We start from the raw sequence: 144,179 nt of genomic DNA, 5'->3' as shown, positions 1-144,179 counted from the left end.
TGGTAATTCATAACTGAGATGCTGTTTATTATTACCAGAAGTAGAATAAACTGAATAACTGGTAAAGACAAGGGAGACATCAAAGCACAAAAATACTTTAATAGGTAGTGGCTCAAACTTTTAGTGAATGTCAATGTCTTTTTAAGGAGAATTTGAAAATTAAAATAATTAATCTGGTTACTAGACTTGTAAATGAAATGTCCTAGGAGAGCATGGTTTTTATTTGAACCTGACAGTTTGGAGACGTTCTAGTGCACTTCTCAGAGTGTCAGTGACATTGATCTAACATATTTATTAAGGTGAAACAACCCACTCACAGGGCAGAAAAATATTTGAAGATAGGTTTTTGAAATGATTCTTATCTAACACATAAATACTAGCTCTCATTACTTGGGATTCATTTGCTATGTTTTTGTAAGGCAGAATTGTTTGTCTTTTATACCAGAAACACCGTTAAACTAAAATGTCACTTCTTTAGAAACTCTGAGGAATTGCTGGACAGTGAGGAAACAAGACTCTCTTCTATTATACGTGAAACAAAACTCACCACGTGTTGTGACTTTATTTCTGCATAATGCACCGTTTTTTTTTCCTCCCATGTTGAAGACGCAACACATCAGGAGTCATGCCTGGCACTCATTGACATGCAACCTCGGAGTCACACTGCATGTTACAAATATCTGGGAGCTGTGTGATTAGTTAACATCTTGTGCATAACCCTTAAAATTATAGCAAGTTCTCAGGAGATAATTAGTCTATCCTGTTTCTATAATAAAATGAACGATGTTTTAGCAATGACTCTCAGGAATAGCAGCAAGGAAAATGATTTTAAACCAGATAAATTTAAGAGCCTCAGAGAAAAGATGGAAAAAAGAACCTTGCTATGATAGAAGACATATACATATATATTGATTTTACTGGCACAAACGGACTATAAGGCTTAGGGAAGGGAGACCGTAGAAGATTGAGTGTGCCTCTCCCATGGGTGTCACCTGTCTCTCCCTGACTGTTCTGCGATTCCTTACTCTCAAGATAAGAAAGACAAGGGTACAAGGGCCCTTCACGTCCTCGACTCTCCATAGGACTCCACAAATATTAGACTTCTGCCTGGGGCAGAATCCTTGGAGCTGAATGATGCTTTAAGTTTACAAAAGTTCATTCATACTGAGTGAAGTGGAGCTTCCAGAGAGAGGTATTCTTGAGCCTCCCCTTCACTGCTCCATCTTGAGAGCAGTACAGAAGATTACAGTCTTGTTGGAGCAATCAAAATAGTAGTTGAAAAAGTTGGCTTGTCATCTGCCATGTGTTTAGCAACATTTTGTGTTGATAGCAAGGAGATTCAATATCTCAAGGCCTAGAAAATAGGTAACAGCCAACCCCGACAATGCAAACAAGCTGGACCAGGCTGGAGATGCTATGCCATCACTGTGCTGGCAAACATAAGAAGCAGGTGAGAATATGGGGGGGGGGTGATGAGATGTTGGTGCATCCAGTTGACCTACATGAGTTTCGTGGCGTTCCTATTTTCACAGTTTAAACTCCTTAAGGTAAAGGCGAGCTTGGCTCAAAGTGTGTGGGAAAACAGCTCTGTATGATGATTCTTAGTGTGGTTCCTCAATTTTAAATAAGTGGCGAGAGCACATCATAGTGCCTTTTCACATTGAAGTGTGACTAAAATTTACACTTAATGGTATAACATACTTAACAGCCTGACATTCATCCACAACAAACAAGGAAGAGGCAATTTTAACCTACAGGCTCAAGCAAATAAAGCTGTCACTCAGTATCACAGCAAAGATCACCTAGAGAACAGAACTCTCAGAGCACATATCATGTAATTTATAATAAAATACTTATGATTATTTTCCTCCTTCACCTCCTCCTCCAAATGATCAGAGAATTGCTATTAAACTTATGCATATTACTCTAAAACAAGCTAAAACTATTAGTCTAGTGTATTTCATTTGAAAAGAATGATTTAGGCCTGGTGGTGGTGGGACGTGCCTTTAATCCCTGCATTCTGGAGGCAGAGGAAGGTGGATCTCTGTAAATTCAAGGCCAACTACAAAGAGAGTTAGTTTCAGGGCAGCCAAAAATACACAGAGAAACCCTGTCTTGAAAACAAAAACAAAGCAAAACAACAACAAAACAAACAAACAAACAAAATACGAGAGAGAGAAAGAGAGAGAGAGAGAGAGAGAGAGAGAGAGAGAGAGAGAGTTAGTGTTTTAGTGTAAGTAATGTTTTTTACTTTACTAACACTAGTGTTTGATTCTCTTTAAAATAGACACTGAATGTTTTCAGTTATCTCCTAAGGCTGACTGCAAGTATGATTAGAGACAGGAGAAAGTGTGCTTACTCTTTGCTGCTATGAATACAGACAAAAAACTGTGCAGCTGGACATTTGCTCCTCACAGCATAAAGAGGCTAGTTTCTTGCTTGCTCTACCTAAAAATAATTTCCAGCAACACTAATATTATGTTTTTTAAGTTATTTCCTCATTTATTTTTTCTTTTTTTATTATTATTTTGTTACTTTAAAAAAATACCAATACAAATTCCCACTCCCTCCCCTCCTTCCCTTCCCTCCACACACCTTCTCACCCTTCCCTTCCCTCTAATCCTAAGAGAGGGCAAGGCACCCTACCCTGTGGCAAGTCCAAGGTCCTCCCTACTACATCTAGGTTGAGCAAGCTATACACCCAAAGAGAATAGGATCACAAATAGCCAGTACATGCAGTAGAGACAAATCCCAGTGCCACTGTCAGTGGCCCCTTAGTCTGCCTCAACTGTCAACCACATTCAGAGGGACTAGTTTGATCCCATACTTGTTCACTTTCAATCCAATTGGAGCTAGTGAACTTCCATTAGCGCAGGCAAACTGTCTCAGTTGGTGAACCCCTCGTGATCTTGACCTCCTTGCTCATATTCTCACTCCTTCCACTCTTCAACTGGACCTTGAGAACTTGAGGGAATGGGATAGTAGAGATGGAGGAAGGACAGATATGAGAGCAAGGAAAGAGATATCTTGATTGAGTGAGCCATTATGGGCTCAGCAAGAAACCTGGCTCTAGAAAAATCCCCAGGAATCCACAGGAGGGCCCAAGCTAAGACCCTAAGCAATAGAAGAGAGGGTGCTTGAACTGGCTTTGCCCTGTAGTCAGACTGATGATTATCTTAAATATCATCATAGAATCTTTGTCCAACAACAGATGGAAACAGAGGCAGAGAACCACTTTGGAGCACTGGACTGAGCTATCATAATGTTTTAACTCAGCTGAGGGTCCTTTGGCTCTCTCTTCTGATGGAAACTCACCAATAGGCAAGGTTCACCTTCCTCACGGTCGTCTACTGAGAGTCTGGGATGTTAGGACCTGTTCTCCAGGTTTTGTTACTAGGCTTAGGTGCCAATTTTACAGCATCCACCAGCTCACAACTGGGTACATAGGGCATTGCGGCCCTTTTCAGGGTGTTACATGTTCTGCTGCTGGGCCTCAGAAGCCTCTGAGGCTTTCTGAAACTTCTGTGGTGGTTGGACCTGCAGCTCTTCCAAGGTCTCCATCTACATTTAGGTCTTGCTTCCTTTTGCAGGAGCGCTCTCCAAATTCTTTCCAGATTCCTACTTCCATGGCCTGTTTATCATGGTCTTTGCTGCCCCTGAAACTCTCTGGAACTTTCCCCATCACCTTATATTTGTACTAGGTGCGCCTGACACGGAAAGCCCAGGGAATTGCCTGCTCCTCTAGCTGAGCCAGATCTGCTCATTCTATGAACTACAAGTTGGTTGTGTGTAGCCTGTGATAGCAAGGTTCACAAGGTTGAGATCTAGAGTGCTCCAAGAGCAAGGGGACTACTGTTTAAATAGCCAGTCACATGTCACTATCAAGATTCTTAGGAAGAGGTCTGAGCATCTGTGGACATGCACGGCAATCTGGAGGGGCTGGAGGTGGAACAAACACTGGAAGGTTGAAGGGGATCTGTAGAGGCAAAGACTTGGGGGTGTGATGGTCATGACAGTGATGGTGGTTATCATAGGAGTAATATCTCTCCTAGAATCTTTGGCTAATTTGAAGCCTCTTTTGGATGTACGGTGTTTGATATTTTCCAGCAGGTACATGATATGTAGGCTTTTGTGATGGGAACTGCAAAAACCACTAAAGATGGCTGCTCGGCAGCTCCTATAGTTCTCAGGAAACTGATGGAGTTGAAGAAATTGAAGTTCTTACTGCCCTGATGGGATCTTCTGAAGCTCAGAATGATTCCTAGTAGGCTCACTGAACTTGGAGCCAGGGATGTAACTGAATAGTGCTGATTGAAGCTCCTTATCTATCTGTCCAGTTGCCCATTTTGTTCCTAGACAGCTGCTTCTCCAGCTGCCTTCACTAGACATTCATCCAGAAGGCAGCGACCCTGCCCTTGTCTGACACTTCAGCACCTCATATGGAAACCAAAACCAAAACAAAACAGCAGCTGTGTGTGAACTCAGTCTTCTATAATTGGGGGAGAGTTGGGTTTTTCTCAACTGTCTCATTAGATGGCTGTTCAGAGATTCAAATCAATATAACATCCCAGATTTTAGCTTGATCACTTAAGTAAAGAAGAATGTCCAATTCTTGAATATTCTTTTTCTAATAACAGGCAGACAGCCAGAAAGAGAAACAGCGATTGAGAGTGAAATATAATCCTCAAAAGAGATGTTTATTTGGAGTTTAAGGAGAACTAACGTGAAGCTGACACAAAGCTTGGGGAATCAGATGCGAGGCTGTTGTTTGCATAGCGTGAATTCACCAGGGCTTCTCAGGTGCCTGTGCTCAGGTACTGCAGGTTTTACATCACGGAACTTTGCGAAGTTCATGTAACAAAAACATTTTCAAATACCATAGTTTAGGTCAGCGAGTTCAAAGTCTACTGCCACCCATCCTTCCTGATGTCAAAATTCTTTCATTGAAATCTCTTCTTTTCCTCAGTACCTGACCCTGTATGGGGATAGGAAGAGAACTGTTTCCGAAGATTAAGAAGAATAAAGAGTGTAATTACCTCAGGATCAGCCACAGCAGATAGCATATTGTGTATAAAAATCTTTCAGATTAGATATTTGATCCCCAATCTATACTGGCATAAGTACAAGATAGCCTCTTACAAGTAGAGAAAAATTTTAAAACGTAGTCTTACAAAGGCTTTTTAAATCTTTTGTTTGTTTTTGTGAAAAGGCACTGTTACATAACTACGTAAGAGTAAAGCTAACGACAGGATTTTACCAAGCAGGTCAGAAAGGTAGATCACATCATTGGGCCATGTTTTTATTAGTGGAACATTTAAAAACCATCTGTTACTAATTTTGAAATAATTTAATGTCAGTATATGATCAATAGTTAGCTAAAATATATAATTTTAGTTAATATGCTACTTAGAAAAGCAATTATTCTGTTTTTGAATAAAATTTTACCCATATAAGATCTTAATTAAAATCTATGACATCATTATTAGTGTATTAGTCAGGAGATGTACAAACCAGTGGTAGCAGCTTATAAGCTTATCCACCCAGTAACAACAACTCATTTTGGATATGTAGCCTGTAAAGTCCAATAAGATGAAGGTGCACAGTTTACCTAACTTTCCTTCCTTGTGAAATAGATAAATATAAATGTGGTACAATGGTATTTCAAAACAATATTGTCTTTGAATGTTACTCAAAACTTGATACAGTTTTGGATATTTCACCCAATTATTTATCTGGTAGAAAAGTCACCAAAATCATATAGTAATGGCAGTAGAGGTGGAATCTTTGTTAGCTAATTAGGTAAGACCATATCATGATTATGGGACCACGATGATAGCGTGAAGATTTATACAAAGAAAGTAGATGGAGATGACACTTTCCATCTCTCAAGATGCGAAGCACCCCAAACATGTTATGATGCAGCTGCAAGGGCCCTCATTATTCTAAGCAGACGAGGGGTCCATGCTCCTCATTTCACAGCGTCCAGAAGCATGAAGCTCATGGAATTATAGACCTTTTAAAAAAATCCATCTGCACGTATTTTTGCAACAGAAATAAGAGTAAGAAAATACATTGGATATTTAGAAGGCAGGAATTTAAAATATGTAGCCTGATAGTGGCAGCACAAACCTATTACATCAAATGTGGTCCTGCTTAGATAACTTCCATTTTAGTTTTCTGGGAAAAAAAATCCAGAAAATTAGCAGCACATCAGAATGGCAGATTTCCTGACATGTATATGAGGCATGAAGCAACCTCAAATGGTTTCATGACCAAAACATGTGAAAGACCAGTAAAATAATTGTTATATAATAAAAGTAGTACACAGTATGCCATTCTGATTTGATTTAAAGCCTGTTCCACAAGATGGAACCCAACACTGCTTGGGTGAATATGAACCTGAGACTAGATATCACAGTGACCCTAGGACAAAAGCAAATTACATTGGTCGAGAAAAAGAAAAAAAATGTAGTGATAAAATGACTCATAAAGATAGTCTGCTATACCCATGTATCAGTTCCTTGTTGATCCATCATCAGAGAGGCTTCCTCTTACAGCAGAAGGGAACAAATATAAAGATCCATAGCAAGATATTACACAGAGAGTGAGAGGCCTTGGAACACTCAGCCCCAGATGGAATGTCTCCATCAAATCCCTCTTCTCAGAGCTCAGGGAACCCTGCAGAAGAGGAGACAGAAAGAGGGTAAGAGCCAGAGGGAATAAAGGACACCAAGAAAACAAGGCTCTCTTAATTAATATAACCAAAGCTCATATAAACTAATAGAAACTCCAGCAGCACACGAACCACACAGGTCTGCACCACATTCTCTGTACCTATGGCTTCCAGTTTAATGTTTTTTATGGGATTTCTGAATGCACAAATGAAATGAGAGGCTCTCTGGTCCTTGTGCCTTTTCTTAGGCTCTTTTCCTCCTGTTGGTTTGTCTTGTCCAACTTTGATGCAATAATTTTTGTCTTATTGTATTATATTTTATTTTGTTATAGTTTTATATTTGTTATATTTTAAAAGATTGAATGAATAAAAATCTAGTCACTAAGGTAAAAATTAACAACTGAACCGTCATTTATACCTACTGGGAGATGGAAAATCCATTCTCTCCAATGCTGTGACATTGTTGACACTGTGCATATTCTAGAGCGGGCCTCTTGTCCAGTAGTTTACTCACATATAATAAACTCCACAGTTTTCTTGTGTGTGATTTTATTTGTTTACAGTTTTTTTGGGGGGAGGGAGTCTGGTGGTGTTTTATTTTTTCTTGAATTATTAGGGCTTTGGTATATTAGAGTTTTGTTTGTTTTCTTTGAGAAAGAATTTAAAATTGAGTATGTAGGCAGATAGAGAGGTTTGGGAAGGACTTTTGGGATAGAGTACACGAATATGTTCAAAATATACTTAATATTAAAAATGTTTTAAGTAGTAAAAACATATGAGATATAAGAATGTATTTGATGTTGCAAGTAAATTATCAAAATATGTATCAACAATATATTAATGATTTTGCCCAACTAAATGATCTTTAAAAGAAGATAGTATGTAGCTCCTTCTGATATAGGATCAGGCCTGTGTGACTGGGAGAAAAGGAAATGTGTAGAAAATAAGAAAATCAAATAGCTAAAGGACCTTCATGTGCTATTCCTGGGACAGCCTAGATTAGGACTCAGACCAGGACCAGAGGTCACACAGAGACTTATTTTATTTGAGCCCCACTAACGTAGCAAATATGATACTCATTTCTGTGGTGTAACCCTAATTTCTTATTTGAGGACCTTAAGTTTACTGATCCCAAATTTTTTGTCGTGTGGCAAAATAAAACCCACAATGAAAAATTTTACCTGTTACTAGAAAATGTAAAATAAGAAGGTGTGATCATGTGATCAAGGTGGGATCATGATGTCTAACTAAAAGTCAAATACTACATTCAACTCAGCTACATGAGGGAGATAACCTACAGCCTCCCCTCATGCATGAGTATGGGAAACAGCTCTACCCACTGTCAACTACGCAGAAAGACAATAGAAATTAGATAGTATTGATGTATGATATGCTTGTTGTTGTTGTTTGTTTGCTTGAGACAAGATCTCATTGAGCAGGCTGGACTGGTCTGAAATTCACTGTGTAGTCCTGGTAGAGATCTAGCTTGAGGCAACTCCTCAGACTTCTGCCTTGGCCCTCAAGTTCTAGGATTACAGTCATGAACGTCAGAACTGGATCCCAGTTTTAGCTTCTAACTATGAAATGTTGGGCTTGAAAGGTCTTGAAATCAACTCTTCAGATTCCTGAATCCACAAGTATGGAAAGTGCAGTCCATAACTAAGGACAATGACCTCCCTTCTTTAGTTTCTGCTCTTCTGTGTTCTTCTTTATCATTTCTGTAAGTCACTTTCTGGGCTAAATTCAGCAATAACTCTACCCATTGTTAGAGATGGGAAGATAGTCTCTAATGAATAGTTTGGAGTAAGAAACAATATCAATTATACTCACATCCATTGTCAGAAGGCTGGGATTTAGTGTAAGTATTTCAGTGCATGACTGTAACTCTTTGCTCTTTGTTTAAGTGAGTAACGGCTGAGAATAGTTTGTCCGTATCTCATTATTTTCTTCCTAAGAATATATACCAAAATACATCTCAGGACCTTCTAATAATCTGTATCTTATAAAAGAACTTTGAATTATTTTCTCTGAACTTTACTAACATACAATAATGTCTTTTGTTCATATAAACCAGGCTTGTCCAACCTACAGTCCCTGAGATGCATTTGTCCCAGGATAGCTATGAACATAGTTAAACACCTTTGTAGATAACAATATCATATTGCAAGGTTAGAAAGTTAAATGCCCTGACTGAGCATTCTTGAAATGAAAACAACTGCTTGTAAATTCTAGCTCACGGACTGACATTCTATGTTAATAAACATATATGATGAAAGTATGTATGGAATGCTCTTAAAAGAGAAGGAGTTACCCCTGCTAGGAAAACCAAATCAATCCTGTTCTATCTCTTCCCTGGCAGTTCTAGGTTTTAAGTTTAAGTCAGGTATATAGCCCTATTAAAATTCTTGGCTCATGTGGTTTACAGTACACTGTTACCTTATAAATGATTTTATATTAAAAAATCTATGCATCACTGCACATATATTTACAAAATTAAATTTTTGACAATATTATTCTTGTATATGAACTATGCCTTTATTAAAATGCATACTTGCCAAATTCTTTCTTGTGATATTTTTTGAAAACCAAACCTAAAAATTTGACACAAGCAGGCATATGACACAAAAATTCTTCACAGAATTCATACTCCAGTGAGCATATTGTTAATCTCTTGTCTTTAAACAGTTTAAAATATTCACGATCAGCATTAACCTATTTTTAATTAATTTGTTTCTTGACTGCCACACAATGAGTAATCATGTATAAAATACTAATCAACTTTAAAAACAGCAAAAATGTGTGGAGTTAGAGTATCAATAAAACAAACCAAGAATATATAAAGAAGTAATTCTAGTGTTTTGTTTTCAGCCTTATTTCTTTAAAGAAATTTAAACTCAAAATCAATTGAGATGAAAGCATCATGAATTACTTACTTTTTTATCTTTTTTATTGATTTTATTGAGCTATACATTTTTCTCTGCTTCCCTCCCTTCCTCCCCCCTCCCCTTCAACTCACTCCCATGGTCCCCATGCTACCAATTTACTCAGGAGATCTTGTCTTTTTCTACTTCCAATATAGATTAGGTACATGTATGTCTCTGTTAGGTCCTTATTATTGTCTAGGTTCTCTGGGATTGTGATTTGTAAGCTTTTTTTTGCTTTATGTTTAGAAACCACTTATGAGTGAGTACATATATTTGTCAAACTCTCACTATTTGCTGATGATATAATAGTTTACATAAGCGACCCCAAAAATTCTACCAAGGAACATCTACAACCCATAAACACTTTCAGTAATGTAGCAGGATACAAGATTAACTCAAGAAAAAAAAAACAGTAGCCCTCTTGTACACAGTTGATGAATGGGCTGAGAAAGAAATCAGAGAAACATTACCCCTCATAATAGCCACAAATAGCATAAAATATCTCAGAGTAACTCTAACCAAACAAGTGGAAGACCTGTATGACAAAAACTTTAAAGAAAGAAGTTGAAGATGACAGCAGAAAATGGAAAGATCTCCCATGCTCTTGGGTAGGTAGAGTTAATATAGAAAAATGGCAGTCTTACCAAAAGCAATCTACAGATTCAATACCAATACATTTCCCAACAAAATCCCAGCAAAATTCTTCACAGTCCTCGAATGAATTGCTTGAAGTAACTAATTGCATACAAAGTTGAGGAACATCTTTCCCCACAACCAAGAACAAAAGTGGACAGGGATTTTGGTCATTCAGTCTACTGCTCCTCAATAACCAACAAGGGCTATCTTAGCAACTGGAGCAGTCTGGCATTTTCTGTGTGGACTCAAGAAAGATTTGAGCAGAAAATTGGATCACAACAAAAAAATTTCTGCTTTGTGTTTCTTTGTAGCATTTTTATTCATAGTCTATTGAGTGAAGCATAATTTTAAAATGCTTTTCAGACATAAATGAGACATCTTTCTTGATTATTCTGTCCTTGGGTTTCAAATGTCTCTTGTCTCCAAAAGAAAGACTTTCAATCAATAATGAGTTCCTGGTTTCCTAGGAAAAAGGCTGCAGTACTTCCAAGTGGTACTGTAAGTCGTTTTCATGGATTCCAGGCTAACGGTTAGGAGGACGAGGCCACTGTGGTAAGCAAGAGGAGTAGTTGGGGAGGGATGCATTCTTCCCTGCTGTAGTTTTGACCACAGAAACCTTTTCCCTTGTGTGGTCATCTTCAATGACTATCAAGGATTGGTCCTTAGCTGAGACCTCATTTTCCTGGTGTTCACTCTGCATAATTTGGATGTCATAGATGGGATGCTCAGGTACTGATTTCCTAGCAATCTCTTACAAAATGTACTCACGAGCTTACCCCTGCACCATTGCTTTGTTCAAAGTTTGTGCTGAAATATTTTTACATTTCATTTCATGGCGAAAAGATCTTCCATTTGCGTGGTTCTCCAGGTGGGAAATGAACTCCTCACAGAAAGAGAGTCTCAGATCCTTCCCAAGGTACAAAGAATTTTCTACTTATATGCATTGTTCCCAATCATCATATTCCCCTGATAACTTATGGAACATCAAGACATCCTGATTGTGCAACTTACCATTATTCAAATGTTTGTTTGGGAGTATTTCCATATGTTTTTTTTTATCATTAAATCATTTTCACAAACCCTAGGACAAATGTGTCTTTTTCCATCTTTAGCTTGTTATAAGAATAATAGTAGACTGACAGATTGTATTATGACCAGGAAAAGTTCTAGACAGAGGAAGTAAGCAAGACTTCATACATTGTTAAAGTAAACAAATTAAATTCATTAAGAAAAAGTCATAAAAGTACATATGCATAAGTGATATATTCATATGCAAGCATTATGTAAATGAGTTGCCCGTAAACAATGTCTAGTTCTATCAACAGTGATTTTCTACTTCTTTCCTGTGATTTGTGTGTGATAAATGAATTTTAAGATGTTAGGGTTTTTGAATGTATTATACCCTGTAGTCCTCTTCAATAAAGACATGAGTACTGTCATTTTGCCTTGATCAGATGCTATATATATATATATATATATATATATATATATATATATTGCTAAGAGGATTTATCTGGAGAAAGCCAGGGGTATTTTCATCAGTCACAACCCCTCAGTATATTCCTAAAGTTAAATAAGTAGAACAGACCTTTGGGGGGCCAACTGCATCTGCCTGTTGTAAAGTACATCCTGATCAGGCTCACTTGGAGAAATATCACTGACTATTTTCTAGTTTGGTCAAATCAGTCTGGTGACTTTCCTTCAGTGTTTCATAAACTGTTTTAAGAAGTTTCTCACCCCCCCTTTTTGTTTCTTAACATGTGTTAGACAGTCATCCCTCCCTCCAGGTTTACATTTAGAATTTTTGGAGAATACTCTTTTATTTTGAAAGAGGTAGGGTTTTCAGTTAATAAAGATAATATATCACCTTGTATAAGCTGACATTTAATTTCTTCTTCTTATGAAACAGGCATAAAATTGAGTAAGAGCAGAAGTAGATCAGTTTGCAAATATTCCAGGATGTATGTGGAAGAGATGCCAAGACACTCTGAGAAAAAGAAGAGGAGGAATCGAGAATTGGTGTTTTGTCCATGTGTTGCATGTGTTACAAAGCTTATGAAAAGTAAAGTTTAAATTTCAAGCCAAGAAGTAACAGTAGACAAAAGAGGCAAGACAGAGACAAGAATCTGACAACTGCATATGCAAGAATTTAGTATAGGATGGGACTTGCATATGAACTGTGCATGGGAGAAATAGGAAAATTTGGTCTATGGACTTGAAAGAATGAAAGAATTAGTTCCATATATATATGTATATATATATATCTATCCTCTCTCTGTATATATATATATATATATATATATGCATTACTAAAATATAAAGGAAAGTTTTTTTCACAGCTTCTACTAAGACAAAGCAACTTAGAAATTCAGCAGCCAGTAATGAAGATAATGAGTCACATTAATGTTCATTTCTGTCCACAGAAGGGTGATGCTGTATGAAGAGGATCTTGAACAAACATTCTTATTGTAAAAGTTGAAAGAGTTGGCAAAAGTAGTTCTCTACTTCTATTAATATACATGTCTGTTGACCACCATTGATTTAAATGAATGCTATCCCACAATGAACAATTTCAGGGAAGATTTTTTTAGCGTGAGAACTTGTGATTTCTCTTGATAAGAATGTGGCTTAGATGAAGTTAGATTAAGTTTTGTAGATCTATTTCACTGAGTTCTAATGTAGTTTTAATAAATGCCTGATATTGGAACAACCCACAGCTCTGTTATATGGACCATCTTCAGCTCCACACATCCTGAAGAAGGGGTTTACCATGAAAGAGACAAATAACCATGGTATGTTTGGGGCATAGTGAGAGAAGGTGAGAAGGACCAACCACATCATGTCAATGGAACAATGGACTTTTCCACCTATCACCCTTGGTTTTGGGGAATGGCACGAGACTTCCCTGGACATATGGACCACACACAATTGGTTTTAGATGTGCCCCTGCAGGAGTTATCCAGATCACTAACACCTTCCTATGCACACACCAGTTGTGTAAGATTAAGACTGAAGTCTTTACTGACAATGGCTTTGCTGCTGTAAATTAGTGAGCATTGTGCTTTATTATTCAGTTGCTCAACTGCTATTTTATTTCTGTTGATTTTTGTTTTTTTTTCTGCTTAATTTCTATAAATTGCTGTATAGTTTCCCATAAGGTATAATTAAGCAGAATTGCTTAAGTTTTAATTATTGTGTATTATAGATGTTGAAAGCAACATTAGCACTTGGCTTTTAAAAATGTGATCGTATATTTATAAGAGAGCATTTATAAACACATTTACATATAGTTAAGATGAAAAAGGTATTTGAATCGTAGTCATTAGCATTTCTTCAAACATATGGCAGAGCAGCAGAGGCCATGGGCCATGCCTTCATTAACTGAACACTGTTTCATCAGTGTTTCAGCTTCCTGCTGTGCCACCCTGTGGCGTCCCCTTCTGTCCCCGAGGTTTCAGTAACAAGGGACAATATGTCTCCAAGGTGAAAATCTGGAAAATATAGCAGATTAGCCCTTAGAGAAGTTCTTATGATTATTTAATCATACTTAGATAAAGAACACACAGCACCGTTAAACTGGCTTCGGTGTTTCTCTGCTAGCCTCCATTTCCCAGCTTCAGTGACTGGCACTGTGTGCAATGCAAGGCAAATAAAAGTGAATTTACACAGGGCACATTTAAGGTGCCATTAAAATGCTGACCTGTTATGTATTGGAAGGCATAATGGTCGAAGCTGACACCCATACACAGATTTTCAAAAGACATGGCTTCATAGGCATAAACAGATATAACTACATAGGTATACGCAGACATGGATACACAGGCATAAACAGACATAACTAACTACGTAGGTATATGCAGACACAGCTACATGGGCATACATATCAAGATTTAATTGTCATCTGCTGCTTATAGGTTCTCAGATGATAGATGGAGATGACTCTCTTAAATAATGTTGGATGTGATAATTTCAGTTCATTATTTGTAAAAAGGCAGATAAGCAAGTTTAAACACTGTCTTATAAGTGTTGTAGGCAAACTTTATTGGGACATTTCTCTAGTATCTAAGGAGTAGTAAATCTAAGAGATAGAGGCACGTGGGTCTACCCGTTAGTCACACTGATGCTCTCTTAGTTAAATGCCTATCATTAATGCAGACTTTGTTTCTGAGGCATCTTTGCTTATAGAGTACATATGCAGATTAGATTTTAATCAAAGATAAATATTTCACAACAAATCCTCTATGGACCTGAAAATATATGTGCTAAATATTTGAGCTAATAATTTTATATGATGAAGTAGCTGTTATTCATTTTCAGTAGCTGGGAATATGAAATTAGAAAACTATCATTAAGGTAAACAAAAGACAGAAATGTTAGCAATGCATTAGACAATTCAGAGAATTCCTGGAATAATAAAAAAGAAGGAGGGGGGAATTTAAAATGATGATTTTCTATTCTGGTTCCATAGGTTTTTAGGATAAAATTTAAAATTATATATATATATATATCAGAACTCTAATTTCAAATCCTGTGTCGGCCCTGACTGTGCAGTTACTTTGCTACAATTCCTCTTACTTTTTAAACTACTGTGCTGCACTATGGAACAAGCAGGACACAAAGGGAAATACAACTCAAATCTCTTTCTCTAGGGAGCTACTCTCCTCTCTAACACACTAAGCCAGATACACAAATGTTTGTTTGGAGAAGTCAGGCGTCACAATCGTTAGCATCCCTCTTCCTTTGGGAATGTGTTTCTTACTTCTCTCTAGCACATAAATTAGAACATCGACTCCAGGGCCAGGTATCTCAGTTTGAGATGCATCTCCACCACAAATCATCTCTGAGACCTTTAACGTATTGCACAAGTGTTTTGTGCCACACTTTCCTCACAGAAACAAAATTTAACTCCTATTTCAGCAATTTTCCCACACATTAGCTACATGGTACTGTGTTGAGTGACCAAAAGTATGTCTAGAAAGACTGCACATACTATCATAAATGCTTCATCTCCCGCTAATATATCATATGTCACTTTGATGTGTATATGATGTGTGTGTTATGTGCGTGTGTCACAGTTACATGCCACTGAGTGTGTGTTCAGGCCCTCGGTGTTAGTCTTCATCTAGGACTTGCTTGAGACAGAATCTCTTTGTTGTTTTAGCCTGCTTATATCAGGCTAGCTGGTCTGTGAGCCCCATAGGATCCTCCTGTCTCTGCCTCACATTTCCTGTAGGAACACTGGTGTTAGAGATGTGTTACTATCACTGCTTTTATGTGGATTCTGAGCATTCAAACTCAGGTCTTTAGAATTGCAAGGCAAACATTTTGGCCAGTGGAGCTTTCTCCTCGTCCTTTCTTAATTAAGAGTCATGCAGTCCCACCCTCTGATGTTTTCATTGCATAACTCAATGTTGATTCTATCTTCTGCCCATCTGAAACGTAGCATTTTTACATAAGTCACTTAGAACCACTGAGAGAATGAAGGAAGCAGAATGTATGGTGGAAGATGGGCTAATGGACCCTGTGCCAGCAACAAGTTCTACAACATGGGACCCACTACGAAAGTTACTTGGATTCATCAGATAACTTCATGGAAGTCCAGTTGCAGAACTGGACTTTCCTATCATTTGAATGCAATAATTGCCGATACAGTGGAAGGAAGAATCACTGGCACTAAGAATCACTGTTTTATATTTGTTGTGCAGATATAGAAACAGAGAAAACTTAAGCACACCATGCATTTGTGATATTGTAAACCACCAGGGAACTCAATATTTGTTAAAATATAAGCAAAGTATTAATTAGATGGAACATGTATCTCTTTATAATGAATCAGTAAGATGTGTTACTAAGTTATATAAATATATTTGCTTTGGGGAATACCCTTTTGGGCTCTTTTATTTTCCTTCATCTCTTAGCATATCACAAATACCCAGAAATATGCCAGGCTAATATTGCCAACTGAGCTCTTCCAAGCAGAGATGACATCAGCCATCTGTCACACAGTATTAATGCTGAGAAGCAAAGCCAACTATAGAGAAAATAAATACCTTTCATATCGATTAGCCAAATATTTATGTTGAGAATGGAATGATTAAAATCTCACTATTCGAGCTAATTACCCTAAGTGAATATTTGCCTCCAAGTGAACGACACACCAGCGGTATGCTTGCTTTATTGCATTCCTAAAACCAAACTTCATTGTGAACATGTGTGCTGCTGAGGGGCTTGTGCTAGACTTTGCAAGGTGTTGTGATCCACCACGTAGTTCTCTTTCAGCCTGCAGGTGTATCCCCTGCTGCCTTGATAGATTTGATCTATACACTGTGTGGCACCAGCTTCCAGATGGCTGCTTTCTTGTTCTATTTTAAGTTACTCAATCTCTTTAAGGAAGATTCCTGGAGCTTGTCATCACAGGGTCAAACAATCAGTGCTTCCTACCTCTGATGATGCTGAAGCATCTATTTTTCTCGAGGTGTTAGAGGTAGGCTAAATAGGTACCTGACTTAATCACAGTGGATGGTTCCATTGTTCCCTAAATTGGGTAGCCCTTCCAGCTTCTGTTGCTGCTGTGGCGATTGCATGGAGTTTTTCAGTGTTGACAGGGGGTGTTAACAGAACTCTCAGTGTCAGCTTTTATAAAACATGCATATTTGTTGGGAGGATAGAACATTTTCTCTATTATATTTGAGTACATGGGGAAACTAAGGTATTTTGTAAAGGCATGCCTATTTTCCTTGTGTGAAAGAAGTGATGTATAATGCTTTATAATTTGATTAAGTCATAAAAGGTATTGAGAGTTCTCTTTCTGGTGAATTAAAGGTCACAGTATAGAATATTTTTGTCAACCCAAGTATTTCCATTTAGCTTGGCTTGAAGCAGTCACTCCTGCTAAAATAAATGAAACATGAAGACACAAAAATATTTTGGGAAAGTCTTCGGCTTTCTATAGTAACCTGAGTCACAGGGTTCTGTGACCTATCAGGGAGGTCGTTCACTCTTCAGTCACTGTGGACTGCTGTCCTGTGTGGTTTCCAATGGAGTCCAAAATACAACTGAATAAACACCCACAGGAGCTATTATTTCTCTCTAAATAATGATTTCCTCTGGTATGTACAAATGACAGCCCTGAATCACTTTCCATATTTATCTTGGCAATTGGGCTTTTGAGAGAAAAGCTAAGATTTTTATATATCAAAAATAACTCTAATAAAATATTCTCCCTTAACACCATTTATTCCTTAGAAGACACTCCTAATTTTCATAACAAGGGCCTTAACCAACCTATGAGTATATTTATACTTATATAATTTTCATCTTTTTATATTATCATAACAAAATAATGCATAACTCTCAACCAGTTTAGAGACATAGTGATATCTGAATAAGAGCAAACATTCCTCAGTCTTAGCCAATGTGGATTTTCCACCCTGAACCCTGCCAGAGGCAAACCTACGTGACCAATTGTGTTGCTTCTTCATTGATGATCCCGTGTTATCTTAGGTATGGGAAAAATTTCAAGGCTAGAAACAGGTCTTCTGTTAGACAGACTTACTCATTCTCTAAAATATTCAAATTTCCCATAAGAGGACGTGAATGAAGAAGTAATAAGAAGAGGATCCCACTGCTGAACTCTTCTTCATAGAAACAGAGTAATGACTACCAACAGTTACTGGTTTCTGACCTGCTTTAGAAAATTCTTATAGCTTCCTCTTTCATGTGTAGATATAATTTTCAATTCCACTTAGTTATTCACTGTAAAATTTGTAGTGTCTATATGCCCCCTCTTGTTCCATGCAAAGATCAATTTATGTTGTATCAGATGGTTTCTGCTATATAAGACAAGCTACACAAATACACATTGAAAGTCGCTCATTTGTTCATCATTCTGTGGACAACCATCTTGACTGGTGTTTATCCAGAGTAATTCCCATGTGTATCACCCGAGGCTGAATGGTAATGTGGATTACCATTGAGATGGATTATCCTAAGTAGCCTTCCATGCATTCCTGGTGCTTTGTTAGTAGACATCTTTACTCTTCATTTTGCAATGTCTTATTTTCCAAAAATGTGGCAAGCGTCTTTACATAGTCATGGGGAAAATTGAGAGTAAAAACAGATACTGAAAGACCTACTGAAGGACCACTTTCAGAAATCACATTTCGTTACACATAAATTTTACTGATTATAAAATTCATAAGGCCATTTCATCAACCGCTATGTATGTATTTCCATAACAGCTTGTTATGGAAACATAAATAGCATGCAGTGTACATAGGTGTACATTTATACATGGAGACAGTATTTGAGAGTGCAGACATCAAGCGATCCTTTATTTGGCATTTATTGAGCAAGTTAAACCCGTTTGTTAGTTGTCTCACTCACAAAATGACAATAACTATGCTATGGGTTTATTCTGAAGTTGAGACACATTCAGAATAGTGCCTGGCATAACTCAGCCACAAATAGGAAATCTATGACAGTCAACATTTTAGCATCAAGGGATAAGAGGCTCATGAGTCCCCAACTCTAACTGAGGACCTATGGACAGTTGATTCTGTCCATAGGCAAGGAATAGTCAGTGGAAAAAATAAGAGGACACAAATAGTTGGGTATAGAGGTGGGGTTGATTCAGGAGAGTTAATGGGAATGAATATAATCAAAATACATTACAAGAATTCCACCCAGTACTCGGGAGGCAGAGGCAGGCGGATCTCTGTGAGTTCGAGACCAGCCTGTTCTACAGAGCTAGTTCCTGGACAGGCTCCAAAGCCACAGAGAAACCCTGTCTCGGGAAAAAAAAAAAAAAAAGAATTCTCAAAAATTTACAAAATACTAAATTGAAAACAATTAATGAGTTATTTTAATTTGTATAAGACAGAAAATCTGAAACTAATTTACTTTTCTATTAGTGCTGTGTAATAATGAATTCTCATTATGAATTTCCTCCTTGTGTAGATTGTACAATGTTCAAACTAAATCAAGTGTGTAATCTTTATTTTTTTTGCGTAGATCACACAAATTTCACACTAAGTCATGTATGTAATCTCTATAACAAAATTACATTCTTTTTGAGATACTGCTTCTGTCTTTCAGGTGTATAAGAAATGGTCGGTTCTGACCAGCTCTCTCTCCAATAATAAAACAAATCAAAAACATAGGCAATAAGCCAGGTATGATGGTACATGCCCAGTATCCAAAGTACTTGGGAAGCAGAGGTAGGGGGATTAAGTGTTGGAGACCAGTCTGGGACATATGCAGAGAACTGATCCAAAGCAAATCATCAACAACAAAAGGGAAAAAAAAACACATAATCGATAGTGACAAAAGAAAACTAGATATATGATGATATATGCTCTCTGAAGAAGTAATTATCAACTGTGCCAATATGATAGTGTGATAAAAATATTAATATGACAATAAAACCTGAGTTAACATTCTTTTCCAGAAACCAGGACTTTCTATAAATAGGTTACTATCAGAAACGTAACTTTAAAATCTGAAGGCAATATTAGATACAAAGCAATATTATCTGTATAGAGATATGATAAAGGGGGAAAGATAATAAACTAAATTAGCAGTTATTCTATGAAGCAGGAAAGATACAACTCTTCTATATGAGCTAAAACACACTGACAGTTTGAAAAATTAGCAAATCAAATAGGCATTGAAGCACAGAACAGAGAGACATTTGGATAACAAGAAAAAGTAAATTTTAAAACTTTGGAATTTAAACTAAATAATAAACCATAGAACACATGAAATTATTGAAAAGCAAGGAACATAGAGGACCAAATAGAGAAGAGCTAAAAAAACTAAACCAAACCAAAGAGAGAAGGAGTTAACATGAGCCACATATGAATCAACAAATATAAATTTTGTTATTTTGTAAAAAACAAAAGTTACCATGTTCTGACTTGGTATAAGGAGAGGAACTTGGTCTTGCCTCAACTCGATATGCCAGGCTTTGTTGACTCCCCATGAGGGACCTTACCCTTTCTGAGGAGAGGATGGGAGGTGGGGTGGAGGGGCAACTGTGGTAGAGAGTGGTTGTTGTGTAGAATAAATTTAAAAATTTAAGAAAAAAATAGGTAAAAAAATTTTTGAACCTAGAAAATGGGAAAGAGTAAAGCAGAATTATAAAAGTGAAAAAAGAAGCTAAAACCAAGCTAAATAGATATTACCCTCCTTTGACCTATCTGATCCTATTATGATTTATACTAAAAAAGCTAGAGCAGACTGTAGATATAAACTTATCCTGGAATTAATCTCAAGAAAGAGTTCTTAAGTACTTTCATCAGAAATAATCATGTGAATACATTCCGCCCAGGACTGCATAGAAGCAGGGCGGTACTCATGCCAAACAGTGCATTTCAGACCAGCCTGTGCTACACAGAGAAACAAGGAGATCCGTACATCACACTGTAGCGACATCAGTGTCAACACTGTTTTCATTCAGTTGGTGAAATATAATTTGTTTGTCACTAGTGTATATCATTTTCTGGGTAAAATTTGTCTACATGTTTCAAATATCATATGTGATCTTGGTTTGTTTCTGCACCTTCCCTGTGGCTCTGCCTACACGTTTATGAGATGGGGATCACCCAGTCTAACCCAGCACCTATGTGATTACTGCACGTGTCACGATAAGTTGGTTGGCTTTGACTACGATAACATAAACTACTCAGATCTCTGTGGCTGCAAGCCACACATTTTCTTTCCTGTTGAGCTGATCGGCTCCAGGCTGGGCAGCTTTCCAGAACAGCTGTCAAGAATAGCTGTCCTTCAAGGGTTCACTCAGCAATCCAAGCTGCTTCGGTCTTTTGGCCTCTGTGAGAAGCAGGGCTTCCAACATATCCACACAAGTGCTAAGAGGCAGCTGAAAAATTGAGTCAGCGATTCAGTTCAGCCGTTTCCAGTATCACACAGCCCTTTCAAGCACGTTTCTCAGAAGTCCACTGTATGTCTACCTCTGTCTTCACAGTGTAAGGAATGACCACTTCCTTTGTGGGATAAGCGAACAGATCAACTTTCTCTGGTCAGAAAAACTGGTCACCCTGGTCACCCATCAAGTGTCAAATGTTATTTGACATTTATTTAAAGAAGACATAGAAGTGATTATCAATTATTTGGAGTTGCTCAACATAGTCATGGTATGGAAATATAAATGAAAGCCACAATATACTTTTCACCTCATACTTTTTAAAATAACGTCCATGAAAACATGAAAGACAACAAATGCGTTAGTAGAATTTGTAAGTTAAATAAAAAATATTGGAAAAAGGAGGCTATGGTCAGTTGTGCTACTGGGACATCTTTTCTTGTATATATTTTGTTACTAGAACTGTTTTTATACCAACAACTATGTATCTGTATATCTTCCCTTATTCACATAGGTATGTATAGTTCCTAACTTCAGGAATTCTTTCAACTAATATTCAAATAAAGGTAAAGTGAAGACATCATTAGTATCAGTTGCCAATTAATAATTTTTCTGAGGTAAGAGATAGCTCAGAGGATGGCACTTGCTGCCAAGCCTGACAACTTGAGTTTGATCCCAAAAAATATGTGGTAGAAGGAAAGAACCTGCTCCATTAACACATGCACATTAGCACGCATGCATGACAACCCCCCCCACACATACATACACCACACTAAATAATTATTATAAAATAGAGTATAATAGACTATCTTAAAGTATCAATTTGGATAAGTGGCCTGATGTACACAATCATTCTCCTGTGTTATTGGTAAAATTCAATCAATCTTCTATGGAGTTAGTGTTATTACATGGTGAATATTCATTCACATACTCTGATTAACCTTAATAACATTTAAGTGAACTTAGCCAATCTTGGAAGAAAGAGTCCTAGAGGAGTATCTATCTGGGCCAGCTAGTCATTTCCAGAGGTTACAGGTGCCTTAAAGAAATGAGAAATATTCCACATATGATGGCGTAAGTCACAAACAATGCCAGTTTGGAATTATGATTAATAGGGTGGTATTTATTTAAAGGGGAAAAAACTTACAGATAACCGTCCCAGATAACAGCCCTCTGTGCAATCAGGAAGAAGTCTAGTTGCTGGAACCAGAGCGAGAAGGGAAGTAGCTGACTTTTTAAAGGGAGAGAGACCATGCCCCAATGGGCTGGTATCTCAGCAGCTATTGGCTGGAGGAGCTGAAGGACCTCCTGCAACACACATAGCTTCATATTGAGAAATGACAGATGAGTGAAGACACATACGGTGGCACAAGAAGGCACAACAAAAAGATCTAAATAATTTAATTTCTAAAATTAGAAGAAAGGAGGTCCACAGTTATACTAGGAGAAAATGAACCACTATGACACTTCTTTTGTCCTTAATGCAAGGGCAAGCCATTGAGGGCTTGGAACAAGAGGAAGAGACAGATTTTCTACCTGTATTTTTATTTGGTCTAGCAAAAAAGTAAATATAGTTATGAAATAGTAATTGATTCTAAAAGTTAAGGATTTTATAACAATCAAAGTTAAAGATTTAGTGTTTTGTTAAGATATTGACAAAACAATTTAAAAGAGATGAAACTCAGTAAATATTCACATAGTGATAACCAGTTTCATTTGATTAATTGGATGAAGGCCTAGAAGTGAGAACATGAAGATTTCTGATTTGACCCATGTGGAGTGTGAGTAGTTCCACTTACAGTAGTAGGACATTAGGAAAACTGTAGATTAAAATGAAATGAATTCTCTCTTTTGAAGACATTTATTTCAGAGAAACTAGAGATCCAACAGGAGATCACTGGGAAACTTAGGAGTTAAGGGCAGGAGAGAATGAGAATGTATGTACAAAATTTTAGTATTGAGACTTTTTCCTCCCTTAGAAGAATTTTTCCATTTAGCCTTGAATGAGAAAAGAATAAGTCAAGGTGTTGAAATCATCTTTATAACGTCTCCCAAACAGGCCTACATACACCTATCATTTTCAGATCAATTATTGATCAATACAACTTTAAGAATTTCAAAATTTCTAGGGCTTCTGTTCATTTGTGGCCAATAATTGAATAATCTAGTGAATTATGAGGAAAGTCAACAGGTTGATGCCAACACAAATGCTTCTTGTAAAAATAATTATAAAGTATGACACTTACATGAAAAATGAGCCAGTCTAACAATGACAGAGCCTCCTGTAAGAGAGTGAGCCTGGAATGTTTAAGGATGTCTTTAAATGTGGCAGCACTCATTGTTAATAGAAATTTCATGTCCACAAGAACTGGGAAGTGTGTTCACACATTTTCTTAGGACTTCTTATTGGCAGTGAGCAGGATATTCCATATATTTAAACTTGGATCTACATTTTCTTGTTGGCTAAGGTAGGGGCATCTGTGTTTCCCATCTGTTAGTTCTAGGTACATGAGGTATTGCCATCACAGGACTAGCCAGAGGACTTGGAGAGAGATTCAGGTGATGAGGCAAGTCTCCTCAGGACTGCCCTCAATATGGCTTTGCATTACACTGAATATTGGAACATACAGGCATTTAGAAGGGATTAAAAGTGTGTGGGGTAGTCAGGACATGGGGTGTATTGAACAATGGTGCCTTGCTCACTCCAAAGCTTTCAGGAGGTTAACTCAACAGCGAGAACAGCACATTCAAGAGGTTAAGCCAAGGGACACAGTTTTCAAATATTGGGAGAGGGACTCGAGGAAATTGCAGTAGATAGCTCTTGCAAAGGCCAGAGGAATTGAACACAGGTTCAATCCCCATCACTGGAGAAGTGGTTTACAATCATTCCTAACTCTAGTTTTCAGGGGATCAAATGCCCTCCTCTGAACTATGCAGATGGCATACATGCATAAATGCTGAAGATACATACACACATAGTAAAGGAATAAATTTTTTTAAGAGAGAGGGGAGCTGGCTGTTTTCCACATCTCAGTGAATAGCCAGATAATAATAAATGGACCAGCCGTTACAATTCAATTGTGAAGAAGTGATGCCTTTTGTAATCCGCCCCAATGCTGTTTGCCAGTGTGTTGTTTGTGTGGCATTGCAGGAGCATTTACATAGCTGAGGTTCTGCTTGCTTTGGAACATCAGAGGCTCCTTTGCTATTTACAAGTCTCAGAATGTTTGCCACGGCGAGCGAGACAGGCTCAGTGGCTGAGCATGGGTCCAACGCCAAATGATTTTCTGTAAGCTTCTCCGAGCTTTCTCCTTGTACAAGATCTTCTTTCACCTGTTTTCAAAAGCCAAAATTAACTGCAGAGGAATTAATTAGCATTTCTTCAACTGCCATTCAAAACAATTGACTTCAAACACTGAGGGTTTTTTTTTTTTTAAAGCTGGTTGCTTTCATAAAATGTTTCAAATGTGACAACCCAAGACATACGACCTCTTTCTATTATATTTTGAAACTCATGTTAGAAGAAACTCATGTGTCTCCAAGCTTTAGAGACCAATTTTACTTCTGCCAATTATTAATAAAGTACATGATGACTAAGTCACACATGTAACAAAAATATTTTAATATCTGGAGCAAATTACACACTGAGAAAATTGAACTCATGCTTACATGATAGTGAACTACAGTTGTCATGAACATTACCATTTACATTTTAATATCACAAAGACTTATTATTATCTAATAGCAACAATGGAAAATACACATAGGAAAAATGTAGAAACAAAACAATCCCTCATTATTATTTATATACACTGCTGCTTAGTGCTTCTAAGGTAATAGAAACTATTTCAAAGAGAAAGATAAATTGGTTGCTGCAGATCAGCATATAAACCAGAACCCCGAGTATCAATTTTTCTTGTACAAACTTCCCAGCCCAGGTTTTAGGAAAACATCCATATTAAACAGACTCTTTCTGGTTAAAGCCTCAGTAAAACTGCAGCCAATTTCAGTTTTCAAAAAAAAAAAAAAATCACAAGTTGAATATTGTTTCCAGTCTTGTGGGAAATTTCTATTTAATTTTCTAACGTTTTCTTGAAGTAACCGTCACATGTGTTTCAACAAATGTAAACATTAGCTGTTGCTATTAGCCTAGTTTTATTTTTAAAAGAATTATATTTACTATACCTGAAGATAGTTCACATGAAGCAAGAAACCTAATATTTATATTTTATAATAAATATTATGAATATCTTTCTCAGGGAAAAGAAACTGTTCGGATAACCTGCTTTTCACATAGAAAGTCTTGTTCTGTATCAGAAAATACAGTGTTTTTTTTTTTTATTTTAACTTTTTTGTGCTAGAGACAGTTTTAACTATAAAAGTAAAATGGTGCCTTTTAGCTATAGTTAATGAAACTTATTTTCTTTGCAAAGGGGGGAAATTATGGAAGCTGTAAATAAGTAATGATTGCCAAAGATCAGAAGAATTTTACATAAGACCAAAGCAATTTAGTGTGATGCTTTGATACATGCACCTGAATAATTCAGCAGTGGTAACAACGGCATCTTGAGACTCTCAACAACCGACTTACCCTCTGAGGTGTTAGAAGATGATAAGATGTGGGAGGGTTTCAGGTCATGAATTAATTTTTGAACATTTTCTAGATGTAGGTTTAAGTGTTTTTTCTTTAAATATTTGCTACCCAATCTCTTTAGTGTAAATATAATAAAAAAATTATCGAGATGCAGGTCATTTGTGTAGTAGGATTCAGTCAGTCAATGGAAAAGCACCATGGCTATTTTCCCTGGGTCAATAATCGCAGAATTAATCCGGTTTAATTTCTGTGTACTTTGCATCCCTTTAAGGCCGATTTTTCACACATTATTCATATGAAGATATGATACAAAAAATCAATAAAAAGGGTCTGATTCTCAGCTTAGTGGGAACTAGCTCCTGTAGGCTGGGTCTCTGAGTTTCTTTCTATGAAGTTTCATCTTAGAGCAGTCAAATTTCTTCTTAGAAACTCAGATTTCCTCATAAGTATAACTGATCAACAAGCTTCACTGTGCGATGCCAATAATTTCCAGTTCTGAAATATCATGGGCACCCTGCTCGCCATGACTTTCTAAACCAAGGGGCCTTTCGTTTTCAGCCATCCTCACATCCTCCCTGCCCACATCACTTGACTGCCCTCGAAGCCCTGTTGATTCTGTCTTATATCACAGGGGCCACACAAACCATCTTTTAATGGTCTTTTCTTTAAAACGCGTCTTTGCTCCCAGCTCACTGACTTCATCACTTCCTATTTAAGCCATCTCTTGCCCTATAACATTTTTCTGTTTCCACACCAATTACTGTGCATTAAAACCAAATCACATAAGTACAGTATAAAAGTTGTTAATCGAAATTATACATAAAATGTATTACGTGCTATTTAAGTAATTCTGCTAATAAAATTATATTTTACGAGAATATATGTAAATATAACATTTTTCAGATCTTAAGACTATTTTTATTTATGTATGTTTGTGTGTATTTGTGTGTTTGAACGCCAGGCGGGAGTGGCGAATCGCTTGAAGTGAGAGTAACAGGTGCTTATGAGCCAGATGTTAGTGCTGCAAACTAAACCCAGGTCCCCTGGAAGAGCAGCAAGTACTTTTAACAGCTGATCCATCTCTCCAGCCCCATATGTAGTTATTTTAAAACTGCAAATAGATGCAGGATTATAAGGGATTTTTGCATGTCATCACCTACCTCAATCCAATAAAACAGAAAAATTTCCCTGGCCTTGATTTACCAGTGTTTACAGTTATGCTTTAATCAAAAAAGTCTTCTAAACATTTACTTGAGAAAATCAGACTCAGAGCTTGGGCTAACCAGTAAGTCAATGCAGTAATTGAAATGTCTCAAGTGTTTCTACACATAGGCTCACAGTCTACAGAGTTCTCTCCAGCCGGGTCAGTAGCATTGTTCTGTTCTGTATTAGGGAAACATCTGCACCACGTGAAATGGAACTTCGGAAACACTCAGGCTTATGATATTAATGAGCCATATGCCACTGACTTTTTGTTTGTTCTTTCCTTAAACTTTATTTTATTACCCTGCAAAGAAGCATATCCTGCACGAGACGATGGTTCTCTTCGTTTCAAGAAGGTGCTAAACAATAGGAAAATTAGAAGTTGTCTCCCACTGGGTACTGGAGTGTTCAGAGCTCCCGATAGCCCTTCTCATTAACAGCAAGCAGTACTATCGGTCAGGTTGCCAATTGCCCAGGAGGTCCAGCCAGAAGACATCTGTGCCTTCGGGTGCAAGACTTGCTGGGCTGACTAATCATGCAATGTGTCGGCAATTAAAATAGCACCGTTTCCACTCTGCCAGTGAACGCGTCCCAGTTTTCGTATGTGTCCTGGCGACTCTTAAGTGGCACATTAGTGGGGCTTCGTGTTGAGATTTGCTGCAAAGATGAATTTCAGGCTAAAAATGAAGCCAGTAAGGTTGATATGCATAAGCGAGCCAGGTGATTTCAAATGTCTGCAGACAGTATTTATAACCTGAATAATGGAAATAGGTATGGAATTACACCAAACTTACCTTTTTTCTGTTAGAAAATGTTGGATACGGAATATTATGGAAATCTTAGAAATGCTTCGTGGTTACTTTATATCTGATGAAGAAAAAGCATTTTCTTAATGGTATCTAAAATAACAGTGTAAGTCTGGCGAGATGGCTCAGCAGGTAAAGGTGCTTACCACCAAGACTATCAACTTGAGTTCATTCCCTAGAACCCACAAGGTAGAGAAGAACTGACCCCTGCAAGCAAGACTCTAACTTGGACATTCATGCCATGATACACTCATGCCCACACAACACTCACATGCACATTCATACATAAAATGCTTTGAAATATTGAAGTATAAAACACCTCTAAAGAGCTTTCATATTAGAAATTTACCGTAAGCGCTCAACATGGGTATATAGGTAACTCTCAAAACTGTAACAGATACAGTTGCAACTATAAACAGAGGCATGACTAGGCAAGAGGCAGAAAGGGGAGCAAAGAAAAACATAGAGCTCAATAAAAAAAAAAAAAAACCCAGAGGCGCAACTATGGACCTAGATGCCCATTAATAAATGAAGACATAACTTTAGAAATAGAATCAGCCCCGCGTTCCACCTCTTCCAGCAACTATAGACTCACAATGTTGTTTCCTAGCAGTCCCCTACCTTTCCCGGGCTGTTTCCTCTTCAGTTACTTTGCTATAGTTATTATATGTAGACACATTTTTATGATGCATTCTGGGTATTCTTTTTTTTTTCTGGTATCATTAAACTAAGGATGTATTATAGACCAAGAACTGTACCATGGCTCTTGATCCTGTTTGAAAGTCTACTCAACCTTCCTCTCTCCTCCTTGAAAACTTTTGTAGATGCTGTAGATTTTCTCAGTACACAGACTGTGCTCTGACAAGTTATCTTGTTGTATCCTGCTCAGTGCATGATAAATATGCCCGAGTTAAAAGCCTTCTTAAAACATTGTGTGTTTCACTGAAGTATTATAAGATCTAAATTAAAACAATCAGCTACTCCAGAGTACGTTATTATCATGTCTCAGCATTTTTATTGTATATTTTTAATTCACCTGGAAACAAAATAGCCATGCATATTCTTATTTTAAAATAAAATGGTTTTCTAAATTACTAACAGGAAAATGAGCACAGTAGTTATGAAACAAAAAATTTCAAAAGCCAATCAGAGAGCATATGTATTTTTTTTTTTACTGAAAACTGTGTATCATTTTGAAAGATTTTGTTTTTCTATTGAGGGGTTTTTTAGGATAATATGAAGCCAAATGCTTTACAAGGAAAATATATGTGGGAGGCTCATAGTCCCAGTGCTTGCACTGTACAGCATGGCTGCCAACATGCCAGTGCCCTGCTCCGGGTCCATGCAAGTTCTGTCTCCATTTTATTATTCAGTGCTAGGAAATTCCCCATGCAAAATGTAAAATATTTGCTCCCCTTTCAAACACCTGGAACCGTGTGTATATGTAAGCACATGTATGTATGTATCACTTATATGCCTGAACATATATATGTACACATGTATCTACTGTATCTACTCCTATTTCCAGCTAGCTATGGAATCATAAAATTATGCATACATACCTATAACACTATACATTTATTTCAAAGTAGAATGTAATAATCCATTCTTATCAGAGATAAATATATTATTAGGAAGAAATCAGAAAATAAGAACTTCCTAGGGCACCTACAAATCATTCCCAGACTGTTAATATCTTGGTTCATTTCTTACTTTTGCATTCTTTTTTTCATTCCCTTATACCTTGGCTTTCTGTCTTTAATATGTTAATTAGTTTATAATTATATAATATGTAATTAATATTTAAGATAGTCCCCCAAAGGTCATTATAAGATTAACAGACTTATTTTTTCAAAAGCCACTTTAAATAACTTATTTAAATGGAATTCCCTCATGGATTGCCATTTAAATTGTCCCTTGATGTTTAAAAATGTCTTATTAAAATTTGTGGTTCCAGTGAGGGGTTTTAAGTCCACCTGACATAAGTAAACTTAGAACCGAACATGTCTAAGTCATGTCCTTGTTTCTATCACACATAAGTTTCTGAAATTTTGTGTATGTGAACCTCATCTTCAGCTTCCTCTTTTGTGAGAAAGGAGTAGAAATCATGTAAATATAATAAATATGATTCATGCACAAATCCCTAACAAAATAAAATCAATGTTTCTGCTGTTGCTCTTTAAGGGAAAGGAAAAGCTCATGTCTCTCATGGGCCTCCTGAAAGCAACTGAGGAGTGGACATGATGTACTCTGTTAGCCAAAGGTAGAGAATTTTTTTTTTTTTTCGAGACAGGGTTTCTCTGAAGCTTTGGAGCCTGTCGTGGAACTAGCTCTTATATACCAGGCTGGTCTCAAACTCACAGAGATCTGCCTACCTCTGCTTCCTGAGTGCTGGGATTAAAGGCGTGTGTCACCACCACCCGGCTAGAGAACTGGAATTTTTTTTTAATTTTTTCATTTTGGGGGGAAAAGGAGAAGCAACTGATAATAAGTTTATTTAAAAACAATTTTATAAGTTATAAAAGCACAAATTAACACAGGAAATATTGAAAGATTATCAGATTAAATACATGTATAATGATTAATATGCTGATTTTTGCTAAAAATTCATTTTAAATTCGTTGCAAAAATAACTACATTGAAAGAGGGTTCTTTCTTTCTCATCTGCTTTTCTAAATACAGTAACTGTTGTGGGTTAGTTGACTCAGCCTCTTCTTCTTTGTAATTGCCACCAGATTCAAGGCAAACTAAAGCTACTCCAAGTCAAATGAATCTGAACACTGTACAAATAAGACCGCTGTGCACGATGCAGCCATCCCCCAATTTTAATCAGAATACTCTAGATTCCACTCTAAACTCATAACTTCTTATAAATATTTGCAAGGTGTTCGATGTTAGCACAGAGATGCATTGACATGCTCACTACCCAATTCATAAAAGACCAGTGAATTCAAGTCATGCAAAGAATTTTTGCTGAAATACTACAGACAAATCAGGTCTAGTCCCTAGCCTTGCATTTAAATTTAGAATCAGAACTTTTAATATTAAATTTTATTAAGTAGCATGTGGTATTTTTTCCTTGCAAATTTACAAAGAGCATATGGCTGTGTAAATATTTTCTAAGGAAATGCCTTTCAACATAATACTACATGAATTATAAGAGATTTAGATTGTCATGTAAACCCATGATGCCGGCACATATTTCAGAGATAAACATGATCTCTTAGGTGGATATTTTCACAAGTGACATATTTTATATACATAAGTGGACAAATTCAAGTTGTTTCCAGGAATCACTACAGAATTATCCTGTTATGTGTTTTAAAGGTTTAAACTAAGTTCCTGATGTGTTTAACGTTTGGACTAGAGGATGCAGGTGATTAATTACAGCACAGAACTCCAAACTTTAGAATGGATAGCCTTGAAAACTTAACATTTATAATTCTTATGATTTGGTTATACTTTAAAACTTATAAAGTTGATTCTTATGTTTTAATGAAAAAAGTCATCTTTCAATTAATAAATTCTATTAATCTTTACTGAGAAGTTAGTAGATACTTTGATTTTGGTTGCAACTTCCTCTGTGGCAAAGAAAGACCCAGGACTTCAAAATCAATCACATTTGATGTAGGCATTAATCATGTATTTGTTGCCCAATGATAGCCCCATCATTTTCTTTGATTAGAATACTTCCCTTAATATTTCATGTGTATTTATTGAAAAGATATTAGTTCATTAAAAAAGCAAGCAATATAAAGGTAGGAAAGTTAGTTATGAAAATAGATATGAATAGAGAATTAAATTTTGATATTGTTTTTATAATTTTCTGTACAGTAAATACACTCAGGGTATCTTAGACCTAATTAAAGAGCTATACTCTAAAAATAAGCCATCAACACAAGATTTACTTCAAAATGTCTTTCTGCACCAGTTCATTTCAAAGATGTCTTTTCCAGCTAAAATAACACAGTCATCTTACTATTGAAAGCAAGAGTTTGTTGTCATTCCCGAAATTGAGAATAAGAGAAGCCTTTCATCTCTTAGGAGTGCAATAAGCTCAGAATGGGGAGAAAATACAGAAGCTGGCCATTCAAAGGAGAAATGGATGTGAAAGGATTTCGGTGTTTGAAGGTTCCTCCCCTCCCCCTACCATCATTACTTCCTTCTGTGCCACCAGTCTAGACCAAAACCTTGGAGATAGGCCTATGTAGATAATTAGGGCATGTTTAGATCCATCTAGAAAACTCACAACCACAAAGGTCTCACATCTGGGAGCTCGTAAGCGTTTGCCTAAGGCATAACCTCCTCTGAGGACACTTGACAAGTGTCAGGGGTGGTATAAGAGCAGAACCATGCTTTTTGGTGCTTTGATGGTGCCTGCCTTGATTCGTTTGGGCATACACTTTATCTAGAATAGACTGAATGGCTTGAAAGAGATGGCCAAGGCCGTGCTTAGAGGCTTTGAGGGTGATCTCCACGACTGAATGTTCAGATAGATGAAAAAGTCTTTGTTACTGATGACTTCAAAGCAGAGAAGGAGCCAAAGAAGGAATTACATAGGCCAATATGCAGCTGGGTAACTAGAATAAGGCCATGTTCTCTAGGACAGAAGGAACATTGGTGTCATTAGGATGCAGAGAAGCAGAGAGACATGAAGCATGAGCTTATACGTGAACTGCTTGGGGAAGTCTATCTACTAAATTGCTTAAAATAGTCAACTGGTCAGCTTCTAGGAAAGTCCTAATACAATATTTCAAGAATATAAATCTTAATTACTATAATTCTTGACATACATTTAGCTTGGATATTTGGAAATTTAAGATGTCTGAGTAAGCCAGGTGGTGGTGGCATGTGCATTTAATCCCATAATTTGGGAGGCAGACATAGATAAATATCTATGAGTTCAAGGCCAACTTGGTTTACAGAGTGAGTTCCAGGACAGCCAAGACTACACAGAGAAACCCTGTCTTAACAACAACAACAACAAAGATGTTCAAATAGTAGAGAAAATTAAAGAGTTGTGTGTGAGTTGTCCTGAACATCACAGAAATGATTTTAAGGGGAAAAGAAAGAAAAGCAAAGAAGAAAGGATTATTCTGAGCTGGCCCCATAATCCAGTTCCTCATTTAAACATCGTTAGTCAAGCAAACAGATTTAAAATGTCTGGGTTCTCCAAGAAAATCTTGGTATAATTTGAAAATGTGATAAAGCGTGCAATATTGTTATGACAATAACATCTTAGTGTATTTCTTGGGTTAAAATGACAGTGTTGAAAATATGATGTTATGTTTATGAAGTTTAATCGTATTTGTTTATACCCAGAGAGGGATGGTTGTGAAAATCAGGAACACAGAGTCATGTGAAAGGTTGTGATTAAGTGTGGCAGAAGAAGGAAGAGAAAGGAGGAGGATAGAGTGAAGGAAGAAAATGAGGAGGAGGAGAGGAGGAGAGGGTGACTTTGGTGAGTGGGAGGGAAGTAGTGGAAGGGAAGATCACTATAATACAGCAACATTCTCCATTAAATTTTCAGAATAATACCAAGATCAGTAAGTTCCACAACCCATCTCTTTTGAGAATCCTCATGCACTATTGGAAGGGATGTAAATTAGTGTATCCACTATGGGGAACGATATGCAGACTTTTCAAAATCTAGAAATGCAAAAGTCATATGATCCAAGAATCCCATTTTGGGCATTTACTAAAACTAATTGAAATGTATTTTTTAAAAATATTGTCTACCCTCTTGTATTCATTAGAACATTAATTACACATTAAAAAGCTATAGATTTAGACTGTGTTGACTACAGAATGAATAGACAAAGAACATTCTCTCTAGCTCCCTCTCCTTTATTCTCTCTCTTCTCAATTTCTCTCTCTCTCTCTTCTATTAATCTATTAAGTCTTTAACGATGAAGAACATTCTGTCATTTGAGACAGCGGGGACAACAAACATGAATTAAACTAGAGTCCATCTTGTAAAGTGAAAGGAACCAGTCACAGAAAGACTCCTGCTCCATTGTCTCACACTAAGGATCTAAAACAGATGTGGCTAGCATGCACAATTTGATACAAGGAACTTCAAAATTAAAACTCATAAAAACAAGATATGAGTTGGTGAGTATCAAAGCCTGAGACCTGCGTATTGTTCGGGTAGATGGAATGAAGAAGTGTTCTTCAAACAGTAGAGTATTGATTATTTAGGATTAGCAAATTATTGAGATCTATTACATAGCAGTCTATTACATACAGCCAACAATAGCATGTCATATTCTGGATATGGAGGTTCATGTTATAATCATAACATTTGGAGGAAGAGGCAGGAAGAGTTTAAGGCCTGCTTGAAATTGGTGTGAATCAGGAGCTGAAATATAACTAACTGGTAGAGTGCTTTGTGAGAACAAAATGTTTTCATCATAGATATGGGAGCATAGTGATATACATTTGCCAGAGAGCAGGGAGTCTGCCATCATTATGAACTAAGTAAGACGCATGATCAAAACATGAAATTGAAAAAAAGAAATGAAATTGAATAGCTAAAATTAAAGGAACAAAATTAACTAATGTTTAAAATCTACTTGCATATTCCAGCTGAGCCATTTGTGGAATTTGAAGCCAACAGTGGACCTTCATTGTGGAAGGATGCTTAAAAGAAATCCACACTAGCTCAGAATTGAGAAATAGATGGTTATTTATTTAGGAGTAAACTCACAAATCAGAATCCTCTGCTTGGACGGAGATCATAAAACGAATCCCGTAACTGAAACAGAGAGGCCAGACACAAACACATCAGCATATATAGTAGAAGAGGTCATGCCCCAGTGGGTGGGTAACCACTGGCTGTAAGACTTCCTACATCACTGCATGTATAAATTGAAAATATTTTCGAAATCATTGGAGTTAGCATTTGTATAGCCTCAAAGGCGATGTTGGCACAGTGATACATCCAGAATGTCTGAAGGCTCTTGTGTTGTGGTAAGGGCTTGGCCTTACCAAGTCACTTTCGGGAGGTGAGAAAACATTTGGGAGGATAGGGCTACTGTGAATTTTTAAGGACACTGGGGCATGCCATTGACGGGAAGTTGTGATGTAAGCATTTTCCCTTTCCTTGTTCCTTTTTTCCCATCATGACTCAGCAGCTCTGCTCAGCCATGCCTTTCCACTCTACACTTTCATTGTGAACTCCTTTCCCCCTTTTATTGCCTTTTACCATGTATAAGCGTTCTGTTCTTCCTTTGCCTTACCCACTGACTCCTCCCTATCCACATTGTATTTTAGAAGAGGCTCTTTTCACCCCTACCATGTTTAGAAATTTCTGCTTCTACCTGATTTCATGTTGGTATCAGGAATTATGAGCCATCTCTGCCATGAGTGTTGTGATCTAAAGATTCTGAGGGCTTTAATTTGGTTGGGAAGAGCCTCTTTTCTGTCTCACGGGTGATGAAGGTCATCTGTTTCTGTGTGCTACTGTTTCCATAGTTCCTCCACTCTTCTGTCACTTATCCCCATCCCCGCTTGGGATTCTTAGCCACCTAAAGCTTCATGTTTTCGTGTGCAAGCATCCAATGGTTTGTACTGTGGATACTGTAGAATGTTAGGGAGGAAGAGTGCAATGATTCCTTCTGTAATACTGGAAGATGTTAGGGAGGAAGGGGGCAATGATTTCTACTGTAATACTGTAGTATGTTATGGAGGAAGGATGTAATGATTCCTACTGTAGTACTGGAGGTTTTTATGGAGGAAAGATGTAATGGTTCCTACTGTAGTCCTGGAGGATGTTAGGGAGGAAAGATTTTAATGATTCCTATTGTAGTCCTGGAGGATGTTAGGGAGGAAGGATGTAATGATTCACTGTAATACTGTAGTATGTTAGGGCGGGAGGATGTAATTATTCCTACTGTAGTACTGGAGGATGTTAGTGAGGAAAGGCACTTGTGCTGCTTGGTTTCTGTCACCTTGACACAAATTTACACAAATCTGGAAGAGAGACTCTTAATTGAGAAAACACTTCCACAAACCTGGCCTATAGGAACGTCTGTGGTTCATTTTCTTGATTAGTGACTTGTGTTGGTGGGCTCAGCCCTCGTGTGGGGTGTGACACCTCTGGACTGGTGGTCCTGAAGTGTATAAGAAAGCAAGCAATGAGGCGCAAGCCAGATTATAAACAGTAATCTCAAGTGAACCCTTTTCTCCACAAGTTATTTTTCCACTCCTCTTGTTAGTGTTCCATCAGAGAAATAGTAAGTAACTAAACAGAGCCCAAGAGCCATCCTCACCTAGTTCTACACCAATGAAATGATCTTGGAATGATTAGAAATGCATTTAGAGAAATATCCCTTGAGTTTCTCCAGTTAGGCTCCTTGCCTAAAATGTCATTCTCTTTCCATGGTAATAGGCTACAGAAATTAAGGAGGTAAAGTTCCCTGCCTAGAACTTTTCTAGTATTTAAGAAATGGAGTAATTCTGGCTAATATTAGGTTTCCACAGGAAGCATGCTTGGAGGACAGATTCATACCATTTTCCTGGAGATATGCTCCGATTTGACACTGGGCTCCCAGTTTTTAAGGCTGGAGTGAGGCAGCAGCAACAGCAGCAGTGGGAGGAACAGCAGGAATATTATAAATACCTCACCCACGATCCTTAACTGATCAATATCCGTGACAGCGTGATATCGTTTCTGTTCTGTGGATGGGGATCACCAACACCTTCCTTCCCAAGGGTTTGCACAAAGGACAGAAAGTTTGGGTTTCTTTCCTAAACATTAATAACTCTCTTATTGTATAGAGGAGGTAGGTCCCTGGACTAGGCTTCTACAGGGACAGACTCTAACTAGATACATACACAGGAAAGCATGAGCCGAGAAGAGTCTATTCCTGCTATTGCTAGATATTAAGTCTCTGTCTGTGCTAGTTGGCCTGTAGAGTTTAATTTAAACTCATAGTTTTGAATATTCTTACATCAAAACTTTGAGTATTAGGAGAGAAGAGATAACCAGAGGTTTTTAGGAGAGAACAGGATAGAAAACCTGCAAGTTAAAGGGGAGCAGCCATTCATGGACAGACAACATGGTGGGGTGGGCTTAGTTTGCAGGGCCCTTGGATACTGGCTAATTTGAGTAATTTTGTGGTTTCTCGGACCTAAAGCTTATCTCATTTGTCTATTATTCTTTCTGGTGCTTAACAACCTACAGTGAGTGGTATAGCCCGCAATTAATGGTGGGCACGTGTACTTAGTTAACCATTCAAGAAAGACCAGCCTGGAGTTGTGTCCAGCATGGCTCCAGCGACTGGGCCTGAGTGAGGACAAGCAGGAAGGAATAAAGGAAACACGAATATATACGCACAGAGAAATCTGAGGTCAGGGGGCTGGGCCCTCAGATGGAGAAAAAACAGTACCCCAAAAGCTCCTAATGTTTGTTTATTAATTTATTTATTCATTTGTTTATCATTCTTATTTGTTCATTTATTTGTTTTCAAGACAAGGTTTCTTATTGTAACCTTGGCTGTCCTGCAGCTTTCTCTGCAGGCCAGGCTGGCCTCAAACTCACAGAGATCAGCCTGCCTGTGTCTCTGCCTCCCAAAGAATTAAAGGAATGCACCACCACCACCTGACCACAATGTTTGTCGACATGGAGTTGAGCAGAGAGGTGGGGTTATTGTATAGAGCTGAAGATGAATGTGAGGTTGTGGAAGACAGCCCCATCAAGGAAATATTAGATTTAGCAAATCTCAGTGAAATCTTTGTATGAGAACAGTTGTCGGGCCATAGACAGAAAACAGTGAGGAAACAGCTGTGTTGGATGTCTTCCACACACTTAGCACTATACTCCGCCACCCAGGAAGCCTTTGTCATCCCTCTGAGTCTGAGATTCTGGGGTCCTTGACATGGCCATGCCTGTGCCAACAGAACACATTCACTCCAGGCTTCACTCATCTCAGGCTTCCTCTTCCCCTTAGAGCCTGACTTGGCTCAAAGTGGGTTAGGGTAGCACTAAAGGACAATACATGCAGAAGATCAAGTCAAGGAGATCAATCAACATTAAAACAGGGAGCACCAACTAAACTTAATGGGTTACAGGAAGAAAAGGAGGGAAGGATAAGAAAGCGTGGAGTGGGAAGGGATGCATGTTAGAGGTGCCTAGGGAGGACAGGAAGGAGCAGTTGGAGGTAAAGATGGACAAGATGTGTTATTTACATGTGTGAAATTGTCAAAGAATAACTAAAAGATATTATGTTGAAATGAATGAGTAAATAAACCAAACAGATGCTGGTAAAAACAAAAATGAAAATAAATAAAGCATGACTTCAAGAGGCTGCAAGTATAAATTAAAATAGCAATGGGTACCAGGGTCAGTGTCGTGATCAGGCCAAGCCCCAGGCAGAGCTCCAGCACTGGAGAGGCTGGGCCACTGTTGACATGTGTTGGCTGACTTCAGCCTCAAGTGCCAACGGAACAGATGGCATCTGGCTGGAATTGTCCCCGGTCATGGAGGTGACATGAGCCAGACAACACTGTGGGAAGCTGAAATCCTCAGCCCTGAATATAGAAAGTTCCAGAGCATTGATCCCCTTAGCACCCAGCCTGCTCTCAGCTTGAGGGTAGCAAAGGTGATAGAAAACACTCATGCATGTACGTGCCGTATGCATATCTTCCATAGACGAAGATAAACACCCGTACATCCATTTCCAATCAGAAAAACAGAATTTTACTGCTACAAGTTCCCTTCATTGGGTCATGAGAGCTGACACAGTGGTAATGCATGGATTGCTCTTGCAGAGGACCCAACTGCCCGTCACTAAAATCCAGATAATAGTGTGAGTATGACCTCCTTGTGCCTCTAGTCTCCACTGGCACCTGCCCTCACATGCACAAGACCCTACTCTGAAACATACACATACATGTAGTTAAAATTAATAACACTCAGCCCTAAATAGGATGCCTTCATTGAATCCCTCCCCTCAAGGTTCAGGGTACTCTGTGGAAGAGCAGATGAAAAAAGTTTAAGAGCCAGGGAGATGGAGGACAACAAGAAACTAAGCTCTCTAAAGCAACAGGAAAAAGGAACGTATGAACTCACAGAAACTGAGGCAGCATGTACAGAGTCCTCACGGTCTGTACCAGGTAGGGTTCTAAAACTGAAAGACGTGGAACAAGTCCACATCCTTAACCAAAATCTATCTTCAATTGACAATTGCTTTCAAACAAAACTTTAGTTTTCTTTAAAGGAGTGTCACTGGGGAAACAAATTATTTATTATTATTGTTGCTGTTTGTGGTGGTTTTCTGAGATAAGATTTCTCTGGGTAGCTCTGGCTGTCCTGGAATTCACTTTGTAAAGTAGGCTGGCCTCGAACTCAGATATCTGCCTGCCTTTGCCTCCCTGCTGCTGGGATTAAAGGTGTGCACCCGCACATCTGGCTACATACTGTTCTTAAGGGTAGACTGTATGGCCAGCATGGAATGGTGAACAGAAAATAAACTCAATGGCATTTTTGGAGGTTCCTTTTCTCATAATGGTGTCAGGGATTTTTAAAATCTTATTTTATACTTACTTTTGTTTAGTTTATATGTAATATATATATATTTTTTTTTCACTGCAGGTCATTTGGGTATATATTATGGCCTTCAGTGTCGTGTTTTCATGTGGTTCCTGACTGTGTGGACGAGCGTGTCTTTGTGTCTATATCTTTCTCTCGTGCCTTTTCTCAGGCTCTTTTCCTTTTATGTTTGTTTTGTTTTATTCTGATGTTCTAGCTTTTGTTTTATTGTATTATTATTCCTTAGAAGCCTGTTTGTTTTCTAAGAAAGACAGAAAAGGGGTGGACCTGCACGGGATGGGAGGAGACTTGGGGAGGAACTGGGAAGAGTTGAGGGAGAGGAAACTGTAATCAGGGTATATTATGTGAGGGAAAAAAATCTATTTTCATTAAAAGGAAAAAGTAATAAAGTAAATATGAGGCCCATCATCTCGCTCTGCGAGTCTCATTTCTCACCCTTTCTTTCCCACGTCTGGTTTCAATCGTTCCTGCTCTCATCTCTAGTATTTAGTGCATGTCTGTATGTTTACAACGGTTTGCACGCTGTTCTTACTGTGGTGCCATATAATAAAATAGTTCATTTTAATTATCTTTGTAATTAAAATACCCTGACCAAAGTAGGGGCTCTTAGGATATTTCAAGAGATGATGGTTTCTAGTTTTTATTTGAAACTGAATTTCTCAGTTTCTAATTTCCCCGAAATTTGCTTAAGAAATCAAATTTGCATCCTGTCTGCTTCATGCTTATCATGTGGGGGTGAGGGTTCTTTGTGAAGTACAGCCTTTGTATTAACAAATACGGCAGAGTTCTTCGGAGTCCCGGTCTTATTGAATTCCTCTAAATTAATGATCATTTTTGTCTTTGTTGCTGATATAAAGAGACAGTTCTGTTTTGCTCTTACATCTGAAATTCCCATGTTAGATGCAGTGACTTACTAATTTGACAATTTAGGATGAAATTCCAAATTCTTTTTGTCTAGATAGTCATTTCTTCTCTGATTGAAGTAGTATTCCTGGCACTCCAAGAATACCACCTTATAATGGTATTCATTTCATTTCCTTCTTATTGGACTAGCTAGAACTGAGTGTATCATGAGAAGAAAATACTATTTATATGAATATAAAATTGCCATTTAATTCATTGTCTTAAAGAGCTTGCTTTTGAATGTCTTACCACTGACTGATTTTAATTATTCCCTTTAAATTAGTTAATACTTATTCATACTTAATGAAAAATTGCTAATTTTTATTGAGTAATTTTTTATACCTAAGGACATAGTTTTACTTATTAGAGTAGCAAAGTTATTAGATTTTTTCCAACAAAACATCAATTTTGACTCCCTCATTAAATTCAAGTTAATCACAATTACTTTTAGAATTTATTGAAAGATTCATATTACAGATTGTTAATATCTTACTTAGGATCGTACATATTTAACTCCATAAATGGTATCTTATTTTCCTCGTATGTTATCAAATAAAAACACTAAGGTAATAGCAGACTTACAAATCATAGAGTACTCTCTGTTTTTGCTATTTACTGGACTACTTGATATGAGTCTTAACTACTGGCATCAAATATTTTTTTAGAATTTCTATATAATATCACTGGTTTAGGATTTACTTTGTATATAAACTCCAATTTAATTCATGATATTTCAGAGATAAAATTTCATCATGACTCATTTTCAGATGTTTGCAATTTTCCCCTTTCCTAAGTGTTTGCTCCTTTCAAACAATCGTATGAACTCTATCCTCAATCTCAGGTGACACTGTACTGTGCAACTGTTTTTTCCAATCTTTATCCCACTCTCTACCCTGTCTTCACCTGTCTCAGTTTCTCTCATTTTGGGGGAAGACTTTTTACAGTGTGGTGTCCACATTGTTATACAGAGTGAAATCAATGTTTTCCCCCACTCCTGACAAGATTCATAAGAAAGAGAGATTCAAAAAAATAAAAATAAGCTTAATGCATATATATATATATGCATTGTGTATATTAATATCTACATATATAAATGTGTGTATAAATGTTTGAGTAACACAGAAACTTTAAGAAGACCCAAAGAAGCACAGGATTCTTTTAGTATATCTCATTTAGGAGTGTACATGTTCCTTTTAACTCAACATATAAAAAATATCTTGGCTGAATTCAGAGCTAAGTGTTTTCCAGTGGGATGTGGGAAGTCCTTCTGTATAGGTGTTGTTTTTATTGGTTGATGAATAAAGATGTTTTGACCAATGGCTTAGCAGAGTAAAGCCAGGTGGAAAATCTAAACAGAGATAGAGAGAGTAGGCAGAGTCGAGGAGTCGCCGTGTAATCACCAAAGGAGAATGATGCCAAAACTGTACCGGTAAGACATAGTGCTTCATGATGATATGTAGAATAATAGAAATGGGTTAATTTAAAATGTAAGAGCTAGCTAGAAATACATCTAAGACATTGGCCAAGCAGTGTTGTAATTAATATAGTTTCTATGTGATTATTTGGGTCTGGGCAACCAGGAAATGCAAACGTAGTCTCAGTTTACACCAATGTCTATTACACATTAATTTAAGCTTGAAATACACTTTATTTGTTTGTTTGTTTGTTTGTTTGTGTGTTTGTTTGTTTTTCAAGACAGGGTTTCTCTGTGTAGCTTTCAAAGTCTATCTTGGAACAAGCTCTGTAGACCAGGCTGGCCTTAAACTCACATAAATCCACCTGAGTGTGAGACTCAAAGACATGTGCTACCACTGCCTGGCACTCCAAATTTTTAAGTGAATGTTTAATAGACACATGATTGGTTTAATCTTCTTTTCCAGGCTGAGTTAATCATTTTTTTTCAAATTCAAAGTGAAAAGTGCTAAGAATATTTTTCATAATTTCTGAATTTTCCTATTCTTTCTTTCTTTCTTTCTTTCTTTCTTTCTTTCTTTCTTTCTTTCTTTCTTTCTTTTTTTAAATTACTGCTTGGCCCATAAGCTCTAGCCTCATTTTTTTCTTTTTTTATTGAAAAAAAATTCTGCCTCCTCCCAGCCTCCCATTTCCCTCCCCTTCGTCTCCTTCCTCTCCCCCTCCCCCCACTCCTCTCCCAAGTTTATATTTTCTTTTCATACAAGTCATTCTATTCGTTCTACACAAATATCTTTCTGTTTATACAAAACCAAGTAAAACAACAGCTACCAACAAACACCAATAGTATTTCTCTTACCATCTCTTCTAAGTCCCAAAATTCCAACAATCCATTTCCTATCTTCATCATTAGAGGAGAAATCTGTGCCATTCACCCCTAACCTTCTAGACCCACAGAAAAGAATCTACAAATACAAGCAGTTTAAACCATAGCTCCTTTTCAAAGTCATGGTACATTATTTCTCCCACCAATGCTACTGCTAAAAGAGCCACATTGGTTAAGTGGTTTAATTTCTGAAGTAAGAATTCCATGCATTCTTTTCAGTGTCGACTATGGAATTAGGATTAAAATTGAAATGCAAAACAAAAATTGAAAATTATCTCCTTGAGTCAGGAAGTCTCATGTATTTTAGAGCATAATCCCAAGGAGGAAGAAAAGAGGGAGTATAGCATCTACTGAGGACAGTTTGTGGTTCTTTGGTGCTGTTATGTCTTTAAGATTTTCAGCTGTATTTAATCTCAGTAATCACTTAACTATTGAAAGCCTTTCCAAGCTAGTGTATCCATGCCACAGGCTGGCATACTGAACCAATGGTGGAGTTTAGGAGATTGATAAAATATCCTAGTAGAGATTTCAAGAACTTTGACAATTGAAAAAAAATACTGGTTGGCACTAGTAGTTTAGTTAAGTCATGACTGTGTTGCCGTGAATGCACAGAAGTCCATGAACCCTCTAGAGATAAAGTAGACCAAGCTGTGTCATCTCCTTCCATGTTTCTATTGTTCAGGACTCTGTTTGCTCACTCAACAGTGTTTGACGTCACTTGGGTCCCAGATCCACAGAGGTGTGAGATTTGCTTTGCCAAACTGATGCAGTGGAGAACAGAGCATCTTAATAGAGACGTGCTAGGACACATTGTCACCAGTGGCAGCTCAGAGACAAGCTGACTGTCAACAGAAGTTCTCCTCTCTGGAGGCACTGTTCCAAGACAGAATCCCATGAAATGTGCAGCTCTCTCCAGCTGGGCTGAGCCGAGGCTAATGTGATGAAACACTCCCTGGTTTTTTTTGGTTTGGTAACTCTCATCTACTTTCCCTTCTTTCTTTTGCTCTGTAATTGTACTTATGAATAAGAATACGGAAGCTTTATTTGGACTCTGTGTTCAAGAAAACTGAAACAGTCAGCCTCAAAGGTCATGTGTCATAAATCAAAAGGGTAGATGGCTGGATATAGGAAATGGTGAACACAGCAGAAATTTGTGTAGGCACACAAATTCTGATCAATTAACATTACTAGGAATACTTGAGTGGTGTTTGAAAAAGATTTTATTGCATTAGATAATAAATTAAATGGTTTGATTTTAAAGAAAAACTTTAAAAAACTGCTGCTTTTCTTACAAAGTCACTGCCTTGTGGAATTATAGAAATTCATATTACTCCTTATCTTTAATAGAAACACACACACACACACAATCCTGAAAATGAAACTTGCCAAATTTTAAAATAATTTATTATCCTCATATATAGGCATTACATCCAAAATATTTTCATTTGTTTAAAAAAAGGTCACAGAAAAAACATGTGTTGATTGACTCAACCAACTTATGTTTGTTATATACATAAACATACACATGAGTATTCAGCTTGTCTATGAAAATAATGTCTATTTTTCATCAGTAGAGAAACAAGTTTGGTTTATATTCTTCTAAATAAGGAAAACATTTCTTCCTGGTTCCAAAAATACACTCATAGAAGTATAATTATCACTCAACTCAAACTTTATTCAATGTTCAATACTAATCAAACCTGTAAAGTGGTTTTCAAGAATGCCCCCGTTGCATGAGGGCAGACAGGTCTCTTCTGTGGATGCCTGTTAAGGCTGGATCCCGCAGTGACATCAGGCAGAGCTCATGTTTTTGGAGAGACTGGCGCGCAGCTTATAGTTTTTTTTTTCCCACACAGTGCCCTTGGCTTTGCAGCTGCGGCTATTATTTGCAGATCCTGGCACTGTTTATGCCCCAGACTCGTGCTGCCTTCAGAGTCCTTGTTCTTAGCCACCCAACACTGATTGCCAAATACCGGGTTGAGCTGTCTGCCACTGCAGTTTTCTTAGCCACTCCCTACTGCCCTGGCATTAGAGCTATGCCTCAGTGTGACTTCAAACAAATGTTATTCTTTGATCCTGTGTTGTGCCACTTCAACTTGTCACTCGGTATCTGCCATGTTACCTTGATCTTCTGTGTCCCCACATTTGACCTGCCCATGCCCATGTTCTAACTGACTTCATCTTACATAAAGAATAACTATGTCTTTCCTTTATTTAAAGAAAAAAAAACATGGCACAATATTTTCAAGTAGGCTGTTAACATACCCTGTGTTTGATGGCCACAAAAGTTGGGAAGGGCGAGTTTCTAAGTATTTTCTAATATGTGGCAAGCTACGGTGGCAGACGATTTCTGTTTGCTCTGTCATCATATTGCATTTGGTTTTGTCCAAATTTTAGCAGGACTAAGACAATAGTGGCATGAGCGGGCCAAATACACAAAGCGCTGGACTCAGGTCTTCTTCAGCAATGATAGGGCTTCTCTATTGCTCCAGAGGACTTTGAATATGCAGAGGCTAGTTCTAAAACAAATCTTACTTATGTATTTTAAAGTATTTATTTTTTTATTTTGTGTATATGGGCATTTGTCCTACATGTATGCAGGGATACCACATGTATGCCAGGCACCCATGGAGGCCAGAAGTGGGCATCAGATATCTTAGAACTGGGGTTACAGACAGTTTTGAGCCATAATCTGGGGAATGGGAGCAGAACCTCAGTTTCCAGTGAGATCAGTAAAGGCTCTTAACCTCTCATCTTTACCCCTATTTACTATCTTGTAGTAGGAGAGGTCGTTTGTTCCTGGCCACTCAGACCCAAAAATAACCACACAGAAAGTATTAATTAAATCATTGTTGGCCTACTAGCTCTAGTTTCTGATCGGCTAGCACTTACATCTTGATTTAACCCATTTCTATTAATCTGTGTCTTGCCACATGGCTGTGGCTTACCTAGTAAAGTTCCATCTGGAGTGTCTGTCACTGGCGTGGCTACATGCTTCTCTGACTCTGCCTTCTTTCTCCCAGCATTCAGTTCTCTTTTCCCTGCCTAGTTCTACTCTGCCCTATCAACAGGCCAAGGCAGTTTCTTTATTCATTAGCCAATAGAAACAACACATATACGGAAGATCCTCCCACACCACTATCATTTTTAAAAGATGTATTTTTCTGTAAGTGATTTGCCTAAACAAGCTTGCTACAAAAATTGATTCACCAGGTTGCATAATAATTTGCTCGACTTTTTCTTGTAAGTGAATGTATCGCACAATTTTTCCTTTAAACAAAAGTAAATCTATCCTTTTATTTGAGTTTAAAGAATACTTTGGTTAGATGTTTTCTGCAATATTTGGAATTTCTCTAACAAAGATTTGATGAGTAAATAATGCAAGGAATATAGCACCTAGCAAGCAAGAGAATAATAATCATGAAGATGCTTATTACAAAAGTCACATCATCAATTTTTGTAAAAACACACATATCACTCTCACTGTTGGCATGGGTCAGGACAGAGCATAGCAACCCAGGATTTCGGCTGGAAACCTTATTATATGGAGTATTAAAAGTTTCAACAAGCAAGTGTAATGGTAAGCTTGTTGAGCAGAGCTTTACAGAAAGCACCATGAAAAAAGATTCACAGAGAAAATTACCTTTACTAAGAGGAAATTCCATTATGAAGACTGAAGCATGCACTTGCTACAGAGATACAGCTTCATCTTGATGAAGACAGAGCAGGGACTGGGGTCCCACCTGTAGGACTTGTTGAAAATCAGCTCTTTGGGATACTTCAAAGAATTCACATGGGGATGTCTCACCAAAGGTACTTGAGTCCAAAACCTGAGAATATCCAGGAAGACTTCTGGCTGCTCTGCAAAGGTGGTTGTTGGACCCTATAGGGGTGGCTGCTGGATAAGTTGCTAGCATTAGAGAAGCCAGATTGTGGGTTTCCCCATTGAACACTGCAAAACCATAAAGGAAAACCTCTTTTACTTCAAAATCTTTCTTCTGCTCTCTGTAAAACAAAATGTTTTTCTCACCTTAGCTTTCTTTGTTTCCTTAATGCTGTTTCATTTTGTCTCCTCTTTACAAGTAATTATATATATATATAATCACATGTAATATGATACACAGTTTAAAATCTTTAAAAAAGTCTACTTGTACCTGCCTCTTTAAGTTCATTTCATCAGCACTGTAGAGTCATTCCTTCTGGTGACCACTGGGCCTATGTGTTTGCAGACTAAGGTCTTTCTCTCTTCCTCCAGGCCTGTGCTGTTGTCTGGATAATGTGCTTAACCCACGGTGAGCTCCTTTCTCATCTTCAGACTGAAAACCAAATGCTGCCCCTTCAGACTACATTACCAGTCCAACCAATCTTTCCCATCTGCAGAACCCTCTATTTTGTCTTTAAAGTTCCTTCATGATAGTTACTTTGTCTGAAATCATCTTGTTCACATATTTTCCCACGTTTAGAAATGTCTGCTCCCCAAAGTGCAAAGCCTCAGTCCTCATCTTATTCCTACTGCATAAAAGAATGTATGCCACCAAACAATTGAGGACATATTTCAAAGAGGGCCTTATATCATTGTAGATTTTTTCATAGCTCTTTCTAAAGATATAATTCTATTGGGTAGCTATTGATTTATTTAGTGAGGGCCACACATTTCCAGGGAAAGATGATATATACATGTCCCATGAAAATTCTCCATGTGGATACCTGGAAATGACTGCCTAGGAAAAGTAGCCTTGTCTGCATCAGTTTCTGGCTAATAAACCTTTCTCAAGTTTAATGGCTTTAAAAAGAACTAAACTTCAAATGCTATGAGTTGTTTGGACTCTTACAATGGATGCTAGATATGAACACGATGAGGTTTTAAACTTTGACAAAACTGACCAGATATTCTTTCATAAAGCAGATACAGCACCCAGCAGCACAAATTCAAACAGGTAAGTCTCTTTTTCATCTCATTGGCCAAACAATCCCCAAGATGGATCAAACCCAAATCTCTATGATGACATGGTTACAAGGAAATGTGAATACACATGGCAGGAGAACATGGGACCCATCTCACTAAGTTTCTCCCTTTGCCTCTGATCATTTAACATTGGGGATAGCTGCTATTGCAATGCTAGATCTCATAATTTTTGGGAAACTAAATTCTTCTTATAATAGTGATTTCTGATTTTCAGGGTACTACCCCAAGTAATCCTAGACAAAAAAAAAAATCTATATTATCTCTGGGCTTCCTTATTCATGGCTGAAACATTTTACAGCATTGGCAAAATTGTGTCCTTAAGGATTCAATAATATACTTAGAAGGTTTGGGAGTCAGCAAAGTATTGAAACAAGACAAATACAGTGGCCTCATGCCCTTTCTTGAATACAGACTGCTCTTCCAACATTCGCAGAACATATTGCTAGCATTTATTTCCTATATCATGACAGTGGGTCTATGGACTGTGCATTAAAGGTATGATCTATAGTGCTGCTGTTTGGCAGGTTGCCAATATTAAAGCAAAGAATCATCTTCACAGTAAATGGAATAGAAAAGATCATGAAACTGTGTTTTGGATGGTAATATGTCCTTTGGTCCGCTAATAGATCAGAGTGAGCATATAGCATAGGCACCAGGTGTAACAAAGACTATAGCCTCTGATATCAGGATACCACAGCATGGCTTTTTTTTTTTTTTTTTTTTTGAGCAGTATAGCTTTCAAATACAATGTTACAAACCACTGCTATTAATTCCTCAGTGTTAGCAGCTTTCAAGGCTTCCAGCTCACTGGAACTTCTTTGGGAATGTATCAGTGGTGACATTACTCCCAGTGACAGTTGACCATTCAGTTTCTAACATATTTTCATTTGTTGAATTTTATTTTAATATTCCGACCATCTCTAAAATGGTATATTCCTTCTTATGAACATGTGGGCTTTTGACTTTTTCTTTATCTTGGCTAAATAATTTTTGAGTGCTGTTCTGTATCTCAGCCAACTTTGCCAGTGTAACCCTCATTCTCTAGCCCTTTATCATGACCCTTACTTTTTCTTGGTGTACTTTGGTTTAAATGGCCTCTTTGCTGTAAAGATGCATATTATTGGAAGTTTTGGTTATTATGTGTTATACAAACACAGCTACTATAATTTCACTTGTATCAAGTGAAGTAGCACTTTCTTGTCAGGACTGGCAGCCCACAAATGATGACTTGGGAACTTTTTATTAATTATGAAAGCTCTGCACTAGCTTAGGCTTCTTCCATGTGACCTTTTAATCTATGTTCTTCCATGGGATTCACTACCTTATCTTCACATTGCCCTCTGGGTATGGCTGGCAACCCTGCCTAACCAACTCTTCTCACCAGAGTTCTCTCTCTGCCCAGCATTTTCACCTATACTCTCCTGCATCACTTTCGAAAGTTCAGCATTTTTAATGCACCGGTTACAGAACTGCATTTTCACACAGTGTGCAAATATCCCACAACAAGCAAGTATCATGAGAACTTAGATGTGGGAAAGTCCTTAGCTACCTGGTTCTTTGGAAGTATTACATGTAGGGGTGATTAATGGGATTAACAGGGTGAAGATAAATGTTCACTTAGTCAATCATTCCTGTAAATAAAACCCTTCAAACTTCTCCCTTGTTCAGCCAGTGTGGTTGTTTAAATGTAATTGGCCCCCAGAAGCTCATAGGCAGTGGTACTATTAGGAAGTGTGGTCTTGTTGAAGTAGGTGTGGCCTTGTTGAAGGAAGTGTGTCACTGTGAGGGAAGGCCATGAGGTCTTTTGCTTAAGCTTCAGTCCGTGTTATAGTCACTTCCTGTTGCTTTCTGAACAAGATGTGTCCAGCACCACGTCTGCCTCTGTGCTCCATGCTCCCTGCCATGATGACAATGGACTGAACCACTGAACTCTCAGACACCACCTCAATTAAATGTTGTATTTATAATAGTTACCATGGTTATGGTGTTTCTTTGCAGCAATAGACACCATAACTAAGGCAGTCAGTTTCTACAAATGTCTAAGAGCTTAGGACATAGTGAGCATTCAATATCTTTCCAAATGACTAGCCATCTACCTCTCTATGTGGCTCCGTGTCACCCTAGTGCTGACTCTGACCTCCTTGGTCTGATGGATGATTTCATGGCTTTATAATCACTTACAATACAGTCTCAGTATACCTACCAGGCTCAATATCAACCTTCTGCTAACGCGATTTCTCCTTTCTGTCGTCTGTGGATGACAGATTGGTACATCATTTCATTCTGTTTACACATCTGCCCAGTAATGGCGGATGCTAAGAGCCTAATGCCTAAGTCCTTGAGACAATGTTCAGACATGTTTTCCCTTTTTACTGAACATGGGCCAGGATGTTGAGACAAAAAAGGTATTTGACAAATAGTCCAAAAAAAGTTTCTCGGCACACCTGTAAGCCGAGCTAGAGAGGGCAGAGCAGAAGAAACTCAAAGCCTTTATTCTCTGTGCTGCCAGCCTTCAGAGATCAACCCAAAGCCACTTCCATCTGAGCTTTAATCTACCTAGCATGGCTGCCTCTTTTCATCTTCTTTCCCAGTATCAAAGGGCTCTGTGTGCCGTGCAGCCTAAAAATAACCATCTCCTTTCCCAGCTATTAATGCTGTTACACTAGAGCTGAGTCTTAATTCATTGTGGGCCTAAAGCTGCAGCTTCTGGAGATAATAATCTCAAATCTGAACATGAGAAAGAGACAAACCCATCTACATATCTCTTACCTACATGGGGGAGGGGTGAGATACGGAACTTTGTAGTACTAGGACACAATGTACTATTGATCCTCAATTCTACTACTCCAGATGCCAAGAAGGTAGTGGAAGGGTGAGGAGAGGCTTCTTGTCACTGGGTCCTAATTTAGATGATTTTTTTTCACAGAGTCGCCATTGTCAGTGTGTGCTCTTTTGTCAATGCTCCGCAGTGAACTATGACATTCAAATGTCGTGTAAACTCTCTCTTTTCATTTCCTCCCTCCTTCTATCACTTGGTTGACTGACACTGAGATTTATGAAATCTGTTCGCATGTACTTTCCCCTTAGAAGCCTCCCGAGTCTGGTCTCTCACTTGCTGTGGGGCGCTTTTCTGGGCTAGTTCCCAGCATGCACCTCTTTCAGCCAGTGTCTTGCTTCCCTGAACGTTCAGTTGGCCAGAGTTCCACTGCTTCCTAGTCCGGGTTAAGAAGCTTTTCTGGAACAGTAAAACCTGAGAACACACATGGGAATCAAATAACTCAAAGAATTTGAAGTTTAGGCAGATGACACTGGGCATTACTGTATTTTTGTTACTGTTCTGATACTTCTCTCCTGAGCCATCCCACATTTTCTTTTAGAAAATTAAACTACTTGATTTATAGGATTCCTGTCTTCTACTTTTTTAATTAAAAAAAAAACCTACCTTGCCATGCTATATATTCTGTTCCTTTTAGGAAAAAAGCAAAGGAAGGAGGGAAGGATGAAGGAAAGAAGGAATAGAGAGAAAGAAAGGGCATAAAGAGAGCTCAGGGGCAAAGAATGAGCACCGCCCTTGCAGAAGAGCCAAGTTTGACTCCTACTTCACAGCCACCTGTAACTCCAACCTCCAGTCTCTGTGGGCAGCCTGTAACTGATGCCTCCAGCTCTGTGGGCACCTGCACACACCTCTGTGGGCAGCCTATCTGATGCCTCCAGCCTCTGTGGGCACGTGCACACAAATGCACATACCCTCACCCAGATACACATATAAGCATCATCATCATAATAAATAATAATACCAGGAATAAAGCTATTTTTAAAGAGCTGCAGCATGTTTCCTTGTAGTCTCTTTACCTAGTTCATCATAAGCATTTGCTCAAAGTGTCACAGTGTGAAAAATAGAAATAAATGCTTTGGCTTTGTTAATACATTAAACAAACAGGTAAATTGTTTAAGAAAAGAATACTCAAGGACAGAACCAGTATCTTTTCTTCAGCCCCTGATGGGGTTGAATTTCTTGCTCAGTCTTCAGCTGTCCTTATTTTGGAAGTGCTAAAGCATGGGAAAGTCCATTTTCGCTAGTAAATAAACGTGCTGTGATTAGCTTATAAGTGCTGTTAGAGTTATATTGAAATAAAATAAGATGTGACTTTAAAACATTACTCTTATCCGAAAACATCTGCCCATCTCTATGTAGGAAGGCAAGATGTCAAAGTCAAAGAGTAGAGGATTTTGATAGTAGAGATGGACTGAAACTTAGGTTGCCTCTCAGTGTTCCATAAATCTGGCTAAGAACACTACTTTCTTGTGTATGCATTCCTGAGGAAATAGAGAAACAAAATCATCTCCATAGCAAGATTATAAAGATCAAATCAGGTAAGTATTGCATGTAGCTGCATCTGTGGCAAATAAGGCCTTGTTGATAGTCTCTCAAACACTAATATAATTTTCCCTCTCATAAAAATTTTGAAAGGACACTAAGCATCCACCATTCCAGCCATTACGGGGGGATTTTAGACATGATGCACTTTATTTCAGTTCATTTTATTTAGATTTCCACAATGCAAGACGTGTTCTGGGCCCACTGATGGAGCCCTTTTCTAGTAGTTAAGGCCTCTCGGCTCGCTTTCCTGGAAGGAAGCTACACTCAGCTGCCATCAGTTTCTGCTGATAGTGTACGGTAGGTACCTCATTGCGTCTTTCACCGCATGGCTTTTGTGGTTCTCGCCTTCCCTCTGTGTGTGTGCGTGCACATGCATGTGTGTATGTGTGTGTGTCCATGTGTGTCCGTGTGTGTGTGCGTCTATGTGTGTGCTTGTCTGTACCTGTGTGTCTGTGTGTGTGTCTCTATGTCTGTATGTATGTGTCTGCTATCTACTGTGTGTTTGTGTGTGCTGTTTCCCTAATTTCAGCTGAATAGACATTAGCTAAAATGTCCTACAGCATGGACAGTTCCCTCAGTTTTTACCGAACTCTGTGACTATGGTATGGTTTTCTTGGCTGCTCTTCTCCTCTTGGATTATCATGGCCATTATCATGTTTGCTTCTTCTGAGCGAACAACCTTGACACACAGCTGATCTTCCCCCATAGCTAATGTTTCTGTGATAGTGGGAGAAGGAGTTATCACATGGCTTGAGTTTTAATATTCTGAAAGCCATCTTAGAAATTGTCATTGTACAAGTGATTTTAGTGAGGTTGCAATCTATTTTAGGTGAAACTTTGATGGTGACAAGGCCACTCTTACTATGTGCTTGAAACTGCTCACCAATGCATGCCCTTCTGTAATCATTTCAGTTTCAGAGGCGAAGTCTCAGCACCCTGGTGAGGACTATGCATACAGTGCTTCTCCAGTAAGTCAAAGGTAGATTATAATTATATCAATGTACACACAAGACTATCCAATCACTACTGAGTCTCTCTCCGAGTGTTCCAGGAGAACTTATCCTCTCTCCTCCTTCCCTTTCTCACTCTTTCAGTCTCTCTTCCCTCCCTTCCTGCTTCTCTCTATCCTTATCACTCTGTCATTGATATGTCTGTCTGTCTGTCTATCTTCACTCTTTCTTCATGTGTGAAATGATATTTTCTTTTCTTTTTTTTTTTTTTTAAATTGAGCCTGTCAGGCCTGTATTTACAAAAATCTATCTTTGGTTTAATGATTTCTGCTTGTGTTGGTCACTGAAGGTACAAATAGAAACCTTCATTTAGTTGTGTCTCACAAGCTCCTTAGAACCCTTAGCGTAACCTTTGGCACAGCTATGCTCGCCCCTTTTTTGTTCTAGCTGGCATTCTCCCAAATAAGCATTTAAGGGAGAAAGTGAAGACACGCGGATACTTGGAGGAAACTCTGTCTTCCTTACCACCTGCAAATGCTGATGCCTTGGAAACATGCTGGAAAACCATTGCATGCAGACATTTGCCACTCTGAAGAACTCCAGCTCTCTCCCTTTTAGTTCAAGATAAGCCCAAGAGACATGGGTATTTTTGGACAAAAGGAGAGCCTCACTTGTTTTCTCTAGATTTTGGCTGTAACTTTGGCTGCTGCTTTGTGTTATTGTAATCGGATATATTGGCACGAAAGTCGAGGCAGCATCCAATAAGTATATGCTGGGCTTTTCATTGGCATATCAAACAGAGGATCATTGAGGCCATACAGTAGCAAGCAGCCAAGTAATTAATAATAACACACGGTGGAGAAAATGAATGTTTTGGTTGTGAAAGAGAATGAGAAGTCAGACAAAGGCCTCGGATTCGTGTCCTTGCCCTCAGCAGCAGCAGAAATAATGTTATGAATAGCATTTAACTGGAATTTGCAGCAAACTGCTGCCTTTATCATAAACAATTGCCAGATGGTATACATGATCTTCTTTTTTTCTTCTTTCACAAAAGCGGCATTAATTGCAGAGCAGCCCAGGGCTCCACTCAGCTCATCAGTGTGATAACACTTCATGACCCTGATTAGCCGTCAGTCTACTCAATTAAAAACATCATTTAGACATTCACCCAATCATTTGCCTATCGAGCCACCTGGGCCTCAACCAGGGGCTCCATTTTTGACATTCTCCTGCCCTCTCTCATCTTGCCTAGCTTTTTTACATATCTCCAAAAGACGTAATTGAATTAAATAAAGCGTCTCAGGGCAGCTGCAACATCTGCTGTTTGTGGTGTGTCAAGCCTTCAGCATTAAAAACAGTTACATACGCTCCAAATTAGCAGGTCGCCGAGAAGAAACAGTCGATGATAGTGTTTTGCGCCAGCGTGAGAAGCAGCTCACAGCTGTGTGCAATTTACAATTAAAGGCTTTATCAGAGCTCGATTGTACTAGTGAATCGCGTGGCGAGAGGTCAGTTAGTGAATTAGACCAATTAGAGCTTGTACAGTTAAATTATCTGTCTTATTACCTACTGATAAACAGCCTTGTCATATCTCTACTGAAACGATGAAGCCAAACGAGTTTTATGAAGTGGTCGGACGGGACCGCTGCTGTGGAACTTAGTGTTTGTGAATTCAAACCCTGTAGCAGGAAAATGAATTTATTTTACCCTCTGGGATGACTATAAACTTGGAATAACTTAGACTACTTCAAAGTAAGTAGCTTATACCTGCTTAGAACCCATCTAGATATGAAATTTTCAAAGGAGTGCTTTGTGGCTGAATAAAAGGGCACCTCATTTGTTTATTTTTAAAGTCTTTTTTTTTAATTTTAAGAATTAACTTCAACGAGAATTAAGAACTTAACAAACTGTTCCAGGAAAATCGAAAGCACCATGTATTTCCAAACCATGCAGCAATGTATTTCCTCTTGAAATTCAAAGTCATCAATTATTCTGAGTCAAAGAAAGGGGTTGGAGGAGTTGAATTATCTCAGCCAGCACTGGCCAAAGGTGCCACAACCACTTTCATGGTTCTGTACCTGAGGGTATGAATCAGTGACTTCAAGACTGTTCAGATGTACCTACTCTAAGAAAGCCATTGTGAGTTCACATCACAGAGTTTCAGCACAAGATCATCTTCTGTAGTCTCAGGCTTCCTAGGATGAGCCTCCTGTAAGAGGCTTGTTCCTACAGGTAGCATTGACTGGGCAGATCTTTGGTATCAATCAGACTGAAAAGCTGGACATAATATCCCTAAACTCATACTCGAGTCAATCGTCAACAATTGGCTTGGACCATACATCTTAAATAACACAAATTCAAGTCTTTTAGCCTACTTTTTCCTAGAGCAAGAATTCAAAACTTAATTCTTTTGTGTTTTGGGGAATTGCAATATAATTATTAATAAATTCCCTTCCCTTTCCTCCTTCCAAACCAAGCATGTATCACCATCCTACATTTTCAAATTTATGTTCTCTTTTATTTTAATTGTTGTTACACATGTATACTTCCAAATATATATATGTATATATATACATATATATATATATGCTATTAGTCTGTGAAATGATAGTTGCATGTAATTCTTTTAGGGATATTATTTATTATTACATATTCAATTGGTATTCTCTTCCCTAGAGAAGACTATTTCTCTCACTATGAGAACAGCCAAGGAGTTGGTTTTTGTTTTTTGTTTTTTTTTTTTTTGTATTGGATAATACTCATATGAGAAATTGTTTGAAACAGTGTTTGTAAACCTAGTCACTCTTTAACAATTGTTTCATTCTTGTATTTATTTTGCTAACCTTCCTTTCATAAGTATATGGAAACAATTTATTCACATAAATAGGGCAGTTCTTGTTGCCTTGTAGCAGGTGTCTATTTGGGAACAGAATAGACTAGCTCCAGGACTGAAGGCCATGCTGAGCATGTTCTATAACACATATGGCCAGAGACCCAGTGTCAGTCTCTAAAGAAACCCAACACTGTTTCAGAACTAAGAACATCTCATTTGTGAAGTTGACTCTAATCATTATGGGTCAATTACAATTTTAAAAATGCAAAAATAAAGCTATACACTCTACAACTTTCAATGTTGTATATACATATTCAGTGCTAGTAATATATATGTACCATTAGAAAAACAAAGTAATGGAACAAAATGTCAATTTGAAAATAAATAGTATATATATGATTGCAAGTACATGCACAAACATTGTAGACAATCATAGAAACAGAAATTAGAACACAGATTAGATGCTATCTTTTATACAATATGTCAGTTTATGTAGTAATAATACTCAACTAGGGCTTTACACAAGGAATTTTTATTGCATTTCTTTTCTATTTGTTGTATTTTTAATTAATGTATAGTTCCACCATTGCCATCTACTTCTCCCTCAACTCCTCCCATGCCCTCTTCCCTTGTATTTCTTGAATAAATAAAAAACTATTTTGTAAAATATTTAGCAAGGTTTATTAAAAAGCCACGACTCTTTGATAAATTGTGGTTCAGACATCCTGCTTTGATTAGTTTTCCTCATTCAATGATATCAGTCTGGAGACAACAATGCACTAGATGATGATAGACTAGAACCTGCTCCAGGAAACTGCTGGTCACCATTAGCAGTTGTACCACTATCTATATAGACTAAGAAAATGACCACGTGTTGCTACGCTTTCAAAAGATGGAAGATATTTTGGTACATTGCATTTTCAAAAGGATTATGGTAAAATAATGTTAAGATACGTATGTAATTGATAAGAAAACACTGTGTACCTATGTTCTATTAGTATGAGAATAACTGATAAACATTTTCTTCTTTTATGCTATTTCTTTCTACATTTTAACTATCTATTTATTTAGTCATTTACTTTAGTTAATTAGTTAAGATCTTGTTCTACAGCTCGGTGTGACCTTGAACTCATGGCGATTCTCCTGCCTTAGGTTTCCAAGTGCTGGAATTAGAGGCACAACTAGGTTCCTTACAAAAATAAAAAAATAATTACAGGAAAATGTGGAAGGGAATTTGGGTTTCTAAGAGATAAAAAACATTTTTGTGAGAAACTAGGTCTTGGGTGATGGGGAAAAGTTAATTTCCATCTTTAACTTTTCCATATAAGCATGCCAATAGTGCTTCTGTCTGGCAACTGTTGTATGCCGCTTTCCTCCAAGTGTGTGTGGGGGAAATGTGGATTTGGAGGATTTTACAAGTTAATAAAATTCTTCACTTTGTTTTGATGTTGTTTTATTTTTGGGTGTTGTTTTTTACTGAAGTAAATTTGAGTTTTGGTACTTTTAAACACTCTGATGTGCCTATGTTTGGCTTGCTAAATGGGTTCAGCATTTCTCTAGTGGGAATTACTATCACAAAGTTTTTATTAAAAAGAATATACAATGATGTTTACAAAAAGGAAATTAACTCAACTTTCCGACTGTAACACAAATCTCTCTTGTTAGCTATCAAACTAATTGAGCTATGTATATTAAGATTTACAAGTAAGATCGTAATGTTCATTCTAGTGAGACCACATGATGCTTAACCGCCTCAGAGAAATCAATAGGTTGAGATATTAAAAGAAAATGCTATCATTTCATGCTCTTGTGCCATTCAAAAAACCACAGATAATGCATAATCACTTTGATGATGCCAATATAAAGCTTTGTTTAGTTTCATAATGTATTTTGTAGGTTGGAAAATGTTTGAAACTAAGCTGAGAGGAATTGGATAATTTTCAGCTCATGTTCTTTATGACCTAAGAATCTCTACTTAAGTGAGCTATGGACCAAAAGGTGGAAGAAAAATGGTAACTTAAGATGATGATTGGGTATAAAATGAGTTTTTCAACTGTTTCTCCCTTAATTCTGTTACTAATGCCTTGGATAAGCAGGTGTTCCAGTGTTGTGCACCTGCTTACTAAAGCCATTACACCTTATGACGGACTGAATGAGGTCACTTGACTGGGATAACTGCTTAGTGAAGACAGACACCAAAAAGCAATCCCACACTAGCCGAGAAATGAGTACAATAGATGGTTATTTATTTAGGGGTAGGCCCACAGATCAGAGTCCTCTGTTTGAATGGAAAAACAGCAACCGAATCCAGCAGCTGGAAGAGAGAGGGAGGAGCGCTTTACTTTGGCATTTATAGTATAAGAGACCACGCCCAAGTGGGCGGGTAACTTAATGGCTACTGGCTGAAGGATTTCCTACAGCACTTCAGTATTTCCTTTTCAATCTCTGTCTATCCCTCAAGTTAAATGTGTCTTTGGTAGGTGTCCTGTTTTTGAAATTTCTTTTTTGTAACTGGGTAGCCACTGTGTCTTTTGATAAAATAATCTAATCTGTTTGTGTTTAAAGTTATCAATATGTAAGGGTTTACTGTTATTCCTTTCTTAATTGCTTACTAGTTGTTGTCTTGTGTCCCACAGGTAAATTGAATTAGATCTCTTTAATGAATGCTGAATTTTGAGTATTGGCATTTTGTGGATGGTTCTGCATGTATGTTTCTCAGTGATATGATACCTTCCCACAGCTCAGACTCGGTGTCTTCACCCAGCTTTTGTACGGTGATAATGCTGGCACAGTAAAATTATTTTGGAAATAGTCCGTTATACTTAACTGAATATAAAGGCTTAAAAAGTGTGTTCTGTCTCTAAATCTTTGGATAAAACCAGTAGTAAAGTCATCAGAAACTATTTTGTCTTTGCTGCAAGGTTTTGATCAACAGATTCAACTTTCTTACTTGTTATTACATTTTCAGACACCATTTCTTCATGACTCACTCATTTGATATGCTGCCTGATGCTTATAACTTATCTCTTTTTACTATGTTTTATAATTATCAAAACAAAATAATTCACAGTCCACACCTATCTTTGTATTTCTTTAGAATTTACACTTATGTTTCCTTTCTAATTTTCATCATTTAAGACTTCTCTTTTCTTATTTATTTTCAGGGTTTTCTAAATTTTTAGTCTTAAAAACTCATATATTTATTTATTCCTTTAGAATTTTTTGGATGTACTTTAATTCTTTTAACCCCTACCCCATTTTCAACTCCTCCCAGACTTCACATAGTCTGTCTACAGTCCACTAAGTCCAGTCTCTTTTGTCCCTATGTATATAGGAACATCTACTGGATGATAGACAACCCATCATGAGCCACTTTCTTGAAGAAAACTTACTCTTCCAATCCTAGCAGCCTGCAGCTGCCAATGCTCCTCTGCCAATCCATCTGCTAGAGGTATGACTGGCTTCAGTTTGTGTAGAACTTGTAAGGCAACATCTAAAGTTGTTGTGTCCTCATGAATGCTGTGTCTCTGTCACATTCAGAAGTCAATGTTTTGAAACATTTCTCTCCAATTTTAATTTCTACAATGTTTCCACTGTCAATTCTGCAATCTTCTCTCATTCAAGGGAAAATGGCTTGCAATAGATGCCTTGTTTAGCATTGAATACTCCATAGTTACTCATTTTGTGCACCAAGACCAACTGTAGGTTTTGAGTGATTACAAAAAGAATCTTCTCTGATGAAGGTTGAAAGCTGCTTTCCTCTGTGTCTATAAGGTTATGTATTCCAAGGTCATTTTGATATTATTATGCTCATTCAGACAGCAGACAATAGTAGGGTCTCTGTGGGGTGGACAGTCTTTCCAGACATGGATTCTTGACCAGGTTACAGTACCAGACATGAGCTCAGCACTAGGAATTAGGCCTGAAATCATCCCAAGAGGAATTGATTAGTGATCACCCTCACAGCTTTCATGCCACTCTTTCACCAATTTGTATTTCTTGCCACCCACAAGCATGGAACAATATATTAAACAAAATACTAACCTATCAAAGTAGAAGCAAAACAGTCACACCCCATGAATCCTTTGACCTTTGATTGCCAACACGAAAGGATTTGCAATCAGCTAGGGAAAACCTTCTGGGCATGTGTTAGGGATTGTATAGAACGTGTTAAATGGAGTATATATGTGAGCCCAGATTGGGCTATTCTTTAGACATGCCTAGAGGGATTATATAAACTAGAATAGCTCCTAGGCATGCCTGTGAGGGATGACCTAGATTAGAGTAGCCTCTGGGCATGCCTTTAAGGATTCATCTTGATTAGGATAGCCTCTGGGTTTGCCTTCGAGGGCTTATCTACATTAGGTTAACATTTTGGCACAACTGTGAGAGATTATGTAGATTAAGTTAGCCTCTGGGCGTGCTGTTGAAGTCTTATTTAGATTATGACAGCCTCTGAGCTCCAAAGTTATCTGTGAAGGATCTTCTTCCCAGAGCTGGTGTGGGAAGACTCACTTTTATTGAGTGGCACCATTCCACTGGCTAGGGTCTCCATTAGCATTCATCTCCTTCTGCTTCTTGACCCTGCTTGAAATGAGAAGAGGTGCTCTAAATCTCATTTCATGACTTTTCCAGCTTCATATGTTTTTGTCAGTGTATTCCTTCATATCAGCTAGAAAACCAATATACTTTAGAGCTACATACAAGCACGTGATTAAGTGAGCCATTGTTCTTTCCTATCTAATTGCTTGGTAAAGTGTTTTTGTACAAACTATGATGTTCAATGGCACATCTGAAGTACACAGGGGATGTGCTGTGATATGAATACTATTTCAGATGAGGGATAGTATTGGGATAAAGCCAGCAAATACTATGCATTTTCTGCACAATATAGGCAAAAATTATGAGGTGCATTACAATGATTCAAATTTTATCTTTGTTGGTTGGGTATAGCCTATGTTGTCAGTGGTAGTAGAAGATGTCAGCTACAGAGTAGCCAATAGATGAGGGAGCCGGACTCTACACACTCATTCTGCTAGTGGTTCGGCGGATGCTTAGCGCGTATAACATCTTTTGTAACCTTATGTTGGGGATCTTCATTATGGATGTTCTCCAAACTGTAGGCATACTTCCTGGTTCTATCACGTATGTTTCTGTAAAACTAAGAAAGGAATTATGCATTATACCTATATTTTAAAAGCTAAAAGGTAGACTATTACTATTATATCTAAAGAATGAAGATTGATAGTTCAATATGTTATTAGCCAGAAAATATGAAAATTTTTGAGGGTTATTGATATGTATTTTCATGGAAAGTATATAGTTCATCATTTCAATGTCCTGGTAACCAGTTGTCTGTCTTTTTAAATGGTTCATTTTAAATTGTTCTATAACTAACTTATCTAATCTTACAAACAATAAAAATTAAAAGTAATAACTAATTTTATTTTTATAACTATTTAAAGTACAGTTATAATTTTAACTCTCTCAACAGGACTGTAAAAGATACAGATAATTAATAACTATATTATACTAATGAGGAAATAGTGGTCCCCCAATATAAAGTGGAAACTTGCCTCAAATATAAACAATGCTTGGTACCAGTTAAAGAAGGCGGGACAGATTTAAATCGGTAATACCTACTGTAATCAGGTAAAGAGTGTGAGCCGCACTCAGCTCGGCTACACCGAGCCAGGGAGACAGGAGGGTGGATGGAGCACTGGAGATTCTTAGAACTAAAATATTACAAAAGGTTAGTCATTATAAACAGGATTAGGCCAGCTGTGTCTGCTTGCTGGCAAGTATCAAAAGTGCGACTAGGCAACGGTAGACCTGTCATCAGGTGCTGGCTCGAACCTGCCTGACTTTTGGCAATTTTGAGTTTTTTTTCTGGCTGGCATTCTAAGTAAGAGGAAGGTTGCCATCCTAGGGATCTGGCCTTCAGTGGTTAGAAATGGTGATAATGGTTTTTCAAGTCATTATATACCAAGAGGGCTCTGAACAGGCAGCAAAAAGTTTGGTCAAACAGAAAATCTCTGTTACTTTCTAAGATTCCTTAGCAGGTGACAGAGCCACTTTCAAATAACTAGTAAGGCACTAGTTAATAATACAAGGAAAGAATCCACAGTATTACTGATAGGTGGTCTCTAACCCCACCATCACAGACCATTTATTTATAGAAATCCTTATATATCTTATCTGACATTACCAATCTTCTCAAAAGAGAATTAGGACTGGATACATGAACACAAACAAAAATTATGACTTAAAGGAAACATCTTTGATTTCAGCTCTTTATAACTAAGAAAACTTCAGTTACAGTGACCCAACCCTTAGGAAAGATCTATGTTGTAGCAGTCATTATTCGAGGCTCTGAGAACCTAGGATGAGTGAGAAAGTGACTCCATTTTCTGTGGACCTCTTTATCCTCACCACACTGTTGCAAAGGTTCGTAAGTTGGTGTTTTAAATGTGTTCTCCTAAAAATTATTTATACATGTATATATATGTGGATCTTTCCTTGTTTATGCATGTTTTTGCTTTCCTTTTATATAAAATAAAGATAATTTTAAGTTCAATAAGGAACCCCCATTGCAGTGATCTCAGGAATATCCAGATATAGACAAGCGCTTCATATGGCTAAAGAATGGTTGCCTAATACTAGAGTAGCCCAGCCATTCTATTCTGTGAAAACAAAATCTTAATCCTGCAAACATCTGCCAGTTTTAAATATGTAAGATTCTCTCCAGCATATTGGTTAGCTCCTGTAAGAATGTTGGTAACTGTAAGTATATTGGATATGTGTGATTTATTGCCCTGATTACACATCTCTAAAAGTCATTAGTATTCTGAAACAATTTAGTAACTTTTGTTCTTCAACAAAGTACAAAATCATTAGTTTTCTTCTAAACTCAGTTGGGTTAGAAAAATTCATTTGCTTCTTGGGAGGTTCAAGATTGAGGATTCATATTGCACATAAAATATTAATCTTTGGTCCATTATAATTTGCAGCCTTTGTTAATAATGTATTAGATAGGCTTATTTCATAGATATGAATGTATAGATGGGTACACTTTGGGATGTGCTGGTCAGACATGATTCTGAGCTCATTCTCATGCCGAGTCCAATCTAATGCTTATTGGTTTAATGTTCTGAGAAATATGATTTAGTTCATAAAAAAGGTTTTTCAAAGTATGCTTACCCGTATACATGGCTTCAGTAAAGACTGTCTTTCTGATATTGATCAAGCTATCGTCCTTTGGTACACAAATGATTAATTCTCTATTAAATCTTAGGATATGGATAAGCCCCAGGACAATGTTTTTAAACATTCTCAAAATAAAAGTACAACTAAAAACAAATAAATAAATGAACAGAAAACAAGACTCCTCAGCTGCACCGTTGCTAGTGCTCTACTTTCACAACGTAGATAAAGTAGTCTAAGATTTATAAAGCATTTGAATAATTGTAAACAGAAGATTTTGGGCTCCTGTGTTCTCCATATCCTATTCTTTTGAAAGTTAAAAATTAAAGGCTTACAAGAATATATGAAGTTCTTTAATGATAATTCAAATATTGTGTAAATAGTGATTAAAACACCCAGTTTCTACACTAAATGAATTTCATCTTCTGAAGAGAATACTGTAAAGTTGCTGTGTTCAAGTCTAGAATAAATTTGAAATGGTAGCTTATGTGACCTGGGTTTTGGCTTGTAGACATTGTGTGCAACTTGTTTGTAGCCAAAAGGACAGTGGCAGGCAACCTACTCTTTGAATACTGGTCCAATCTGGCTCTAGCCTATTTTATCCTGGTTGTTCTTTCTGTTCCCTCATGCTTAAGATTAAGAATCTCTACTTGCTTGTAACTAACTTCATATCAGGAGCCTACAGGTGGAGTCAGGCAGATTCTTAAGGGTGAGCTTTTCAATGATTCTGATACTCTCTTGTTAATTTCCCCTTATTTATTTGTGTGTATTTGTGTGGGCACAGGTGTGCCATGGCATGCATGTGAACGTTTGAGGACAACTTTCAGGTGTTCCATCCTTCCCCCATGTGGATTGCAGTAATGAAATTCAGGTGGTCAAGCTTGGTGGCAAGTACGTTTACCCATAGAGCTGTTATGCTTTCATTGTGATTCTTGTAACAATCACAACCAACATACAATGGTTCTACATAACTCAACAACACGTAACAGTCCTCATCCTCCAATGAACTTTGCCTAAAATTTATCTTACAGAGTCATGAATGCACTTTTGATTTTCCAACACACATGTTTGATATGACCATCACATGGAATCATGCCAATTCCACTTTAGAGAACATTCACTTTCCTCTTTGTAGACTTAAACTTCCAGGCTAATGGTTCTTTGGAGAAGAGGAGGGGAGAATTACAACTTGTTTTTCTTTTGTGCCATCTCTGCCAGTATGGTTTCTATGACTCCCTCTCATTATGTATTAACTCTACCTTTGGAAGTCCATGCCTTCATGCAGTGCTAGATTGCAGTGACCCCTTCTGAATTCCCAGCCATAAATCATAACATTATTTACCTTTGTATTTCGATACCTACTATACCAGATGCTCATAATAAATATATGTGTGGGGGACAGAAATTGGCATATTCAACTCAGTTCATCCTTAGTGTATTTTGTTCACTTAAGAAACGGGTCAGATTTTCTTGTTTACACACTATATATTTCCAGAACTCTACCACAGAGAGTTTTAATTGGGAAAAAAATGAGTCAGTTTGGTAAACTGTGAAGCTATTCCCTTGATCTGGTGTGTTTACTTTCTATAAACAAAAGCAGGAGTTGTTCTGTAGAATTGTAAGTTTTCAAATGTTGCTCATTCATAATCCTTTATCAATAATATATTTTATTTTTTACAATTTCCAACAACTGAGATGATAGACAATGGGGTCGTCCACCCGAAAGTGCATCCCCGCCTCGACCCACGTGTTACAGGTCCTCCTGCAGTCAGCCCTCAGTTCCCAGGAGGAGCCAGTCCTGCTGCTGTGCTCAGCATGGAGTGTGCTCTCAGCTTTGACTGACTGGATTGTCAAGGTGTTCTCAGGCACCTTCTAAACAGAGTGCCAAGAGGGTTTTTTTTTTCCTAGTTTTCAAGGGCACGAGATTAACAGAAACAGTCAGCCTCTGTTTTGATATCATTGTTTGGTAAAGGAATACAGAGACATAATTTCAGGTATTTGGCAAACGTGAATGACATTTTAGACATGCTGGATTATCATGACAAATGTGTCCCTCTCTCTTATCTAAGGCACACAATGAAAGCCTTGAGAATCTTGTGACATTTTATAGCCACGTGGAAGTCTAACTATTCTTTCCCCTGCCACAAACTCACCAAATTAATATTTTTAAAGAAGATGATTATACATATATCAACACAATTCATATTGCTTCATGAAGATGTAGCCCAGTATTATGTAAAGAGACTTCAAAACTCCCCAAATTTGAATAAAAAATTACCAATATTTAGCTACAGATTAAAAAATAAACTATGCAATTAGCAAATCATTGTTCTTTCATTTTTAATATTTTGTCTAAGACAGGGATTTCTATTTCTTCTGCCTTCACAGAAGTTGCACTCTAATATGGAAAAAAATTAAAACAAAACACTGCAGAAAGTAGCAAGGGTAACTAGACCACACGGTGGTAGACATTGTCTTTGGACACATGGCATTTGTGCAGAGATATGAATGATCATGAAATATTAACTGACAGTTTAGAAAGCCGGAAGAAACAAATTCCTCTGATGAAGAAAGATCTAATAAAGGATAAGGAGGTCAGAGGTCGATACCACATTGGTCTAAAGAGGCAAAGCTAGTAATGAAACCACAGGGAGAGAGAGCATGTTGGATTCACTTTGCCAGGGAAAAGAGTTCAAAATGTATTTAAGTAAAATGAGAATCAGTTGGAGAATTTTACATTAAAAGGTTCTGATAGTGTTTAAAAAACATGGCTTTGGGACTCTGGGAAGAAAAAAGCAGGAAGAGGAAGCTAGGGGAGTTGACCATATTAAGCCTTTGGACCATGACATGTGATAAGAACTATTTCTGCTGTGTTGAAAACAGAATGCAGGACTTCCTGATAGTTTTATTATAGGGAGTGTGGAAATGAAGTTGGGTCACTCCATAGTGTCATTCATAACAGTGAGACAGCTGCGGGTAGGGGGCTTGACATGGAGGAAGGAAAACCTGAGGGCTCTGTCTGGGGCATGGTAGATGACCATCATTACGCCATTCCAATGGAGTTTATAAAATCATAGAAAAGGAAGCTTTTGCCTTGTCTATACGCCTCCCAAAACAACTGCAACTTCAACACAGCTCAGGGGTTTCCGTTTATGTACTATTTGGATAAAAGTTAATGAAGGATTTTATGCTTTTGCTAGTCATTTTCAGATTTTAAAATGAGTCCTCCCAGTTATTCCATATGCATCTTTACACGATCTCAGATTAATAACAAATACCCTCATTTTCTTTCTAAATTTACAACCACTTGCTCTCAAGCATCCGCTCAGCAATCTGGAAGTGTGTGTTTGTTTGCCTTCTGTCTTCCCATTGCTCACACCTCTCAATCCGCGACTAGTTGAGGCTCGCAAATACATAAGGCATCGTTGGATGTATTATTTTATTATTTCTTGCCTCCCTTAAACACTGTCTCCTAGAGGACTAAGGGCTTCTTGGCCCCAGACACTTCACCTGTTACAATGTTTCTTTCAAATTCTTTTTACGATTTCACACACACACACACACACACACAATTTCGATCATTTTTTTACACTCACTCATTACCGTCTCACAGTTCTCTCTCCAGCTGAAATCCTTATTCTTTGTTTATTTACTTATTCTTTCTTCCTACTTGATTTCTTTTATTTTGACCCACTGAGATTAACTGTGGTGACGTCTATGACCATAGATAGGGGATTTCCTAGTAAAAAATGAATAACTCTTCCCATGACCCCTCCGTTTGTTCTCAAATTCATTAGACCTTTAATTATTGTTGTCAAACATATGCACATGTCTGTGTTTGCCTCTGTGTGTGTGTGTGTGTGTTCATCTAGACAGTGTTGTTTTTCTGTATTGGTGTTCTGAGCTGACTATGAGTTTGGATATGCTTTCAGGAAGACCTTTTCTCAAACATGTAAGGAACAACAGTGTATACAAACCACAACCATTTTCATCCTCTTGAATGTCCTTGTCTTTGCTTAAGGGAAATCACAGGCAGTTCTGTCTACTGCATTCTTCCAGGTATTTTCTTTTACTTGGTCACTTTTCAAAACTTTTCAAACAGTGAAATGAGACTTAAAAAAATCCCAGGACTTAGAAACTATTCCTATCAGTAGTTTTAAGAACTAAAATACTTACTTATAAATATCAGGGTCATGGGAAAGGATCAATATGTTTTTTATTATCTTCAAAGCATAATATACTGTATTTCAGAAACTTTGTGCACACACAAGTATCTGTCTAATCTAATACTGAACTATGAAGGCAAAGTTGCAAACAAAGCTTTAGTAAATGGAAATCACTGATGCATACAAACAGCAGTTGTGGTTGTTTTGACCTTATCCATGCTGCCTGCACTGCTACTTACCTTGTGTTGTCTAGTCTACCTTCATTAAAACACTCTACTTGCACAATGATGTAGACCAAAACCTCTCTAAAAATTCAGGTCTAGCTATAAACCAGACAATAGTGACGTAGAGGCGTAGCTAACCAGTAGAGTGCTTTCCTAGCATAGCCCAAAGCCATGGTTTTGATCTCCAACATTGGAAAACAAACAATTCACTACTATAGGTTGACCCTGACATTGCTTTTCACTTTTCATCTCAGTACTTTATTTTGTAATTTTTTTATTTAGATGCTCTATGTCATATGTAACCAAGATGGTTGTAGAATGCATATGAATTTTCTAAGTCCACTGAATTGTTGAAATCTCAGAATTTTTCTGAGAACAAGCAAGCAAACATAAAACAATACTGGGGCAATTACAATTCCAGATCTTAACATATATTTCAAAGCCATAGTGTTAAAAATGATGCGGCTTCAGCATAAAAACAGACTTGTAGACTAGGGGGAACAAAGTCCAAGATGCAAATATGAGCACATGAAACTTTGGCCAGTTAATATTTGACCTAGATAGAAAAAATATGCTGGAAAAAGAAAAAAACATCTTCAGTAAATGGTGTTGGGGAAATTCAGTTCTTACATATAGAAAAATGAAATTAGATTCACACTGTCAATTTGCAAAAAAAAATTAGATTCAAGTAAATTAACAACTAAACCTGAGACACTAAGCACATGAAAATGCTAGAAGAAAACTTAATGCCCAGTGTGATATATGTGTAGGGAAGGACTTACTTCATATGCCCTCAGAGTTAAGGTCAGCAATGGAGAAGTGGGACACTGTGGAATGGCAAAGTTTCTGCATAACAAAAGAAACAATCAAGTGGGTGGAGAAGAAGCCCACAGATAGGTAAAGTCTTTACTCCTCAGTGAGGAAACTTCTCTTTACAACAGGTAGAGGCCACTTCAGAAAACCCTAGCCAATAATATGCATTGTTGTGGATTATAATCCCCATAGATGCATCTACTAAATAGTCCAATATCTAAGGCCTGGGGAATATTGTGGAAGAGGGGAAAGGAAGATTTTAAGAGCCAGAAAAATAGATACTTTGCTGTGAGACTGTATGTATCTCCTAGTAACATTAGAAGCTACACCTGCAGATTCTCACCAGCATAATCCCCAAACTCCATCTGAACGAAGAGACACCATTGAACATGCTAAGCTGTGCAGCTGAAAGTCAACAAAGCCTCAGCCCTACATGGAGGACTACAGGAAACTCAGTCAACTTGGGAGTTGGAGAAGAGGCTTCCCCAGGAAAGAGCACACTAATTGGTTACCCAGTGCCAAAGATCTCACCATCTCACTCTTTCTCTGTTCTTTTGAATTCACTCGGGGACACAGGCCGGCTTAGAGTTCCCTGCGTAGACCAAACTAAAGCTCTTCCTACATTGATATCACCAAACTTGAAGTGACAAGGCTAACACTTCCACATCTAACTATCTCTCTCATATAACACAGTGACCGAAAATTATTTCTGATCATGCATCTATTTTTTAATAATTTAACTCACTAGAACATCATGTACCATGTATTATTATAGAAACCACAATGTCTCTACAGTAATTTGTAGTACAAGCATTAAGAGCATACTTAATGTTCTGAATTACAGCCATTCTAAAGAAAGCCTTTAAATCACACTTTTGGTATCAAGAGTAACTGATTCTTAAATATAAATCTCACGATGAACTTCAAGTAACTTAGAAAATGACCCTAAAGACAAATGCATTCAATCAAATGTAGAGTAGAAAACAATGAAAGGCTCAAGATAATTATTTGGCATTTACCAATGCGATTCATACGAAATTATCATTATTTGCCTTTGGCACTTCAGACACACCACAAAATTAACTCTAGTGCAACGACTGGAGACAATATAGGCATTAATGGATGAGATTTCTTTTTACATCCTCTGAAATTAAGGGAGTATTTAGTCTAGACTCTAAATGAATACTTACCAAGAAAACATGTGGTTAATAAAAATAATTTGTTAAAAGAACCTACACAATTTTCTAGGGGCCTATATTACCATAAAGGTAATGTGTATTTGTCAGAATACATGATGAAAAAAATACTATATCTTTGATGAACTAAGAAAATGACTTCTTTCTTAATAAAAATGCTATTGAGCTACAATTATATATACACACATAAACTCACACAGAATTCCTCACAAAAATTTAAATCTTTTCTTTTCCTCTGAAATGCTATGTGGTAAGCAATTTTCAGAATCCGAATGCATTAACACAGACCATTAGTGATGTTGACAGTGGGGGAAAACCCCACTTTATCAGGGCAATTCATTCACAAGAAACACAACATATTAACAGGCATAAAACAGAAATACTAGAATTCTTAAAATTAATATTCTAATACCAATATGTCTTTACTGGGTAAAATAATTAAATGCTATGATATGTTACAAATGATTTCTTTTACTTTGAAAAAATCTGATTTTATTTTCTTAATCAAAAAGAAGTATATTCGTGTTAAATTTAGAATATTTAGCTTTCCATTGATCTCTCAAATACTTGCCAGATAGACACTAACAGTACTCAGAACTGTGAAGTTAACATCCAATACCACATTTTCTAAGAAAACCCTCAAGGCATTGGTAATTTTAATTCAAAAATAAAAAAGGAACTTTAGCATTGGAATTCTAAGTGACAATGCGTTTCAAGAGCTAAAAATCAGATCCTTTGAAAAACAGAATTTTTTTTTTTAGTTTTTGAAGGACTCAAACCTGACACCTCCAATAGAATACAGTATGTCCCAACTCCCAGATTATTAAATTCTTTCACCTTAGAATAGGAAAGCTATAAAATGATTTTTTTAATTATATAAAACATAAAGTACCCAGGTTAAGTTGTAAGAGCTTGAAACATTACCAGTCTTTTGCTTAATTTCTTTTGGTATCAAAGATAAAGTCTTATATGCTCTTGAAGATGAGTGATGTTTTATTCTTCAGTTAATATTGAAGACATTTAGATATTCAAGCTGAGATTCAGAAGAGTAATATTCATCCCCTTGAGTTAAGCTTAAAACACAATATCCATTTTTAAGAAAAGAGAATTTAAAAACAGTTTTTGTAATGATGCAAATTTTACAAAGGATATGTCTTAGGATTTCTACTGCTGTGATAAAGAGACTGTCTTGAACAAAACAACAAGAAAGTGTTTCTTAAAGCAAGAATTTAACATCCAATGAATTCAAGCTTATAATCAGAAATTGGTCATAAATTTCTGTTATTATATATGTAAAGGATCTGTAAATAAATGTAACCTTATTTATTCAGGTTACATTTGCATCTAGACTTGCAATCTTCTAAAAACATCTGAAAATATGTGCAACAAAAGTGAAAAAATTGTGAGCTGGCAAGAAGGTTCATCAAAAATAAAGACTGGATCTTGATCCCCAAAACCCACATTGGGGAAGGAGGTAACCACCTCCCACAATGTATACTCTAGTCCCCAACCAAGTATCATGGTAGGTATACCCCCCCCAATACAAATACATACATGCACACACAGAAACACACATAATCCTGCATACACGCAAACACACACATGCACACACAGACAGGCAGACAGACACACTCACATACTCAATAAATTAAAGTAAAATGGAAGAATAAAAGATGCATTCTCAATCCAACTAGGGAATGGCAAGACATTTCTTTTGGTCACTGTTAAGCCAATGGAAGCAAGAACTAGTAGGGACGCAGATGAAGCCTGCACACAATTGTATGTGCTTTATCAGACACAAAATGCTCACTGCATGGCAGTCTTAAAAGCAAGTACATGCTTTTTGAATTAGTAAGAATTCTTTTCTATTAATTGAATTTATTTATTTTATATTCTGACCCATTTTTCCTCTCTCCTTTCTTCCTATTCCCTCCCCACTTCCTCTCTTTACCTCCCCCCATCCATTACTCCTCTGGATCTGTTCAGGAAGAGGCAGGCTTCCCATGAATATCAACAAAAGATGGCATATTACGTTTTGGTGGGACTATGCATCCCCTTGTATTAAGCTGAACAAGGCAACCCAGTATGAGGAATAGGTCTCCCAAAGCCCTCCAAAGTGTTAGTGACAGGGCCTGCTCCCATTGTTAGGAGTCCAACAAGTAGACTATCTCTCTCTCTCTCAGACACACACACACACACACACACACACACACACACACACACACACGAGTCCCATGCATGATCCTGGTTGTTGGTTCAGATTCTGAGCTGCTATGGGTCCAGGTTGGTTGAGTCTGTGGGTTTTCTTTTCATGTCCATGACCCCTCTGGCTCTTAAAGGGTCACTATCATCTTTATATAGTTATTTTAAGGTCTTGTTTTTGTGCTTTGGCTGAATTAGAAAGTTCATATCTCATTGTCACAGAATACCTGGCTTTGGGAGTTCCTTACTGCCTTTTGTTTTAATGTGTTGATTCCTGGGCTTGTTTTTGTTGGATGGGTGTTTTGGTCCTTGTTTTCTGTTTTTCTCTTCTAATCTAAGTGGCCAAATGTTCTAGTGAATAGTGAGTCTTCTGGTCTAAAAGGGTGTTTCCTCTGTGATTTGAGGGGCCTTGGGTCCCTAGATCTGGCCTGGCTTCTGGTAAGGCTGAAGTCTTCTTCTGAAATTGTAGGCCAGGACTGGCACCCAGGGGAGGGAGTACAAATTTCTTTTAAACATCAGATTTCCTTTAAAGTTTTAAGTCATTAGCTGCTCCAGGAAAATGCATTACATTGGATGTTCATTAATTGAGCCCCTTACCTATAGAAAATTTTTTTCATAATACCAATTGGCTGGAAGAGTTTTAAAATTATTCTATCTAACAAGCTGGAACTGATACTTTCTGGGGAAGAAATCCCACCCATTCTTTGTTCTGGATGTCACTTTTAAATCCTTTCTTCAACTTAAGTTCAACATTTCAATCAAAAGTTGATGATTAGTAGTAATGAGAAACTTAGCTCCCATAAGGAGATCTATGTTTATATGCCATCACTGAGACTCCACTGTCAGGGTAGAGTAGAATACATGTTTTCATGTAAAATTTTCTTTTTTTCTTTTTGTAATAGAAACTCTATTACATGGTATCATGGGCCACTCAAGTCAGTATCTTATTGCAGGATGTCTTATTTCCTTTCTTAATATCACAATTGCATGTTGGTTTGGCATTCTTTGGGATACTAGAACTTGACTTTAGCTAAGACTAGTTTTCTTGCTGTGAAATAATAATTTTGCAGTTTGCACTAATATAATTCATGGCATATATGAATGATCTGTCATTGTTTTATCATTTCTTTTAACATTTGTGAAATTTCCTTTTATTGGAATTTTGTTTCACCTTTAAAACCATTTTATTTATTCACCACTAAGTAGTGGCTCAGTGGTTAAGACAACTTATTTCTCTTGCAGAAGACCTGAGTTTGTATCCCATCACCCACATGGTAACTCACAACCATCCATGATTTCAGTTCCAAAGTCTTTGATTTCTGTGGACACCAGGTACACATACACACATTCAAAACATCCCTATGTTATATCTATATCTATTAAAATATCTATTTCTATATGGTATATAGATATGATAATATGTGGAGGAGATAGAGAAGTGAGATTGGACCCAGAAGCAGATGGGGGTAAGTTGCTCAAAATACATTTTATAAAAATTTTTAAGTATTAATAAAATATTTTAGACCCCAAGAACAATGGCAATGGGTTTTTGATCCTACGGCACCTATTGGTTTTGTGGGAGCCTAGGCAGTTTGGATGCTCACCTCATTAGACCTGGATGGAGGTGGGTGGTCCTTGGATTTCCCACAGGGCAGGGAACCCTGATTGCTCTTTGGGCTGACGAGGGAGAGGGACTTGATTGGGGGAGGAGGAGGGAAAGGGGAGGCGGTGGTGGGGAAGATACAGAAATCTTTAATAAATAAATAAATAAATAAAAACTTGCAAGTGGGAACAGATATTTTAGGGTAATTAAACTCTTCAGAAATATAAGAAATAGAAACTATGAATGGTCAGGGCAAATAGCCTTTGAACTTCTAAATCTGTGCTAGGCCCTCACAAGTCAGCTGTTGTCTTACTTCATCTGTACCTCTGACTAGTTAGATAGCCCAGCTCTTAAAAAGGGTTTCTTTCTATTTTTAAGGAAAAGTAAATTATTGTGGATTTTGTTTCCAAAATCCAATAAGCTATTATCATGAAAAAAAAAAATAGGGACAGAAATATTTCCTTCTCTCTCTCTCTTTTTCATTTTACCCTTGACATTGGGATCAGAGGAAGACTACATAGAAAACGAATGAGACACTTCTGTGAAACTTGAGTTATTCCTTAGCTCAGCCAGTCGATTGAAACTCTAGCCTGCAGCTATGAGTGGCCAGTGCACAGACCAAGTGTGGCCTTGCCTTCCAGGAAACTGATTGTAAGGAATGAAAAGAGGAGCAGTGTCAGAGACTGGGCTTAATAGTCTAGAAATAATGCTAACCAACCCCGATTTCCTCTTACTTAATCTTTGTACAATTAGATCTTTTTTCAGGCTAGACTCTACTGCCCTTCACAGTTTTATCACTATTAATAATCATAGCTTAAGTGTCTGAAATGTTAAGTGTGTACTTTATCAAAGGAGACTTAAGTCACTCATTCTTCACATTCGAACAAATTTGTTGAAAGGAAGCTGTTTCCCGCTTTGAGCAATCAGTACCCTCTTCTTAGCAATTGGATTACCACAGATGACTAAGGAAGTGCTTGCTTTAGGTCTTCTGTCCCTTGTACATCCAGTTGCCCAATTGAGACTCCCAATCTGCCTTTTAGCTCCCTCTGGATCCTGGAGAAAACTAGAAGAGGTGCTGAACATTTGTCCTTGATTCAGATCTGCAGTGTTGTTTAATTAAGTGGAGTTTCCTCAGCCCAGCCTTTTAGGCAAATCTGTTGAGCAATCCAAAACAATGAAAATAGCGTAGTGACTTTCCTTTCTATGTTCAAGTTGATTTTCTTCTTCCTAATTATATTTCTTGTGCGTTTGTAGGCTTAGCTATTTAAAAAATTAGAAAATGCAATCATAAGATGTGTGGGGAGATAACTCTTAAAATGATTGCATGTAGATCACCATGAAAATCATATTGTCCAACACATACTCCACTAATCATCCCCTCCATAGGCTAGGTCTATGGAGGCCTAGGAAAGGACTGTCATGAGGCAGAAGTGAAGTGAGAAATAAGGGCTGTGTTCAGGTTTCTCATTACTAAACATTACAAATCTGAAGTCTTTAATATAATGGATATCGTTGTAAATCTCAAGAAGGTATTGGTGTTTTGAATACTTCGTATGTGAAACAAGACAACAGTATTATTGATATAAATACAAGCTATATTTTGAGCATCATTCAGTAACTGAATTTTCTAGGACTAAAGAAAAAGTTAGGGTTTTGCACAGAGCGTTTATACAAAATTATTGTCCATTAAATCAGCTTGAAATGATTCTTTAAATCTTGACTATCCTGTTAGGAATATTTCTTTTTTTTTACATTCTCCTGGGTAGTAAGACAAACTTTTCTGGTATTTGGTCTTGATAAGGCTGAACTGTCCACTTTATTTTCCATTCTGTTTTTCAAATTTTATCTACTTGACATCAAAGCAAAAGTAATAAAAGGAAACTTTTCTTCTGGCATTAAATTGAGCACTATGAGATTGCTTTGAAGAGTAAGCCAGACAAGAGAGAAACAGGCATTGCTTCAAGACACAACATCTGTGGAATGCTGTACTATTCTGGAAGAATGGTATCTTACAGCTGTCTTCTGGATAACTATCCAGCCCATCAGGACTTGCATGAAGCTTACGTTGCAAGTCTCAGGCTCTGAGGCCCCAGGGCTGGATAAACAACAAAGAAACGAGACAGAATGAAGTATTTGGGGAGAGCGGCACTCCTAGGGTGGGCAGCATGCAATGATTCTCAACACGTGTCCCTGAGAAGAAAACTGAAGGGTGTTGAAAAGGGCACAACATTTCCCTGAAGGCCATGCTTTTAGTCAGTCTCCTCTGATGTAGAAGGCTAGGAAATTTATGCTCTCTGTTTGCATGAAGAAAAAACAAACTGACACTCCAAGGTTGCTCTTTTTTCTTCTCTATTTATCCTTACCAAACAGCATCTTCCTCCTTTGATCATCCAGTTACTACATTGTGGATTTACAAGCCTTTCAATCTTTTGACTTGTTGGCCGGTGCTATGCAATAATTTTTCACATTAATTCCTTGAAGTCCAGTAATAGATGGATAAAATATTAATTGATTTCTTTGGTGGTCTCTTTTTGTCAGGACCCAGGACTCGTGCTAATTCATATTGCAATAGATGACTTATCTAGGTAAAATTCATTAGACTTTTTAAAATTGATTTTTATGGAGCTCTACATTTTTCTCTGCTCCCCTCCCTGCCTCTCCTCTCCCCTTCAACCCTCCCCCAAAGTTCCCATGCTCCCAATTGACTCAGGAGTTCTTGTCATTAGATTTTTTTATGTATTTGTAGCTGATGTTGAACTTCAGGCCCTCCCGCCTATTACATAAGAATGCATGGATTGCATTCATATCCTTTTAAATAAATATAGTGCTTATTTGACGATGAGAGTTTGATCACATCCTAGTATTTTAGAGTACTTTTCAAGGAGCCACCGTATACAGCACTCATGCTCAGATGGGAATCACATGCTTAGCACAGATTCCCAACCTTCTCACTGTCATAAACTGTTCTGCTGGTGTGTAAACTAAGGATGAAAAAGCTGTTTTCAGACGGAAGTGCATGATGGAGCCCATTTCTTGAGATGGTTGGGGTGACAATTCCATTACAATTTCTTCTGAACGTCTTAGCTTGGGCTAGGTCAACCTCCAGTCCCACCTTTGCTCCACTGAGCTGCCCCAAGCCTCAAACTTGCTTTCTAGGATACTCATACTGCTGCTACTTCTCCTTCTACTCCCTTTTCACCTCTTCCTGCATTTCTCCTTCTCCTCATCCCTCTTCTTACTCCTCCTCTTCCTACTCTTCCGGGTCTTCTTCCTTCTCCTCTGCTGCTGCAGCAATGTATGTGTTGAGGTGAGTGCATGCATGCAAACAGAAGCAAAGAAAGACTTCCAGTGTCATTGTCCACCATTGTCTACTTTACTTCTTGAGAAACAACTTGCCATTTCAGTGAGATGGCTGGTCAGTGAGTCAAGGAATCCACTGAGATCACACAGCACTGATATTAGAGGCTCATACTCTATCATATCTCATCCAGATTTTGTTATGTGGGTGTTGAGGATCGAAGTGAAATTACTCAGGAATTATTACAAATAATGCATTTGAGGGATGGTAACAGTATGGGACAGTCCATTGTGGTGTTATATTTGCTTCCTAAAAGACAATGCAGGGAGTCTTTAAGAAATTTATATTTTCTATGTTCTTGGAAATTTAAAATAAATATGGGGAAATATGAATAAGTATAATTGTATTAAGCTATATATATTTTTTTTAGTTCAAAGGTTTTATGTGGTTTAAAAGTGCATAGTATTTACCCAGATACAGTGTGGTTGCTTGTTCTCTAAGTAGTGCAAAGCAAGTTTCTGAGTTGCCGTACAAATCATTGCTCATTTAAAAGAGGTGATTATAAATGGGAGGATGCCTCAGCTTCTGTTTTTGTCTCGTTGTGTGGAATGCCTTTGGTGATTTACACTTAGGACAGACATTGATTTCTGTTCTGTCTTTACTCTATTATGATTACTCTATTTTCCGTCAAGTGTGATGAGTGTTAGATCAACACAAGGGTAGGGTATGAAAATGAAAATGACTCCCTTTTAAGGAAACAAAGTAAAACCTTCCTCGGGGCATCTCTGTCTTCTGTAGTCCATCTCTGGCAGCCAGATAACAACACAAATCTAGGCTCAGATATACTTTTGTAGACAAATTTGTCTTTGGGCTGCCAGCTCACAAAAAGCAATACAGAGACTTATTTTTAATTGTAAAAGCTCAGCCTATACCTTAGGCTTGTTCCACTAGCTCTTATAACTTAAAAAAAAATTTTAAATCTACATTATTTTAATAGCTTAGCTACCTTTACTCTGTACCTCCCATCCTGCTTCCTCTCCATCTGGCTGGTGACTCTACCTTTCTTTTTTTCCAGAAATCTCTCTGTCCAGAAGTTCCTGTTATAACTCATTTCTAGCTATCGGCCATTTAGCTTTTTATTTACCAGTCACAGTGATACATTGTCACATGGTGTAAAGGAATAGTCTACAACATTTCCCCCATTTTGACTAAATAAAAAGAAATGTTTTAACTCAGCTTTAGCACTGTAAAACTGTATACAATAGGAGGGAGAGGGAAGGGAGTGGGAGGAGGGGAGGTAGTGGGAATTTGGATTGGTATTTTTTTTAAGTAATGAAAAAAAAAAAAGAAATACATTAACAATGTCCAGTTCATTTTTTATTTGGTAAGTTTAGAGAACATACTGTAATATGTATCCAATCTTAGTCCAAAGTTTTATATCTAAACCCTTTTTTGTCATAACTTGTATTGCCATCTTAAAAATATTACTTTAGACCTTAGAATATCTTATTTAGATAAACAGCTTAAGCTTTTATGGTTCTCAACCTTATAAACTTTACATCTCTTATGTCAGTTTCTTTTCTGAATTTGATAACAAGGAAAACTGTAAAACTGTAGTTATCTAGTCTTCAACCACTATTGGAGAATCATGAAGGATAAAGCACTTCTTGAGTAAACAAGAAGTACAGAGAAAGCCACTTCCAAAATATAGAAATGACAGAGACATCTGGATGCCTGGACTATTACCCAAGTTTCCTCTGTAATTTTGGGGCATTCATCATTGGCATACAGGTCTAGAATATATGATAGACATTTCTGTGAAGTAGAAAATTTTTTTAAAGGATTGTCATACCTGGTCTTGGAAAAGTTTGGTAGTTACAATCTTTTGTGTTCTACTTGGCCAGTTTGGATAAGAAACTGTCAGGAGTTGAGGCAAAATGTTATTATAAATAGGCAAATTTTTCTCTGTCATTTTCTTGTAAAGGTATAGTGAAGAAACAATCTTTTAAGTAAATAATTATGAGAGGCCATCCTTTTGGTAATAGAGGAAGCCTACTTATAATAATTCTCAGGCTACTAGGAGATATCTGTGGACCATTCTCCAACAGGAAGAATAGCCCGACCCCATATTAATACTTTGTAAATCAGCCATTAAAAATAATATGTAAGCAATTTCCTAAATCTATAATTTACCATTACATAAATAACATTTTGCTATCTGATTCAAATGCAGATACTTTAGAAAGAATGTTTAAAGAAGTAAAAAAGTTTTGAATAACTGGGGATTACAAATTGCTTTTGAAAAAATGCAGGCAGGAGATTTCGTCAATTACCTAGGTTATAAAATAGGTTTATAGAGAATTTAGAACACAAAGGGCACAAATTAGGAGAGACCGATGGAGGACTCTTAATGACTTTCAAAGATTGTAAGGGGACATTTCCAGTCTGTGACCAGATGTTGGGATAATACCTCATCTAATAATTCATTTAAACAAAACGTTAGATGGTGATAAAAACTTGAATGGTCCCAGGGAATTAACAGCTGAAGCTGAGAAAAGATTGACTGTTGTTGAAGAGAAATTACAGGAGGCTCATGTTTATAGCTTGGATCCAAATCTTAATTGCATTCTAGTCATATTGCTTTCCAAAATTTCCCCTACAGAAATTTTAATGCAGAGGGAAGATATTATCTTCAAATGTGTCTTTTTAATCTTATAAACCAAGTAAAAAATTAAAAACTTACATAAAGAAGGTCTCTAAATTAATTACAAAAAGGAAACTGAGACTTCGTCAATTAGCAGGTAAAGACGCAACAGAGATTATAGTGCCTTTTACTACTAATAAAAATAAAAAAAATTATGGGAAGACAATAAACCCTGGCAAAGAGATTATGCTAATTTTTAGGAGAGATTAATAGCAATTATCCACAAAGCAATAAAATTAACCTCAAAAAGAAAACTACTTGGATTCTTTCCCGAATTATACATGATGCACCAATAACTGGAGCCTGACATTTTATACTGATGCAAATAAATCAGAAAAAAGCAGGTTACAACTCAACAGATTTAAATAAGATAAAACAAAGCCCTTATAATTCTGTCCAAAAGGCAGAATTATATGCTATTTTCATATACAAAGGGATTTAAAGGACTTCTCAATATACAGTTATCTTACATATTGAAACAAATTTACACCAGATAATACAAAATTAACTTCATTATTCATTAAGGTTCAGCTATAATTCATATATAATCAGAGATGGGCTTTGTCTCATATACATAACACATATCCATCCGATCATATATAGGTCTGCAGGTTCACTAGTGCAAAGTAATGCAAAATTGATCAATTATTGATTGAAAGTGTGCTAAAGGCCTCAAAACTTCATAAAAATCATCATGTCAATAACAAAGGTTTAAAGAAAGAGTTTTCTATTACATGGCAACAAGCTAAGGAAATTAGAAAGAGATGTCCTACTTGCATTTTCTATAACCAAATACCATTACCTTTAGGGAATAACCCAAAGAATACTCAAAGAAATAAAATCTGGCACATAGGTGTGTTTCCAGGAAGAATATGTGGCCCCACAACAACAACTCCACTTGGTTGACATGACATTATGATGCTGATAATATTATTATAATATTGGTTTTGGGCACCAGCTGCTCAAGTTGATTCCAACTTGGTCTTCAATGGGTTTGAAGATTAGAAAGTTGTAGTTACTTTCCTCTTATGATTTATCCAAGCCATTTCTAATACAAGACTTAGACTCAGGATAAAATAATTTTGAAATATTTGGCATATGTTCCTTGCTTAATATTGTTTATACTGGTTGTAATTCTAATTCTTATACTTGATATTTGTTCTTATTGTGTATAATTTTGTATTGGGTTTGGAACTCTCTTATTTAGACAAAAGGGGAAAGCGATGGGAAATCTCCTTTAGCCAATGGCCTTTGAGAGGGTAGACCATGTGGGTAATGGCTTTTGGGTACTAAAAGTCCCAAAGGGGCACTCACTCAGCCTATTCTTCCTGCACTCCACACCTGGATTTTGGGTCCCATTCCTGGCTTCCTTGTTGTGATCTGTGAGTTTTCCTTTTAATAAAGAAAAATCTTAGTATACCCTATTTGGAGCTAGTGTGGGATTATTTGATGCACATTCTCCCCATCAGATGTGTTCTGCTTCATAGGCATTACTACCTTCAGCTTCTTTTTGTGCCTGGTCAAGTGAGTGTGCAACTTAATAGAGGAGAATGCTTCTCCCTTATTGGGTGATCAGGATTGGAGACACTGAGAGACCAATCCACATTCTTCTATGCTGACTTAAGTCCCAGTTTTGCTTGGCCTTCTGCTCAGATACCCTCCCAGATTACTATCACAGGATACCATCTAAGGCTCCTGACTCACTAGAAGGAGATTCACCTTCCAAAGTCTTCAAACAGTTCCCTTATCAGCTTTCTCAGCTTTCACAATGGTGAAAGGTCAATGTTTACTAAGCCCCCAAATTGGCTACATGTGTAGTATCATTCACAGGGTTCTGTCCCTTTTGAATATCTAATGGATGTGTATGTATGTATGTATGTATGTAAGTGTGTGTGTGTGTGTGTGTGTATGCACGTGTGTATGTGTTCTGCTTTATATCCCCTGTAAGGACCAGGACATGTGTGTGTGTGTGTGTGTGTGTGTGTGTGTGTGTGTATGCACATGTGTATGTGTTCTGCTTTATATCCCCTGTAAGGACCAGGACCACTTGACATGAATGATACTAATCTGTCTTTCTCAATAACCAGTAACTTCAATGAAGAAAGAAACTTTGTTTTCCTCCAGGCTTTCCTGATCTATGTAACAGTGCCAGACTCATTCAGTGAATAGTAAGTATGTATTATACAAAGGATGCCTTTGGTAGTGATCAAGAGTAAGTAAAAATGTTTAAACTGTGGCTTGCAGAAATAATAGGTCTTAAAATAAGTAAGCCAAATAATGGAAAACTAGATGGAAGGAATTATTTTTCCCTCGAACAAGCTAAATAATAAAGCACCCATGTCTATACATGGCTAGGTACTTGTCGTGACAACAGGCAAGGTTATTCTCTGCATGTGTAATGTGCATAGTTTTGTCAACTGTTAAAGACTAATCAACACTGGCTCACAGTCAGTGACTGAAATTGCTAGAAAGGAAAAGAGCCTGTCAATTATGCAGTTATGTTCCACTTTGGAATTGCCATGTAGTCGCAAACAGACATTTGGCAGAAGCATTGAGAGAGAAATAAGGCATCCTTGCAAGCACACACTTTCTTCTCCTCTGTAGCACTGTGGGCTTTGACTGAAAATTGTTTGTTTTGTGAGAGAAATTCTCCTCTCGAAAAGGCATCGTGCTATTAATTAAACAAAGGAAGAAGCAACTGAGGTGGGATCATGCTAAGTCAAAGTTGTCAAATGAAGAGGAGCATGCCAGCAGAGAGCTTCCACAGCGGTTACCTAAGCTGCCACCGTTTCCATGCATCTGAGGAAATGCATGTCAAGATTGGTGTTAGCGTTGGCACAGGAATAAACTAATTTTAATTTTCAACTCCCATGTCTGACATCAGTCCAGAAACTTTGTAGCTAAAGTTATCTGCATTTGTGACACCGCCAGTAACTCCATTAATGCTGTTAGATGGGAAGGTAGCAGGCTACCCTTGGAAAATGGAAATTCAAAGTTACTACAAACCTTTCAAAATAGTCAAGCCTATGATCATTTTCAAACCCTATGGCACAACAGACTCAGAGAAGCTATTTTCTCTGGTTACCTGACTGGCCACAAATTTCTATTGCAATTTGCCAGTTTTGCTAAAATAAATATCATGAAAACATTATGTTCTGAAGCTTCTGGTCAGTGTGAGGGATAGTGAGAGATAGTATTTTTATTACCATGAACACTTCCCCACAATAGAGCTAACATTAAATGTCTTCATGTTTAAGATAGTTTTAGTTATTTTTGAAGCTTATCTTCTTTTAACTTTCATCTGATTCATAATATATAAAATGTATTTCCTTGCCCAAAATGAAAATCCATTTTCTGGGAAATTTATTTGAAATGGATTCTTCCTTGTCATGTGAATAAATATTCATTTTAAGAAATCATCATAATAATAAAAGTATGATGAATTGCTGATTTTGATAAGAGACTTAAACCCACAAATTTCTTTGAGACAATTGCTTCAAAGAGGAGGATCCATGCTGGGAATAAGGAAAAGATCCAACTGATTTTCTACTGAAAAGATGAATGTAGCTCAAGTGGGTTTTGAGTGGAGAGAAAAAAATTAGCCTTCTGTAGTTTGGTGCAGAAAAAATAAAACCCAAATCACACCACATTTGTTTAAATGATTTTTTTTAACAGTTCAGTTCTGAAGTGTGCTTTGAAACCTAATCATAAAAAAAGAATGCTGAAAGGTCTGATAGTATTATGGTGTGGCCCAAATGTTATAAATGTTATTGTTTAACAGCACACACATTCATACACACACAGGCATACATACACACATACACACACACATACTCACACATGGATACACACACATGGCCACAAAGACACATACAGACACACATACAAACACATGGACACATACACACACACGGATACCTCTGTTTTTGTTTTTGCTGTGTTTTGAATTATGCAGGTCTTGCATTTGCCAATAGAGGGCCATAGTTAAGCTGCAATAGATGGCATCTATCATTTTTCGCCACTTTTAATGAGGCAAAAGGACACATGAGCCCTCATCTGCTTTTATGGATATTGCTGTGTAATTGCAGTGTGATTATGGCACACAACAGATTCAGAAATTATCTTTCAAGAAAACAGCTGGTTCTCTTTAACAAACTGAGATGTAATCTTGTCAATTTAAAAAAAAATAGTGCAAAGGAAATATTCCAAAATTATATACTGATGACACATAAGCAACACAAATGAAATAACAAAGATTTCCAATGGATAAATCATAGTGGTCGATAGAGTAAAGACAGAATTATAAGTGAAGTGGATTGTGTGGTGCCTTGGTTTATGTGATACTGTAACAGATTTCTTGGAGAGATTTATCAAATATGTTTTCCCCTTTTTATTTATTTGTGTGATGATGTAACTCTGTGGGCATATGTTCTCCACATATAAAATACACTCCAGCAAAAAGGACATACAGTGATTCATTTATAAGAAGATTGACAACCAGTCCTCTGAAAAACAAACAAACAAACAAAACTGAGAAACAGCAAGAAAAATCATGGAATTACTACCATTGAGTTTGTCTTTGATGGTAATTTCATTGAGAAATATTACCCACAGGTTCCCAAAGCTAAACATGTGGTGCCCAGTTAATGGTGGTATCTAGGAGGTCCAGGAGTCTGTAGGATGTAGAGTCTTGTGGGCAGAAAGGCTTTGAGGATTTGTAGACTAGCCTTACTTCTAGTTTGCTTTCTGCTTCCTTTATATAGTTGAGATGTGATCTTTTAGCTCCCTGCTTCAGCTCCATGCTGTAATTGCCCTTTGTTCCAGCATCAGAGAATCTCCGTCTGGAACCAAGCCAAAATAAACTTTTTCCTTAAGTTTATTTTAGTTGTGGTTACTTTATCACAACAACAATAACAATAACAAAACTATAACTAGTATATGTATTTTACACTCTAACTTTTGTTGTGCGAAGTCCTTCTGTATATGTGTTGCTTTTATTGGTTAATGAATAAAACTGTTTTGCCTATAGAAGGGCAGAATAGAACTAAGTAGGAAAACCAAACTGAATTCTGGGAGAAAGTAGGCAGAGTCAGAGAGATGTCATGTAGCTGCTGAAGGATAAAGACACCCATGGGAGCCCACTGGAACTTTGCCAGTGTATGTCACCATCTCATGGCGATGCATGGGTCAATACAGATGGGTTAATATAAGATATAAGAGCTAGCTAGCAATATGCCTAAGAGATTGGACAAGCAGTGTTTTAATTAATACCGTTTCTGTGTGATTATTTTGGGTCTGGGAGGCCAGAAAACAAAAGAACAGCCTCTGCCTACAAAATGGCACACCAACATGGGCTGAGTACAGCCACATAAAAACTGAGAGAGCTTGAAATCATAGGTACAAAAAACAGAGTTAAGCTCAGCTTCTTGGTAGCCACAGATTTTCAGATAGGCTCTGTTTGCTGGTGGCAAGCGGTAGCATGACAGCTCCTTTAAGACTCAGCATAAGAAACAGTGACTTCCTGTGTCTTGCTGGAGGCATGAACTCTGGCTCTTTCCGGAGGCTGAGCACTTGAATGGGGTTTGCAGGCAGCCTGTTGCAAGACACTTGGTTACACCATGGGCCTACTGCTTACCAGAGTTGAGCTGGCGAGGCCAGCTTCCTCCAAGAGTTCCCAGAGCAAGCGGTGAACTACCTCTGCCGTGTTAGAAGGCTGAGAGAGTAGGAGTCAATATCCAGGGACATGGTGAAGACACGTCTTTCCATTTTAAAATATTTTTTGTAAGAAAAGGATTTTAGATACACAATAGGACAGATTCAGACATAAAAGACCTTTAAGTGAGACATGGTGTTTTTTTTAAATATATATATATATCGCCTTGGGAGAGAGAAGAAAAATAGTATAAACAGTTATAAAACAGAGTCTTTAAAGAGACAGGGTAAAGACAGTCATATTAAAGGAGTAAAGAAAATAAGCCACATAAAGAAGAAATATATACAGAGAATCTGAATTATGTATATTATTGTGTTTTCTTTGAATTTTTTGACTGGAAATGAGCTAAGTACAGAGAGACATTTTATTGTACAGATTGCTAAACTAAACCAGCAAGGCATCTTGACTTCAAAATTTGGGTCTAAGGATATGTTGTTTTGGAAAAGAGGTTTTGCTTTGTTTCCACAGAAGAAGAAAACCTGTGGGTTCTTTCCAGGCTACTGTGGTTTTATGGATCAAGACCCTCTGAAAGGTTTTCATGACACTCCCCTCCCAAATACTTTGCCCAACAAAAAGCAGAAAGCAGTTTCGAGAAAACTACACCCAATTTCCCAAATAGTGTTTATAGTATTTGTATAATAGCAAAAGAAAGAACTATAATCTCTCTGTAAAATTAATAACAAAACATCTCAAGCTACAGTTTTAATATCAGTGAAATTAATGAGAGGACTATATATTACTTTATACTTGATAGAAAACAAAAAGCAGTGGTGAAGTTGATGAGAAATTTTCTGACCCCTAAACTCCCCACTTTCCATTCCAACACTGGTTTTCACCTACATTTTATGTATGCTCAAATTATTCCTCCATGATATTACCTGGTATTAACTTTCCTTCTCATTTTCATTTACTGCAAATACATCAGATCCTTAATGGCTGTGATAACTCTGCACCAGTGGATTCCGACCATGAAAATCATGATGAGGCATGGCTCTCCTTTCCCACGCATTCTGTGAGGAGTAGCTCCACTTCAGTTTGTTTCCTACCCTAATGAGTTTGCATCTGATGCCAATAACCCTATGCTCTGGGAGCCTCATGAGCAGCACAGCTGCATTTTGACCTGTGTTCTTCAAACTCGCAACTACTGAATCATTTTTAACATTTTTCACAAATGCTTATTTTCCTCCATGTTAGAATAGTGTTTCAAAGTACAATTTTCAAAGTACAAAGTTCAATTATATCATGTGAATATTTTTCTTCCAAAATGATGTGTTCTGCTTTTCCTGTAGATTTTTAATTACCACCAGGCTTCATTTGCATAATCTTGTGAAAACTCAGATTTGGGTTTGAGACTTAATCTTGGTTGAGAAATTCTGGAAAAGCCCATTACCAGTCTTCTGCTATGTGGAACCTCCTGTCTTAGAGAGAAGGTACCACTTCAAACTGAAATGAAGGACAGTCTAAATAGAAAACTCATCACAACATTAAAAATATTCCTCCCTTCCAATGTTGGGATCATTGGAAATAGTAATAGATCATTAACGAAGAGACTGCTTCTAGTGTAAGATTTTCAGACAGGTTTTGTTATGAATCTTCAATATCACTCAGTGTTTATTTGAGTTTTAATATAAATTTGTCTTAGATTATAAAAAAGAAATTCTCCATAAGCAAAGACCACATTTCAAGGTTATCATTTTTCAAATATACGGCTAGACATTGAACCCGAGGCTATCATAGTGTGTTCTGTTTCATTCATTATTCTTGTTCAATTAACTCTGCTATCTGCAGTGGGAAAAATGTCACAATAAGCTTCCTTACTCTTAAATTTTTAACAACAGTTACTCTTCCTTTAGATTTGCAAAAATGTCCTTGCAATCCATGAAACATCACTACTACCCTTTTGAAAGGTAATTTGGGGTCAAAGACATCTTAGACAGTAATGTGCTTGCAACCAGGCCTAATAATCTGAAGGACACATACAGTAGCAGACAAGAACAAGATTCTATACATAAGGGGTCAGGGGAGAGAGAAAGAGACAGAAAGCAGAACGTTACAGAGACAGAGAAAAAACACAGACAGAGATAATAGAGAGATAGAAAGGCAATTTAGAGACAACTGTTAATATTTGAGTAATAAGAAACAACATGGCAATCCATTCTAACAAGTAAACTATATTAGAGCACATATGTAATGATATTAAATTATAATAAGCTATAATGTTTTCAGAAAATGTAGTGTAAAGAAGTGCTCAAATTACAAGACTTCATCAACATACTGTAGGCAAAATGGTGTGCTGTGTATGATGACTTGTATAATACTGGAAAGAATTTGTGGGAGACTTCTGAGAAACAGGTGGGCATTGCAATAACCTTGAGTATCCTTTCTGAGAATGCAAGTTATCTGAAATATTAAGTGAATAAATATTTAATTCCTGTCTAGAGGACACGATAAATCAAGCAGAATGCTCGGCCCATGAGAAAGTAGACTGGAAAGATGCACAATCGTGGTTAATACCACATGTGGGAATATAGGCAAATGCTTTAATTGAACAACAAAAAAAAATTGAAATTGCATCAAAGTTCTCTGCTCTAGAATGTGTAAACCAAAGTCAACTTCTATTGATATTTAAAGCAGTGAAACCACTTTTGTTAATCGATCTTGTGGCGTGGATGATGACTGTGAGAGGCTAAACACAAAGTGTCGTAAGCGGTGCCAGCAAGATGCTCCAAATGTTGACTTGCGGAACACTGAAAGTGGATAGTTAGAGCTTGGAACACGACTTCCAATAGTTGCTGGACTTGTTCAGCTATGGATTTAACATCAAATCAAAATTTATACTCCTAAAATCCTCAAACTGAACCTATTATTTTGCAAAACTTCCTTTTAATATAGAATCTTGAAAGTGAGATTTGCCTGTACCTTCTGTCTATAGAAGGCTGAGTTACTTTTGAACATCTTGAGTGTTTACACAAGCAATATTCAACGTAGCATTCTTGGATTATAATTAAAAATGAAATGACAAGAAATATTCTTATAGGTTTTTTTATAGAAGCCAAAAATGCTTCTATGAATTTTTATCACCTTTGAAACTATTAGTAAAAATATCATCAACCTATAATATTGTTTTAGAGTGGAAAATTTTAAGTCATACACAGATTGTTTTTAGTGTGTTTTATCAAAACTTCTAAGATTATAGGGTTAGTATGATTTTGATTAAATATAGGATCAGAAGCTCATTTTAACTTTACTTAGTGAGTCTGCTCAAAGGCTTTATCTACTAGTCTGAAACTCTAGAATTTTACCAGACTAACAAATGTACTAGCATACTTAATGAAATACAAGTAGGATTGCTACTTCTGATTTGAAAGCAATTGTTTGTATAATGGCAGCATTTAAATACTGTGGCTTTTGAAGTTCTGGGACTTAGTATGTATTATTACAGAATTCATCACAATTCTAAACTGCTGCTGCTTCCACAACTGCAGAGGTTTTTTTTCCCCATAAGACCCCTTTGTGTCCAATTTCCAGAGACAGGAGCTTCTGTGGAGTGACTCTATTTGTTTCTCTGAAGCACCTTCAACGAAGTAGCTTCTGAATAGGAAAACACACACACACACACACACACACACACACAAACACACACACATCTTTTAACTCAGTAAGCAGCCATGCCTAGTCAGGTCCCATGTCACTTCATAAAGAATAAAATACAAATTCAATGTTCTTTTTCTGGGTATCAGAAAGTTGAGCATACAAAGCAAAAGTGTAAAGAAACGGTGGTGCTCTTCTCTTTCCTAAATCCCACTAGAATGTGAGGTGAAACATATATGTTTACCTCCAGAGCTCCTTAAAAGGGATCCACATACCCATTGATGTTTTTCTTTCATCCCCATCTCTACTTCCGGTTTCTGCAAACATCTTTCTAATTGGACTTAAGGGACTCTCAATAGGACAAAACTTGTTCTTGGTTTTTAAATCTAGCCAAAATTCTGTGGCTGGAGAATATACAGTCTTTACAAAATAATCTACTATTTCCATTTTTCTAAATCAATGTAACTTACACCTGTATTCTAAATATTTATTTTTATTCCCATATATAAGTGTAGCTACTACCCCTCATCAAAGAGGTTCCTTTTTTTTTTTTTTTTTTTTTTTTTAATAGCCAACAAGCAGAACNTGTTTTTCTTTTTTTTTTTTTTTTTTTTTTTTTTTTTTTTTTTTTTTTTACAGCAGACGTAGGTCACTAACTACACAGATCCACAGCCGGTCAAAATGGAGAGAATAAGGGGCTGTGGGGTGCCCAGTACCAATCTGTATATCTACAACACAACTCCTATGCCTAAGACTCAATGAATATTGTGGAAGAAGAGATGGAAAGATTCTAAGAGCCAGAGAACCACTAGAAATTGACTTCCAGACAAGATAGAAAAATTGTATCCATGGCATCTAAATAATATGATTTCCAGCCCAAAATCTACACAATGTCCAAGCCAATTGGCATTCTCTTGTGAATGGGGGAAAACTTAACAAGTCTCCTTCATTAGATGAAAAGCCATAGGCAACTGGTGGGTGCTAAGTGAAGGAGAAACAGCTTTTTCAGGAAATGGGCTCTTGAATAAGAATTTATAGGTTGCTCAGTTCTAATCACCAGCCCCGAATACATGTACATATTGGCAAGACTAATTGAATTCAGTAGGGTATGTGTGCAACAATAATTAAAGAAGAAGAGATCATGGATTCAAAAATGGTTGGGTGGCTTGGGGAGAGTTAAAATGAAGATATTGGAGTGAAAACATTGTGATACAGTGTACTTTGTATGAAAGTTTCAATATGGAAGTTGCTATTAATTGGCCAATCTTCCATTTAAATAGCATTGGCAATGGTACCTCCCCAGATATCACATGTAAATTACTGACCCCTCCCCTCGGAGAGCCAAATCAAATAACATGTTTGTCGGTCCATCTTGACTTTGTTAGGGTGAATTGGACTTTTCTGATAAGTGAAATTGGATATTGTATGTGGTTTCTTCTTGGTCATAGACATTTAAATTTACTAAGTCTGTTGTGTTTAGTAAATTTGTGTCCCCAGCCCCACGTATAACATAGACTTCATCACATGGAAATGAGTGGAAGATAGGGGTTACTGGCCGCCCTGTTTTATGTGGAGGAGATCGCATATGGCTCCCATTTCAATGTCCATACATTCTTCATTTTCCCCTTCCAGTACCTCAGGCTCAATCAGTGCTTTATAATGTCATGGACGTGTCTTCTCATTCAAATGGAGGAGTCATGTGACCCACTAAAAGCTCTTCTGTGGTAATTGATTTATCATGTTTATCATTTAATTCAATGCACAGAGTTGAAATTTTGGTTTAATAGCTAAGTGCACTCAAGAGAATCCCCCCCCATTAATGTAGGTCTGTGGCAATTGCTTAGAGTTCTGAATTTATAAAATTGACAAAATAGAAGTATACTCATTATATAGTGTGAGTCTTCTGATGAAAATGTATTATTAAAGGATCATATATTATGTTAACTTTATATTGTAGATATCTTCCAATGAAATAAATCCAGAAATGAAGTAAGAAGGTATGGTGTGAGGCTGGGGAGCTTGGCAAGTACCTGTTCATCAGAACCTTACAGATGATGATTAACGGATATATTAATGAATGCAATGTACACTTGTGTAAATATTTCTAGTTAGTTCATTTTTTTAAGTTGAAAAAAGGTTCTTTTCTCATCCACTACATCCCAACCACAGTTTCCTCTATCTATAGTCTTCTTCCTCTCCCCCAGACCTACTCCCCTTTCACTTCTTCTTCAGAAAAGAGCAGGCTTCCTAGAGAATATAGTTAAACAGGACAAAGCAAGATACACCAAGACAAACAAAAGCCCCCATATTGATAGTGGACAAAGCATCCCAATAGGAGGAAAAGTGTCTCAAGAGCAGGCAAAGGGTCAGAGATGCACATGTTCCCACTGTTAAGAGTTTAATGAAAACACCTTGCTGGTAGCCACAGTAAAAATGCAGAGGATCTGGTTCAGAACCATGCACGGGTAGCCATATGCTTACCACATCAGTCTCTGTGAGTCCATATAAGCCTTCTTGTAACCTTGGAGGGCAATTGTCCATACCTTCTGACTCCCATAATTTTTAGAGGGGTGGTTTGCAAAACTCCATGCGAGAGGTCCTATGCAGACCTCAGCCAGTTTAGACTCCATCTCCACATAATGCCTGACTGGGTCTCTGCACCTGCTCCTGTCCGTCGCCCAAGGCAGCCTCTCTGATGATGAAATATAACAGAATATCTTTTGGAATCATTTCATTGAATTTTTTGGCAGTCATGTTTGATTCTACCATAGGTCTCTGAACTATCCCGTCTAAAACTTCTCGTCATTCAGGCACTGTGCTAGATGGATGCCCTCTCATGATGTGGGGCTCAATTTAAACCAAGTAATGTTTCCTGAGAGCCTAGCAACAGGTGCTCTCGGAGGTCCTGACTATGCCTAGCCAATGAATTGCAACCACACTATGTCAACTGTCAATGAGTTGGAATGCCTGGGTGCTGGAAGAGTATATAAGTTTTTCCCTGTTGTTAAATGAATGAGTCTGCTGTTTGCCTTCTACCTGACTTCCAGTATCTGATATGTTGACACTGTAGCTTCTCACTCTCTCCCCGAGAAAGGCAATTGGGCCCAGCAACAAAGGAACATCTGTTTCTTACATGCTGTTTACCTCTCTTGGAATAGAGATTCCTAAAAACTCATCCATTATATTAGGCCAGGAAAAGGAGCATTTCTATTCCTTCAATTACTGAATAAAGAAGAGGGTTTTAGTCTAAATAGCCAGTTATGGCTGCCTTGAAGTAGTCATAAATGATACCTTTTAACTAATTTACACTTGAACTTCTGCATACTTCTCAACTGTAGAAAAGGTGATAGATATCACCTCACTTCTATAATAAGTCCTGTATGCTGATTGTTCCTGAAAGATGTTAGGCATCTATCTACAATGCCCAAAATGAGAGAACTGGTTATGATGCTGTCTTTGCTAATATCAACTTTTCAAAGGACTGGTTGCAACATTTTCAAAGTAAAACTGACCCAGACCATAGCAGGCAAGAACCTGTGTTCTACTGTAAGAATGCTCTCTATGATGAGTGTTAAAGACTCAACCAAATCATAATGGATAATTGCTAAGATTAGAACAAATTCAGATGAGCTGTCTTGGACAGTTGTAGCTACATCTCTTAAGCAAGAACTCTTTATTTAGCCTACATGTTCTCTTTCTCTTTTATTTTTATTTTTTTTTTGAGACAGGGTTTCTCTGTAGCTTTTGGAGCCTGCCCTGGAACTCACTCTGTAGACAGGTTGGTCTCAGACTCAAAGAGATCCAACTGCCTCTGCCTCCTGAGTACTGGGATTAAAGGTGTGCACCAGCATCATTCCCATCCAGCTTGTCTACATGTTCTCTAAAACCCTACCTTGCTTTTTTTTGGTAGCAGTAGTAGTAGTATCATGGTAGTATTCTCTCATACATTATATCCCGACCACAGTTTCCCTTCCCTTTACTCCTCCCAGTACCACTCCCCATATCCACTTCTCTCCATTTCCCTTCAGAAAAGAGTAGGTCTCCTGGAGACATCAAACAAACATGGCATAACAAATTACAATAAGATTAGGCACAAATCTTCATATTACAACTTTACAAGGCAACCCAAGAGGAGGAAAAGGGTCCCAAAGTGGTTGCAAAAGTTTGTACTACCAGCAGTGAAGGCATGTTCCCCTTACTCCACATTCTTTTCAGTATACGCTGTCATGAGTGTTTTTGATCTGAGCCATTTTGATAAGTGTAAGATGGTATCTCAGTCATTTAGATTTGCATTTCCCTGATGGCTAAGAATGTTGAGTAATTTCTTAAGTGTTTCTTCTGTTTAGAATTCTGTTTACATCTGTACCTCATGTTTTAAATTGGATTATTTGGTATTTTGATGTTTAGTGTCTTGAGTTCTTTAAATATATTGGAGATCAGTCCTCTCTTAGATGTAGGGTTGGTGAAGATATTTTCTTATTCTGTAGGCTCTAATTTTGTCTTATCAACTGTATCTTTTTCCTTACAGAAGCTTCTCAGTTTCAGGAGGTACCATTATTAATTGTTGTTCTCAGAGTCTGTGCTACTGGTATTATATTTAGGAAGTGATCTCCTATGCCAATGCATTCAAGGCTACTTCCCACCTTTTCTCCTATCAGGTTCAGTGTAACTGGATTTATGTTGAGGTCTTGGATCCACTTGGAATTGAGTTTTGTGCATGGGATAGATACAGATCTATTTGTGCTGTAGAAATTCCTACCTCCAGTAGCCTTTAGGTTACCCACCCACTTGGGTATGGCCTCTTATACTATATATGGCAATGTAAAGCACATGTCTGGCATCTTTTCTGGTGGCTGGATTCAGTTGCTGTTCCCTGTTTGAGCAGAGGAGTGAGTGAGTGAGTGAGTCTACCCCTAAATAAATAACCTTTTATTATACTCAATTCTGAGCGAGTGTGGGATTTCTTTTTAGCATCCTTCTTCATGTTTGCATTATTATACATGTCAACATCCAGTTATGCCAGAACCATTTGTTGAAGATACTTTCATTTTTACATTGTACAATTTTGGCTTCCTTGTCAAAAAATCAGGTGTTCATAGGTATGTGGATTACTACCAGGGTCTTTTATTCAACTCCATTGATCTACATGTCTGTTTTTATACTAATACAAAACTGTTTTCATTATTATAGCTCTATAAGAAAGCTTGAAGTCAGGGATGGCGATGCTCCAATAAAATTCCTTTTTGGAAAGGACAGTTTTAGCTATCCTGGACTTTTTGTTTTTCCATATGAAGTTGTGTATTGTTCTTTTGAGGTCTGCAAAGAATTGTGTTGAGGTTTTGATGGTGATTGAAATAAATCTGTAGATTGATTTTTATAAGATTGCCATTTTTACTATGTTAATCCTACCTACTTAAGATCATGGGTTATCTTTCCATTTTCTGATAGCTTTATAAATTTCTGTTTTTCAAAGACTTAAAGTTCTTGGCACATAGATCTTTCACTTATTTTGTTAGTTACCCGAAGATATTTTATGTTATTGTGACTATTGTAAATGGTGATGCTTCTCTGATTTCTTTCTCAGAAATTTTTACCCACATTAGTAGGAAAATATAGGTAGAATCAGTTCATAAATTGGGAAGAGAAGGGAGGATATGATGTCCTAAAAACAAAGCTAAACTCCGATGAAACAGAGTGAAGAAAGTGTTCCACACTTCAAGAAGTTGTAAATAGAGGACTGTATTTGCAAAATGATGGAAAAGAAGAAACACAATTGGCTTTACAACTTCATTTGAGCAATTTCATTAACATCATGTAGCAGAAAGCCTAAATAATTGAACTTGAGACAAATTGAAGAGAAATCAGTGGACGGAGTCAGGATGAGAATGTCTTTTAAGGAGTTGATGAACAAGCAGGAGCCAGGGAAAATTTAAACAAATGGATTCAGGAACTTCTTTAACTTTTTTATTTTACTGATGAGATACATTGAAGCATATTTGTCTGTCGATGGAAATGATTGAGCAGGACAGGAAGACCAGGGAGAATGCATAAGGAGCATCCTTGAGCAAGCAAGAGGAAATTTAATTTAGCACACAAGTGACCAAAGCTAGAAACAGAAAAACCCATCCATCATAACAACAAGAAAGTTGGGCTATAAGTGGAAAGATGAAGTTTGCCTCTTCTGCATGCCACCATCTCATCATTGGAATAAGAAGAGTTGTTCTCTGGCCATGTAAGAATTGAAAATCTGGTACAGAAAATAAAGGAAGACAGTGGTAGAAAGTAGTAGCTACTGGAGGTTTAAGAGTAAATTAATTGCTAAGCACACAGAAGACAGTTGTCATAAATAATAATGGGACACTGCATAGATGTATTATACATAGATGCATTATAATTTTAAGTACTCCGATGAGGTTGGGGTTGGTGTTTGATAGCAGTAATCTGACCATGTTGAATAACATGGGAGTGTTTTGACATACTCTTAAATATATGTGAGCTTCAGCTAAGCAACTCATTAAATATAACTGAATTTCTGAAAAAGCTATAGCTAAGGTAGAGATACTCCAGAGTTTAAAATGGATCAAAGCATATCATTTAAGTGAAACACTATACATTATTGCCTAAGAAGTGGGAGATAAAGAAAAATGTTAAAGAACAAAATGTTTTTAGTATATAGGCATCAATGAACTCATAACATGAGATCGTGGGGATTTATTGATATATAGTCACAGAAATTATACTATACATACAAACATTTCCTCTTGCAGTATGGCTTTCCAGTACACCCACAAAGAGTGGAATGTCTTTTTTGCCCAGTGAATATGAGATGTCCCATAACAAGCTTTAACCAGAAGGATTGCTGGATGTGAGACTATTACTGTGAAGCACAGGCCTTGATAGAAACCAGTTTGTGCATCTGGTTTCTTGAAACTTGACTCCTCACATAAATCCCATTCACCTGGAGGCTGAGATGATTGCATGTCGTGTTCCTTTCTTTAACCCATCCATACTGGCTAACATACAACTCAGACAGCCACTAGATCCTACCCAAATGGTGGCATTGTCAACAGTTCTGATTTTCTCAGTCATGTCATAGATCACAACAGTATTCTCCACTAGGCAAGCCTGACCTACTTTCACAAAGCTTAACCAAAATGGCAACCTGTCACCAGATGAAAGTACAGTTCAGTGTTGGAGCACTGACTGAGTGCACACATGGGCCAAGGTAAACTCCTCAGTCCTGCAAAAAAATACGAAAACTACCACTTATCCCCAAAGTCTTGCATTACAGCTGCTTCCTTCACACCTCACTTCGTAACAGTTTCTGTACTAGAGAGATCTCACTAGTCGAAGTAAACCACACCAGTGGTTAGAAGAGAAATTGCTGTGGACAACCAGTAAATAGCAGCATTTAAAAGGCAAAGAAGGTTCTAGACGAGCCCAGCCGTAGCAGCTGCAGTGAGGAGCTACAAGATCTTTTCAGTGCTGAAAGAACTGAAGAAAGGTAAGGGGATTGTTTTAGGGTTTCTATTGCTGCGAAGAGATACCATGACTGTGGCAACTCTTATTGTTGGTCCCTCATATAATCACATCTTCAGCTTTCTGTCTTTCACTGCCTGAGTTTGGTTGTCCTGAAACTTGCTATGTAGACTAGGGTGGTCTCAAACTCAGATAACTGCCACCCTCTGCCTTCCCAGTGCTGGGATTAAAGGTGGGCACAACCACACCTGGCTTCAAGCTTTCCTTTAATTTATTTATACAAGTTGGAAACTTAGCTAGGTGAATTCTTGACCTGAAGTCAAAACTCCTTTTATTCCATTTCTTAATCTGTTTATTTCTTTGAACACAGAACTTAGCTCCATTCCACTTCCTTGTGTGTCCTTTCTTCTCAAATGTTAAATTTTGTTCTTTTCCTTGCTTGGTTTGCATTATTAATCTTGTTTGAGTTACCACCAATAATTGCACAACAGAGTCTATACTCAACTGTTTTTGAGATTTCATCTGCCAGAAGAATTAAATCAAGACTTTCCACATTAGCTCCTGGCAATCTTGCTGGACAAGAGCAAAAAGCAGCCTCCTTCTTTATCACAATATCAAAATACCAATCTCCAGGCCACATACTAACATTCTTCTCCCCTGAATCCTCCAGAGCCAGACCCCAGAAGTTCACATTACCTTTAGCACCACTGTCTTCCACGCTCCTATTACTATGGCCCTTTAAGCAGAACATAAAGCATTCTACTGATTTCCTAATCCCTAGTCTCAAGGTCCATATTCCTTCAAACAAAAGCATGGTCAGGCCTATCACAGCATAACTGCACTACTGGTACCAGCTTCTGTCTTAGTTAGGGTTTCTATTGCCGTGAAGAGTCACCATGACCACGACAACTATTATTAAAGAAAAACTTTTAATTGGGTGGCTTAAATATTCAGAGGTTTAATCCATTATCATCATGGTGTGTTCAGGCAGACATGGTGCTATAGAGTCTTACATCTTAACTCAATGGCAGCAGGAAGTGAACTGAGGCACTGTGTGTGGCTTGAACATATATAAGACCTCAAAGACTGCATCTATAGTGACACACCTCCTCCAAAGAAGCCTCAGCTCCTAGTAGTGCCATTCTCTTTGGAGGCCTATTTCTTTCAAACCACCAAAGAAATTTTTAAGGCTTACAATGAAAATGCACTAAAAAGCTGAGGAAGAGGTGTTGCCTAGATGGCATGGGTGTTGCTTAGCTCCCATGTCAACCCTGGGGTTGACTCAGGAGTAGCCAATTCTATGGACATCAGATACCATGAAGCTGATAATCCAAACCATGGAGAAATGGAAGATCAGATTCAACTCAGGTATAAAATAAAACTGTCCCAGTGTGAATAAAGGAAGCACTGCTATAATAAGTCAGAAGTGGTACACAGACACAGAGGAGGTACACAGAACACCACGAAAGACACAGAACAAGCATATGTTCCTTCATTTTTTGTTGACTGAGGCTTTCTGTCCTGCTCAGTTCCCACAGTTGTTAAGTCCCAAAGACTCACACAGAGGTCTACATTAGTTATAAACTGATGGGCCCATTAGCTCAGGCTTCTTATTACTCTTATAAACTTCTATTAGCCAATTATTCTTGTCTGTGTTAGCCATGTGGCTCAGTACCTTATTCGGTGAGGCAGTCACATCTTGCTTCTTCTGTGGCTGGGTCACAACTGCAGACTGCATCCTTTTCCCAGAATTCTCCTGTTATCATTGCCCTGCCTCTACTACCTGCCTGGTCGCCCTGCCTATACTTCCTGCCTGGCTACTGGCCAATCAGTGTTTATTTAAAATATAATTGACAGGATACAGACCATTGTCCCACAGCAATTCTTCAGGTTTGTAAAATTTCTATAGCTCTTCTTGAGATCTGATTAATAGGATCGAAATTTGTTTTAAGCTAGTAAGCTCCGAAATCACACACAAATAAAAGAGGGAGAGTTGGAAGGACATAGTGCTTTAGAAATTGAAAAAAATATATAAATTAGAGAGGAAAAGAAATTGAAGAGTAAACTTTCATTCTATGTAGCAAAGACTCCAACAAAATACTTAATTGATTTTGTGCATTGCTTCACCCCGGTGTTTTTCTAGGCAAAAACTGAAAGACTGATTTTCTGTTCTGATTCTAAGCATGGAACACATGCTGTTTGTGGTATTCCTGTGCTCTGTTCTCCATAATACTATCCCTTGTCCCCTCCATAGTGTTCGCAACTGTGACTGCCTTCTCATTTGCTTTCTTCTTAGCAACCTAGGCCCACCTATGTTCCCAGAGTCTATCTACTTGGTCAAACCATTGTACCTACTCTACAAAGCTTCCCCATTGACACTTACTCTTACTCTCATCTAATAGAACTGACACAGGATGTTTTACAGTTTCTTTTAGGAGCTTAGTAGCATGTTATTATGAGATGCTCTTCACAGCTTTGCTTTTGTTAAAATTCCTTATGTATGTGATTATTGGTGCTACAAAACTGTGAGCTCATGGGCTCTCATTGTTCTATTTTCAACTGCCCCAGAACACTTAGTGTTTCACAAGTCTGACTAAAGTTCTTTCACTTAACTTGGCTAATTGATAGTTCCAAACATTTGCATAATTTTGATTGCTCATAAAAGTGTGAGTGTCTCAGATAGAGATCCTACACTAACATCTCTATTATACTACCCCGATTCCTTTGGTTGAGGATGGTTGCAGTTGGCCGCAAGCCTAAACACAGATCCTTCCCAAGATATGGTTGAGCCCGACTGATGGCCCTGGACTCGAGTGTGCTCATTTAAGTCTAATGAGGTCCAAAGAGGCGACCGTATGAGTCATACCATGAAGTCATTTTTCCAATTAGCATTCTGACAAATGCATTAGAAGGAGAGCCCTTTCAATAGATTTCCACAGCTGCTGAAGGGATCAGGTGTCAGAAGATTTGCAGCTTTGTTCTGCTGTTCTGGTCAAATCACTTATTTTTAACCAGACCGCCTCTTGATCCAGCTGGTGGTGATCATATGTCATCTGATCTGGAGCCTAGTTTTAAAATGGCCCTTATTACATTATTGCAACTGAAGAAACTGGGATGGGGTGGGTGTCAAAGACAATATGTGATGAAGCCATTACTCATTTTTAAAAATAAGATAATTTTCACAAAGCAAAATTTTTAAAGTACATTTTTAAGGATGATCCTGTTCATAGAAAGCACACTTTTGCAAACATAAGAAAAAGAACTAGAGAAAATTAGATCATCCTAAAATAGCACCAAATTCTACTTTGGCTTTTGAGCCTTTTGATTCAAAGTCAGCACAAATGGTCCCATTTGGACAGAAAGAATCAAGAATTGCAACGTCATTCGTTGCTCTCCAAGTCCAGGAGACTCAGTAATTTAGGAAGTTGCTCAAAGAAATGAGAGAGAACTCCACTTCAGGACTGTACCAAGCTGTGATGGCCAGTATTCAACAGTAGCCAATAGGATCCTGGAGAAGTTAGCTTATATCCATTTCAAAAAGTTTCTTGGATGCAAATTTTCCAAGTAATTAATGAAGGCTAGGTTATCTTGTCACTTTTAACATTATCTTTTAAGAATTTAGAAGCTGTTCCATTTGTTACAGGACAAATCAAGTTTGTTGGTTTATTTCAAATAAGTATATTGAATTCTTTCATGATAAGGATTTCAGTTATGATTTTCAGAAATGGGAAATAAATTTCATTCAATAAGAGAAATAAAATTTGCAAGTGTCCATTTTGTGCTTGGCAGCTAATATTTACAGTATGATGGAACTATTCTTATTCTTTCATTATAAATCATTAATAAAATAATTTTGTGCATTAGGCAAAATTAAACTTTAAAGCAGTATGTCAGCATCTTTAATTTTGCTCCCTTTAGCTTTTCAAATCTCAGTTCTAATAATATGCTCTTTTATAATATTGGTTGAAATATTTGTTGGTGGAGGCTCTTTGTTGATTCCCAGGTGCCTGGCTAGCTTAGACCAGAAATAATCGCACAGAAGCTGTATTAATTAAATCACTGCTTGGCCCATTAGCTCTGCTTATCATTGGCTTACTCTTATATTAATTTAATCCATATCAATCTGTGTATCTCCATGTGACTGTGGATTACCAGGTAAAGTTCCAAGCATCTATCTCCTGTGGCTCCATAGCTTCTCTCTGACTCTGCCCTTCCTTCTCCCAGCATTCAGTCCAATCCCTCCTGTCTAGCTGTGCTCTGCCCCACTCTGATGTGTTACAGGCTCAAAGCAGTTCTTTATTCATTAACAGTAATCAGAGCATACAGAGGGAAATCCCACATCAAATATTTTATTTTTATTGCATTTTTTTCTCACTTGATAAGAAAATCGGGCTTATTATGGTTATATTCATTTTATTTATGTTTATTTATTTTACTTATGTTTAATTTGAACCTGATTTTTCTTATTAATTGGTAAATAAAATAAATACATTTTCTTATTCAACATGATATAATATATGTATATATATATATACATGTATGTGTTTATTTATGCATGTGTCATGTATCTCCAAGTATCATGTGTCATACACACACACACACACACACACACATTTTTAAAATGGAATGGCTGAATTGAACTGAACTAGGTAATATTGTATTATCTCATATAGTTACTCTCCTTATGAAACTACTTTTAATCTATTTAGCATTTTTCAAGAATTCAATGAAATTAGCTATATTTACATTCATGTCTTTGGACCAGCATTTTTTTTTACTACTGTTCTAACCCCTAGCTACCATTATACTTTAAATTTTATTCAATAGCTGCTTAATAATATATTCTACACATAAGTAATATCACACAGTATTTGATGTTCTCTGCCTTATTTTACCTCACATGTGCACTGCAGATTTTTCTATGATGTAGTAAATTACGGAGATTTTTTTCTTTCCAATGGCTGAATGATATAGATAACCCATGATGAATGTTGTGCATGTGTGTGTGTGTGTGTGTGTGTGTCCTTTCATCAATAAATGGACATTTAGCCAAGATTCACATTATAGAATTGAGAATAACACTAATGTACATGGAGCTATAAATATGTCTTCAGCCTACCGATTTAATTTCCTTTACACATATCCAGAGCGGTGAGCTTATGGGATCATCGTGCTTTTTCACATTAACATATACTTATTTTTATAATTACTCAAATGGTACAACAGTCATACATGAGAAAAATAAAATAATAATTGGTACATTCTAAAAGACATATGGAAGTGAAATATATGCCCATGGATCCTATGAGCTTCTACATAATCCTCTAGGCTTCCTTTTGTATCCCCAGAATAAAAATTCCCTTAAAATCTGGATAATAATTTGTCAGCTTTATAATACATTAGAACATGAGCATTGCCACTGGGACAAGAAAACTAGAAACAGAATAGAACTGAAGAAAAGAACATTTATTTTAAGGAATGTGAACATTAAAAACTAGAATAGAGCAAAATCATGTGGAGGTCACATTTACATCTAAGGAATGTGACTGTTTCTTTTCATGTGACCTAAACAATGAGCCAGATGCTTTAAATTCTTTTTAAGTTTATATATATATAAAATACAAGGGGATATTATTCCAGTGAAGCTATGTAGAAAATACCAAAACATCTTTATAAAGACAATTTATCTACATTAGGCTGCATCTACTGTATGCTGCCTTTGTAAACTAATTTTTTTTTAACATAACTGCATCCATTCCTTCCTTTATGAGTTGTGCATGGCTTTTTTTCCATACTACTCATACCAAAGTAAAAATCACAACAACCAACATACCACAGAATCCATATATATGCGTACATATATACATATATAATTCTATTGCCTACTTTTTTTTTTAGTTTCCTGCATTGTTTTTTTTTTATTGAGCTGTATATTTTTCTCTGCTCCCCTTCCTTCCTCTCCCCTCCTCTTCAGTCCACTTCCAGGGTCTCCATGCTCCCAATTTACTCGGGAGATCTTGTCTTTTTCTACTTCCCATGCAGATTAGATCCATGTATGTCTCTCTTAGGGTACACTTTGTTGTCTAGGTTCTCTGGACTGTGATTTGTGGGCTGGTTTTCCTTGCTTTATGTTTAAAAAGCCCCTTAAGAGTGAGTACACATGATAATTGCCTTTTGGGGTCTGGGTTTCCTCACTGAATATTATGTTTTCTAGCTCTATCCATTTGCCTGCAAATTTCAAGATGTCATTATTTTTTTTCTGCAATGTAGTACTCCATCGTGTAATTACCAAGTTCTTTACAAAAAAGTTTATTATTATGAATTTTCAAACATAAGCTCAATTTTTCCATGTTTTTTTATACATCATTTTTATCTATTATGCTCAGTTAGGCCTTATCACTAAAGAATTATGTCATACATATAAAGAATGTCAAAGCTACTTTTGTAGAGACAAGTACAAAGGGTTAATTCCAACTTCCCAAGTTAAAATAAAGTCTGGATATTTATCTATACCTAAAGATTAAAAGAGACTGCAAATTTGTAAATACTTAAAACATCACATACTTTGCTTTGTGATAGGTTATTTCAGATATATGTATATATATCTTATTTTTCTTCTACAATACTAGAATTGAGGAATGATACCCGAGATTGATTTCTGGCCTCCATGCATACACATATCCATATTCATTTGAATTCTAAATTTCAATGCTTTACCTATAACTATAGAGAATAATAAAATTATTTTATTGTCTAATAGTTTGACCCTACATAATTATCTTCAGAGTACCTTGGAAAAGTATTTGCCCAATTGTCATTTGGTATAACTTCAAAGGTGACTCTTAAGTCAACATGTTTCACATGCCTATGAAAATAGAACTTCAAGAAAAAGGGGTTAGAGAGATGGCTGGCTCAGTGCTTAAGAGTGCTGGCTAAGGACCACCCACCTCCATCCAGGTCTTTAATAAATAAATAAAAAAATATAAAAAAATAAAGAGATCTGGGATACAAATAAAAAAAAGAGTACTGGCTATTCTTCCAGAGATCTTAAGTTCAATTCCCAGCAACCATGAGGTTGCTCACAACCATCTGTAATGAGATCTGATGTCCTCTTCTGTCATGCAGGTATACACTGTATATGTAATAAATAAATCTATCTTTTTTTAAAGGAAAAAATTCAAGAGGAGACTAAACTCACTCTCAGTAAGTAAATATTCCAGAAATTCAATGCTACTGTGTCCTTTGCCAAAGTCCTCACACATGAACACATCTTCAGACACTAGAGTAGATGAAGGAGACTGGCTGTAGTTAAATAATGATGTCGTAGAACTGGGATGATAAGGAAAAACTTTAATGTGACAAAATTTATTGTCATTATAGAAAAGGCATTCAGCTCAGTTGACTCTCTTTCCTCATCTCAGCCTTGGGTTAATATGCATTTGAGTCAAGTAATTAATACGTAAGAGAGAAGTTATTTCAGCAAACAGTGAAAGTTTTCAGCACATGGAAAGTTTGCCTACATTAAATTTAAATGTATGTATTTTAGTATACCTAGATTATGCAATACCTCATAGTGCTGCTTACATTTCCATTCCTTGCTTTGACTAATTAAGTAAACTAAAGTGTAGAAAGCACAGTGTTGGTAATCTCTGTATGCTACTTCTTGGAGGTCACTGCATTAAAGATGTCTCTTCAACAATCACCACCAATAAAGTTTTCCAAAGATAGCCCCAAATTCAACACTGTAGTTTTCAAGGAAACCTTTTCATTTTTTGTCGTTGACTATTAAACATGCATTTAATTGTCACATTCTTAAAAATTCCACATATGGTGTGGGAGGTCCTTCTGTTTATGTGTTGCTTTTATTGGTTAGTGAATAGAGAACTGCTTTGAGCCTATGGCAGGGGAACAGAACTAGGTGGGGAAAGCTAGGCTGTATGCTGGGATATAGAAGGGTGGAGTCTGGGAGAAGCCATGGAGCCTCTGGAGACAGACGATGGGAACTTTAGCTGGTAAGTCATAGCCACATGGTGACACACAGATTAATAGAAATTGGTTAAATTAATATGTAAGAGTTAGTCAATAAGAAGCTAGAGCTAATGGGCCAAGCAGTGTTTTAATTAATACAGTTTCTGTGTGATTATTTCTGGGCTAAGCTGCCAGGAACTAACTAGTGGCTTCCCTAATACACACATACAATACAAAAACAATACAAACACCCTGCAATACCCATATCTAAGAGTGTATGTGGTGATTGACTTCACAATAAAAATGTGTTTGAAGAAGCATTTCCTATCCTATTTCAGTCATCAAAATGTACTTTTTGAGACCACTGGTCAGTATTATTTACTTAAAAGAAGCCATGGGTTGTACAAATAAACTCTTGTGAGTTCAATTCAAACTGGTTGTAGCAAGTTCGTAACTTAAATCCATCAAACTTCACAGAAAGTGCATTGCGTCATGTATTTTCATACAATGTTATACCTTTAATATTTAAACCTTTGAAGAAACAAAAATCAGGCAATACTTCAAGCAGTAATCATAATTATTTTTTAGTGGTTGTTTGTACTTTAAAAAAGTTTCCTTATGCTGTGCTTCAAGTTCTGGCAGAAAGACCAAAGAAAACAAGAATAAAAACTTAAAGGAGGACAATCAAAATCCTGATTCTCTTTGGTAGCCAGTGATGTTCTTTGACTCCTGAATTGAGACAAGTTTCATTGAAGTGTGAGGTGGGCTGATTCAAACACTCAGTACTTCACATAAGCATTTTTGACAAAAAGGAAAAACTATGAGCAAAATGCCTTCACCCACTCATAATGATGTGATACTAGTGTGGGATGACCAACAGCAGCAACAACAAAAAATCTGAAAAAGCATCCGATGTGTATAAAGTTAAAAGAGCTGGAGGCATTTAGTTCCATCAAGAATGCATCAAAAGAGGCTTTAAACATTGTTTCTAAACATCTGAAGGCAAGCTTTCTGAAAAGGGGATTGAACATTTCTTTAGAATATTAAGCAAAAAAAAAAAAACAAACAATATAAAAACAAAAATAAATAAAATCAAGACGTAATATAAAGTTCCAGGTAGCCAGATCATTACCTAATATTAAAAAAAAACCAAGTTCAAATTTGTTTATAATAAAGAATATTCCAAGTAGAGCCCTACTTGTTTAGAACCCAGTATGGCAGACCTTCTCCAATGACAGGGGCCCATCCCACATCCGTTCACTGGAGGTTAATATCAACTAAATGAATTCTTAGGTTTCTTAGGTTTGGAATCTTTCAAGTTATTCCTCAGGAAATGGAACAGGCATACCTCTTCAAAGCAAGCAGTGAGCAATAATAAAATGCCAATTCTGAGACTCACAACATTAGTATAATCTGCTATTTTCTGGAAATTAAGACAAATAAAAAACAAAGCCAGAAAGAGTTTGCTTGTATAGACCAGGTCAGTTCAAACGTACACACTAAGCACACTTTTAAAATTATATAATCAGTTTTTATTCATTTTCAGTGACAAACACACGAACACTTGAGAATAAAAACTTTGTTCCAGAAGAACACAGTGACTTTTCTGTTTTTTTATGACTTCATATCTTGTGGACGTTAAAAGACAGATCCGGTTCAAGGGCCATAAAATAATAAATGTGCTTGAACTATCCATAAAGCATTTAATTCCTTTATGCTTCACATAGAAAACAAGAAATGTTTCCATGAAGCATAACGTTAGAAAAATAGGAATAAAAATATAATAGAACAGTTAATCAGAGCAACAAATAAGTCCTTCTGCTAGGGCAGGCATGAAATAAATGCAAAGGAAAGTTGGATGCTTTCATCCGCTTAACATGTGGTGTAGACACTTCCTCCCATCACCTCAGTCCTGTCCACAACATTACTTTAGGCTTGGCAGTAAGACTAGAATTATAGAGTGGTTTTGTGTTTGGGTTCCTGTTTGTTCCACTAAATGCTTATTAAAGAATACCATAATGTGCTTCTTAATCTATAGTTTCTCTTTCTGTCCTGTAGAGATTAATATTTAGGAAGAAATAATACAATATTTAATTGCAGGATTTTGTTTTATCTCTCTGAGTTAGCTACTTATCTTGTAAAATTATCATTCTTGCAGTAGTGCTAAAACAAGATGTTTATCAACAATATTCCTGGGAAATAGAGATTTTATTGTCAAAGCAGGATTTTTACAGTCAACGTGTTTCTGAAATATCGGAGGGAGTAGCATACATTAAAGCAGATATGAAAGTTGATATGAGATTTCCTTATGCCATGGAAACCATGCAAATGCAACCCCCACCCCCTGTGTAAAATAACAGCAAACATGGGAAATGAACACCAGGTACTGCTTCAACAACTAGTACTATTAAGGATACAGATAGAGCAGGTTTCGGTTTTCAAATAGGTAGAACAATGCCGATCTCTCATCCTGGGTTCCTTCGTATGATTCTTCTTTAATAGTGGAAGATGCTATTTGGACAGTTACAACTTAAAGTTTCTCATTTTGATTTAAATTAATAAAAAATCTCTATTATATTTCTACAGATCTTTTCCTACATCAGACCTAGCTTCTGAAATAAATTTGAATAACATCCTTTTCACAAGTATGGATAATAGACTTTGGGGTATCTTTAAAAATATCCTTCCATCCACACTTCATTTCTTGCTATTACAGTTTTAATAAGAAAAGATAATCCATTTGGGGCTGTATAATTACTATTGATTTGCTTTCACTTTTAAATGCACTTTCAAGGAGCACGGTGCTCTAGGGCTGCTCCTTCATCAGCCTTCCAGTGATTTTTGTAAAGTGATTTTGGTCTTAGTCAGGACTGCCTGTGCAAAGTGGATTAATAATCAATAAAATAAACTCGTCTATAAAATGTTGTGATCTCTGTGTACATTGGTTGGTTTAAATAACCATCTTAACTGCACACTTTCAAAGAGAACACCGTGAAGCCCACATTTCAGTTGTCCATTAGGAAAATGAGTGAGAAGGTGTGATCAAATTATGAAGTACATGGCTTTATACTGAGTAGTGAATATTCCTTATTTCTTCCTTCAGAACTCATTATGTAACCATCCCAGGTGGTTCTTAATGGCATACATATTCTAAATATTGATGCCATATATGTTAAATGATAATAAAAAGTAGTTTTTCTTATCTTGTGATCACTGTTAGACAGGTTTTAGCAAGGGGGCCCAAATCACACATGAAATCTTTGGAATAATTGGGAACAAGGAAATGAGATTGGAACTCAGTGGTCTTCCAACATATAAAATACGTGTTGCTATTTACTCTAGATCTGTCCTGCACAATTTAGGACTTGGATCAAGGTCCTCACTTCTTATAAAAAGAATGAGAGAAAACCCAGACTGTTGTAAATCAGTGTTTCTTCTCAAAACTTCTTGAATTTCAAAGATTGCTTTTGAACCAAAAATCCCTAATTTGACTCCCAGCTTCTTCCCTGGACTTCTAAGGTCTCTTTTCTTCTCCTCTGAGAATGCACTCTGCTGGTCCATTGGTCATTCTCTAATAACCCTGTAGACATGATCTAGCTTGAGCTTTCTGTTGTTACAGAAAGCCTGTCATCTGGGTAGATGACTTGCAAGGTACTGAGTTTATTGTTTCTTTTTAATGTGACATGGTGTTCTTTTCTTACATTTTCCAAAGCACAACTTATGTTACTGCTCTGAACACAGCTGAAGGTTTACCTTGCTCCAACCATATTTAGGTGATGACATAATTTTGTGAAATATTATTGCTAGTGCTTCCTCCCACCTTTCTTTTTTATCCAAGATTGAGATTATGTCTGTGTGATGGAACCCAGCATAAGACCCTCAACATGGAGATCTGAGTGGGCTGAAACCTCTATATTCTACATGCCTTGAGCTACATTCATGCTCTGAAGATGTATTGACTAGGCCAAGTGGAAAATTACCTCTTTGGTTTAAGACAATATTTCTCTGCCAAGCCAAGTTCATGGAGGACAATCCAAGAACGGTAAGATACAACTTTGATAGCATCTTCCCGTATGTGCATCCCTTCCCCAGCATCATGAAGCTCAGGCTAGATCATGTATACAATCAATGGACCAACAGAGTGCCTTCTCAGAGGAGAAAAAGTGAGACCTTAAAAGTCTAGGGAAGAAATTAGAGTCAAATTCTTTGATTTTTAGATCCAAAACAATCTTTGAAATTCAAGAAAAATATCGAAGGTTTGAGATGAAACACTTTGATTTACAATAGTCTGGGCTTTCTTTCATTTTTTTTTAAGTTTCAAATGGCTAAGACCTGAAAGTTATAAAAAGAAATTGAAGATAGATTGGAAGGAAAGCTGAACTAACCCTAGAAAGAGTTGAAGGCTCTTTTGAAGAGAAGGGACTATTTCAAGAAAAGACTAATACTGCCTCACTGATAGGGCCCCTTCAAGGGATTTCTGGCCCAACCACTTCTTCAGTGTCCAATTTTCAGTAAATGTTATCCTCAGATACTTGGAGATCCCCAAAGAGATAGAAATTGCCATTTGTCCCCACTGAACACCTCCAAGGCTATAACAGATTTTTTTTTCTGAGTTCTCTGGATGCAGATGTTTCATGGCAACAATAGAATTGATATGATGATAACATACATCACCATGGGTGAAATGAGTCAATCCTCCAGCTTTCCTGCAGCCCAAACAGCTCAGCAGAGAACACAAAGGATGTTCTGTGGCTTTAGGATAGGAACATAAAAGGAATAAACTTCTTGGTGAAGTGAAGAGACCAGAAGTTCTATAGAGGCTGAACTGTGGGAGATATTTTGCATCAAAATTATAACACTCTCAATTAAGCTATTATTTAAATAATTTTTTATTTTCGCTATTTACATATTTATTTACAAACAAACAGTTGCATGGTCTGTGGAGTAAGGTTTTGCTTTCAGGGATACACGTATTTTGTGGCCTGAACGTGAAACGCCTCACCCAAGTTCCTGAACCTCCCCACTCCATTACCCTGATGTTGTTATTAGGGGAGGTTTGGAGCCTTAAGAAGTGTGGCCCTGCCCTGGGCGCTGGTTCTGGAGAACTGATGTCCTGTCCTTTCTTGTTTCTTTATTATCTAAGTGCAGATGCAACGTGGGCAGCTGGCCTGCCTTTGGCTCCTGCTGTTACGTCCTCCATGCCTGCCGCTTGTCTTCTCCACCAAAACGCAGAGCCTTGCACTGCGCCTGTCAGGCAGCACGCAGCATTTCTCCTTTAAGTTGCTTTTGTTGAAGCACTTTATCTGAACAATGGAGAAGAAACTAAAACAACACTTCATAAAAGAAAAAAAGAAATATTGCAGAAGAGAATTGTGGAGTGTTACCCATATTAATATCATTTTGTTTTTAAACAGTCATTAAAGTACAATGTATTATTCAAAAAATTTGTTGACCTACTGTGTTTTAGGGGACTTGGATATATACAACTTGGTTGTGATTATTTATTCATTTTGTGATGTCAAAGGAGATACATTTGTGTCTAAGCCAAGAAAAATGACCTGAAAGGATAAAGCAGATTGTTGGAACGTAGCAAAACCACATTTGTGGCACTCGTAAAAGATAAAGCTTTCTCCTGAAAAACAAGAGTCACCGCTTACTTTGTGAGAGATCGCTAAATGTGAATACATTATCTAATTGTATATATCTGTATTATCACTACGAGTAGCAAACACATCCTCGTAAGCTCCCAAATCCTTGATACTCGCAGCCACTGATCAATGTGAGTCATATTCCTTTAAGGCTGAGCACACTTGAAAAAGCTGAGTTTAATCTTCAACAAATTACACCACCACAGTAGAAAGACCCAGATAAAAGAACCAAGCTCAGTGACAGCAGTGTCCCAACGTGCAAAGTGAAACATGGCCTGAGGATTCATCACTGCATATTTTAGAAAATATCATCTTTTTTTTCTTGAATGTATTTGCGTAGTAAAGTCATTTAATTATAATGTGTGAATGTGTATATAAAGACTCCAGTGAGAAGACAAAATCTCCCAGAACTTCACCTAGAGTGAGACTGTAGATAAAATACAAGGCATTTTTATGCAGGGTGTGAAAAAGCTGACTAAAATATTTACGTATTAATATCCCATTGCAAAGATCACTGTTAGCTCATTGGCCTTAAATTATTCACTGGGTTCGATGGTTATTATTTTTGGCTGCTGCAGTCAGGACCTTATAAATACATTTCTGAGGTCATGGCCTCCACTTTCCATGGAAGCCTTGCTACCCCCTTTCGGTTCTAAAAGTGAACACTACATGAAATTACCTGACATTCAACCTCAGTGAGTCAAAGACTTTTCTGAACCACTAGTGAAACTTCAAAGGCATTTCTTTTCAGGAAATAAAGAATTTTAGCATCAACTTTAATAAAATTTTAAACATGGGGTTCATAACAGTAACTCCCTTGTTTAAGAACAAAAAAAAATCATCCTATCAAATATATTCTAAATAGACTTTGAAATATTTTAAATAGTAAAAAATCATTTTTCTCAGCTCCTTTATATAATAGATATATTTTAGCTCACAATGTCAAGTCATAGGCCGTCACAGCAGGGAAGTCGAGAAAACAGGAACTTGAGAAAATTGGTCACATCTCATTCACTATCAACACTGAAGAGCAGAGAGACACAAACTAAAGCCTTCTTGTCTCAACTCATGTCTCTGCCCTAGGAGAACTGAGAGCCTAAACTTAGGGAATGATGCTCTCCACAGTGGGCCAGATCTTCCCATATCAATGGATTTAACATCTGCCAGGTTGAAGACAATCCACCAGAGATGTGTCCACAGGCCAGCTTCCTCTAAGCCGTCTATGCTTGAGACACTTTTCTTGGGTGACTCTGGAAGTACTTACAAAGGGATTACTTTTAAAAAGTTTTCCAATCTTTGCCTGATAGTCTTGTGTCTTTAATAATGCGTCCTATGACTTATTTTGAACACAAAAATAGACATTTGCATTGTATATTTGATATTATAACTGTCTGAATATTTTGTGAATCTAAGTATGAAATCTGATGTGACTTGGGGTCCTTGTCTTGTGTCTTTAGGCAAAAGGAAACAGCAAAACACCGCGAAACTCTCTTTCTTGGATGTTTTGCTGCAGGAAGGATTTTTTTTTTTTTTTTATGTAAGAATTACTTCAGGCCCTGCTAGCCCTACTGGGGAATGTTTCACTGGATTTTTTTTTTCCTCTGTTGTTGTCAATGCACAGGGTTTTACTCTGGCCTGGCACTCACCAGGTGAAAAGGACTTGTTCAGATGGCTTCCTCTTCCTCAGCCTAGTCAGTGCTGGAGTCACAGATGTGTAATCAGGCCTGTAGATTTAAATAACTTTACCCTCTCCCTCATTATCTTCCTCTTCTTTTCTCTCTCACTATTGGGTGTATTTGAACACTATAAAACTTAGACCAATTTTTATTCTCTTGAAAAATGTAGACAATCAAACCTTTAGCTTCCTATTGTCCCTTGAATTGTCAGTTGTTGCAAGAAACTAGAAATAATACCTGGAACCCTTGTTCATATTGTTCAGGAAATTTGAGTAGGATTTTCACCCTTAGAATAAACACAGGGTTTCTACTAAGCCAAACCATTCTAAGGTTAACATTAGGATGTGAATGAAGAAGGAAGATTTGGAGAGTCTTATGACACAATTCTAAGACACTTTGTCACACAGGAGCCATGGCGTGTGATTTAAATGTGTAAGTGGCATGATAAACCTCCCACGTGCCTAAGAATAGAGCTACTGCTGGACACTGCTATCTCACAACCCTGAAGTACAATATGATAATGACACCACTTATCACCAGTGTATAAATAAGAAGGAAGAAAAGAGAAGCTGCAAGCATTCTAACTAGAAAGAAAGCCAAATTAAAATATTAACTTACTGATTAATATAACATTAGGTGACCTATTTTCTCTAGCTTGTTAAACAACAAAGACTGTGAAGCTAAATAACTCTCCGAAAGATAAATGTTTTAGGAATTCCCATGGAGATGTTTAGCTCATTTTAAGACACCATTAAAGATGCACTTCACCCGTACTGGGCCGTTTTATTCTTTTTATGATGAAGTACCCTATTTACATTTATTAATGCAGCCTAAAGAATTGGAATTTGATTAAGGGTTCCTCTTATTCTAAAATGAAGACAAATAGATGTTTTTTGTCCTTGTCCTCAGTGACTCAGTGCAGAATTAAGGAGAAACCAAATTCTTTAAAAGTTATTCAGGTCACACTTGAAAATGTATATATCAAAACTATTCATAAATTGAGATAATAGTTGACTTACAGACTAGAAGCCTGCAACCTTCTTTCTGTGTGTGTATAACCTCCAGGATCTGCAGACTCAAGCAGGCCTTCAAAGACATGAATTTTGAAGAAAAGATAGTTGGCTTTTACATTGCGAGGACTTGGTTCATGGTGCAATGTTTAGTATACCACGTTTTTTTTTTTTCTTATGAAGCAGAAGGATTTAAATTCTCTCTTGTCCTTCTTGAAATTACCTGCTAGCCAGTGATCAATCAAAACACAACTCACTTCAATTCAGTGCACTCATCACATCTGCCGGGAGCTGAATGGCATAACTCAAGGTCCCCACTAGGAAGTGAGGATAGGTTATCCTTAGCTTCAGGTGAGGTCAGTGTAGTCCTCTCTTGGCCAGGAAAGCAAGACTTTTCAAGATTATCAAGTCATTGCTATACTGAGTAAAATAGTTCTAATGACCTGATTTCTCCAGACCTTTTGGGAATAATATTGGAAAAGGTTCAATTTTTGCTTACTATATTTATTAAGTGCACACAGATTAACATAAGAAAATTGTTAGTATTGGGGGTTTGTTTGAATGCAAGTTTGTCCTCAGAAACTGGTGAAGTGTCACCTTTGACCTTCAATTTGAGCCACTTTTCATCACAGGGTTGTTTTCTCCTGTTATTCTCTCAACTTGCTGAAGTGTCAACACTATGTTCTGAAATGTTTGGTTTTTTTTTTTTCAGCTTCCTGAGTGTTCGTAGCTTTCTGTGATTCTGAGGTTATTTCTTCTTTTCTCAAATCTTTGTTGTTTTGTTTCAGTGTAGTAAATGAAAATACCCTGGAAGATCTCTGAGGAGTAAGGCCTTGTTTTAGCTACCTAAGCATTTAATCTTTCCAGCTAGTCCTCACCTTTTCTCCCTGATGCCTATCTTTATATATTGATTTTTGCATATATATTTACATATACACAACACATGCATATGTTTTATGTATATACATGTACAAAGTGCTATTCTGGCAAGTCTTTAATATCTAGTCCTCTGTTAAGAAAATATTCCCAATATTTTATTTACTGACTAGCCCAATATAAATGCTCTCACCTTGCTGTTGAGATAACCACACTGAATGTGAATTTAGGGCAAGTTGTACACATTTGGCCCCATGAAATACACACAGGAGAACCCACCTTTCCCCTATACTTCTTCTGAAGATTTTGTCTGCAGCCAATCAGCTTAAGAAATGTATTGACACCTCCTTTCACCAAGCCTCAGTGTAAAGAAGACAGACATTTACTATATAAGAAAGTGGTTGCATTTTCCAAGCTCAGTGTCTGTGAGCTTTGCCAGAAATCCACTGGGCAAAATAGTACTAGCCTGTGTAAACACTACGATGTTCATGTTGACCTCTGTGCCATCAATAATGGCATGTTTTTAAAAAAATCTAGGATATTCATGTCTTCTGCCAGAGTACATGAAAACATTACAGGGTAGCTTATATGTGCTCAAGTTCAGTAAAATAAAATGTGGAATCTGACTGATGTCCTATGATCTGAAATGGATAGAAAAATATATGATCACATCTCTTCCAGAAGTTTTCATTTAGTAACAGTGTCTAGGAAAATAGTTTTATTGCTCATGCCTCTGAAATAACATGAAATTGTTGTATGAATACAAAGTATTGAGAAATTTCAACATCTAAATTATTCCGTGAAAATTTGCATCTCAAAGCATTGATTGGTCATTTATTCACTAATTTATTATATTAGTAAATTTTTACCTTCTGAATTTTATTGCCATGATAAATTTTGTAAAATTTTGTCAGTGAGGCAAAGAAAATACAACAATCAAATGTAGGCCACAGTGTTCAATCAAAACAGAAGCTTTGACAGCTAAAATTTAAAGCACTTTCTCTATGAATATATGTGGACATGACTTTATGTTGTTAAGGGTTCCATGTTTATTTGTTTGTTGATTACAAAGTTTTGATGTGTAGCCCAGGGTATGCTCCAAAGAATGATCTTCCAACCTCATCCTCCCCAAGCTGGAATTTTAGGCACTCACCACTACTCACAGTTTATTTATTTAATTTAATTTCCTAACTTTAAATCCAATTATATCTGTAACACTAAAAACATATATTGTAGGTATCTTCCAGTAATAACAAATGTATGATAAAATTCCTGGACTCCAGTACATCCTTCAATAGAATGACAGAAAGGATTCAATAATATTCTTGCCAGAAAGCTGAGCCTGCTTCTAACACTAGCCCAGTTGTTCATTCAGCTGCAGAGTAGAGGAAAGCTCCAAACCACTTCCTTCATTTCACATTCCTTCCTTCCAAAATATGTCACTATTTTAAATATATCTGTGTCAACCTATTATTTTTTCCTTTACAAATTATTTTATGACTTGCCATGTTATGCTATATAGCATATATTTGATCTTTATTTTTCAATTTTAAAATTCAAGTTAATAAAATTATGAGTAACTAAGATTAAAAACAATTTCAAAAGGTATTTAAAGTTTGAGGTTTAGTCTTTAGTTTTTTAAACACTTATTACTTAATAACAAGTAAGTAAATGTTGATTAAATTTTCAATAAATATAATTCTCAGGATGTTCCTAAAGGCATTAGCATAATCTAGTGTTTCTTTAATAAGGTTTTAAACATGAAGATCTTGATAAACTAGTATAAACAGACACTTAATGATAAAAATTATTGTGCCCATATTAAGTTCTAAATGTTACTCAATTCAAACTAACAAAAAAATCTTAATCAAGTAATGGTAGTTAATGATTCTGTGAAAATTGTTCACGTTATCTCATATGACCAGAAGTAATTGCCGTGTAACTAATTACATTAAAATAATGCAATTTGAAACATATTAACTATGACATATCGGAATTTCATCTAGTTTGCCTAGTATTGTATATTATTATCATGAAATCCAGTCATTTTTTTTATAACATTGTAACAAATAAGAACCGTAAAAGGCACAAAAGAATTACGTGGACATTTTAAAAATAAGAGTTGATCTAATTTTAACTCTTCGATAAGTCCATGGAAAGTAAACTCTTTATTTTGCATCTTGGATGACAATATCCTTCTCACTAACACTCAAAAACTACTTGATCTCCGTCCCAGGGTTAGGAAAACATCTCATGGTATCCTAATAGGGCCGTGCCCCTGTGCCTATTAGAGACCGTGTAAAGAGAAACAGTGCCAAGAATGTGTCAAATAAAGGTATGATGTTAACCCAACTGCTTTCACAGCCTGGGAAGTCTGCTCTTCTTTAGTGTCCTCCTCATTGTGCACTGACGCACACTGTAAGGTTAGTTCTGTTTAGTCAAAACTCTGCCTACCTCCATTAAAAGCACATTCTGATATATTCTACTAGCAGGTTGCCCGTCTACTGAGGTGTAGGGAAAATCCACTGACAAACTGGGATCTAATGTAAAGGAAGCTTTTGACCCAGGAAGCAAGGGTTAAATCAGTGTATTGCAGAAGCTATTTTTGAAAAGGGATTTGCAAAAAGAAACAATTTGAAATACATGATTGTTCTGCAGAACACCCCTGAGAAGTTGGCATGATCAAACCCATTTAAAGGGCAAAGGCCCCTGGGTTCAAGTCGTTGCTACTCAGCGTAAAATGGAATAAAAATTTCCCAAGGTTCAGTACCTGCCCCAGATTTTTATTATAGTTTGAGAAACTAAAAATGAGGCATTAGTTTACTCTCAATATGGTCATTTTTAAGAAACAAATGAGCACAATTATAACACGATTACACTCACTGTCGTGGCTTTGTCTGCTATGTTCCCCATATACTTATATTTTGAGCACAAGTTGCTTCCTTCAATTTCACCTTCCCTGTTCTGCTGAAACTGTGAGTTAAATAAATCCATTCTTGTTTAAGTAACTTCTGTTCAATATTTGGTAACAGCAATGAGAAAAGGGGCTAAGATAATCTCTCAAGGTCATATGCTGGATGCTCATTTAAGTATTTAGAGAAATAGCCTACGTTGGATGAATTTATACCCTACCATTCCAGATAGTTAAAGAACGAAATTAAAGATAAAACCACCGTTTAAAGTCTCAGGGATCATCAAGGAAGGGGAAGTAGAGAGATTTCTGCTTCCATTCCTGCCTCCAGGCTCCTGACTTTCTTTGCTGATGGACCATGTGTAAGCCAAAGAAATGTTTTCCTCCCCAAGTTGCTCTTCTCTTGTTATTTATCACAGCAATCAAAACTCACTATTTGCATCTGTGCAGTACTAAAGTACTAACTGAACTTAGTGGAATACTCAAACACACACACACAAACACACAAAGTTGGCAATGTTGGGAGCAAATAGGGGAAGCTGGTGACAGGAAATGGGTAGTAGATATGATCATATTTTATTTTATACATGTATGAAATTCTCCAAAATAAAAAATATTAAAATCTAAAGTACATGGGTAGCATATTTTAAGTATGCCAGGTATTTTTAGTCTTTGTATGTGTACATGTATGTGTGTTCAGGCTTGTGACTGTTTTATGGTATCATTGTGGTGTTTCAAAGACAAACCCTCTTGTTGGTCTTTGCCTTCTCTTTTGGTGGAGATAGGCTCTTTCTGACCTGTGAGCTTCTGGGACTCTCTTTCCTGTACAACCCAGCTCACTGTGGGAGCATAGGGCTTGCAGATAATACTAAAAAAAGTGTGCTGGGTTTTATGAGAGTTCTGTGATCTGAACTCAGAGCCTCGTGCCTTTAGAGCAAACACTTATCTACTGAGCCATCTCCCCAGTCAACATCAGCTTTTTTATTTTTTAATGCTTCTAACACCCAATGGCACTGCACAGGAATGCAGCATTTAAAGGGAAGTGCAACCCGGTAGAAATTCACCACCTCATTGGGAAAAGATCTAGACTTTACATTTTCTTGGCTTTAACCTGTGGATAGTAACACAGTGCATTCTGACTGCTATTTTAGTGACAGTTTTGATATCTGGTTTTATTCAGTATGCATTTACTCAGCAATAAGAAGAAATCCTTTATTTTACTAATAAGATTTGATCTTCTAGGAAGCTTAATTTGCCTTTTTTTTTTTAAAAAAAAGTGCATGATATGTGTTCAATATAACTTTAGCTGCTTAAAAACATGTTTCTGTTTTAGTTCTTAAAGCACGATTTCAATTTGAAAATAGAAGCTTGTAAACGTTTAAACAAATAGAATTTCCATGAGTATTATCACTGATATCTTATGCTTGTATAATAATTTATATTCAGATAAAGCCCAGTATTAAATAGCCGTATAGCTGAATGTACTTACTGTGGAGGTGTGAGGCTTACGGTTCTCGCTAAGTTACTGATCTAAAGAAAACAAAAGCTGAGGCTGGGATTTTCAGTCTTAGGTTAGAAATGTTGCAATTCGAGGGTAGCAAGGCCTGGGATAATTTCTCTGTCGATTTCATTATAAAAGCAAGCAGGACAAAGTTAATAAGCATTAATTCATAGCCTGGGCTATAATAAACCTGTCAAAGAATAATAACAGAAGCGTGACCCATAATATTTCAGGCGAAAAATCTTGAGAAAACGAATGTGTATTCTGACATGTCCCCCAGGTGAGGCTACTTTTCATGAAGTTTTATAAGGAAATAAAGTAGAATTGATACACCTATCACTCCAAGAGTAGCTCACGTCCACATATCTATCAAAACCCAGGCTTCCCAGGCTTTCTTTGCGCTGTGTGGTACAGAGTTCCCCATTCAGTCCTGTAGCAATCCCCATTCTCCTGCATCTGCAAGCTCTCCTCTTCCCCTCCCCATTTCTCTCTTCTTCATTGAAGGCCTTGAATTCTTACAGGGATTTTTAAAATCCAAAGTATTTCGCCCTTCATCATAATATTTTGTTTGCTAATTTTAGTCATCCTGGACCCAATCTGCTTCTACTAACAGCAATTTCATGATGGTGCTTTCCTGTTAGATACAATTAAAGATAGTCTGTCATTTTTTTTTCTGAGAAATGGTTTTACATCATCTTGCGAACTAATTTTATGATTAACAAGAAACAGTTGTATGTCAATTCTAAATGTTATGGCTTGTATGGTGTACATGGTAGTTAATACAAACAAATCCTGCTTCACAACCAACCTGGTTAAAAAAAAAAACAAACAAAACAAGCAAACAAACAAAAATTATTAAACTCATGAAATGTTTTTTGTTCCACTACTAGCCCCACATCTTTCTTCTTTTCTGCTTTCTATCCTCATCTCGCTTCAGAAATTTTCACCGATTAAAAAGTGCCCATTTGCCAATTAATTCAGCAGCCATATTCTACATGTTACCACATCCAGGACTATTGATGTTGTTAAGTTACTACAATAGTCACTGCAAAAGCACGACTATAAAGGTCTAAGAGGTCTAGGCACTAAGATCTCCTTTCATTCTAACAAATGAAGAAAAAACAAAAGGAGCACTTTATGAGGGAGACAGCGCCAGCTGCTACCAATGACGGTAAAAGGGAAGCTGGTGGGATGGCAGGCATGCCTCGGTAGGTGAAGGGCTTGCTGTGCAGGTACAAGGACTTCAATTCATACCCCTAGAGCCATATAAAGCGGGGTGTGTTAATACATGCCTGTATTCTCAGTGCTTCCGTGGTGAAATGGCAGGTGAAGATCGGAGAATCCACGAAGCTCACAGGTAGCTAGCCTGGTATTCACTGAGGCAAACAGCAAAATGACCACGTCTCAGAAGGGTGGAAGGTGAGAACCCAAACAAGTTGTCCTTTGACCACCATGGAGAACGGTAACTTATGCCACACACACATACATGGGTCATCTGCTCCACAGGAAAAGAAAGAATAAGGGGACAAAGACAAGGAAGAGAAGAAGGTGGAGAGAGAAGGAGGAAGATAGGAGAACAGGACAGAGGAAGGAAGAAAAGAGGGAGGGAGGAAAGAAACGAATTTAAGGCTCTAGCTCAAACATTCAGGTGTGTGTGTGTGGCCGGCAGTTTCACAAAACACTCCCCAGAAGTCATGAGACTGTTTTGGGTTGCTTCAAGGCATCACTCTACAAAACACATAAAAGTGGTACTGAAAAAAAATTATTAAACATGTTTACCTCACAAATTAATTATTATACAAAATACATGTAACCCAGTTTTATTTCCAAAGGTTCCATGACCTTTAAATAGCATTTTGAAAAATAATGAGCTGTAATTATAGCATGTTACATTTTTAAACAGAAGAATTTTTATCTCTTCTACCCTCCAGAGCTTACTAGGAAGCAATTCAATGACAGTGGGAGGTGGGAAAAGGAGGTCTGCAGCTCTTTACATAAAAGCAATGGGGGCTGGAAAGGGAGAGATGGATCTGATCTTAATAGGGCTCACTGCTTGCTAGAGGACCTCAGCTTGATTCGAAGCACCTACATCAGACAGTTCACAACTCTCCGTGTCTCCAGCGTCAGAACATTCTTACACTCTCTCCCGGACTCCTCAGAAGGGCATACACTGACACAGATTTGCACACACAAATAAGTAAAAGTCAATAGAAAAGAATAATGGATGGCAATGATAAAACTGTTATTAAACATGGTAGTGACCACGAGATCACAACGCTCTGGAATTTCTACTCTAAGATGGATTTTCTTTTGACAAGCTTTACGGGCATGTATTTCTACGGAGATTTTCCCCTTTGTTTTTGGCTCCTCACCAAGTCACTCATATTGGCTTCTTGACCAATCAGGAACTGCTAGTTTTAATCTTGTGTTTCTGTTCAAAGTGACTAGCACACGGAGAACAAAGCACACGGAGAAGTAAATTATAAAGGGATAATTCTCATATGATTAGTATTATTTAAGAGTGTTGAGCCAGGGAGATAGCTCAGTTGCCTTCATGCCTATCCTGCAGACATGACAACCTAAGTTCTGGTCCTAACACTCACATAAGAAGAGGTGGTGAACATCCAAAGCCCAGAGTGGATGATGAGACAGATTGGTGGTCTCTGAAGCTCTGAACAGCCAGGATTGTTTAGTCAGTAGCTTTCTTTTCCTGTGGGAGATCTTTTCTCAAAAAAAAAAAAGTTTTAGAATGAGTGAAGAAAAATATTCTCAATGTCAAACTCCATTCTCAATGCAAATCTGCATATACACTGTACATCCATAATAACAAGGACAAGAACATATACCACACACACACATACACACACACACACTTTACAAAACACCACATACAGAGAACACACACATAACACAACACACACAAACATATGCAAATTGACTAATAAAATGTGTAACACACTAACATGCCCTCATCAATACTTTTAATAGTCTTTCTTTGTCTTGATTAGCACTTTGATTATTATGCATCATGGGGATTTTATATTTCTGATCCAATCTCGTTGTTGTTCTCTAAGCATCTTTTACTGATATAGATATGTCCTAATTTAGGTTATAAAATTTTTCTTCTCTGATTTTATTGTATATATTTTCTGGGCGTATGAGCTGGGATTTTTCTTTTTCTTTTTATATTCTTATTATTCTTATGTTTGGTATTTTCATAGTTTCCCAGATCTCCTGTATATTTTGTGTAAGAAAGTTTTTGAGATTTAATGATTTCTTTGACTGATGAATCTATTTCTCCTATCATATCTTCAACATTATTATCTCTTCCATCTCTTGTTTTCTGTTGGTGATGCTTGCATCTGTAGTTCCTGTTTACTTCCCAGATTTTCAGTACTTTTATTTTTAACATTATTTTGTTATTTTGGTAATTTTTAAACTTTATCTATAAAAGAATCACATGATATATATCATTCTTGACTGGCTTATTTCCCTCAAGATTATGTTTGTAGAAATTGTTATTTTGTTATATATAGCTATTTCATGTTTTTGTCCCCATATATAGCTTTATTCTATGAATACATCCATTGTAATTATTTATCTGCACAGCAAACACATCTCATATAGTTTAAGACCACCATAGGGACAGTGCCCCTGTGAGCATCCTCATGTACTTATGCTATGGTGAGAGTAAAAGAAATTGTTTCAACACTGTGAATCTAATTTGTCAACAAAACAACTGCCAATAAAGTTTTTGAGCACATATTTTCTGGTTGTAATTCCTAAAGTTTGGTGTGGTAAATGTTTGTGACAATTGATAAGAAGCTGTTGTAACACAAGCCTTGAATCCCAACACACAGTAGGCAGGGGCAGATGAATTTGAGGGAGGTTGAGGCCAGTCTAGTCTACACAGCAATTTCCAGAGTAGCCAGGGCTAGATAGACATAGTCCCAAAGACACAAACAAAACAAATAAATTGAAGTTCGAGTTTGATCAAAGTTTTAAATAAGGTGATAAAACTGAAATTGCTCCTTTCTCAAAATCTCAAAATCTGACAGATTTCTTGGACTTTGATGAGTTTCTGGGGGTTCTTGCTTGTGCCAATAATTACCTTCTTTCATCTAGGTATAGACCATGAGCCTCGAGGCTCTAGAAATATCTGAAATGAATTTTGTGATTCTGTAGTGTTCGTGTAGGTGTCTTTATTGACTGCAGTCTGTCATGGCTGTTTCATTTTCCCACTTACATAAATAAAATTATCAAGTATACACTCTCTTTGCAAAAGAAAAATTTTCAGGTAGTCATGTTTGTTTTAATATTCATGTGTTAATCTAAAGTTGTTTCCTATTCATTTCTGAGTAGTATCCATTACAGACATAACAATGCATTATTCTTTTATTTGTTTATGGAAATTTGTATCTATTTAGATAATCTTTTTATTGTTTGCTAGTACTATGAATCATTAACTTTTTAATGGGTTTCTGTAGGGCCATATATTATATAGGTTCATATGTCTACATTGTATGGTGGCAGACTCTCAGGCCATAGTTTGCACCTGGCCTCACAGAAGACGGTCACCTAACCTTTCCAGACAAACTGTAGCCATCCCTAACAGAGGGTCAGGATGTGCTAATGCTGCTTTGCTCCTTCTTTATAATTATGAAGATCGCCTGGGAAGAGCTCTTAATTCAGGCTACTCGACATAGTTGCAGACATGACCTTAGTCCTGCTACCCAGGAAACAGAATGCTAATGAACTTCTCCCTCAGTTTACCTTTTGATATAAAAGCTGTTTTATATCAAATAATAAATGGGGGGTGATGTTCAGGATGTGAATGAACCCTGAGACTCCCTCTTGATAATGCCGTGTGAACTGTGCCTCAGTTATTCCCACGCTCTACACTGGTCCAAGAGATAATTTATGTTGAGGCTGGACCCGGACAGGTTTGAACTGATACCAAACAACAGAATTGTGTTTTATGAAATGATGTGATACTTTGGAAAATGTATGTATTTTTCTGATATAGCTTAATGAATTCCTTCAAAGGTTCTATCAAGGATTCAACAATCCTTTCTCTACCTTCTACACGAACAATGTTGTTGTTACTTTCTTCACGCTTCTGTACAATCACATAGCAAAGATTCTTAATCTAACTGTACCTTCGTGTTCATTCTTGATTCTGTCCTTCACACCCCCCTCCCTCCCCCCTCTCTCCACCTTCCTCTGTTTGGATAGGCTACTTTCCCCATCTCTGTCAAACAATATGTGACTTGAAGCAGAACAATCATTTTCCACTCTACGTGTGAGTGTGACCCTGAATCCCCGTCTTTCCTTGCCTGACTTTACACAGAGCATAATGATTCCCATTTGGCCTTTGGGAGACGGCTGTTTTTACTGGAGGGAGGGGATTTCTTCTTGTGTTTTTGACCCATGTTGTCTGGTAACTAGTAATATAGCAAGCCAGAAAATTGCACAACATGGTTCATTTTCTGCCATTTCCCTTAATTGCATGAGCATACATCCTCACATTTTTATAAAACTAGTGGTTATTAGGCTGCCAGAGGTGAGCCACTCTTTTAAGCCTCATTGCCTTTTGCTCTCGGATAGGGAAACCAATGTGATTAACGACAGGAGCATATTTTAGTGATTAAGTACAATAGGATATTTAAGGCTCTTGACACATACTTAAATTCCAGTACCATTTTTTTTTAATTTTTCAATGTCATTTAAAGTATCTTTGAATTAAAAATGCACCATTTTATGGTAAAAAGAACATAAAAGAGGTTTCAGATAACATGAAATGAGTTTGTTGAGTTGATAGCTACAGGTATCAGTGAGCCATTTAAACTCCTATCTTCAAGTATTAGAAAAAGTACAATGCTAAAGGTGGAGATTATTTCATAAATATAAAAGGTTGTACATTTGTGTGATGCTATTCTTCATCTTTGCCTAAAAGTTTTACTTTTAGTTTCAGATTTTATCATGTGCTTCTCATTCTCCAGATGGGTTATGTGTACATACAAGGTCTCTGAAGCAAATCCCGTATCTGTAAGGTGGAACCTAGTACACCCCACCTCAAAAATTTAATGGAAAAAGCATATTTTCAAGAATAAACTAGTACATTTTTAAAAGCCACAAGAACAGCTTTCATATTGTCCCTGTGGCATATATGAAGTTAAATGGATAGTGTCACAGTATTATCACAAGATTCATAAAAGTGTGCATTCATACTATGCACGTGAGATGTTTAAACTGACTGTGCCAAGGAGCCTTAGCAATGATTTGGAGCCAGCAGAAGCAGTCTGCCTTTTGTAGTGCTCCAGACAGTTATATTTCAATAGAACCATTTTCCTTCCACAGATACCATCTCACAGCCACTAGAAAATATTTGAGGTGTCGTCTAGCCTGTATTAGGAGTGTTCACAGTTAACGGCAGCCAGACTAACCTGATACAAGAATGGCAGAAGCAAAGCAGCAGGCGCAGGGCTTTCTGAGACTCTCTATAAGAAATGCTAAATGTCACAGTGCATAATTTATCAATGCCAATAGCTTTCAGCACAGATCTGAGGGGATTAACCTATGCAGCCAAACTATCTATCATATCACAATATTTAATTGCATACTTTTAATTAATAAAAGGCCAATCTATTGGCTCCATGAATGCAGCTAATCAATCCTTTTTTGAAATATATTTTATTTTACTTGCATAAGTGTTTTGCTTGCATAATATGTACATGCACCATGTGCATGCCTGGTGTCTAGGGAAGTCAAAAGAGGATGGCAGATCCTCTGAAACTATAGCTAGGGATGACTGTGTACCTGCGTGTGGCTTCTCTGAACTGAACCCATCTCCTCTGCAAGAGCAACAAGTGCTATTAACTAGCGAGTTATTTCTCTAGTCCCAGTCAGATCTTTGTTTCATCTGTTTCCACACTCTGAGTCCTTTCAGTGGGTTTCTGGCAATCTTCTACATCATTATCAGCATAAAAATCATCAGGTGTTTCGGTGTTTTACAATGGCATTGGATACAGCTGATCCTGATAGCACAAGTCATGAGGAATTCATCAAGCTAGCACATTGGAGTTCCCATCAAAAAAGGTTTTAGCTGGTAGTTCACATGAACAAACACTGTTCTTTTTTAATTTCATTTTTTTGAGATTATATCATTTTCCCTTTCCCTTTCTTCTCTCCAAACCTTCACACTCGCCCCCTGAGTTTGAAGTACAATGTTCTTTACACTCTTCGAAAGAGAGGCAAGCAGACCCAATGGGAAAACCCTTTGCTACAGTTGCTGTCAAAAGATATTTTTTTATTTAATGCAGCTCCTGAATTCAACTGTCTATTTACATTTGGCACCAAATCAAATTGAGTAATGATGGTTCGCCTCCCCCATATTTACAAATAAGATGTCTCTTTCACGAATCAGCTTTTTAAAAGTTACATCATGAGCTGCCTGTTTTGTGGTTGCTTATGGTCATAATCCTTTGTACTTCATTGTAAATATTGCTTCTTCAAATTTAAAAATATAAGCTATATGGAAAAAACAATTAATAGTCATGCATGTTCTAGTTCTTGTACTATAGTCTGCTTTTAATTATTTTCAAAGTTACCATGTATTGTTTTTTATAGTACAAAGTTACCTTGTATATTCTTAATTTTCTCTGAAATACATTGTTTTAATTCAGGATTTTTATACATTTAGAACATATATTCTAAGTGCTTTTCTTTGTATAACAGGTTTTGGTAAAAGACTAAATAATTAAAAAGCAAGAACTTTTCACTCATAAAAGCCTTTCTATTATAATCACTGGTTTTTATGTTTTCCAATGGTGCCCTATCATGTCCTTGTGCCTTAATACTCCAATTTTCAAATTCAAATACCAAGGAAGACAGAATGGCTTACAATGAGCCCCATTTTCCAGATTAATGCACCTGAGAAACATTTATCCTTATTTAATATCCCTTACTCATTTCCTCTCCTGTTATAGGGATAGCACAGCTGTTTATCTGGCAATTATCTTTGAATCTATTAGTGAAATGTCTAAATTAATCATAAAAAGACAAGTGCATCCCTGAGTGACTGTGCTACAAATACAGGACTTTGTGTCTTCCTATGCCGCTCACTGTTACCATATGGCAGCATTGTTCCTTGATACCGTAGACCATAATTTCATTCCAGACAGAGAAACCCCACATGGATATATTAGAACCTACTATTTAAATCTAGCAAGCTTATTATTTACATCGTCAATTCTGTTGCTCTTGGCTGCAGGTACAGAAGAATTCTGAACGGTTAACAATAAGTCATTTAATTAGCCATTATAGTCAGCATTCATAGTGTACTGAAATAATTAATCCAGAAGATTGACAGATTCAATATTCTGGTTAATAATAAGGAAACAGTTTTCACTCAGACTAGTGAACATTGGCTTATTGCCTGTTTAATGCATGGGCTGTTTGGCAATGTAAAGACATGGCAATGAGAATCAAACGTGAACCGGCAATAGAAAAACAAATAGAAAGGAAAATGGGAGGTGGATATAAGCCAGAGTGTGACACTGGTCAGTTTACTCATCAAGGGACATTAGCATTTGTAAGATATAAGCTATGTAAGCATGGATAAGATGTACTTTTTTTAATCTTTTTTCCTTTTTTTTTGAAATTAAAATATAAATATTCTTTCCCTTGACTTCCCGCAAGTCACACCCACACTCCCTTCACCTTGTTTAGAAACATGGCATCTGCTTTCTTTAATTATTTTATTTACACAATTAAGAATATACACTTAAAAAAAAACCTCTGTCTTTAGGTAGTTTTGCATCTGCTGAGGCAACAGTGATACAAATGTGTTTATACTGACACATAATGTTAGCGCCATCATGGTGGTAAGATGAAGGGGCATGAGAGTGTATAATGAGTAAGGATCCATGCCAGAAACCTCAGAGAGAGACAGCATTGGCCTTTCTAGTACAGCTGATAAAATCATGCATAGGTAGACTAATATAAACGGGGCGGAGGGTGGAATGCGAGTTAATTCCCCAAAGACAATGCTGAGCATCTTTTGTAACACTCAAAAAAAGGGGGGGTCATTAGATTTCACTGTGTGTTTAGACACATCTTAGGCCAAGATAGAGTAGCCTCCAAGGGTAGCAAGGAATTCTCTAGGCTCAGATCTTAGCATGTTTAGGCTGAAAAGTGGTCACTAGTATGAATAATCAGGATCTCTAAAGTTATCATGGAAGCGAAAAAAAATGGCTATTTGGAATTTTGCATGCAACCTTGACTGTTTTAGTGTCCAATTTGTAGTAGATTTGTTTGTGTGTCATAAGACTGAATGATGAAAACAGTTATGCCTGTACTAATTGTGGTTTGGCATAACAGGGAGTAATACGTAAGTACTCCATGATCTTACTCTCCAGGGGTTAGGGTCTACTTGGAGACCCATGTGGAGCGGGATCTGATGACATGTGGCATAAAGAATTAGCCTAAAGGGGCATTTAGGCTATGACAAACCATGCTGCTGAGAACATAGTTGAGCACATGTCCTCTTGGTACTCTTGAGCATTCTTTGGGGGTATATTCCCAAAAGTGGTATTGCTGGGTCTTGAGGAAGGTTGTTTCCTAATTTTCTGAGAAATCATCATAATGATATCCTAAGGGGCTGTACTAGTTTGCACTCCCATCAGCAATGCAGGAGTGTTCCCTTTACCCCACATCCTCTCCAGCATAAGTTGTCATCAGTGTTTTTTATTTTAGCCATTCTTGCAGGTGTAAGATGGAATCTCAGAGCTGGTTTGATTTGTATTTTTCTGATGGCTAAGGAAGTTGAGTATTTCCTTAAGTGTCTTTTAGCCATTTTAGATTCCTCTGTTGAGGGTTCTCTGTTTATGTCTGTGGATAAGGAAAATGTGGTACATTTACACAACGGAGTACTACACAGCAGAAAAAAATAACAACATTATCTTGAATTATGCAGGCAAATGGATGAAGCTAGAAAACATCATATTGAATGAGGTAACCCAGACCCCGAAAGACAAATATCATATGGACTCACTCATAAGTGGCTTTTAGACATAAAGCAAAAAAAAAAAAAAAAGTCTACAATTCACAATCTCAGAGAACCTAGCCAACATTGAGGACCCTAAGACAGACATACACGGGTCTAATCTACAAGGGAAGTAGAAAAAGGAAAAGTTCTTCTTAGAAAATTGGGAGCATGGGGACTATAGGAAAGGGTTGAAGGAGAGGGGAGGAGAAGGGAAGAGAGCAGAGAAAAATGTATAGTTCAATAAAATCAACAAAAAGGAATTAGCAATGAGATGAGGATAGTAACAATATTAGAACCTTTTCTTTACCATCTCTGGACAGAGGAATTAGGAGTGAAAATTTAGATTCAGGTTCAGTTAAGTTTTGATCTGGACTGTTTATCTTGATAGCTGTTCATTTGTTTCAAAACAAACTGCTTAACTTCACTACACCTTGGCTTCCTTAATGTTAAGATTAGACTAATCATTGTACAATTATCATATATGTTTAAAGTACGAATTATGAGAGAGAGAGCATGGGTAATTGTTTATCATCGTGTCTACCACATATAAATGCTGTCCACAGAAGCTTAAGTGAGAGTGAGTGGACTATAGTTCATAAAGTACTAGTGTATAGTAAAAGAAATTAATCATAAACAGTATTAACTACAGACATTAAAAATAATTATGCTCCCAGCAAGGCAATGTTTGTATCTGTCTGTGCATTGCAACAATAATAACCTACTGTTCCATTCACAGTATAAATATTTGCTGAATTCTTTCTGTATTTGCATACCAAACGACACAAGTGAAATTTGTGACTAAATTTTGCCTTTGTGGAAATTCTTTTCATATGTATACATGAATATATATGAATAGATGAATATATCAATACATTCATATAAATGATATATCCCCACAATTTAAATTATCTAACATTTAATAAATGTACTTCTATTTCAGTAAAAAAGTGATTTTTTGGTAGTATATTTGATTTTTTAGTTCTTCTCCTTGGTAAATATTTTAAAAACTGAAATATCTTCAAACTTTTGAAATTCTTTTCCATGGTACTTCTCTAGTTGGTTCTTTGCTTGGGATGGTAAATTGAAGAATGAAATTTTAAGCTTTTTATTCCCCGTGAGAAGCCTAAGAAATCACACTCAATTGTTTTTGCAATCTAAGTAATAACTACATATATTTGCTGAGAGAAATCAAAGAAGTTTCCAGAATTTAAACTAACTGTTTTGTATATATATATATATGGTCTCAGGAAATTCTACTGAATTATAGAAATATGATTTTTCTAATGTCTTAAATGTTGATTACTCCAGCAGAAGAGGGAGACTGAGGTTTATTTTTAATGTACCTAATTTCCTACAGCTAACCACAATGTGCGTGAGTTTCTAAGAAACTGGCTGCTATAATAAAGCTGATTTTATTCCACTTTACACCAAGTGGCTGCTGGCATCCACATTACAGACCTGAATCCAACACAGGGCTAAAGAGTTTCAAGCTCCTGCTGCAGCTCTACACTTATAACACCGTGTTCATTCAGTGAACACTGTCAGAGTTTAAATTTTAAGGCTTGACTCTTAAAAAAAAACTGCTGTATTAGAAGGGACATTTCAGAAGTAATATCTGATGGCATTGCTCTCCCACAGCTAATCATTGGCAGATATTAAGACTGAGTTTGTAAATTTTATTCATTAGGGTGTACTGCTTGAATCTCCGCAGAGGAAAAATATAGAATTCAAAATACGTTGTGAGCCATTCACGAAAGCATAAACTCAGTTACTACAGATGAAAATCATGTACAAAGCACAAGAGATTCATTTAAGTATGCTACTAATAAAATTACAAATGGTTATGCTATTAACTTTAAAGTGTGGATTAAGATGGCTAGATGGCCCCTCACTTGTAAATTAATATCAACTAAAAAACAATCATGATGAGACAACCAAACCAACGTCTGTGCTGCTGAAGAAGGGTTTGCCTTACTGACAGATCATCACCACAACCTCTTACACTATTGGGTGATGTTTACCATATGTCCCAAGATTGATAGTGGGATTTAATGAGTTCTTACAAGCAATTAAATAATCAAGAGTTCCTGCTGTTACATGGCATAGCGTGATATAGCAGTGACAAATGAGAGAATATCTACAACCTAATCAAAAGGACATATTTCCTTGGGAACAAAATAATATTATCCACCGGTGCAATCACAGTACCAAAGAACATAGGAAGGACACCAAGAGAATGAGATAAATCATGTCCTCTTTTCATTACTCTGACTGAACAGTTTCCATTTATTGAGCCATATTAAATAAGAAGGAAAATTGGACTTGTTAAAAATGTTTAACATATCATATGCTGGTGGTTGGTTATTTATGTACGCAATACACCATGCAGCACGCACGCACACACCTATAATTTTTAAAAAAGAAACTTGTTAAAAATCATTAGTAATAATGTATATTATTCTCTAGCTTCTTAAGGAAAACATATCAAGGATAGAGACTAACAGGCTTTCCAAAAAAGTACAAGGCTGCCGAAAGTAGTTTGCCTTGAGACTTCAGAGCAAAATGTTATTCCAATCCCTCCCTTGGTGTCCAACCCAGGCAAATGTAACATAATTTTGTTTTTGTCAGTTCATCTATGGGTGTGAAGTTACAATAACATAACACATTACCTCTGAGGTTTCTCCACATTAGTATTATTTCTCCACAGTAATTTCCTATAAATGTCAAGTGAAAACTCTCGAATGTGTATAGGATTTCATGGTACAACTTTGCTTGTCTTTTATATTATTAGGAAATGACTCTGAGTTCTATTAAATTCTGATGAACTTTGAATTTCATTCATGGTATCCCAGGAGGTCTATAGCTCTGCTTCCCATATTTGCTTTCCTAGAAGCAGGTAAGGAGGTAATAATGAGAATAATAACAAATGTTTATTACCAACTCTGTGCTGGTCTGGTCTAGTTGCTTATTTGATCTAACAAACCCTGTCATGTGTACTCTTCTTGCCCTTTGGTGAGCTGAGACTTAGCTTGTATGAAGGGATAAGTAAAGTCTTTAACCCAGTAGGAGACCACTTTGGGTTTGGGGCTCCTGCACTTTCACTGTAGCTCTGTGGTCAAGTCAACTCTTCTTTTTTTTTTTTTAATTAATTTATTTATTTATTAAACATTTCTGTCTCTTCCCCACCGCCGCCTCCCCTTTCCCTCCCCCTCTCCCAACCAAGCCCCCCTCCCTCGTCAGCCCAAAAAGCAATCAGGGTTCTCTGCCCTGTGGGAAGTCCAAGGACCACCCACCTCCTTCCAGGTCTAGTAAGGTGAGCATCCAAACTGCCTAGGCTCCCACAAAACCACTAGGTCCAGTAGAATCTAAACTTTGCCATATATTTCACTTACCAGCTCTCCAATTGTGGAGAACTTACTTAGACTTCATAAGCCTTGATTTCTTCAAGTGAAAAAGAGAGAAGATAATAAATCTAACATAGATAGAAAATTACATAGCTAGTATTTGTTTTTATAAAAATATATATTAGACATATATTATAATAATCTGTGATATATGTACAAGACAGTTGTGGCCCTTAAAGAATGTACATCTTAAGCAAAGAAAATGTAAAAATAAATAATATGTGAGAGGTTATCTATTTCTATTCATTGATGGAAGTAGGTCCAGTGAAATGTAAGCAATCAAAATCAAACAAGAACACTAGAAAAATCGAGTTGGGTATAAGGTTTTTAAGATAATACTCTCTAGAAAAGCTGGCTCCTGCAGTATCAGCCTGACTCTGAGAATCAAGTTCAAATTGCTTCACTGAAATGTATCAAGAAGGCCTGAAGAGTTGGTTACAATGGGAAGTGTGGGGAACTAAACTTCATTTAGTTTAGAGCTCAAAAAAAAAAATCTATCAGGAATAAACTTATTGCTTGAGGAAGTAAAGAAAAAGATAATTATATTTTAAAAAACCCGAAAGGATCACTCTTCTTTTTTAGGCCATGGAGAACAAATGAGGAGTGTTAAACAGGAAGGGAAGGAGGAGGCCTGGAAGACGACAAGGGAGTTTTTGTAGCTGCAGACAGTGGTGGCCCACATCCGTGTGGTGGGAGCAAAGGTGGGAAAAACAGGACAAAACAAAAAGATTCAGAAATTAGAAAAATAAAATAAAAGCATCATCCCAATACATCATGATGGGATAGATATTAAAAGAAGATTGATCTAAAGAAATACTCTTTAGGGGATGGAAAGGATGGAAGAATTAACCCTAGGGTGTAAATGCTCTGTAATGGGAAAAGCTGCACACAACAGGAGTCACAGGAAAATGGAGTGGAGTCACGGACTCTGGTTCCTTCAAGGTCAAGACCACAGTACATTTTGAAGAGAAAACATTCAATATTAGCATAAGACAGCAGGCAGGCAAGGATGGCAATGTCCTACAGTCACCTCAGATACTTTTTGTTGCAACAGGGTCTTGGCTACTTAACCATTTATACATGCTCCAGTTATTAGAAACTATTTTTCCCAGTGCTTCTGTAGTTCAAAGCCTTGGGATTTCCTTAACAGTGAGTACAGGGGCATTGAAATCAGCCCGTAATGCTGTTACGTGCAGAACTTTAAAGTTCAACATTGCAGAATGGATCATTTTTTGGCCAGTCCAGAAAGAAAGCTGGTTAGGATATGGTTTTCCCCTTCTGTATTTTGATAGACTTTTCTCAGAGGCAATACTTTATAGAATCTCTCAGTAGATGGTAGCAAGAGATTAATGACAGCTGTTTTACATGTCATGACTTTTAAGATCTGTTTGATTGGCAGAATAGTATCAGGCCACTTCCTCCATGGAACATTCATTGAACTCCACCAGCCTCATGTATATACCATACCTGGGTTTCTAAAGGCTGATTTTCATATTAATTAAGCAAAATCAAAATTTTAGAACATTTTGACAAAACATTTACAGTACATCCATACAACCAACCTGAATTATAACCTATGAGTGTCCAAAAGACAACTAGGCAAATCCAAATTCTCATAATTATTTCCTGGCAGAGTGTAGGGTAATGAGTTCATTGACCGAATGCTTGTTAAGGAAAAAGCAGTATAATTTCTATGAGGAAAAATATACCTAAGTAATTGGAAAGTGTACTTCAGAATGCATAAAGAATAAAGTCTAGACATTTTCTCTGAGTTTGAAAAAGCTTCATACAAGGCCATATATTAAAAATTATTGATTATATTGAGTCAATATGGAATAGAGGGAAATGCTGGGTTATAGATAGAAAACAAATATGAAAACTATCAGATCTCCACTACATATATGTGGGATGTATAGCTTGGTACACATCTGTAACAGAGCATCTGTTCTACATTATGTATTCTAGCTATAACTGATGAATATCTAAGGAATTAAGATATGTATTAATAATTGCTAATACAAATTTATGTTTCAAAATCACAAAATCATGTAAACAATGGGATAGTCTGTCTTTGGCCCAGTTTGTCTTTCCCATGGAATCTCATTTTACCCCAAATCACTCTATTTAAAATGTAAGTAAAAAAAAGATTGATTTAGTCTCTGCCTTTAACTTATAGCAATATCCCTTATAACTAAGTCTTCTAGGGTAGGTTGGAAGACAGTTCTCTATGACTCTTGGCAAGACTGTAAGATGGAATTTGAGAATTCTTTATCTGATGCATCTTTCAATTCCAGAAAAAGAATTCTTTGTTTAGGTAATTCTAATGAAATTGTTAAAACTAGAATTTTACTAATATGCAAACATCATAGCTTTCCTACTCATATGGTTCCAGCATTATTAGAAAGGAGAGCAAGTACCTGCAGCTTTATCACATATGTGTTGGAGCAAATCACAGATACATACCATGCCTATGAGATGCAGTACTCTACAGGTAGTTTTTAAATTACAAGACGTTATTTCATATGATTCATTATTATGCCTCAGTCAACATCTTAGAATATCAGACACACTGTGACAATAATTATTTGTTCTAGGTAATTGTGGACATCTTCTTGAGGTGTTGTCTTAACATTTTAGAGTAAAAAAAGTGCTTCCAATGGATAAACTACCTGGTCTAGATACCTAAAACAAGATTAAAGGCTACACACTGATCTTTCCAAGTTTTCAATGATGCAACACAGAAACCTAGAAAGTAACCAAAACACTTAAGTATCTGGAGCCAGAGTTATGGAAAAGATTTAATAAAACATTAAATCATATAATGCTCCAAAAATATTTTAAACTTACAGTTAGAGGAAATAGTTCGTGTATAATAAGGGCTGCACAAGGAGCCCAACAGCTGGTACTAAAATACTGTTTTTTTATGTAAGATAAATGGAAGTTTAAAAATATGAAAACTTCAGTAGCATTAAAATCTTTGAGTCTCTCAGAATCAATAAGTTCACAAAAATCACACACCTCATTAAATTCTACACAGATTGCAAAGCTTGCTATAATGTAGAAACAGGCAGACAGTCTGTCTCAATATTATTACAGGAAGGGTTGGTTAAATTAATAGCTTTGCATTGATTAAAAAATCTTGCATTTTACATGTTCCTAAGTTGGTTCCCACCATTAACTTTCAATACCAGAACAAGTCTCTGGATAAATGTGGCTGTATTTAAGTACTAAAATACAAAGGTAGGCAAAACACAGCATTTGTAACATCCTATCTTTGCTTCCTGTCATAAAAGGATGCCAATCTAAAAAAAAAATAAATGTTTGCTTCCGCATTTTATTAGTGATTTTTTAGTGTTTAAAATCTCCTACTGCTAAGAATCTTAATTACTCTGTAATGATAACTAAGCATAAAATATTATTATTCCATCATAATTTCCCTGGGCAAGTCATCATTTTGTCCAGGTAATACAGTATCTGGCACTGCATATGACAATGCCACTGGGAGCTGGCCCGTTTGTAATCACTGTCCATTAGGAAATGCTCTTTTACCAGATGACCAGTCAAATGCATTTTTCACATATTCAGTTAGCTCATTTCCACTTTCACTCAGTTAAGAAAACAAAATGGTTATGTGATTTACCTAGATATATTTTATTATGAATGTGGATTGTTATGAAATTTGAACACTGCCTTTTGTTCAGTATAAACTCTGTTTTGGAAACTTTTATGAATTGAGCTTTACTGTTCTTTTAAAGAGTGGTATATTATTTACCTGTCATTGTTAGGACTACTAAAACTCATGTATTTATTATGTACAACCAAATTCATTTAAATATTTAAAGATTTCTTCAGCTAGAGTTGATGAAATGATAGTGTTGGTTATTTGATTTTTAGCCACATTGGACTCATTGTTTGGTCCCTTTCATCAATCTCCTTGAATATGTGACCAGGTCAAAATCCCTCTGAGGGCTCCAAAGCAACATTAAATTACATTTTAATTTGGTTCTTATATGTATTTAACATCTATTTTATATAAATCATATACTCAACTTATTATGTATTATTTATATCACATAATGATTTGTTCATAGTATATGTGTCTATATACACATTTAAACCTTCAATAAGGGTAGCTGAAAACATAGTCTGTGGAGAGGAGGTATATTTCAAGTAACACAAAATCATTTCTTTGGTGAATAATAACACTTATTTTAAAGGACATATATGAAATGTATATACAGAAACTATGAAACAATTAACTCTTATCTTCTACTACAACTGGAGATAACTACATGTTTTGTTAGTAGTATTCTCCATCTTAAATGGGATCACTGCATTATTCCTTTTCCCACCCAGGGAATATTGCAGAGGCTGAAGCAGAAGGAGTGTAAAAACCTAGAGATAAGGAGATATTCTGAAAAAGACACATTTTCTGGATTCTACATAATCATGCCATTCATGAATTCAGTGGCTCTATAGCTGCTATACAAGACCCGCAAAATACGAGGCCAATCAACATCTCATCGTGGGAGAGGCAAAAAGAAAAGCAATTCACTCAATTTTGCATGGTATTTTAAAATTATCCAACAATAGTCTGTCTCGGTGAAGGAAAAGGAGGAACCTGAACTTCCATTCATCTGAGGCAGTAAATCAGCTGATTTCCTTTTGTTCTTTTAGGGTGGCATCCCACTTGAACAAGAGTAACAACATCTAGAAACAAAATACCCGAAGTGTCTTCATAAACGTCATTCATTATACTAAATCCCAGATAAATCACTGCTTAAATAAGAAATGACAATATATAGTACCACAGATGATGAGGCTCTAAAGTTATAATTGTCTGTCAAAAACTCTGAGTAGGTGTCATAAATAAGCTAGAATGGTAAGGAAGGGGGTGGGTTGAAAGCAGGACTATAATCCCCGTACACTGGCTGTGTCAGAAACATCACAAGTCCAGTGCCTGTCTAGTCCACTGTGTGAGTTCATATCAAGCCTGAATCACTTAGTATGGCACTGTCTCAGAAATTAAAAGTTCTCAAAGGCTGAGGACCTAGCTTACTTTCGTGTCTGGTGTATAGGAGGTTGTAAGAGATTATTTTTTTTTTCATTTCCTGGCTTCCCAGACCTGAAATCATCACACAGAAACCATATGAATTACAATATTGCTAGCTCAGGATTCTTATTAATTAACTCTTACATCTTCAATTAACCCATTTCTATTATTCTTTGTATTGCCACAAGGCTGTGGCTTACTGGGTAGAGTTCTGTCTCCTTCGGCAGCTATGTAGCATCTACCTGACTCCATCTACCCTCTCTCTATGCCTCTTCCAGCCTGGCTATATTTTGCCCTGCTATAGGCCAAAGCAGCTTCTTTATTAGCCAACAATCATAAAACATATTCATAATATATAGAGGGGAATTCTGCACCATCATGATACTCTCTGAGGCTTGATAACCAGTCCTACAGGAAAAAAGCCACAGAATACAACCAAATACTTTTCAACGTCCTTAAAGTTATTGTAAAATGTTAGGGTATCTCAGCCACGAACCTTAAGACATAAGAAAATTATGAAACAGATAAAAGCAAAAATGGAAAGACAAAAGGAAAGACTAGGCTCTTTCAGTGGGAAGATGAGGATTAATCCAGCTGAGCATTAAAGGCCAAACAGGGGACAATGACACTCTTTTTCCATCTCTTCTTGAAGTTCTTCCTCTATTGAGCTAGTCTTTGACAGTAAGTGTGAAGAGTAGACCCCTGGGGAAGAGTACTGCTGTGAGCCCTAAGGAGCAAAGTCATAGGCACTTGCCCAAGTTGCCAGTATCAGAAATTGAAAGCTGAAACGAGAAAGTACTAGACCAGAGAGAACACTGGCTTGGGTCCATAATCTTTCTACTTAGTCACACACATCAGACCTTAATGAGTTATATCATGTAACAAAGACCCTTCTCTTTCAAGCTGAGTTCTCTTAACGAAGGTTTGAGTTTCTTACAAATTCAGGCTCATAAATCCATGTATCCATTCATGAGGTTTCTCCAGACATCCAGTTTTCTCTGATTCCCAGCAACAATTTGAGTGAAGTTACTTGGTGCCTTTGAAATAACATCATCCTTATAGTTGGTCCCTTTTCTAGTAATTATAAAGGGGAAAAAGTTAACCATAAACACTGAACCAACAGCATTGTAATATGGAAAAACTAAATAAAGAAGAGGGGAATATTTATTATTTCTCCCAGCGATGAAAATTAATCATGAGCAGCCTGTGTTGATTGAAGATTTGGTATTTGTTTTCTAAAGGAAACTGGAGTTCACTAATATACACAGTAAGAAAAAGAATAATATTCACACTACTGTTAAACACTTCATAAACTATTATACTTAAGTGATTTTTGTGAAATATCATAGTTAGCCCTCAGAGAACTCATAGATTACCCAAATATTTGTTCATCTGGGGATGAGGAAAGTTCAACTTAAGGAAGTTAAATAGTTTGCCAGACACTGTATGTGGTGAGGCCTTGAGTCAGGACAAAAACTCAGGTCAGCTTCTTGCCCAAACAGTTCTCTTTGCCCTTCCTTCTTTCCTTCCTCCCTCTCTCCTCTTCCTTGACTCCTCCCCTCCCTCCCTTTTGTAGGTCCTAGCAATTGATCCTAAGATTTTAGACATGGTAGGTGAATACTGTACGGCTAGGCTGTGTTCCCAGCCTAGGATCTGTACTTTTAGAAACAGCTTACTGTTTGCTGAGAAAATGTCCCCACTAAAATTTGGGGATCATTGCTGCGATTAAACAAGGAACTGTAGAATAGGAAGAAAACACTATCTCAGATGACCTAGGAAAAACGACCACCACCTTACTGAAATCAAGCTAAATCAGTGCCCCAACAGTGATGCATTTATTAATACATTCAGAATCCCACCTTTGGTTGTTTAGTCTACCATTGATTCTGCTTATATGCCTATTATACAGCATAAAACAAAGCGTCTGTTTTTAACTGTTTTATCTGTTTAAAACACCAGGCATACTGCTTCATATGCAGGGGATCTTAGAAACACATTACATTCAATTAAATAGGCCACTTTTTTTTTCATTTTTAGAAAAAAATGGAATGATAGGAAGGCTGTTTTCCAAAAGCAGAATATGATGGATAATGAGGAGCAAAGAATGAAGGGTAGGAGGTGGGTAGAGGAGAGAGAAGGAAGACAGGAAAAGGGGGAGGCTGTATTCCACAGTGGTGGAAATACAATTTAAAAACAAGAGGCCAGGTGTTCCCAAGACAAACTAAATGTGCTTTGCAATTGAGCTCAGAGCCAGCCCAGAAAAGAACAAGTCTATTATGAGACTCAGCTACAAAGGGGTAGTCAGTAAGAACTACATGAACGGCATGTGTGTTTTTGAAGTTGCTGTTACAAAGGCCTTGGGAACAGAGGTCTAGTCCCCGGATAGTTATTCCAGCATGAACAACAAAAGAACACTATGTAGGCTTTAGCATGCAGACACTTGTGATTTACTTCAAAAAAGCCTGCCAGAGAATATAGTGATATTCTCTGTCTGGCTTTGCAGTTATCCCAGGCAGCAGGCCAAAGATAAAGACCACTTAAACATTATTTGGAAATGAAATGGCTACTAAAAAGGATATAGTTGTATGTTAAAGAGACACTAAGCCATTTTGAGTCAACTAAGTTAGGTCTGGGGCAAGAATAAATGAATACAAATGGGAAATGATATTTGTCTTAGATGTGATCCTTTAAGGGTCCTGTGAAAGGCCACTAAGGAGGTAGTGAGCTGTCAAATCCCTGTCATAAGTGTATATCTGAGTAGTACTTAAGTTGCCTGACATTTGTATACATCAAGTGAAAAGTAGCATCCCAGTATTGAAAAACAGTGTGTGAATTCACATTTCCAAAGGAGAATGAAGAAATGTTATAAGGAAATCAAAACAGCCATCGTGTTCAAAATAGAGTTTTCAAACTTGTAGTGATGAAGGCTGTGAATTTAGAACAATGAGTGACATTTCCCACACAAATTCAAGAATCAGAAAAAGAAGAAAAAACGAAAAGAAAGCAACAGAGCCAGAATTTCTTGCTATATTTTCTTATAATGTGTAGAATAATATTTAAGGATTTTTAATAAATACCTGCCTATTAATTTCCAGTTCTTTAAGTCATATAGTTTGAAGAGCACTATTAGGTTAATAAAGATTAAAGTTAGAGAATGAATGGTCAGACAGACAGATAGATACATAGCTACATAGATACATAGATAGACAAGTAGTTAGATATTTGACAGGATGTAGAGATAATTGACTCTGATTATGTTGGCTAAGAAACCTACTACAAGCCACCTGTAAGGTGAAAAGTGGAGAAGCCAATACCACCACATCTTGCTGTCCAAGTTTCAAGGCCTCAGACCGTGGAATCTGATGGCATAACATATTAATCTTTCTTGAGAAGCTGAGCATTTGCTTGGGGCATCCTGCAGTTTAAAACTGACAAAATTGAAATTCTCATGGCTAAAAAGAAGTAAACAGAGGTTAGAAAGGGTGGGAAGAAGAGAAGAGAAGATGGTAAGGAAAAGAATAAATATGAATTTGCCTTTCTTTGCCTTTTTGCTCTATCTAGATTGACAGCCGATTGAATAGCTCTTGCTCACATTAGGTGAGAAAGATTTTGTTTATTCAGTCCATTCCCTGAAAAACAAATATCCTTTAGAACCACCCTATGAGAAGAAACACCTAGAAATTAGACTTTAGAAGCTATATGGATGTCTTTAATACAGCCATGCAGAAATCTACATACAGGCACTACAAGCCCACTCTATCAGTTTGACACTGTGTGAATTTTCTCACACCATAGTTAATATTTAAGTAAAGACAATAAATATCACAATTGTGTCTAACATTATATGACTCTGCTCTTTAGAATAAAATGACATCAATTGCTCTGAAAGAAAAGGAGGTGACAACTTTAGCAAATTTTATATTTGTGTGAGATCCTACAACTAAATCACTCCTTGCAAAGTTAATAAATGTAAATACTGACAGAAATTCAATGGAGATTGCATGTATACGTATGCCAAAATAAGCTAAAAACAAAAATAGATATTAATTTAATATATGATAACATGGTTGTGTTTAGTAAAATAGATGTAGTGCACACAGCAGTTGAAGTTCTCATGTCGGTAAATGTCAGTAAGCGACTGTAGCTGCTCTTTATAGAAAGCCTTTTCCTACTATGAATTCTATATTCCCTTTACCTTTAGCCCATACCTCAGATAGCTATAATTCCTTACCTGATAGGGTGACACAACCTGTCATTTTTAAAGTCTGGCCATTTGGCGTCCTGTCTGGAGCTGAGTTGCTGAAGCTTCACATTGGCCATAATTACAGGGCAGAGAAAAGTTAAGAATTGAAATCAGAGCTCTTTGATGTTTCATAAACACTCTTTCTTACATTACTGAGTAGCGGTCTAGTTTCTTCTCAGTAGTCAGGCCCTCACTCAACACTCCAACTCCCTTCTTAGGTGTTGGTGGTACAGACATATTAGGAGGACAAAGTATCTAAGGAAAATCTTCCATTACCGAGATTCCTGTTGGAATTATTTGACCCTCTAAGATGGCATATCTAGCCATGCAATAACTCATTTAAGAAGTGATAAGATATGGTAGTAGAGAAGTATGGACAGTGGAAAGTGGTATAGTTCTCACTTGCAGCCTTAGTTCCCCAATTCATAAACCACACTGTGAGAGAGACAGAACCAGGTATTGGATTCCTAAGTGTACAAAGCCTTCTGCAGAACCTGACTCCATTTCTTCAAGAGCCTGACATTGAACTCCTGTCATAACGGCAACATCAAAAGACCATTCTCTTTCTGTTTATTCAGTGCCTCAACATGATGGCCAGTTTAGTGTGAATAGTGAATAGTGCTGGCTAGTTTTTACATCAACTTAACACAGCTGGAGTTATCTGAGAGGAGGGAACTTCTATTCAAAAAAATCTGTTCATAAGGTTGGAGTATAGGCAGGCAAACCTGTAGGACATTTTCTTAATTAGTGATTAATATAGGAGGTTTCAGTCCACTGTGGTCACCGTTGAACTGGTGGCTCCGACTTCTATGAAAAATCAAGCAGAAGCAAGCCATGAGAAGGATAACCAGCAGGTCTCCATGGCTTCTGTATCAACTCTTTCTGCCAGGCTCCTGACTTGAGTTCCCGCCCTGATCTTCAGTGATCATCTCCCATGGTGTCTCACCTAATGGCCAGTCTCACTGAGGTTTAGCTGTCTGGAAAACTCTGGAGGAGTTGTTCCTTCCCACTTGTCTACATTTTCTTTCTTTATATGATAAACCAGAACACAGAAATTCCTCCTTGTATTTTTTTAATCACCACACCTAACTAATATTTTACCTAAGATAAATTTTAACATATATTTTTATAGCAAAGCATTCCATTTTTATTGATATCCATAAAGATCTATTCCCCATTCTTTTCAACCTCTGAGTAACTCGTCAATATTTCTCTACTTGTTCATTCAGTATTTATAAACTACATGCCCTTAGTTTGAACACATGCTAAAATAAAAAAATAAATAAATGTTCTATCTTCCTTGTGATGTTTGCATGTCACATTTAATAGTATCAAGTATCTAAATAAAAACAAGTACAGCAGAGAAAGGAACAAGCCTTATGGAAGATCCTAGAGATTCGCGTACTCTTACAAAATGAAGCATTCTGAAAGAATTGGTTTCAATCTAAAATCAGAATACGGAACTTTAGGTGTCAGTTAGTTCAAGATAAAGAGAGCCAAGTATAATGGTCTTTAATCCCAGCCATCAGGAGACAGAAGCAGGTAGATCTTTCTGAGACTCTGTCTCCAAAAAAGAAGAAAATAAACATGATGTAAAAAGTAAAATATATAAAAAAGAATAATAAATGGAAAGTTGTTTTGTGGCATGTGTCCAAATGAAAACTTCTAAACACAAGGGAAAAAGTTTAAAAGATAATTTTTGCTATGCAATATGTACATTCTCCCTTAGCAATAGATAATTTAGACACTGTATTTGAAATGTATATGATTAAATCTATGCAGAAAATTTGTGTGTACAAGAGATACACAATTCATGTGAATTTTTTAAAAGGCCATGGCAACTCTATTAAACCTAGGCAAATATTTATTCATATGTGGAAAAAAACTCTGAAGCAAAATTAATACAAATTATCCATTTTCATGGGCAATTTCAACCATATGGAAAAATACACATTGTAACCCTGGCAGAGCCCTTCCTGTGTTTGCTGAAGAGGAAGAGGGCAGCACCATATGCCTTTGTGTACATTTACCCCAGGAGGGCAGTGCCATATGTTCACACGTATGTCACCCTTCGTGGCCTTCCATGCACGGCAGTGTCCCATGGGATGTGCTGAACGGGGAAGAGAAAGCAGGTCTGGTAGGAATATGAGGATATGATGTAGTTGCCCTGTTGACAGATTTTGTTAGGCCATCGCTTCTGTTGGCAAGTACCCAGAACAGCTGCTTTACCCTGGGGCAGAGGTCTCTGTCATGCCACAGTGTGCCCAGTCAGCATGACAGAGGAGTTCTGGTGATGTGTCCTTTGGGAATGGACATTTCCTCTTGAGTCACAGATGAAGCAAAGGTGGAATTTCCACATAAGATATCACTAATTTGTAGACTCACTTTTCCTTCACCTCTAAGTACTGGCGAAATATGGACGTATATATTCTATATGGCTATAATATTAGTTATGTATTACAGAGAAGTGAAATGAAGTCATTCATATTAACAAGAAATAAAATAAATTCAGAGAATTCTATTAAGTTCAGTTTATTATAATTTATGATTGAGTACCAGCTTTGCTTAAGGTCAATGAATGATTTCAGACTTCTTGAGTTCATAACAAGGCTATTCTTATGTGATAATTTGGCCAATAATTCTATTAATCATCCAAGAAATGGTTAAAAATAAGGAAAGCATCTCCCAAACTCATTCATATATAGATACACAGATGATTTGTGATTCACAACTTGCAGAAATGTAACATGTGTTTATTTATCTAGAAAGCAGGCATTGGGCATTGTTGAGGCCTACTCTAGAGACCATCTCAAAATGCTTGTTTCCTCAGCACAATCTTCTCTACAAAGTCTTAGAGAAATGAAAATTATTTGTATATAGTTTTATTGGTTAATTCTGCCTATGTTTTAAGAACCAATATCTGTACAGAGGAGAATTTTTTAAAGTCTATTTTCTATTTCAATTAATGAAATAGTTAATATCAAATTTTCAGTGCTTTCCTTTATATTTCAGTGCCTATCACTAATATGGGAAAAAATCAGGAGCAAAGTTAAGAGCTGTGGTCTGCAGATACAACTCTGTGCTTCAGAGCACTCTCAACATCTAGATGGTTGCTCACAACGGTCTCTAGTTCTAGGGGGTCCAACCCCTTCTGGCCTCCATAGGAAGCAGGCGTTTACATGGTGGTGCATATACATGCATGCAAATGCTGGCACATCAAATAAAAATAAACAAATCTTTTTAAAGTTAGTAGCTGTACCCAACAGTTAAAGTTATGTTTGGCATCACCTGAGAAAAGGTCGAGCCTCTTACTGATCCTTACTTCTCTTCATTATTTTAAGAGAAAAATAATTTGAAGTATATTTTTAAGTAGAGACTAATGAATAGAAAACTTAGAGACACTGTGTTATGGTTTACCAGAGACTGTTTTCTTATTTTACAGATGTAAAACCAATAGGAAAGTTTGGTGACTCGTCTATTTGGCTAGTTGGTAGGCAGCAAATATCAAGATCTTACCAAAGTCTAATTTACCTTTGAACTGAAATTTAAATGTGCGGTGTTGTGTGCCATTGATATGGAGCTAGAGGAAACCACTGACTTTTAGAAGCCTTAATGGACCATCAAGAACATCTGTTCTGGAAACCAAAGTGATAATCAGCTGCTGAAGGCCAGGGATGAAAGTGATTCACAGTATGGCTGCCAGAAAAAAAAAAAAAAAAAGAAAAGAAAAGAAAAGAAAAAGAAAAAAAAAAGAGAGAGCGAGAGCTCTGGGAACCTAATCCCTTTCTTTGACATGCCCTCAGAGATCTGTTTCATGTTCACATCAATGATTTGGTGCTTCCTCTGTAGTAGTCCCTGTCATCTTGATCTAGGTCACCAGTACCTCGCTGTTATCTCAAGATCTGCTCTGTAGAACTATGCTAATACAAAGAAGGTTCCGCACCGCAGGCAGTTCGAGCTATTTGTCTTAACACACTGACCATTCAGTCCAGTTGTCAAAGGTTCTGTAGCTCAGGGTAACTGTAGGACCTGAAGAGTCAACAAAAAT

General features: G+C 37.0%; 1 long non-coding RNA gene across 1 annotated transcript; it reads left to right on the top strand.

Moving 5' to 3' along the window:
* Window positions 1-58,934: 58,934 nt before the first annotated feature.
* On the top strand, window positions 58,935-109,122 carry LOC126511540 (uncharacterized). The gene is made up of 3 exons (XR_007594715.1): window positions 58,935-59,052; window positions 107,600-107,803; window positions 108,910-109,122. It is a non-coding gene; the product is annotated as an uncharacterized lncRNA (long non-coding RNA).
* The last annotated feature ends 35,057 nt before the right edge of the window (window positions 109,123-144,179 follow it).

The sequence above is a fragment of the Alexandromys fortis genome, unplaced genomic scaffold (genome assembly GCF_014885135.2).
Source record: "Alexandromys fortis isolate MF-2015 unplaced genomic scaffold, M_Fortis_MF-2015_v1.1 scaffold_101, whole genome shotgun sequence".
NCBI lineage: Eukaryota > Metazoa > Chordata > Mammalia > Rodentia > Cricetidae > Alexandromys > Alexandromys fortis.
The sequence above is the reverse complement of the archived record's forward strand: the minus strand, read 5'-3'. Positions and strand labels throughout refer to the sequence as shown.